A 144,179-nucleotide genomic window follows, 5' to 3' on the forward strand; every position below is an offset into this window, starting at 1 on the left:
TTGAGTTATAATATAGTTGTTATACAATTTTGAAATGAAATTAATATAAAGATGAGTTGTCCCCATATTTTTCATCCTGAATCTTGTCTCCAATTTTATTACCTGGTTATCATGAAATTGCATAAGAAAAGCTTGTTCAACTAAATGCAATTATGCTAAGTTGTATATAAATTTCACTATTGCTTTTAATTCAATAAATTAGGTAAATAATTTAGTGAATATGATAGGATCTCCATGGTAGTAGTGAGTGTTGGAATTATAGATGAAGTAAATGAGAGGGGGGTGAATCAGTTACTAACAAAAATTAATCCACAGATCCCTTAAATGTCTTAAAGATCTAGTTACTACTGATACACGGTAAACAAATGTTGTAACTTGGTAAATTAGATTATTACTTTATCCTTAAGCATTCATGCATGCAACTGAAAACAAAGTGGACACAAGAGACACTAGATTTAACGTGGAAACCCAATATGGGAAAAACCACCAAGTAACTAGCTACCAATTTTTTACTCTTCTGAAGTGAGCCCTATTAGGAGCCAACCCTATTAAAGGTTACAATACACACTATTAGGTGTGACCCTGTTAAAGGATTTAATCACCCTGTTAGGAGTGGCCTTGCTAGAGGTCTTTAGAACAATTCAACTAAATTGTCACCTTGTTAGAGGATTTACAAAATGGTTGTTAAACTAACTCTATTAAGAGATTTGAAATCACTTCTATAATGGTTGGAAAGCAACAATGAATTGACTTTAACAAGATGCAATTGAACTTGCTGGATATAGGTCTCTATTCAGCATCATTAGATCCTCCTTGATCAAATATGGCTCTGCTACTCCTCAATGATCTCTGATCATCCTTCAAATTTGCTTCCACAATAATCAGTCTTCATATCACATTAATTTCTCATTTCTACGATTCATACATTTTGAATTCACAACTTGACCTCTTACTTATACTATTCAAATTCTCAAGTCGGCCCATTTACATATTACATTTACCAATAAACCATTCATCAGTCAGCTATAGATATTATTCTTAAACAAATAAATGTTATTTCATAAGAAAATGAAATCCTTTACTGGCCAACCCTACTTGGTAAATATTGCTTCTAGGAATTTCCAGAGTTAACATTCTTGACTCAGTTAACATTATAATATCCTTAAAATCCTTTGGTTGTCAAGTTTACTCGGTAAAAATTGCTTTTACCAAATTACCTTCGATGACTAAGTGAACTTGATAAGAACTGCTTTTACCAAATTACCTTTGATGATCGAGTGAACTCGGTAAGAACTATTTTTACCAAAATACCTTCGATGACTGAGTGAACTCAGTAAGAATTGTTTTTACCAAATTACCTTTGATGACTGACTGAACTCGATAAGAGCTATTTCTTTCACATTTTCTTTGATTACTGAGTGAGCTCAGTAAGAACTAAATTTCTTTGATTACCTTGAAAGCTTGGTAACCAACTGTCTACTCGGTAGATACTGCAAACTATCTTTACTAACCTTTTGGGTGCGATAGACACTGTCTGTTGCCTTGCTGACCTTTTGAGTTCGGTAGACACTATATAATGATTGATATGACACTTGTGTGAAATCAAAGACAACACACAATTGAACAATTGTATCCAATAATCTTCCTCTTTGGAATTGATGGAAACACAACATGTCATAGTAGAATAAAATTTGAAAACAAGTAATTAATGACAGAATACAAAACTCCCTTTTTCATAATAATCTCTCCCTCTTACACAAACTTTTATTATTTGCAAATATCAAAAATATATGATAGTATTTCTCCCTCTTTGACAAGACATGCCAAAGATAACTCAAAAAATTGAATAGCATTGTACTTGATGTATTGATTCATATGCAATGTCTTCATTGGTTTGCTGCATCAACTGATAGATTTTCAATTCTATTCCTGTTGATGCATCAATAAAACTATATTTTAGTGAGCTTTAGATAGGGGAATGACCCCTAACTTACCTCTTAGATACAAGAATGCATCCTTAGGTAAAGGCTTTGTGAATATGTAAACAATTCGTTCCTTTGTATGCACATATTCCAATCTTATTTCTTTTTCTTGCACCAATTCTCTAACAAAGTGATACTTTATAGCAATATGCTTGGTTTTTTAATGAATCACTGGATTCTTGGAAATGTTAATTGCACTTGTGTTATCACAAAACATAACAATTGGTCCTTTGATTTCTTGCTTCATACCGTCCAATAATTGTTTAAACCACACAATGTTTGAGCAATTTACTACTATTGCAACATATTCAGCTTCTGTTGTGGATTGAGATGTATAATTATTCTTTGTGCTTGTCTAAGAAATCAACCTTTTTCCAAGAAAGAAAGCTCCTCCACTTGTGCTCTTTCTATAATCAATATTTCCTGCCCAATCTACATCAGTAAACACCTTTAAATCCAGTTTTTCTCCAAGTTTATACCATAATCCATATTCTTCAGTTCCTTTTAAGTATCTCATGATCCTTTTGATTGTCATCATGTGATTTTCTTTTGGTTTTGCTAAGAATCTTGCTAAAATTCCTCCTGCAAAAGCAATGCCTGGTCTTGTGTGCACTACATATTGTAACTTTCCAATCATAGATCTATACAATATCTGATCCACTTCCTTTGATTCATCATCTTTGGTGAGTTTTAATCCAGTACATATAGGAGTCCCAACTAGTTTGTAGTCTTCCATACCAAACTTTTTCAGTATCTCCTTGATGTATTTAGATTGAGTAATGTAGATGCCATTCTTATTATATTGAATTTGAAGAGCAACAAAGAATTTGATTTTACCAAACATTGACATTTCAAATTCCTTATTCATTTGTTCTGAAAATTCTTTGTAAAGATCATCATTTCCTGTGAACAAAGTATCATCTACAAATATTTCAGCCAAAACAATCTTATTATCTGGTCCTTCCTTTATGTACAAACTGTTGTTGTCATTAGTTCTTTGAAAATCAATCTAAATAAGATAGTTATACAATCTTTCATACCATGCTCTAGGGGCTTATTTCAGACCATATAATTCTTTGTGCAATTTTCAGACCATGTCCTTCTTGACTGGATCAACAAAACCCTCAAGTTTTTCAATATAAATCTCTTCATCCAATATGCCATTGAAAAATGTTGACTTGACATCCATCTAATAAACTGTGTATCATTTGAATGTAGCATATGCAAGTAAGGTTCTGACACCTTCCAATCTTGCAATAGGAGAAAAAGTTTCTCCATAGTCTACACCTTCTTCTTGAGAGTATCCTTTGCATACTAGTCTAGCTTTGTTCCTTGATACCTTACCATCTTCATTTACTTTGTTTCTGAATACCCACTTTGTTTCAATCACATTTTTGTCTTTGGGTCTTGGTACAACAGTCCATGTCTTATTTTTCTCTATCCGTTCTATTTCTTCATTCATAGCCTCAATCCAAATTTCATTGTCTAGTGCATCTTTGACATTTCTAGGTTCAAAATCAGCAAGTAAACAAGTGCCTTTCAACTTAATTCTTGTCATTGTTCCTTCTTATTTATCACCAATGATCTGATCTAGTGCATGATACTTTATGACATACTCGGCTAGCATAGGCTCATTTTCTTTTGAATGACTTGCATTATTATCCTTCTATATCTCAACTTCTAGTTCTGATTCTAGTTGCTCAAGCTTAGTAGATGCTAACTCGGTAGCTTCAATTTGCAACTCGAGTTCTTGCAGCTCAGTAGATGCTGACTTGGTTTGAACTTCTTGTTACTCAATTAATTAATTTTATAGAGTTGAGGATTCCTGATTAATAGGTATACTTGGCATTATATCTGATTCAATGTAAATAAATCTTCTGTAGTCTTTAGGTTCCTTTTTGCTTTCTTTTTATGTTCTTTCTGCAAACTCATCAACTTTCACATGTGCACTTTCTATGACTTTGTAAGTAGATAAGTTCAAACATCTATATGCTTTTCTTTTGCAAGAGTATCCCAAAAATATTCCTTCATCACTTTTTACATCAAATTTTCCTTTTCTAGATTCTTTCAAAATGTAACATTTACATCCAAATACTTTTAGATAACTTATATTGGGTTTGTAGCCATACCACAAGTCATAGGGTGTTTTGAATGAGTCCTTCTTCAGCTGCACTCGGTTCAAGGTATGAACTACAGTGCTGATGGCTTCCTTCTAGTATTTGATAGCAGTGCCTTTCTCAATCATTAAGGTTCTTACACAATCCATGATAGATATGTTCCTTCTTTTTGCTATTCTATTTTGTTCAGGAGTTCCAGGTGCTGAAACCTATCATTTGATTCCCCTTTCAATGCAAAAGTTATTGAACTCATGTGAAATGAATTCACCACCTCTGTCACACCTTAAGAATTTTAGTCTTTTTCTTGTTTCATTTTCTACTCAGGCCAAATACCATTTGAACTTTTCAAATGCTTCTGATTTCTCTCTTAGGTACATGACAGTCATCATTCTTGAATAATGATCAACAAATAGAATGAAGAATTTTTCACCAGTATAATTTTCAATGCCAATGGGTCCACACAAATCAATATGCACAATTAATAGAACTTCTTTAGTTTGATAGTTCTTGCTTTTAAAAATCTATTTTGATTCTTCTTCACTATCTGAATGTAGATCCTTCATCTTTTTCCCTTTTTCTTTGAGTGAAAGCTTGGCTTCACATGCTGATTCAATATTTTTGGCAGTTGGAACATAATTGTCAAAGTTATCTAGCTCAAATGCAGTCAATCTTCCAACTATGGCTTCTAGATTTATCTTATTATTTGCTTCACATCTTCTTTCTTGAATTGTAGAGACTCTGATTGCATAAATGGGAAGTAGAGTTCTAAGAACTTTACTTATAACTGTCTCCTCCTTGATATCTCCTCTAGATGCTTTGATTGCACTAACACATGCTTTAACTCTTTCAACATATTTTGCAATGTTTTCATCATCTCTCATCCTCATTTGATCAAATTGTCCTCTCAAACTTTCTGCCTTGGCTCTTCTTACATTATCATCTCCTCCATAGATTTCTTTCAGCTTTTCCCACATTTCAAAGGTAGTTTTGCAATCTTTGATGTCATCAAATTCTTCATAAATCACAACAGATGCTATATCTATCATCATGTTGTTCTTAGTCTTCTTTTTAGCAATATCATTGATGGATAATGTACCAACAGGTTCTACATATTTTTCATCAAGGTACTTCAGTCCTGTATCTCTAATAGAAGCTAGATGGAGTCTCATCAATCCTTTCCATGCTGAGAAGTTATCTCTATTAAGTCTTGGAATTTCCCTCTTATAAGACATCCTAATCTTTGGCTTAGATCCTTGAAATCTTTTCCTACAAGCACCAAGAGCTCTGATACCAGTTGTTGAAATTATAGATGAAGTAATTGAGAGGGGGGGTGAATTAGTTACTTACAAAAATTAATCCAAAGATCCCTTAAATGTCTTAAAGATCTAGTTACTACTAATAATTGGTAAAAAAATGTTGTAACTCGATAAATTAGATTATTACTTTATCCTTAAGCATTCATGCATGCAACTGAAAACAAAGTGGACACAAGAGACACCAGATTTAACATGGAATCCCAATATGGGAAAAACCACCAAGTAACTAGCTACCAATTTTTCACTCTTTTGAAGTGAGCCATATTAGGAGCCAACCCTGTTAAAGGTTACAATACACACTATTAGGTGTGACCCTATTAAAGGATTTAATCACCCTATTAGGAGTGGCCTTGCTAGAGGTCTTTAGAAAAATTCAACTGAACTGTCACCTTGTTAAAGGAATTACAAAATGGTTGTTAAACCAACTCTGTTAAGAGATTTGAAATCAATGTTACAATGGTTAGAAAGCAACAATGAATTGACCTAAACAAGATGCAACTAAACTTGCTGGATATAGGTATTTGTTTAGCATCATTAGATCCTCCTTGATCAAATATGGCTCTGCTCCTCCTCAATGATCTTTGATCATCCTTCAAATTTGTTTCCACAATAATCAGTCTTCATATCACATTAACTTCTCATTTCTGCACTTCATACATTTTGAATTCGCAACTTGACCTCTTACTTATACCATTCAGATTGTCAAGTCAGCCCATTTACATATTACATTTACCAATAAACCAATCATCAGTCGACTACAGATATTATTCTTAAAAAAATAAATGCTATTTCATAAGACAATGAAATCCTTGATTGGCTGACCCTGCTCGGTAAATACTACTTCCAAGAATTTCCAGAGTTAACCTTCTTGACTCGATTAACATTATAATATCCTTAAAATCCTTTGGCTGTCGAATTTACTTGGTAAGAACTGCTTTTACCAAATTACCTTTGATGATCGAGTGAATTCGGCAAGAACTATTTTTACCAAATTACCTTTGATGACCGAGTGAACTCGGTAAGAACTGTTTTTACCAAATTACCTTTGATGACCAAGTAAATTTGGTAAGAGCTGTTTCTGTCACATTTTCTTTGATTACCAAGTGAGCTGGGTAAGAACTAAATTTCTTTGATTACCTTGAAAGCTTGGTAACTAGCTCTCTACTTGGTAGATACTGCAAACTATCTTTACTAACCTTTTGAGCTTGGTAGACACTATCTATTGCCTTGCTAACCTTCTGATCTTGGTAGACACTATCCTTTTCCTTACTAACCTTTTGAGTTTGGTAGACCTATTTGATGACTGATATGGCACTTGTGTGACATGAAAGACAACACACAATTGAACAATTGTATCCAAAAGTGAGAATATGTGTAAGAATGAGATTCAATGAGAATTACTAATAATATTGATTGTAATGTAGTCAATTAGGTCCATAAATTAGATAGACTTTGAATCCCAATGGATGAGACACTAATCAATTAGTTTAGTCTACATATGAAAAAACCATGAATAAGCATCAAGCTTGAATTCAAAATCAATTTTACTTTAATGTTTGAAGAATATGAAAGCTGGTCATCACTTTTTTACATTTAATTTCTAAGTCTTAGTTAACTGCTATTGCTAAGAGTTATCTGTATATCTAAGAAGAATTGTGACCAATTTTCTATAAGGGATGTGTATTGTTATAGAATTTCATGGAATGATTGAAATATGTATGTAGTATCATGTTGTAAATATTTCATCCCTTAGGTGCACTCACTTTGGTTTTATAGAGCCTAAAGAGTAGAAAATCTTTTTGATTTTGTTGAAGTTGGGCCCGGATTTGAAGCACACATAATTGTCTATAGGAATTAGCTAATCCTTAGGTTGTTGTGGTATTTTTTTATGTTGATATTAAGTATTTTGTGTCTTAATAGTGTATAAATACCAACACCTTTTTAGGAGTAACTACTTTGGCTCTTGTTGGTTAACAGTGTGTTCTTTGGTTGTGGTTTACAACTTGACTCTTTTAATACCCAATGTTTTGGAAAAGTAAAAGGATTTCACAAAAAATGGGTTAGTTTATGTGTTCTATTACTACCCTCTAAATTACAAGGTATAGCTCCCTTAGGACTTTCAATGATATGTAATGAATATATCTTTCTTAGATCAAAAGTTTATGACAGAATAAGCTCTTAACCTAAGATTAGTAAAGGCTAACCAAATTACATGTAGACACAAAAAATTTAGGCAATATGGATTAGGACAACCTATCACACCTAATTTAATTACTATAGTAGATTGTCTTGAAATTTTTTGACCCTTACTCCTATTCTAAATGTAGATTAATCATCTAAATGCAAAATAGGAAAAGGAAGAAGAGATGTACATGAAGGAAAATGGATTTTTTTTAACTATTAGAATTAGGTGAAATGGAATCCAACAAGTTGCTAATATATTCATCCACAATTATTCTTCAATTCCCAATGAAAATACTTTTAACATGCCATCAAACAAACAAGAGGAGAAGAAGAATAGCATGTGAAAAAGTAAATGGAATTACTGATACTATAAGTACCATGGTGAAATGGAATTCACAGGGTGATCACAGAATCACATGTAATCGTCCTTCAACTCTCAATGGGGAACTAATCTATGAATTGAATGAAAAACAAAAATGAAGAGAAATTTTGGTAAATGGAATTATAGAAAAAATTCACTATCAATTTTTTTGACCTTTTCATTATCATTAGAAATTACATTTATAGTCTTCTATCATTCCTTTCTTTTCACAAGGAAAAAATCACACAATAGAAAGAAAACATGAAAATATCTAATCTATAGCACCATATGGATGTGTGTATTCTTTCTCATTAATGGTCTTGATCCCATGTCACCTCTGAGAACTCCTAGTGAACCTTGTAAAAATATTCATTCCCTTCGTATTCTATTGTTAGCACCAATTGAATGAACAAAAAAAATGAAGAGAAATTTTGGTAAATGGAATTATAGAACAAATTCACTATCAAATTTTTTGACCTTTTCATTATCATTAGAAATTACATTTATAGTCTTCTATCATTCCTTTGTTTTTTGAAGGCAACAGTCACACAATAGAAAGAAAACATGAAAATATCTAATCTATAGCACCATATGGATGTGTGGAATCTTTCTCATCAATGGTCTTGATCCCATGTCACCTCTAAGAACTCTTGGTGAACCTTTTTAAAATATTCATTCCCTTCATATTCTATTGTTGGAACCAAATCCATGTAATTCATATCTCAATAATCACAAGAAGTTTGAACTTTGATCGTCGATCTTGAATCAATGATCATAATCAAAACATAATAATCCTCTTTATTTTTCTCTTGTCACTTCTTTGAAATTTTCATTCATACTATATCTTTACTCGATGTGATGATGTGATTCACCAACTATTATTTCATTTCATAGTTTCATAGCCTAGAATGTTTTGAATGTTTTTTTAACCTGTGACCTTGCGATTCCTTTTATTTTCCAGTTTGCAACTTGACATGTCTCTATTCTACTAACTACACCAAAGTAGCAATAACTGTACACTAACCATGATCATGCCTTTACAACATGAAAACTAATTGTTATATCAAACTTGCAATACTATGATGTCTATTTTGAGTTTAACTATTAACTCACTCACAAGCTCACAATTCAAAACTCTTACTCATTCCTTAACCCTATGAAGATATGAAAAGGAATTTAAACTACTTCACAACCTTGACCTAGGGTTAACTTTAACCTCCTATGAACATGCGATAACTATTTGAATTAACCACCACCATCTCTCACATATTAGTAGCCTTCTTTAGGGTCAATATTAACATTGTGCAATGGTCAATATTAACATTGTGCAATGATGCAATGTACATACTTTCACTACTTTGCAACTTAAAATGAAAGTTTAGCTAACTACATGTGATGTTGCAATCATTGGCTTTGACTTTTATTTCATGCTCTTTACACCATTGCACCCTAGAATTCTTCAAGTAAAAAACAAATCATGATCAAGAAATGATCATTGGATTGACTCTCTTGCATCTTTTCTATAGTCTAAGACTTAACATTCCTTTCATCTATGATATTATAACAATCTTCATATTTAACCGTCTGTCTATGTTCACAACTTCGCAACTTCTCTTTCATCATATGGGACATGAGTTGTAATGTTAAAAAAAATTTAGAATTGATCGTCTTGTGAGGGTTAGGGATCCATCTCCAAGGGAAATTGACTTTTCGACTAACCAATAGCATGTATTCCATTTTTTGATATAATTTTCCACCCATCTACGTAGCTTCTGATACAAATTGGTCTCTCTACATTTTGAGCTCGATCACCTATGATATCCCCATTAAAATGTAACCACTATGGATCTTTGTCCTCAAAATCCTTTTGAATCCTTAGATGGTGAATCATTAGAGTTTGTAGACCTTCATCTCATTAAGGAGATGCTTATAAATAGCTCACCAAATGCTAAATTACCTAGCTTTTGAATAGTGTGATGCTTACAAAATTTCCCACATAGGTTATCTTGAAAGGGGATGATGAGAAGAGAACTCATCCTAGAGGCATTCTAGACAAAGACTCAACATTGATAATTAAATTTACTTCAACCTAAATAAAAAATGAGATGAACCAAAAATTGGGCAACAACTAGCTCTATCTAGGGATTTAAGCATGACAATGCTTAAAAGAATCCTAGCAATCTATGGTTCCACAAAATAGGATGATGGATTGGCAACAAAAAGAATAGACTAATCTAGGAAAGTAGCAACAACTAGCTAAGAAAGTGAGGGACTAAGCTAAAGAAAACAACATTAAAGAAAAACCTATCTAATTAGCTACTATGCAAGGATTACTTGCTTTCAATTGTGTATTTGATACAACTTCAAATCCTACCCATTATAAGAACATGGCAGGGTTTCTCCAATTGGAATATGCCAACTTGAAAGAGTTGTCATGGTTCACTTGTATGATTTGAAATGGTCCTTTCCAGAGAGACCTAAACTTAGAGTGCATTCTTCTTGATTCATGCCTATTATCTCATAGCAAGACTAAATCACCTTCCATGAATTTACTTGGTTGGGCTCTTTTATCAATTAACTTATTGACTCTTCCTTGGTGTTCAATGATTCTATTTATCATTTTTTTTCTTTCCTCCTACAACTTGGTGAGATGCAAAATTCTCTTCTCCAATCCATCTTTTCATATGCAATCTTCAATCATAGTCTTCAATTTACAAGTGGCCAGCTCCAAAGATAATGGCAAGTTAGCTTCTACTCCATAAACTAACTCAAAAGGTGAGATACCAATGTCTCTTTTAAGTGTGGTCCTAGCTACCCATAAAGCATCATGTAGCTTCTTGTACCAACTTCTTTGATTATCTAAGACCAATTTCTTTAGGATATTAATCAAATTCTTATTACCAGACTCAACCTTCCCATTTCCTTGAGGAAAATAATTAGAGGAATGACCAACTTGATACCATTATCATAAAAAAAACTCAATAATTTTTGAGGAAGAAAAATAAGATGCATTGTCCATTATCAATTTCACAGGAACTCCAAATCTGACCAATATATGTTCTTTGAGAAACTCACATACCACCTCTAATGAAGTCTTCTTCATAGGTTTGGATTTCACCCATTTACTAAAATAATCTTTGGCAGCCAATATGTAAGAGTGTCCTTGGCTTGACAAAGGATTAATTAGGCCTATGAAATCTAACCCCCATTGGTGAAAAGGAGCTTCAATCAAAATTGGCCTAAGAGGCAAGACAACTAGTTGAGGTTTACTAGTAAATATCTTACATTTTTTACAATTGGCAACCCACTTATATGCATCCTTAAACATACTAGGAAAATAGTAACATTGCCTTAATATTTTGAATGTAGTGACAATAGAAGAGAAGTGTCCTCCACATACTTCATCATGAAAATACTTTAAGAGCCTCCCTTTCTACTCTTTATCAACACATTTTAGAAATGTACCATCAATATCTCTCTTATATAGGACATCATCATGAATTACATACTTTAAGGTCTTTTTTTTAAGATCTCTTCTCTTGTTAGCAGTCAATCCATTAGGACACTCACCATAGGTTAGAAAGTATGCAATATTTGAAAACCAAGGGTCTTGAAGACTTTTACCATGAGAACCTTTCGAGTATCTTCCTATTCAATTTTCTGATTTTCCACCAAGGATTTATAAAGTACATTTATTCTCACAAGTTTGGTTAGCTTGATCTCAATATCATACTCTTGAACCTTTGTAATCCAAGATCCTCTATTATTGAAACCAACATCTTGTTGTATCAAAATGCTTATCACTATAGAATCTAGCACATGTATCACTAAATGAGAATGCAAAATATAAAACCTAAAATTCTTGAGAGCTCTTACCACTACATATGCAAGTTTCTCCATTTGTGAGTATTTCAATTCTTGATTCTTCAATGGCATACTCATGAAGGAAATTGGGGCTTGTAATCCTTCTTTGTTTTCTTGTATCAATATAGCTAACATAGTATGCTCTGATGCATATCAATATATAATGAACTCCTTAATATAATCTAGATGAACAAGAATAGGAGCTTTGGCAATAGCACTTTTGATGTCTTCAAAAGCCCTTTTTCCAATATCACTCCATTTGAAAGCTTTATTACCTTTCATCATATCTACTATACACTTAGCTATTTTAGAAAAACTAGGCAAACCTCCCTAAAAAAATTATCTAACCAAAGAAATATTTTACTCAAGTTTTTCTCAATGCAAGACTTAATTTATAAATAGCTTTAACTCTGTCTAGATCAATTTTCATGCTTTAGAGACATTGTGACCAAGCAATTACCTTCTGTCACACAAAATACTGATTTCTTGGGATTCAGTGAGACACCATAATTTCAACTCCTTTGTATCACTCTTTCTAAATCTTTGATATGATAATACCTTTTCTTAGAAAATACTATCAAATCATCAAGATACACACCAATTATTTTATCTTTGAAATCACCAAAAGCCAAATTCATTGCATGTTGAAGTGTCATAACTCCACTAACTAAGCCAAAAGGCATCCTACTATATGCAAAATTACCCCAAGGTGTGGTGAATGTTTCCTTGAACTAATCTTCCTTATCTACTTGAATCTTACTATATCCTAAAATGATATGTAACATAGACATCATTTCTAACCCTCCAACATTTTGTAAGAGATGGTCCATGTTGGGGAGTGCAAAGTTATCTTTGAGAGAAGCCTAATTTAGATTTCTAAAATCCACACAAACCCTTATCCCTCCATTTTTCTTCCTCGATGTCATAATGTTAGCTACCCAGGTAGAGTGATCAATAGGATATATGATCCTAGCCTACAAAATTTTATCAATTTCTTGAAAGATTTATCCTTCAACTATAGGTTTGTAGTTCCTTTTTTTTGTCTAAATGGTGTTACTCCTGGCTTTGGAGGGATTTCATGTTTAAATTTTCCATCCATGAATTTTTTTAAATCTTCATATCTCCAAGAAAATACATCTTGATATTCAATGAGTTATTCCTTTATTTCTACCCTCTCTTTTTGTGTGCAACACTTCCCTATGTTTATCATTTTTGGACTAATTTATGTCCCTATATTTATTACATGATACTCACCACAAGATTTTCCTTTGTTATCCCTTTCTCTCTTAATGTATGCATTCTTGGTGTTTTTAAACTTCAATGTTTTTAATTACCCTGATGAGAACACAATACATCTAGGGACAAATACTTCCCATCTTCAACATACCCTTTCAGACACTAGGCCAACTATAAGGCTAGATGCTTCTTCTACCTCAAGCTCTACAAAACCTAGGTGGTTGGACCTCTGATTCACTTATATGGAACCAGTGCTAAAACATAAACACAATCTAACAAAGTAGATAACACCCTTACTCTTCTAACACTTAAGAAAAGATCTCAAACATGGAATAGCTAATAGCATGACCAAAGAAATTGATAAGCAATGACTTTGATTTTAGAAAAATGTGACATGAACAATATAACACTCTGATCCTATAGCTAATCAATGACCTATTGGGCAGTCACACAAACCCCTAACACACATCCCTAAAATTCATTGACATATCCCATGCATCAAGACTTCCTGATCTATCTATTCACCTTGTGAATCAACCATCTCCATCTTTCTAAATCTCATACTTGACCTATCCCTTCATGAGATCTATAGTCATAAGAAAAATAAATCAACATATACAACCAATAGATTATAACTAAGTTTCATACTCCTTGTTTAAAAAACACAAAAGATCACAAACAACATGAATGGGAGACAAGATATTAGAATGAAGATTAACTTGCTGCTACATTTTCATTGATTTCTTTGAAACAAATAAAATAAAATGCATGAAATTGAAATGTAAAACTACATAATAGATCAGAACTATTTGTATTCTTATTTCTTATTGTTAATTACAAGGGAAATTTTCTAAAGAAAATGGTACCACAGTGATGAAAACAAATCAAACTAGAACCCTGGTCTCACAAATATGAGAAAACATAAGATTGGAACCCCATATAATGAATGAGAAAGAAAGAGATATAGGAAAATAATGAATTCCTAGCTTTGATCTAGAAGTGACATGTGTCCACTTGAATCTTCATTCCTTGCTATAGTAAAATATCTCTCATCTTTCTACCCATGAAATCTAATATGATTTTCATCATTATTTTGTAACAAACTCTAAATATCTCTTCCTTGATGATGAAAACCCTTATGTTACCAAAATATCTGAAATGCATCACAAAATGTTGATAAAACCTTGATTCAACTGATTTGAATGTGGCAAAATTTGCCCATAACTATATTTTTACTACCTCCTATGTTTATTTAGTTCACCATTTCACCAGAAATCAAATCTAAACTACCTCAACTAAATGTAATTCAAAAATGGACAGCTAAGACAAATTCTTACATAACTTGAACTAGTGGGCTCTTGTGCAAAAAATAATTCCAAAAATCAAAAGTTCATTCTCTCCCAGTTTCGACGATATATAATACCACTATACTTTCTTAACTAAACTGTCTAGAATCTTAGTTTGAATTCCATGCTCCTATCATGGCTTTGAAATTGTTTGATTTTTCCCTCCTTTCATCCAAGCCAAACTAGTTTGACTAGCCCTGACATGTGGTAATGTGTGATTTGTTGGGTTCTTGCATAGTCACTTGACACCTACCACTTGAGTGCCATGTGTCACTATCCCACTGGTCTTCTATTTTTCCACATGGTGACTACGTCATTGGTTGTTATGTCACTATCCTAGTTAGCATCATGCCATGTCATCATGACATAGTGATGTCAGGACATATGTCACTTTGGTCCATGTCAGCATCTAGTTGGCAGTGCCATGTCACCATCTTATCACTATGCCACATCATCGATCGCTATGTCGCATGATACATCAGCATGGTGCCTCATCATCACAACATAACAATATTGTGACACATGGCACTATCTACCACATCAACACCTCAGTTTGTGTGCCACATCTCAAAGCCTCTACCACATATCATTTCATGAATCATCCATCTGGTGCTACAAACTACCACTTGTCACCTTTTGGTTTGTCCAGTGGGTCCACATCATCATCTCATCACACATGTGATTGGTAAAAATTTACTCTATGGTTGATTCAAACTATGTCCCATGTTGAGCCTTGCATCTTCAAAAGGGTCATACCTTTGAGATAACAAGTTATTGAGTGCTCATGTTTTTAAACATTGTAGAATAAAATAACCCAATTAATGTGGGACAAATTTATTTTTATAGAAATGCTCATTTTTCTGCCTATTTTTTCTATCTGGATCATGGTGATGGAATATGTGGATTCAACATCACTAGGAAAAGCTTCTCTCCAATCCTATTTTACCTCTGCCACTTCATTCATAGCCATGTCTTTAGTTTGAATTCTTAACTATCAATCTTCTCTTTCCAATAGTTTTGAGAGCATAGACACCTTCCACTAAAGTTTATTGGATTGTAGTCTTCGATGAACTAAAGAAGAACTTCCTTGGCTAAAGACTAACCCATGGAGTGCTTGTCCTCATGTGGCATACTCTTCCCACCTACAAGTTGGCCCTTTTGGTGGTCTAGTCAAGAAAGAAAGAAAAACATTTCTTTCATAACTTGTGTGCAATATTACCTTCCTTGCATCATTTGACTAAATGTCTCCTTTCACTTGGGCAACCTCCTTAAGCCCTGACTACCTCCTCTCCTCTCAGAATGCTCAAGCTATGTATTTGGTCCTTGCTTCTACATTCTCTGCAATGCTCATCCCCTTTTTGGCGTATGTTCCAATCCACCTTTCCTAACATGAATGAAGGCATTTCTAGTGGTAAAATATGTTTTAGAGATGTGTTGCTAGATTTAGAAACTCGTCTAATGAGGGCCCTACACCAAACATTATCAATGTCCTCATTTGGTTAATGAATCTATTCTTTATACAACCATCTTCCTTCCTCTTATACATTCGCATGGACACAAACCACCACTGCAAGAGATAGAAGAAGATTCCATAAACGCAATATGGGAATGTGGGAAGTATGACATAGTAACCTCTACCCCCTTTTTGTTAGATTGTGGTGATTGATCAGGAAAGTACTGTACATACTTCATAAATAGTAGCGGACATATTATGGCCGACATATGGCCGACATGTTATAACCCTAAAGTAGTTTAATACTTGTATAAAAGGGCTTAGGGTTGGGTATTTTTCATAATGTTATGATACGAAATTGGTTCTTGCAGCAGTATTGAGCTGTAAAGGATTACAGATTGTAATTAGGTTGTAATCACTGGATTGTAATAAGATTGGACTTGCTGTTTGGTGGACGTAGCCCAGGGATTGGGTGAACCACGTTAAATCTTGGTGCCTTGTGTTCATTTCTGTGTGTTCTATTATTTTTTGTTATTGGTTATTTTTGCATGTAGTTTTTATTTCTGTCTATGGTTTATCCTAACACTTTTTTTAATGTCAAAAATGAATATTTGTTATGAGATAGGAGTTTAGCCAGTAGTCTGCACATAGCCCATCATTGTTGCCAAACCGTAAGCAATTCTTGAAATGAAACTATATAGTTATTTCATATAGAAAATTGTAACTATTCTTCTAAATGATATTTGAGAAATAAATATGCCTTTGAAACAACACTCCCCTCTTCGATTTGATTATGAGGCTTTTCTTTTTATTTCACCTACACACAACCAAGTAAATGAGAATATGAGGTAACATAAATTTCTTCTATATTTGTTGATAACTAGATATCAATCAAGGCCCAATAAAATTTTGGATGATGATGAATTTAAAGCCTCTAAAACCATTATCTTCACCCTTTTCTTGATTGACAATGCCCTATAGAAATGACTCCTTATCTATCAAAGTGTATATAATTTAGGTTTTTGAATGTCCTAGTTGTACATTCAATGGATTCAATTATGCACTACATTGATATAAACAAATGTTGTTGAAGAAAATATTCCAACTATTCTTATTATATCATCTTTACATTCCAAAAGATCACATTCATTCTAACCCCTTTTAGTTATTTTGAAAATTCCACGATGCCTTATAAATCTGCTAAAAATAATCAAGCCCCAAAGTGGGCTTGGCTATAAAAAAATTCATTTTCAAACAGCTAAACTATCAAATTGACCCATTAATCATCTAATACTAATTTGATCAAGATTTAATCAATTTTTTTCATTGATTTAACTTTTAAAACACAATTTTCCTCTTTCTGCAACTTGCAACTTTTGTGCCAAGGGGTATTGACCGACTTTAAAAATTGAGCAAAACATCTGACCAGGCTTTGAAAATAGATATATTGATTCTCTGCTCCACATTCTTGCACCCTATTAAATCTCATCTCATGAAAAATTCTCAGTCAAAAGATATTGACCTTCAGAGTTGCTCATTTAAAACTGCTTGCAAGCAAACATGTCAGAAACAATAAAATGCATTTGGATTTGGCTCTAAAAATAGGGAAAAAGTAACACTTGGGAGCATGGAAATTGGGGCATTGGTTCACTATCATGGGGATGATATAAATATGTGATTAGGGCTCATGATGAATAATTGGGCAAATTTGGGGAACAATCATAGTGGGCTACTTAGATTTGTAGAACTGGAAAGATTGGCGCGAAAATGGTACGATCCATTAAATCTCATAGTGGTACAATCCATTAAAGAATTTTTAGAATAGAACACAGTGGTATGATCCATTAAATCTCACCTACCATGGATTCAAAGTTATGACTTCTCGAATAGGGGTACCATCCAATCTGCACTTTATGACACCAGTAAAACTTTACAAATTGCATTTGGAATCACATTTGAAAACTGATCAAACAGATTCATCATAAGCTCAAAATTGAAACATAGCAAGTCTCTAACCTCTAGAATGTAATGCAAAAGGAATTATCTCATTTTGGTCAATTGGGTCAAAGTTATAAAAAGTCAAACAAGTCCTTCTGTAATTCTAAACAATTTGCATCAGCGTGACAACAATAAAAAACCAACTTTGAGGGATTCAAAACTCAGTCAAAAGATATCAAAATGACTCAAAATCTAAAACATATGCTCTTTGGTATGGATACTAAAAAATTCCAAAGTGGTGAGTCATGAAACATAACCAAGTACAAGATATTCAATTAAAAACAAGGCCTCTTGTCACTATTTGACACTAAGGCAAAAATGTAGATTTAGACATTGTTCAAAATGAAACTTCACAAAATGACTTAGAATGGTAGTTTATCTTCATAGGACAAGTTTTTGAATGCAAGGTGTTAGAAACATTAAACACCTATTAGGCCTCAAATGGATAGTTGGGTACACATGCATTAAAAAGCACTTATAGGGCTTGATTATTAACAATGGTACTCAAAATTAGGGCTTAAATTTTGTGTCCCAATAGTGGCTCTATTTGGGAATGCATGTCCCTTGTGGGCATGGAAAGGATTTAGATCTCTGGAAGAATATACCACACACTTGACAAAAAAACTTCTCTTGAACACCTTTATTGAAAGCAAAAATTACTATTCCTAAATTGTACAAAAGATGGCCCCAAGCCACTGAACACCAAGACTTCTTACCTCTATCATAGATCTGATTTTCATCTAAATTTTAATGAGGTTAGATGGAAACATCACTTCTATTAGTTTCACCAATCAGATTAGCATTATGAATCAACTCACTTGGAAAAATAGAATATACATCTTCACTTTCATAATGCATATAAAAATTAGGATCATTCTCTTTGACTTGCTCATTATGAAAGTACTGATCAACATGCTCAAACATATCAAACTTGAACTGAAAATCTTCTTCACCAAATAAGTCATGCATGCTATCAATCTTTAATACGAAAGCTTCATGTTCAACTTGGGGAAAAAGATCACACATACCTTGAAATTGTGTATCCTTATGTATAACGGGATGGTACTTGAATGAACAATCAGATTTACTTTCATAAATGTCATCCATGTCAAAATATGAGACTAATCCAAGATCCTCCAATGCTTCTTTGAAATAAGAAAATGAATTAATCATCATATTAGAGTATTCACCATAAAACTTATTGCAAGGTGCATGTTAATTTTCAATAACAACTTCATTAAACACATTATCAACATCATGAGATGTAACCTCATCATCATAATTACTACTACATCTAGAAGAAGAACAATCTTATCTCTTACATCAGTAAGACAATGTATCAACATCAAGCTTATCCTCAACTAAATCTGAACATTCCATGTGCTCTTCAAAAAGTGGTTAATAACTCCTTGAAAAGCTCCATTTTAATAATTATGACAAGTGATGTGTTGATCAACATCAAACTCTTCACCATACAACAGATTATTGAAAACCTTGAAACCATTTATAACATCACTATCATGAACACTTTTAACATATGGAGAAGAAAAATTCAAATCATCACACAAAGAGACACCATCCATTCCATCAACAAAGCACATAGAATATAAATCAATGTTACTTGCATTTTCTTCATTAAGATGATTCAAATGTATTGCAAACCAATCATCTTTCATCTTACCAATAGGTATTGATGCATTAATCTTAGAATCACTTATATATTGTTGATTACAACTGCATGTAATCTTATGACACTCATCTACAAAACTAAACAATTCATCCTTATAAATGATCTCGTTATCCTCATATTGTGTAGATAACTCTTCTTCACAACTTTCAACCTCAAGCTAATTTGTATAGTTTTGAAATGGAACTTCACATTTAGATCTAGAAAAAGAATGCATACCTATAGTTGCATAAGAGTACTCACTTCCATCATTGCTTTCTTCTTCCCAATTTGCATCAGATTCATATGAAGATGAACATGTGTTATCATTGTCCTCCTCTTGACTTGAGTAACCACTCTCATCATTGTCTTCATATGATGCTTCTTCATAACATATCAGATCAACAACCTTATCTTCATCACTTGAAACATAATTTTGAGCCTCTTCATCCTCACCAAATTGAGATGAACACCTTGCAATCTCATGATTAGTTATGTTCTCAACACAAAGAAAATAATTAATAGGAGAAGATGCAATTGAATTTAAATATTGTATATATAACTTATCAAGTGAACTAACTTTTTCATCTGATTTTGTAATATTGCAAGCATGTGTATTCAATTCAGCAAGAATAGAATCATCTCTCCTTTGAAACCAAGAAACATCATCTTTACATGTTTTTAATTTTGAATTTTCAACAAGACTATTTACAATAGCAGTAGTACCTACATGCTGATCTGAAATTGAACATTCTTTATGACATTGATTTCTCCTTATGACTTCATCTTTCCGGCATACATTCCTAGAGAAATGACTCTTAGTCTATACTTTATATTTTTTCAATCTCTATTGTTGTCATGAATGCCTGATGCAAAGTCGGCTCTTTATCTCTCAATAGATAAATCATCTTTTTATCAAATGCATCAAGATAAAACACTAAACACACTTGATTATCCAACTTACAATTTTTAGGAATTTCATTTAAAATTCTTGTAAAACTAATATTAAATTTAGGAACTAATTCACCATTCTTGATTTGGATCTTCAAGAAATTCTCAAAAGAATCAAATTTGCTTACTATTTTCGTGAATTACTTCATGAAGGCTGAATGTAATTCATTCCAAGATGAAATAGAACATGCCGCTAGAAAGGAAAACCAATCTCTAGCATCACCTTCTAAAGTTTGAACAAACAATTTCATATGCACATCTTCATGAGCAATTTCAAAATCACAATCAAATCACTAAAAATCTAAACATGATGAATGGCTGAAAATTCATGGTTCCCATTGAACTTAGGAAAATAATTTCTAAGATCATATAGCATAATGTTTGGAAAACCATGAGTGTCATTGAATAGTAATGGCATGTACCTCTTGGAAGAAATAGACCTACAATCTTTATTCATGAATTGCATACCAGGTGAAGAAAAAATTTCCATTTCTAACAAACTTATAATTCAATCACCAAAATCACTTTTAGAATTTATTACTTGTAGTAGATCTGAAATTTCTTCTACTAATTCAAACTCTAAACATACTTCAAAATATAAAACATTTTCTAAATCTATCCTTCACAAAGTATGTTGAGATGTATCAAACCACTCTCCTATTTAGTGCTTAAAATACCACTTGATGGATAATCTTTTGTAGAGCTTACTTCCATGGAAATGAAATCTCATGAAAGTGGAAAATACCTTGAGTGTTGAAGCCTACAAACTTAATCTATGGATTTGGCATAGGCACAAACTTCATTTCTTCACACCATTGATAAAAAACAAGTAGAGTCAACATTCAAATTTATTATGACAGAAAATCACATACAACACTTCAAAACTTATTAGTCAAGAACTCGTATATTCTCTCTTCTTCCCTAAATCTTATCATAACTTTTAGATTTCCAAAACTAAGTTGACAACTCTTGAAAACATCTATATAGAACCAATTTGCACTGGTACAAAGATCTTTTAGAGATTTGTTAGTCACAATCATGAGAAATATTTAAAACATGATTTATAACATTAAAAATCTAAATTGAGCTTTCAACTTGTAAAACTTGCAAATCATCAAACACTTAGAAGTGAGAAAACACTTTTGATCAGTTCTGACTCTGAATTTATAATAGTACTTTGAAAGCAATACCTATTTGAACTAATTGAAGGTAAAACCCAACAACAATACAATTTTCATTCAGCCTTCAAAGCTATTGCTGCCCTAAACAAATAATCACTAGGGTGCATGATATTTGAGAAAGAAAACTAGAAAATACATCAGACAGCTTACTACTGCAACTTTTTCATGCACCTCCTACTATATTGAATCTCATTTTTCAAAATTCTCAAAGTTTCTCTACCATTCAAATTCAATACATTCCCCAGCAGAGTCACTATTTTGTTGTTGTTTTGAAACTTCCCAGTTTCAAATTACCCTAATGAGAACAAGATATATCTAGGGTTAGCTACTTCCCATCTTTGACATACCCTTTTAAACACTAGACCAAGTATAAGTCTAGACCTTTCTTCTACTTCAAGCTCTACAAAACCTAGGTGGGTGGACCTTAGATTCACTTATATGGTACCAGTGCTAAAACATACACATGAATCTAACAAAGAAGATAAAACCCTTAATCTTCTAACACTTATGCAAAGATCTCAAACATGGAATAAATAATAACATGACCAAAGAAATTGATATGCTAAGTGAGGGCATCCTTTTCAGTACCTTCAACATTAAAAGGAATTTTTTTTTACTAATATGTTGATTTTAGAAAAACATGACATGAACAACATAACACTCTAATCCTATAGCTGATCAGTGCCTTATTTATTGGACAGTCACAGAAACCCCTAACACAAATCACTGAAAGTCATTGGCATATCCCATACATCAGGACTTCCTGATCTATTTATTCACCTTGTGAATCAGACATTTGCATCTTCTTGAATCTCATACTTGACCTATCCCTTCGTGAGATATGCAATCCTATGATGATAAATCAAGCATTTACATGACTCCTTGAGTCATAAGAAAAATAAATCAACATATGCAACCAATAGATTGTAACTAAGTTTCATACACTTTTTTTACAAAACACAAAAGACCACAAACAACATGAATGAGAGACAAGATATCATACTGAAGATTAACTTGATGTTTCATTTTCATTCATTTATTTGAAAAAAATATGATAAGATACATGAAGTTGAAATGTAAAATTGTATAACATATCAAAATTACCTGTATTCTTATTTCTTGTTGTTCATTACAAGGGAAATTTGTTGAAGAAAATGGTATCACAATGATGAAAACACATCAAAACCATAACCTTGTTCTCACAAATCTGAGAAAACTCAAGATTGGAATGCCTACAATGAATGAGAAAGAAAGAGATATAGGAAAAGAATGAAATATCAGATCCGATCTAGAAGTGGCATGCGTCTACTTGAATCTTCATTCCTTGCTATTGTAAAATATCTCTCATCTTTCTACCCATGAAATCTGATATGATTTTCATCATTATTTTGTAACAAACTCAAAATATCTCTTTCTTAATGATGAAAAACCTTGGGTTACCAAAATATCTGAAATGCATCATGAAATGCTATTAAAACCTTGATTCAACTAATTTGGATGTGACAAAATTTTCCCATAACTATATTTTTACTATCTCATATGTTGACTTAGTTCACCATTTCACCAGAAATCAAATGTGAACTACCTCAAGTGACTGAAACTAAAAAATGGGCACCTAAGACAAATCATTGCATAACTTGAACTAGTGGCCTCTTGTCCAAAAATAAACTCTAGAAATGGAAAGTTCATTCTCTCCAGGTTTCGGCGATATATAATACTACTATACTTTCTTAACAAATATGCCCACAATCTTAGTTTGAATTTTAGGCTAATCACTACCTTATCATACAAACCCCTAACACACATCCCTAAAAGTCATTGACATATCCCATACACCAAGACTTCCTAATCTATCTATTCACCTTGTAAATCAGACATCTTCATCTTCCTAAACCTCATACTCGACCTATCCCTTCATGAAATCTACAATCCTATGATAATAAAACAAGCATTTACATGACTCCTTGAGTCATAAGAAAAATAAATCAACATATACAACCAACAAATTGCAACTGCATATGCTTTGTGTACAAAACATAAAAGATCAGTAACAACATGAATCGGAGACAAGATATCATAATGAAGATTAACTTGTTGCTATATTTTCATTCATTTCTTTGAAAAAAATATAATAAGGTACATGAAATTGGAATGTAAAACTGCCTAACAGACCAGAACTATCTATATTCTTATTTCTTGTTGTTCATTACAAGGGAAATTTGCTGGAGAAAATGGTATCACAGTGATGAAAACACATCAAAACTAGAACCCTGGTCTCACAAATCTAAGAAAACTCAAGATTGGAACCCCTACAATGAATGAGAAAGAAAGAGATATAGGAAAAGAATGAAATCCTAGATCTAATCCGGAAGTGACATGTGTCCACTTGAATCTTCATTCTTTGCTATTGTAAAATATCTCTCATCTTTCTACCCATGAAATCTAATATGATTTTCATCATTATTTTGTAACAAACTCAAAATACATCTTCCATAATGAAAAAAATCCTTGTGTTACCAAAATATTTGAAATGCATCATGAAATTTTGATAATACCTTGATTCAACTAATTTGGATGTGACAAAATTTTCCCATAACTATATTTTAACTGCCTCCTATGTTCATTCCGTTCACTATTTAATCAAAAATCAAATTTGAACTTACTCAACTGAATGAAACTAAGAAATGGGCACCTAAGAAAAATCCTTGGATAAATTGAACTATCGGCCTCTTGTGTGAAAACAAACTCCAAAAATGAAAAGTTCATTCTCTCCCAGTTTCGACAATATATAATATTGCTATACTTTCTTAATGAAAATTCCTAGAATCTTAGTTTCAATTTTAGGCTGCTATCATGGCTTTGAAACTATTTGATTTTTCCCTCCTTTCATCCAGGTCAAAATGGTTTGACTGTCACTAACATGTGGCAATGTGTGATTCATTGGATTCCTACATAGTCACTTGATACCTCCCACCTGATTGCTATGTATCACTATCTTGTCGATCCTCTATTTTGCCACATGGAAACCATGTCATTGGTTGCTATGTCACTATCCTAGTCAGCATCATGCCACATCATCATGACATAGTGACATCACAACAAGTGTTGCTCTAGTCCATGTCAACATTTGGTTGGTAGTGCCAAGGCACCACATTGTCACTGTGTTGTAAGTGTGCCTCATCATTGATCACTATGTCGCATGACACATCAACATGGTGCCACATCATCATGACATAGCGATGTCACAACACATGGTACTATCTAACACATCCATATGTTAGTTTGTCTTCTATTTCTAGAAGCCTCTACCAAATTTCATTTCATGATCATCCATTTGATGCCATGCATTGCCACTTGTCACTTTCTGGTTCATCTGGTGGTCCACATCATCATCTTATCATGCATGTGATTGGTCAAAATTTACTCTATGGTCGAATCAAACTAGGTTCCACATTGAGCCTTTTGTCTTCAAAAGGCGCATGCCTTTGATACAAGAAGTTATTGAGCACTCATGTTTTTAAACATTGCAATAATAACATAACCCAACAAATGTGGGACAATTTTATTTTCATAGAACTGCTCATTTTTTTACCTATTTTCACTATCCAAATCATAGTGATGGAATATGTGGATTTGACATCACTAGGGAAAGCTTCTCTCTAATCCTATTTTACCTTTACCACTTCATTCATAGCCATGTTTTTAGTTTGAATGCTAAACTACCAATCTTCTCTTTCCAATAGTTTTGAGAGCATAGACACCTTCCCCTAAAGTTTATTAGATTGCAGTCTCTAATGAACTAAAGAAGAACTTACTTGGCTGAAGACTAATCCATGGAGCACTTGTCCTCATGTGGCTAGCATACTCTACCCACCTATGAGCGAGCTCTTTTGGTGGTCTGGACAAGAAATAAGGAAAGAAAAATGTTTCTTTCATGACTTGTATGCAATATTATCTTCCTCACACCATTTGACTGAATGTCTTCTTTTACTTGGGTAGCCTCCTTAAGTGCTAATTGCTTCCTCTCATCTCACCATGCTCGAGCTGTTGCGTCAGTCCTTTTTTCTATGTTCTTTGCAATGCTCATCCCCTTTTTGGTATATGTTCCAATCCACCTTTCTGAACATGAATGAAGATGTTAGCAGTGGTAAAACATGTTTTAGAGATCTACTGCTAGCTTTAGAAACTCATCCAATGAAGGCCCTACCCCAAATATTATCAACACTTTCATTTGGTTAATGAATCTATTCTTTACATAGCCAACATCCTTCCACTTATACATATGTGTGGACATAAACCACCACTGCAAGAGACTAAAGAAGATTCCATAAAGGTAGTATGGGAATGTGGGAAGTATGACATAGTAACATCTACCCCCTTTTTTTTATGTCAAACATGCATATGTGTTATGAGATAGGAGTTTAGCTAGTAATCTGCACATAGGCTCTCATTGTTAACAAACCATAATCAGTTCTTGAAATGAAATTATACAATTATATCATATAGAAAATTGTAACTACTCTTCTAAATGGTCATTGATATGTATGCCTTTAAAACAACACTTCCCTCTCAAATTTGATTATGAGGCTTTTCTTTTTATTTCACCTACACACAACCAATTTAATGGGAATATGAGGTAACATAAATTTATTTTATATTTGTTGATAACTACATATTAGCTGAGGCCCAATAAAATTTTGGATGAGGATGAATTTAAAGCCCATAAAACCATTGTCTTTGCCCTTTTCTTGATCGATAATGCCCTATAGAAATGACTCATTGTCTATCAAAGTGTATATAATTTAGGCTTTTCAATACTCAACATCATCATGAATAGTTTTGCTAAGTTGGAACTGAATTCCCTTTAAATTCTTTAGGAATTTAATTCTCAAAATAAAACATGTCTTCAAAGAGTTGCCATCCTTCTCAAGGTATCAGTTGTCCCTTTACGAGTGTCCTAGTCTGTACATTCAAAGGATTCAATTATGCATTGCATTGATATCGACAAATGTTGTTGAAGTCATTATTCCAACCATTCTTATTATAGTATATTTACATTCCAAAATATCACATTCATTCTAACCCCATTTAGTCATTTTGAAAATTCCATGATGCCTTATCAGTCTGTTGAAAATAGTTGGGCCCCAAAGTGGGCCCAACTAAAAAAAAAATTGTTTTCAAACAAATGAACTATCAAATTGATCCATTAATCATTTGATACTAATTTGATCAATATTCAATCAATTTTTGTGATTGATTTAACTTTTAAAACCCAATTTATCCCTTTCTACAACTTGTAACTTTTGTCCCAAGGGGTCCATTGATTGGCTTTAAAAATTGACCAAAACATGTGACCGAGCTCTAAAAATAGATATATCGATTCTTTGTTCCATATTCTTGCACCCTGTCAAATATTGTCTCATGAAAAATTCTCAGTCAAAAGATATTGACTGTCGAAGTTGCTCATTTAAAATTTTCTACAAGCAAACATGTCAAAAACAATAAAACACATTTAGATTTGGCTTTGAAAATAGGGCAAACTGACACTTGGGGGCACAAAAATTAGGGCATTGGTTGAGTGTCACAAGGAGAATATAAATTTTTGATTAGGGCTCATGAAAAATAACTGGGAAAATTTGGCAAAAAGTCAAAGTGGGCTACTCAGATTTGCAAAATTGAAAAAAAGATACAAAATTGGTTTTTGCAAATGGAATGGACCTAGGAAAGTGTGCAAATTGGTTCGTCAAAACTTGCAAACTGGCATGATTAAAAAAAATTCAAAGTAGAAAATAGTGGTATGATCCATTCAATGTCATCTATCATAGACTTGGAATTATGACATCTTGAATAGGGGTACCAACCAATCTGCACTTTATAACACTAGTAAAACTTTACAAATTGCATTTGGAATCATGTTTGAAAACTAATCAAATGGATTTCTAATAAACTCAAAATTGAAACATAGCAAGTCTCTAACCTCTAGAATGTAATGCAAAAGGAATTATTACATTTTGGTCAACTAGGTCAAAGTTATAATAAGTCAAATAGGTTCTTCCAGAATTTTGAATAATTTATATCAGCATGACAACAATATAAAACCAACTTTGAGGGATTCAAAACCTAGTCAAAACATATTGAAATGGCTCAAAATCTAAAACATGGGTTCTTTTGTATGGATACTAAAAAATCCAAAAGTGGTGAGTTATGAAACATAACTGGGTGCAAGATATTTAATTGCAAACAAGGCCTCTTATTGATGTTTAACACTTTGCAAAAATGTAGATTAAACATTAAACATCTATTAGGCCTCAAATGGATAGTCAAATACACATGCATTAAAATGTTCTTATAGGGCTTGATTTTTTAGAATGGTATTCAAAATTAGGGCTTAAATTTTGAGTCCCAACAAGCATCATGTCTATAAAAAATCTTTTCCAAAGAAATGAGATGATGTGGGATCTTGTTACCTTTCAATTGAATCATATCTAACTCTGGTTTCCTTTTTCCATCTATCAATGGATCACTACTTGAATTAGTGTTTCCTTTAATATACAAGCCTAAAAAGGTTCATTTCCTTCATTTAATTGATGTATGTGTTTGTCATCATCAAACACCTACCAAGAATATTCATTATTAGGAATATTAGGCCTAAACAGAACTTCAACTTTTATAGATTTGATTTTTGAAGTCAGGATGTGGTAGGATCAAAGATGAAAAGATAGCAAAAGAATCATCTCTTGAATTTAATTCCCTTGGTAATAATACAACTGAGAAAGCATCCAAACTTTCAATCTCATCTCACACCTTATTATGATAGTTTTTCAATCTTTTGTTCTTTATTGCATATTGGTTCTTCACTTGTCTTACCACCAATTCTAAATCTTCTTGATCTTTAAGAATCTCAAACCCTCATTGTTTTTCTACAATTATGTAAAGGAGAAGAGATACATATTCCACAATATTGTTGGTATTTTTGAGATCTAACTTGTATTGCAAATAAGTTATTTCTCCTCTAGGTGATGTCAAAATCACTCTTGCACCTAAACTAGTATCGATACAATTGCCATCAAATTCTAAAGTGCATAACTACTCAACATTAGTCTACTCTATTTTTTCTTGAATATTAGGAGTATCAGAAAATAACATATAGTTACCAAACTGCATTTCTTGATATAAGATTTGAGATCTGGGATCATCTAATTTTAGGAAAGTGAACTTTTCCTTTTCTTCTAGCTCTGATTTCACATTTCCATTCCCAACTAGAATGGTAGCACAAGACCAATGTAATTTTATCTCTCCCCCATGTCATTTCAAAAACTTCTACTTAAGAGCATTCTATAACTTGCAGGAATGTCTTCCACTAGGATGGTAAGTTTTAGCCTTTTAGAAGGATAGGCAACTAGAGAGACTTGAGCATCTTTTATTTGTCCAAGAAAAGGTACTTCATTTTCATCCATTGAGTAACAATAGCTAAAAGTTTTAGTTATGGGTAGACCTAGAGTTTTAGCTACAAAGGTAGACATTACATTATCAGAAGCCCCTAAGTCTATGATACAATTACTCAACCTATTTTCATTGATAAACATGGAAATGTAAAAAGGATCTAGTTTTTTATTTGGAGAGGTGGCCAAGATAATGGATTCTTCTTCTTGAAACAATTTAGGTAGTGCAAGATCTTCATTAGCTAAAGAAGCTCCTATAGTACTAGCTTTGTTTTGATGATCAATGTTAGCATTAATACTAACATGTCCTCCATGTTTATTTTTACTATGTTCAACTAACCTTTGATATTGATTAGGATTAGACTTCAAGTAATCTACTAGAGATATTTAAATTCTCACCTCTTCACAGTATTTTATTATATCAAAGGAATTAGGTGACTTATCTTTGTGCTCCTTTTGTGAAGTTGAAGGTACCATGCCATTGTTTTTATCTTCTTTATTTTTTGATGCATTATTCTTAACAAACACTGAGTTGGAGGTTTAGCTCTTACTCTTTTGACCCCTAGTCATGATTGTCAACTATGGTCCATCTAGAGTTGAAAATTATTTCCCTCTAGTCTCTAAATTTGATTCATAATCAGAATAATTTTTTTCAGAGTCGCCATAAGGATTATGATCATCTTCACTTATTGTATATTATATTGTTTGTTCTTTATTATCTACCATTTTCTTATATCTGATCATGTCAACACATGTATCCCCATCATGATCTTCCCTTAGGTGGAAGGCACACATATTTTGTCTCTTTGGAGTAGCTTCAATTGCTAAACTTTGTTGAGCAGGTGATATTTGTAAAGTCTTACCTCCATTTTGATGCCCAAAACCTTCTTGGTAAGGTTGGTGAAAAGAATGAATAGGTCTATTGATCCCTTTCTTCAATGAAATAACCTCATTAGATAGATTTTAGAGCATGGCATCTATGTTATTTGAAGTGCTAGCTGCATTACCTATGGTTCTTGATTGAAATTCTCTTTTAGGAGAGGCTATCATGTCATCGTCCATCTCCACATCTAGTGTTTGGGCAGCTTATAAATTTTCTACATTTTCTCTCCTAATTTGATATCCTAGTAGGAGGCATAGAGCTGATGTAGAAGGTCTTGTTATTTTCATCTATTGGTGCACTTGTAGTAGGTATTCTCTTGATGAGTTTTTTAAACTTTGCATTAAAACCCATCATAGAAATAGGTGGTTATTTTTTCATTTGTGCCAATTGTAGCAACAACACTTGAGCATCTTTTGCATTTTTATAGCATTTTCAAACCTTTTTTTCATGTGATCCCAATCTATGATGTACCCTATAGGTAAATCTTGGAACCAATCAGAAACATCTACAAGAGTATCTACAAACATCCTTACTTCCACATCTTTATGTTGAGGATTTACCACACCACAAGCTTTATTAAAAGGACTTAGGTTTTGTCCTGCAGAGATTGTGTCATTACCATAGAATCTTGGGAAATTTTTTCTTTATGCTCTTAGCAATTCATTATTAGCTATAAGGGTGAGAAGACCAATTGCATTTTCCCAAGGGACTTCCATAGCTGCTAGTACAATGGTATAATTTGTTTGGAAAGTGATTAAAATAGGGAGTGTTGCACCAATTAACAACAAAGCATCAAAGGTAAGAGGAATAGAAGTTCTAGCAATAGAAGGAGAATAAGATTCACTTCTCGTTGTTCCAGTAAGAATGACTGTAGGCAAGTGATTTTCTTGGAGTTTCTCAGCCATAGATTCCCTTGCAAGTGCTCTTCCCTTTCTGAAAATATCTTCTAGAATAGGAAAGTTGGCCTTTTTGAGCTCCTCATATACTAGGCCAATCCTTCCTCTTTCCTTGGCACTCCTAGTATACTTGGAATCTAAGATGAATCAAGTGCTTAGAAAATGTTGTTTTGAGTTTACCATAACCATGGTGATCAAGAAAAATTTACCAGTCTTCAAACTTTGAGTTAGCTTCTCCTTTTCTAGCAGGTTGAGGTTGTAAACTAGTATTAGGTTCTTATGGAAAACACATCACCTCTACAAGACCTATCTCACAACTCAAAATACATAAGGAATTAGAATGAAAATTGATTATGAAGAGAAATTCTTTAGAGATTTTTCATTTTGAATTCTCCCCAGTAGAGTCACCAAAAACTATTAGTTAACAATTTTTTCTATGGTTGTAGTTTACAACTTGACTCTTTTAATACCCAATGTTTTGGGGAAACAAAAGGATGTCAACAACAAATGGGTCAGTGTATGTGTTCTACTACTGCCCTCTAAATTACAAGGGACAACTTCCTTAGGATTTGCAATGATATGCAATGAATATGCCTTTATTAGATCATAATTTTAGGATAGAATAAGCTCTTAACCTAAGAGCACTAAAGGTTAACCAAATTTCTTGAAGACACAAACAATTTAGGAAAAATGAATTAGGAAAGCCCATCACACCCAATGGAATGACTGTAGTAGATTGTCTTAAAATTTTCTACCCTTACTCCTATTCTAAATGCATATTAATCATCTAAATGGAAAAGAGGAAAAGGAAGAAGAGATGCACATTAGGGAAAATTGAATTTCTTTAACTATTAGGCTTAGGTGAAATGGAATCCAACAAGTTGCTAATAGATTCATCCATATTTATTCTTCAATTCCCATTGAAACTAATTTTAACATGTCATGGAACAAATGAGAGGAGAAGTAGAATGGCACATGAAAAAGTAAATGGAATCACCTATACTGTAAATACCATAGTGAAATGAAGTTTGCAAGGTGATCACCGAATGACATGTAATTATCCTTAAACTCTCAATGTACAACTAATCTATGAATTGAATGGACAAGAAAACATGAAGAGAAAATTTGGTAAATAGAATTACAAAACCAATTCACTATCAAGTTTTCCAACCTTTTCGTTATCATCAAAAATTACATTATAGTCTTTTATCATTCCTTTGTTTTAGAAGTGCAATAGTCACATGATAGACAGAAAACATGAAAATATCTAATCTGTAGCATTGTATGAACATGTGGCATCTTTCTAATCAATGGTCTTGATCTCATGACACATCTAAGATCACCTAGCAACCATTTATCTTCATGTGGCTTTGAAAACCCTATGAAAATCATCATTTCCTTCGTATTCTATTCTTGGCAGCAAATCCATGTAATTCATATCTCAATAGTCATAGAAATTTTGAATTCTAACCATTGATCTTGAATCAATGATCATGATTAAAACATAATAATCCTCTTTATTTTTTTCTTGTCACTTCTCAATGACTATCATTCACATGATATCTTTACCTGATGTGATGATGCAATTCACCAACTCTTATTTCATTTCGTAGTTTCACAACCTAGAATTTTTTGAATTCTTTTTGCCCTGGGATCTTTTGAGTCTTTTTTTTTTTCCATTTCTCAACTTGACATGCCTCCATTCTACTAACCATAGGGAAGTAGTAATGACTACACACTAGCCATGATCGTGCCTTCACAACATTAAAACTAACTATTATTTCAAACCTATGATACGGCAATGACCATTTTGAGTTTAATTGTTACTTCATTTGCAAGCTCCAAAATCAAAATTTTGACTCATCCTTTAACCTTGTGAAGCTGTGAAAAGGAGTTTTTTCTACTTCACAACCTTGACCTAGAGTTAACTTTAACCTCCTATTAACATGCGATAACTATTTGACCTAAACATCATTTTCTCTTGCATATTCATAGCCTTCTTTGAGGGTTAACATTAACATCATGTGATGATAAAATTTACATACTTTCACTAATTTGCAACTTAAAATGAAATTTTATCCAACTGCATGGAATGCTAAGATCATTAATTTTGACTATTAATTCATGCTCTTTGCACCATCACACCCTATAAATCTTCAACCAAGAAAAAAGTTACCACCAAGCAATGATCATTGGACTGACTATCTTGCATCTTCATTCTAGTCTAATACTTAACATTTCTTTCATCTGCAATGTTGGGAAAATCTTCATATTTAACCATCCATGTTGATAACTTTAAAACTCATCTTTCATCATATGGAATATGAGATGTAATGTTGCAAAAAATTTTGAATTGATCTTCAGCTGAGATTTGTGGATCTATCAAATTGACTTTTCAATTGACCAATGGTGTGCATTCCTTTTTTTGATTGACTTTTCCACCTATCTACATAGCTGCTAATACAAATTAGTTTCTTTGAATTTCTAGCTCGATCACTTGTGATATCTTCCATTAAAATGTAACCACTATAGATCTTTGTCCTCGAAATTCTTATGAATCCATAGAAGATGAATCATTAGAGATTTTAGACATTCTTCTTATCAAGGAGATGCTTATAAATAACTCACCAAACACTAAACCACCTAGCTTTTGAACAGGGAAATGCTTATATAATTTCCAGCATAGGTTAGCTTGAAAGGGAATGATGAGAAGAGAAGTCATCCTAGAGGAATTCTAGATGAAGATTCAACATTGACAATTGACTTGACTTCAACATAAAGAAAAAATGAGATGAACTAAAAATTTTACAATATCTCTTTAAGCTTTCATGGTGCCAATTACTTATTCCAGCTCTTTGACATTTGGAATGATGATGTTTTCAACTTGAACTATCTAGTAGTCATGCATCTTATTCAATTAATCTATTCAGGCAACACTTGACTAGAACTTCTTTAATTCTCTCCTTATGATTGTGTCTACTATTGAGAGATCCTAGATCTTTGACATTTGGAAATCGAGTGGATCTATAGTCTCATCAACAAATGGCAAGAAATTTTACTTTATCCTCTCAATATCCACGAGGTTTCCATTGGTGGACACCAAGGACTCTGTATGCAATATCTACAAATATTGAAATAATTTCTCAATGATCTTCTACACTAGGTCATGTACATCCTTGAGCTGATTTGCAAACCTCATAGAGCTTTCTATAACAAAATCCAAGGATTATTTCCAATGAAGCAATAACTCCTTTCCCATCTTGAGGATCCCATGAGTAATGGAAACATTAGTCTTCATGTGAATAACTTCTTGCAAAGGAAAAATTGCTCTATCAATTTCTATTTTTCTTTTTGTATCGTGGTCTAATGATTCAAAAATTTCTCCCTAAGCTTTTGAGAATCTAACACTAGACTTTCCAAGTTTTCAATCAATGGGGGACCTTGAGATTGCATCCATTCTACCCATGCTTCTCTAACCTACACAAATTTCCTTTCTTGTTGCTGCTTTAGGAGTAGATTTTTGTTCTCCTCTACATTTGGGTCAAATTGGATTGACAATGTACTCCCAAGTGTAGACATTATGTATTTCACCAATTCTCTATTTGAGGCCTTTAGGATTTCCTTCTCTACTCTAAGCTCTTCCAACTTATCTTCAATTTTCTCATTGGTTGTCTTCTACATGTTCATCATGGAGTCATGAACATGGATAGCAAGATTTATTGTCCTAATTTGAAAGTCATCTTTGGAAATCTCATAAAATTTTCCTTTTCTTGTGGCTCAATGATCTCTAATAGCATATGGCTAGTTGGTGAATTAGTAGCTAGTGCAACAATTAACTTTTCCTTCTTAGTCTTCTTGGATGGCTGCAAAGAGGTGGCTTGTTTGATCAAGTCCTTTGATGAGGCTACATCTTCATATATCCTCTTGTTCCTATCAATGGTCTCTTTGAGCCATGACTCTATAAGAGCACATTGATAGTCTACTATAGATTAGTAGGATTCAATTGCTTCCTCAGTATTAGGGGAGTTTGCTTTCTCTATGAAGCAATAGGGAAGGAAACAACCTTAGTCACTCAAAGGGCCAAAGTATCCCCTTGCTCAAATGAATCTTGTTCTTGGCCATCCATGGGATTGGTGTGACTATCTAAATTAATGACTTGGATAGGGGAAGATGGCTTGGTAACTAATTTCTCTTATTATTTCCCTTTGTTCTTTTCACTCTCCTTCTCCCCAAATTTCTTGGTGTCTAGAAGAGAGCCACCTCTATAGGTAGGAGTGATAGGCATATTCCTCTCTAGAGGTTAGTCTCCAACTTGACCAATGGACTGTAATGGGCTTACAATGTTGAAGTAGTAGTTGTAGTGGTTGCTATTGCAGTTGATTGTGCATCTCTAGAAGGTACTCCACCCATAAAACCAATTCTCCCTATTGGAATAACCACCAACCTTCCCCTTTGGTATTCATGACATGGCTTAACTACCCCTTGTATTCTATAAGTTTAGTGGTTTTATCAGGTATTAATAGGTCGATCTTTTGGTGCAATGAAAACTCTATCTTGTAACACGTGGTATTAGAGCTTGGTCATACATGCTATTCCCCTCAAGTAATGTTGAGAGGGGAATTATTGGACTAACCACTAGCCTTCCCATTCAAGATGTGTGATATGGCTTAACCACCTCCTATGTTCTATAAGTCTAGTTGTTGTATCAAGAATTAACAAGTCAATCTTTTGGTGCAACAACAACCCAAGCATGTAACACTCTTTGTCCTCTTCTTCCTTGCTCAGGTCTACTCTACCCACTTATATGTTCTTTTGATTATTCCCTAAATAAGATCCTCCATAATGTCTATGATAAAACTTGTAGGTAGGGTAGATAAAATTGTGGTACCTTTGATCTTCTTATAAGATGTGGGATGCATGAAGGCTCCAGCATCTGCAAGGTCAAAAACATCAAAAGTAGGGATAGATATGGTGGAAGTGGATGCAGATGATACACTTGAGGTTTTTTGGGATGTGGTATGAACTAAGGGTTGAGTGAGGATGGGTTGAGTGTTTTGCGGAATGGGAGTAGTGACCTATGTTGAAGGGATTATCAGGTCTACTAGTTCTGTGTGTGTTGGTTGATACCCACTATTTGGTGAAAAGAGAGGATCATGAGGGATAGATGAACCTATAGATGGTGGTTGTCATCTGAATAGAGGACGCACAAGATCTGCGATGTTGGGAGGTGGTGGTGATCCAAAATCAAAGGCACCAATATTTTCTCTTAAGAAGTTTGCCATGATGATCTCTCTATTTCTATCTATGATGGCATTAACAATAGTCACATGTCCAGGTTGGTTCATGAAAGCATCAATATCTATGGAAGAACCTATTTCTTTGGGAGTTTCTAATGCTGGATCTGGTGGTGCTTCTAAAACTATGGTGTATGGCTGAGCCTGAGCCATGCTACTACTAAGACTAGGATCCATCTCTTTCTTCTTCCATTTACCAAAATGTGTGGTTGGTGTCATGAAATGCTAACTTTTCTAAGGATGGAAAGCAAAAGAGATGGTGATGAGTGTATATGACAAGATGATTTACCTAGGTGTGACTAGGGTGGAAGGATTTCCTAAGATGCAAAGGAGGGCATGTGAAAAATGCTTTGAATGGTATCTAGTATGCCTAACTGATATGGTACTATATGGAGGAGATTGTGTTTTCCTTAAGTGTGAACTTGAATATGTGGTGGTGATATCAAACCCTAAGGTAGCCTTGTGACCATTTGGAAGACAAATGGGATCAAGTGTGTAGCCCAACCTTTTGCTTAAGGTGATGTGGGTCACAAGTGATAGTTTATCCTAAGCAATGCATATTTTTGAGGACAACTATGATAGTGAGATGGATGGATATTTCTTTTAGGGAAACAAAGCCCAAAATTGGTGATGTTAAATGTTTCTAAATGTGAATCAAGAAATGGAGGGCACTAAGGTTTAATGATGCATGATTTGGAAGATTTTTGAAAACCTAAGATTGATGACAAATAGTAGAGGAGATGATTCTACCAAATGTTTAGAGGGGGTGAAGAGCTATATGAAAAGACTAAATCTATGAGGATACAAGTGCATAAGTGTGTGGGGAAAAGGAAGGACCTAATCAAAGTAAGTAACACAAGAGTTATCGATAAGGCTATGGTTGATACCTTGTCGAAGAGTTACGTTTTGAATCTTGTAATCCCACTTAGTTTGTAGTGCAATGTTCACACTATCCTTCTCAATTTGGTCTAGTTTGGAAATCCTCATATTGGGGATATACCTTTTGTGTTCTACTTCTATTTCCTTGTAAACTAGGATTTGTGGAAGTTTAGCTTTTTTGAACTTGGTCTTGGTTTAGTCTAACATGAGATATCTCTATGAGATTGTATCACAACTATGGGTTTTTATAGGAAGTGACTACACTAAGTATACCTTTTAGCCTTGGGTAATAAATTAGTTGAGGGGTAACTAGGTTTCAATAAAATGGTGATTTTGGGTAAAGATGGTGTTTCTTGGGTAAAATGATTTTTTTGGGCAATATCTATGGCATGTAAGTAGTAAAGTGGAACAAACTAGGCATAGGATTATTGCAAATAAACTTTCTAACAGTCATTTTGGACAAGGGTAGGGATGATCTCAATTATTTTTTAAATGGAGATTTTGTTTTGCAAGGAAACTTTTCAATCAAGTAGGATATGTAACAATGGTATTTTGAGAAAGGTAAACTTTGGACCAAAGAAGGACAAGTTTGTTTACAACTGGACTTTTGTTAATGACTACTTTTTGAGATAACAAGGAGAGTTTTTTGAAAAGAGGTGAAGTTGGACCACCAAAATAAAAGTTATTGCAAATGTACTTGCTAACAACTATTTTTGGGATAACATAGATAAGACCTTTACCAATGCTACAATTTGTGATCAAACAGTTTCTCAAAGGACAGAGAAACTTTGAGAAAGACAAAAAAGTAATCTCTTTAGCAAAAGGACTTGATAGTAACCATAGATTTGTGTATATTTTACAAATATTTTTCATGGGTCTTAAGCACAAATAAGAAAATTCAAACACACTCTTTATTCTTAAGGTCAAATGTTGGTTCCAACATGCTATTCAATGGCCCACAACTTGATGTCTCCTAATTCTAGTGCAATATGTCCCTCTCATCGAAGAGGTGAGTCGATACAAGAGTCAATCGATAAATGATACACATCAAAGAATCTTCAAGGCATGGAAAATAGAAGTCCTCCTTATATAGGGAACAATGATGCTTACAGATGAAACTCAAGTGGCCTTATGCATCTACCAGTGGAGCACAATGGTGAGTAATATTGAGGGATATTGTTTCCCTTGCACCACAAATAACATACCAAGGATAAAAGGGTAGCTACTAAGTTGGTTCATAATTAGGTCTATGGATTCTCTACAAATGGTTGTTATGTATGTGATCCACTTAAGGATCTATTTTGGACATGCTAAAATTGTGGGAAAGTTTTTCCACCTCAAGCTATGCCCAAAAACACACTACCTAAACTTGTGAGATAGAGTGAGAAAGTTTACCTTTCCCCTCATTTATATACCAGTAAGATTATTTACTAGTTTGAGCTTCTCACCAAAGGGGATGCACTTTTTAGAGGTGGATGAACTCGCTAGAAGCACTCTTAGGTTGTTGTAGATGATCTTGCTAACAAATTTGATAAATGTGTTACATATTTAAATGGTTCTACTTTGCAAGAAATAGAGAAGTCAAAGATGTTCTAAAAGGCACAATTTCAATACATGCAAGCCACTTGATTCATTCTATTTCTAAAGCTTTTAGATGCACTATTTTATGACTTGAAGACACGTTTGATTAGTATTCAAATGTTCATTCTAACTTAACATCACCAATAAAAGTTAATTGTGTGCATGAAAGCTTTGAAAAGGAGGGAATATGAACATTTTCACTTTACAGCATTCAAGATTGAATGAAATTAATTTTAAGCACTAAAGTTGAAGTGTGTTGATTTGCAATGTTCTTTGATACCCAAAATCAAATGTTCATCGCATTCATTCTTTTTAACCTTTAGCATCCAAGAGTGCATTGATCATGCATTCCAATGAAAATGTTATATTTTAGTCCATGGCATTCAAGATTGATTTTGAGCAACATTCATTCAATGAAAGTTTTTTTCATTAGATTTACACATTCAAGATTGTATGGGTAATGTTTATCTTTAGACGCTTTCAAGAGTTGATTTGAATTTTGATATTAATTGGAAAAAGCATTCCAAAGACAAATGATTAAACCATACAAGTTCATTTATCCAAAAATGATAAGATGTTAAGAAAATATTCAAGAAAAATGGCTAGTGGTTTCTTAGAACTCTTCAACCTGCAATGCATGAGTTAGCAAATATCTCTATAAAACCACAAGTTAGTGCATCAAAATTGTATGATAAACATGAAAAAACCCTGTAATGAAAATGTTATAAAAAAATTTTAGAATTGGATAGAGAAAACATGTATCTAAAATGTCTCAAAATCTAGTGAAACCAACACTAGTATGACAGGCTCAGAACTAGCTTTTTGACAATATTTTGTTTTCCAAAAACAAAGTCCAGATGCTCAACTTATGAGAAAAATACCAAATGTTTCTTCTTAAGGCTTAGAAAGTGCATGTAGAAGGGTGCTATGCAGTGCTGACATCACCAAAATGTGAGTTTAAATTTGATGGCCATATGGCCATCACTAGATGAAAGAGCACCCTGAACAAAGGCCAGATTTTGTTGGTGGTGGTGGGTTTGACCAAAAAGAGGCCAAATGGGTTGGTGGTGGTGGGTTTGAATAGAAGGTGGCTGAATGGGTTGGTGGTGGTGGGTTTGACTAGAAGGTGGTTGAATGGGGTGAAGGGTGGCAGTTAAGTAGAGAGGAGGGTTGTGACTGAGTGAAGAGGAGGCAAGGTTTGAAGGAGCATGGAAGTGGAGAAGAAATGGTCAAGAGGAGGGTAACACAAATATATATATTGAAGGTTAAATACATAAATATTAAATAAAATTTGCAATATAAAGAAAATATAAGGAAAAGAGGTGAGATTTTTTATTTATATTTTAATAAAAAATAAATTAATAAATTTCACCTTGTGGTTGTGAGTTGGTCCCACTAGGCATGCCAAAATGTAGAGCAATAAAACTAATACTTAAAGGAATACAATGAATAACCAAAATATTCACAACAATATATTTAACTCACATATATGATTGGATGAAAGAAAATTAAAGTACCAAAGTAGCCTAAGAATGTGAAAACCTCTTAAACCAAGAAATCTTCCCTTTGAAGTGTAGATGGGTCTGAAAGATGGGATGTGTGATCAATGATGCTGCTCAATCTTCAATGGAGGATATGACTCAAAATAGATTTGTGGATGGATTTTTCCATTATGATGGTATTTTGATAGTCCTTAGGCTCTCAAAATAGCATTATAACATTAGCATAGAAGTGGATGATATTTGTGAAGGGAGAGCGTTTCATTTATAAGCCAAGGCATAGTGAGATGGAAGCTTGGGATGCAAGGAAGGGGAATTGGTTAAGGAGGGCCAGGATGCAAGGAGAAGAGAGCACATGGATTGCTTCTTCAAAGCTCTAGCCTTGTGACAAGTGTTACAAGGTGATTGGATAGGGAAGAGGGTCAAGATAGGTGGCCAGAGGGAGTTATGATGGAGGATGAGTGTGGAAAATAGGTGTAAAAGGATTTAAAGAGCCTTCAAGTCATGTAAGAGTCTTTAAGACTTTTGGATAGGAATGTAAGAGGGATAGGATAGAACCTTGACTTTGGTTTGGTTTAAGACTTTCTTAACCCTTGATTAAAGTCATGTACATGCTTAAGGAAGGGATTAGGCTTACCTTAGGAGGGTATTAGGGTGCAAGTGGCATGTTAGAGGGATGCAAGTGGGCTAGCATTTATGAGGTAGGTTAATTAGTTGGTTAAGCGGGGTTAGCATGGGTCAATGGGTTAGATTTAGCTAATGGTAGGGATTTGGGTATAGTTAGGGGTTGGGAATTGATTTTAAATTATTTATTAGATCAAGGGGGATTTTTGGGATTAAATTAAATATTTTTATGCATTTATTTAATTTAATATGAGAATAGGGATTTAATTGATATTTAGACTTTAGATTTGTCATTTAATTTTATCAATTGGGCTATAATTTATTAATTGAATTAATTAACTAGGGGATGACAATAGATTAATTAAATATTAAATACTTAATTAATGATGACTTAGGAGATGACTAAATAGGATTACTTAAGTAATGTAATCAGATTTATGTGTCTACATTTTGCCCCTCTTTGAGATAGAGTTGGAACAATACTATTTCAAAGAAATTTGAAGATAGATGACATGAAGAAAACTTTGAAAGCAATATGGTTGCCCCAGTCTCAAATAGAAGACAAGAGAATGGATTGTATGGTGCCCCCCTCAAGAACATGGTAGGGAGAGAAGGTGGGGCCTGATAGCTTCTTGAAAGGTACAAGAATCTAGGGCAATTAGGAGGACTGAAAGTGGCTAAGAGAGGGGGTTCAAGGAAGCGCATACTCTCACTATGGGAGAATGATACAAAGGAAAATCTTGTTTGCAAGGATAACCAATGGTTAAGAAAACTAGCTACAGGGGGAGGGGGAAGGGTGATTGGTTTTCTAAACTAAACCTAGGGAAGTGATTTGGAAGATGGGAGACTTGGGGAGATTATGATTCGAGGATTTATGATTGGTGATAACTAAGACTATAATTGATGCAAGAGCTATGAGAATGATTGATGTAGGAGCTGAGATTATGATTGATACAAGATTAGATACTATGGGATTGATAGGATATATGATTGTGATATGGATAAAATGGTTAGATCATGATCGTAGGACTGATTGGATGGGATGCTTGGATAGGATGTGATATTTTGATAGGATGGGATGCCTGGATAGGATGGGTTGCTTTCATGGGATGGGATGCTTGGATAAGATGGGAGTGTGAAGTAATCCATTGAAGCTTGAGTGTGGGGGTGTTCCAAAGGGGAGTACCACCATGTAGTTGAGCACTTATTATGATATAGGAATATTGGGGATATGCCAAGGGTACTAAGAACATCAAGGCCTTTGTACCAATATTACATAGGACTAATTCAAAACAAATATGCAAGGATTTCCCTAGCATCACACATGAATCCTGAAAGAATCAAAGTGGAAATGATACTGGGTAACCCACAAGAAAATGATATTTTCCAAGTGCACCATGTAACCACAAGTGATCACATATTTGGACTATGCAAGGGTCATATCCAACTGACTCACAAGCAGAAAAGAAGACAAAAAAGACCTTATAAATACCCTGGGCTTGAATTGCCCCATTTGCAACACAGCATGATATAAAAGATAATGGTGACTGTGAGGAGGGAACAACCCAAATCACTTGGAGATGACTCACTTGAATAAAATACACAAAAACCCAATATTACAAGAAAGAATAAATTCAAGATAAAGGAACCTTTTGCTAAAGAGATTGGTAGGACTAGATAGTAATAGATCAAGATCAAATGACAGGAAGGATACATCCTACAAGGACCTATCGATAATATCAAGGATCAAACGGACAATCAAAACTTTTTAGGACAATATTTTGATGACAAGGGATCTCGTACAAGGATTCACTAAAGCACATAACCAAGAGAACTATGATTTGTGATCAAAGATGAACTAATATGAAGAGATGAGAGATATACAATGGTACCAAGCGAAGGACTGACATGCAAGGAATTTATAGTTGATACACAAAATTATTTACAAGGGACTACCATACAAAATCTTAGCATGATAGGATGGTAGCGGGAAAGATGGAGATGAGAAGGTTAGTGGAAGAAAATATGGGGATGAGGAGATAGTGGGATGAAAAGCATGGGATGAGAAACCAACAGAAAGAGATAGGATATAGCATACTATTACTATAGGGGAGGTGATGTGTGGGAAGGATGGAGTTTGTTGCTGACTTGATAGTTATGATGGTGGATATTGGATGTTGTTGCCAAAGATATTGATAGCATTTAATAGAAGCTATGGAGAATGTTGTTGGTTCAATAAAAAATGAGTGAATCTAATGAAAGCCTAGTAAAATGAAGTGTTAGCTAAAGCATAAGAAATGTGTGAGTGAAGAATTAATCTGTGAGTGAAATATCAATGGCCAATTTGCAAGAGCAGAGACAACAAATGCCAAAGGCGATAGAAGGAGGAATGGTGAGATGGAGTGAAGAGGAAAATGAAAGCCAAGCATAAAGGAAGTGGTTCAAGGGGAAAAAGTGGGGTGTAAAGTGGAGCCAACAAGACGGGAGAGAAACCTTGCCATGTTGAAGCGTGCAACATTGTGATCGAGTAATGACAAAGCCTAGCAAAATTATTCTAGCTTAGAGTCAGACATAAGAGGAAGAAGAAGATCTAACCTTACTGTAGCTGTTAGTAGAAGGTGTGATGTAGAAAATAGAGTCAAGGGAAAAGGAGAAGGAGACAAACTCACCAAGTGTGGGAGTGTTGTCAAAGGGAGTAGGTGTAGATTAGCCATCTTTAGAAGAGACTCTGTCGAAAGGGGTACAATGATCTATGATGTGACCAATAGTAGCCTTATGGAGGAAGGGAAAAAGTAGTCTAGGGGACATGATGTAGAGCTCTAGGGAATAAAAGGGTGACCTAGTGTTGTCTGCATTTTGTCCATTTTGAGCATTGCAATCTAATGCTATAATACAAGTGGTGCATGATGCAGTGGTGGTGATGGAGAAAGTGCTGATGATGGAAAAGGAATGGGCTGACCAGGCGAAGAAAGATATGAAGTTATTTCAAGGCCTAATTGAAAGAGCATGAGAGGATGACACATGGACAAAATCTAAGTGCCTAGGGATGATGTTTATTATGGAGCAAATGGGAGTGGAGACTGTGGAGGTAGCCTTGGCAACTTAGAGAGCTGCTATACAGAGAAGTAAAAATGAATTGGTGCTCCTATGGTCTCAAGTAGAAGTATTTAGGGAGTCAATGGTGCAGATCAATAGTTTAGTATGGAGGTCACAAGAGTAGTTGAGTGCAAGTAATGCATGTATTACTTGGTACCAAAATCGGGTGAATACAGTGAAATATGAGAGGGATTCAATTAAAATGCTAGTGAATAGATATGAAAGAGAACATGATATTGTGTAGAGGACAACAACTATTCTAGGGGAAAAAAGGCCATATGCAGAAATGAAAGATGTCATGGAGTAGTCTATGAAGGTGGTGTGAGAGGCGCCATACTACATGGGATTATATCACCAGGCGGTCCCTTTGGAGCAAAGGAGAGGAGTTGTATACTCTAAGAAAGAGTTTATGGAGCAGATAAACACTCTCTTGAGGTGTGGTAACATCTTGATCCTAATGGATACACTTTGGGTAGGTGTCAAGATGACTCTAGGGGCATTGTCATCTGAGACTGCATAACAGGGAATGCCCTCTGTAGGAAGCCCAAATGCCCCACCTCCATGAGGGGGTGCTCAATGAGCATGCATTTTTTTTTTGTTCTTTTTTTGTAGTGTGTGATGCCTTGTTTACAATGTTTGTGTGAAGGTGTGTGTAGACGAGTGTTCATGTGTTTGTTGTTTGGATAGTTTGTAAGTAGTGGGCATTGTAATAAATAAAAAGTAGCAGTGGATTTTTTTGTATCTAGCTTATTCCTCATCTCAAATGGATTTTTTTTTGAAAAACATGTCTTTTTGTCGAATATTTAAATGTTTTTGGAATGTTTGATAGATATGTGAATATTTTTGTGTTTTTTGTGATAAATGTTGGAACAGTTTGACTCTTGTAAAAGTGGGAATAATACAATTTGTAGAGTGAGGATAACTGTGACTGGTAGGCGAGAATGTTTGTGTGTATATTAAGAACCATTATAGACAATAATAAAGCCAATGGGGGAATGTTTCTCTAGGTGTGTGATGAGATAGACATTCTTGAGGCTTATGAAATGGCATTTGGGGCCCAAAAGAGGACACTTAGGTCTCAAGTAGATGAAATAGGGCCTTGAAAAGGTGCTTTAACTTGAGAAAGGTGTGTTGGGGGCCCAAAAGACATCAAGGGTCTTGAAAAATAGTGAAATGTGGCCTACAAAAAGGTGTTTGGGCCAAAGAAGGTGCTGGAGGGGTCCAAAAGGACACTTGGGCCTTCAAAAAGGCATTTGAGGGGCCTAAAAGGTGCTTTGGGCCTAAAAAGGCATTGTAGGGATCCAAAAAGGATAGTTGGGCCTTGAAAAAGGCGTTTGAGGGGCCTAAGAAGCCACTTTGGGCATAAAAAGGTGTTGGAGGGTCCAAAAAGGACACTTGGGCATTGAAAAAGGTATTTGAGGGGCCTAAAAAGGTGCTAGAGGGATCCAAAAAGGACACTTGGGCCTTGAAAAAGGCACTTGAGAGGCCTAAAAAGGCACTTTGGGCCTAAAAAGGTATTGGGGGGGTCCAAAAAGGACACTTGGGCTTTGAAAAAGGCATTTGAGGGGCCTAACAAGGCACTGAAGGGGTCCAAAAAGGACACTTTGGCCTTGAAAAAGGCATTTGAGGGGTGTAAAAAGGTGCTTTGGGCCTAAAAAGGTGTTGGAGGGGTCCAAAAAGGACACTTGGACCTTGGAAAAGGTGTTAGAGTGGGGAGCCAACTCTCACACTTATGCTTACTTATTCTGTGCCCCCAGCTATATGAGGATGAAAGAGTCCAACAGATATCTAGGCTTTCGAGATAGCATTGATATATTTGTTGAAGGGGGCTAGACTAATCATGGCCACTACAACTTAAATAAGACTAATGAGCCATGGGGAATTTTTTCTCTTGATAAGAGGAAGGAAACGGGGGCACCTCTTACACTATCAGTGTTGTGCCAGATTTTCTAAATTCCCGCAAAATGATTCAGGACATTACTATGTTGCTTCTTAATATCAGCAAGGCATGTGGGTTTCAAATATCTAATGTCCTATTGTATAGCCTAATTGGGCTAAAGTGAGGTAGGAATTCACAAGAATTTTGGGGTGTTGTTAATGTTTCGAGCTTTGATAGCCATGTTTGGCAATTATGATCCTCTTTTGAATGCTTTGGGCTATTTGTGGAATTTTTTGATATTTTTAGATGATTTTTGAATTTTTTCGATATTTTTAGACAATTTTTGAGTTTTTTTGATATTTTAAGATAATTTTTGAAATTTTTTGATAATTTTAAGCAATTTTTTTTTTTTTCATAATTTTGGACAATTTTTGAAATTTTTAGATAATTTTTGAAGTGTTTTGATAATTATAGGCAATTTTTGAATTTTTAAGATAATTTTGGATGATTTTTGAATTTTTTTTGTAATTTTGGGTGATTTTTGAATTTTTTTGGTAATTTTGGATGATTTTTGAATTTTTTTTTTGGATAATTTTGGATGATTTTTGGGTTTGTCGGGGTCAAATAGAGGATGTGAGTGAGATTTGTTGGAATAGTGATGTGGGGTTTGGCTATAAGACTCAAAAATGTACAAGCATGAATATACAATGGGTGGATGACTCAGGAATGTATGATAATGGCAGGTGTGCATATGATAGGGGAAAGCTCAAGACAAGGAAATAGCATTGATGCAATATGGTTATTATTACATGGGTATGATACACACAATTATTATTTTTGTTACAAGGATATGGTACATATAATATTGCAGCTTGGTACAGGTATATGATATAAAGGCATGGTTTTAAGAATAAAATACACCTAATATGATACATGTGGTAAGGTACAAGGATGGGATAGATTTACTAACCATGGTAGAATATGTGATCTAGGTAGGCTTTCCAAGATGGTGTCGTGACTTGTTGGAGTGCAAGGAGGGAACTCTTGGAATATCTTGGAAAATGGGAAGATGGGCAATGAGATGTGAAGGGGCGATGTGGGATATGTAGGTCATTGATAGATAATGAATAGACTAAGTACATCTAGTGCCTAATTGCTAAGGTTTCACTAGGGTACCTATCGAAGGTGATTGAATTGCCAAGTATTCACCATTGGACACTTATTTTTCTTTATTTATTTATTTTCTTTTCTTTTCTATTCCATTGTCCTTCCCTTTAAGGGAGCAAGATACACTGGGTTTTTTTTTAGGCATAGAATTGCTTGAGGTGAATGATGTTGGTGGGATCATTCAAGACTTCACTCTCAAGTGTGGATAACTAATAGGCCCCTAAGACAAAAGATGTCATGACCACGTAAGGACCAAGCCATGTGGGCTTGAACTTGTCTTTATTTTCTAGGTCATCTTGGACCTTCATGTTTTCTTTGAGGACCATGTCTCCTAAACCTATGTCACCTTTTATAAAGAAATAGAATATCAGAATGTGGCAATTCAACATTAATGACAAAAAAAAAAGGTATTTGTGTTTAAAATATGAAGATGATGTAAACTAATGAAATGTGTAGATTTGGATAAATTTTATGCCTATAATTTTTATAATTTTTTTGAGTAAGAATTTATTCATTTTATTTTATTTTGAAGTCCCTTTTTCAACTATAAAAAATATAGGGTGTAGTTCCCATCAAACAAGTATATGAAAATCATCTTTTTATATTCTAATTTGAAAATATTTTATAGATGACATGTATAGCTAGTGAAAAAAAAAAAAAAATTATTATTTTTTATGTATATTTTCTTTGTTATAAGTACTCAAGTTAGACCTTATTAGAATCCAATAGTTTTTTCCTTCTGTCAAAACTTCCCTATCAAATCTATACCTTCTTGAAAAAAAATTACATATTTGTGAAGAGGATTCTCTCCTTTAGAGATAAATATAATTTTTAAATTGTTTTGATATGATTTACTATTTTTTTCTTTTTTTGAGGGAGCATCTTTTGAAATGTTAAAATATCGACATATAATATTTTGAGATTATAACATATTATAACTAATCAAAACACTCAAAAATTGATATAATGATGATATTGAATCTGAGATCTATAAAAAGGTATTTTTAGTTTTTGAAAAAAATTGAGTTTTGATAGAGAAATGAGATTTGACCAAAACAGATTTTGGTATCATAAATGGTGACATAGATCTATGCTTTTACCCCTTCTTGAAATCACCATAGATGGACCTTCCTGTTGAAGTTGTGCTTGAGGCGATTCTAGTAGACCATGAGGTGGTCATAGGCCTATTGCCTTTTTTCATCAAGTAAATCTAGTTGGGTGAGTCTAGCCACTCTATAATCCTCATTTGATATCTAGCCTTGCCTAGAAATGCAAAGGGATGGGAGTTCAACCTCAATAGGTAATACTGCTTCAGCACCATAAACCAAGGAGTACAGGGTTTTGCCTATGGATGTATGAAATGAGGTGTGGTAGGCCCATAAGGCAAGGTTGATTTGTAAATGCCAATTACAGTTGGAATCATTGACAACTTTCTTTAGGATTTTGAGTAGGGTTTTATTAGTTGCCTCCGCTTGACCGTTACCTTATGGGAAGTATGGGCTAGAAAAATGGTGATGGATATAAAGGGAAGTGCACAATTCCTCCATATTGATATTTTTAAAACTACCTCCATGGTTAGTAAAAATGGTAGTTGGGATGCTGAAGTGACATATGATATGATAGAGAATAAACTTGGACACTTGAACTCCTATGGAAATAAAAAAGGGGACTGCTTCTACCCATTTAGTGAAATAATCGATGGCTGTGATTATCCACTTGTATCCTTCTAAAGAGAGAAGTGTTATGATACCAACAAGGTCAAATCCCAAACACACAAATGACCATGGTGGCACAATAGGTTGGAAATCTTGAGCTAGTGCTCAGATTAGATTAGGATGTTGTTGATAGGATAGACACCTTTTTACAAAGTCACATGCATCATGCTCTAGAGTGGGACAATAATATTTGGCCCATAGGATTTACTTAGCTAGGACTATCCCACTCGTGTGAGCACCACAAAGTTCAGCGTGCACTTCTTTGAGAGCCATTACAACCTCATTTTGGTCTAAACAAAAAGAGGGAATATCATGATAGCCACAATGATATAGGGTTTGAGCTATAATAGCATAACGGGATGCTCTATGAATAAGGTTTTGGCATTGGGTTCATGTGAGATGGGGAGATATGATACTATTTTGTAGGTAAGCATGAATTTCATGGTACCATGGGGATTGGGGACCAACCTAGATGTAGACCCATGTTGATTCATCATTCTCATATGCAGGCTCATGTAGTTGCTCAACTAAGAATTCATACTATGTAGCCTCCCACAGGTTCTCTAATAGTGAGTCAATAGTGGTCATGGCCTCTACAACTTTTTTTTGCAACTTGAGTATCTGTGTGAACTATATTTGAGTAAAATGTTCCCTCAAGTGATCTACCAACACTTTGTAAGGTTGTAGCTTGTCATATTTGGTCTGATATTCATCTAGAACTTATTTTATAATAAGTTGTAAATCTTTGAAGACCTGTAGCTCTATGATGTTTCATTTGACTACTATTTTGAGTCCTTCAATAAGGGCCTCATACTCTGAGATGTTTTTGGTACATTGGAACTATAGTTTAAAAGATTTAGGAATGTAATCTCCCTAAGGTGTGACCAAGAGTATGTTGGTTCTAAAGCCATTGGATGTGTATGATCCATCAAAGTATAACTTTCAGGATGTTTGTTCATTTATTAAACAAAGGTGTTTATCTAGGAATTCCATAATGAGAGGGTGATCCACAACCAAAGGTGCATAAACCAGGTGATCTACTATAGCATGAACTTTGATATCCTTTCTGTCAACATATTGGATGTCGAATTCACTAAGAAGCATGACCCATTTGGGTAGGTGCCCTATGAGCACTGTGCGTGACAACATATATTTTAATGGATCAATTTTGGATATTAGTTACACAGTGTGCCTCAACATATAATGATGTAACTTCAAAGTGGAAAATACCATGGCCAAGAAAGCCTTTTCCATTGGTGTATAATTGAGTTCATATCCAACTAGAGTGTGACTGATGTAGTAAATAGCCCATTCCTTTTCTGTATCATCAAGTTGTGCTAGAAGAGCACCAAATGCTATGGGAGTAGCTATAATGTATAATATGAGTGGGCCTCCTACAATTGGACAAACCAAGATAGGTGGGTTAGCTAAGTATTGCTTGATTAGTTAAAAGTTGTACTGGCAAATGAGATTCCATTTGAAATTCTGATCTTGTTTGAGTAAATGTGTAAATGGTTGGAACTCATCAGTGAGCTAGGAGATGAATCGTCTGACTAATTATAGTTTCCTCTGAAGAGAGCGAAGTTCCTTGAGTGTCTTGGGAGGTTCCATATCTATGATAGCCTTGACCTTTTTAGGATTAATCTCAATACCATGTTGTGATACAATGAATCTCAAGAGGTTTCTTGAGGTAACACGGAAGACACATTTCTTAGGATTGAGCATGAGATGATATTTAGCCAATTGATCAAACACATCCTTAAGATGGAATAAGTGATCAAGGGCATTAAGAGATTTGACTAAGATATCATGTACATAATCCTCAAGAGTCTTATGGATTAGGTCATGGAAGATGACCATCATGGCACACTGATATGTTGTCCTAACATTCTTTAGCCCAAATGGCATCATGTTATGACATAATTTTCCCCAAGGTGTGGTAAATGCTATCTTATGTTGGTCTTCCTCTACTATCTAAATCTGGTTGTATCTAGAGAAACCATCCATGAGTGATAAGAGCTCATGGCCTATGGTGAGATCAACAATCATGTCTATATTTGGTAATGAGAAATCATCCTTTGGACAAGCCTTGTTGGGATCTCTAAAGTCTATGCAAATTCTAATATCACTAGAAGGTTTTGTAATAGGTACCATGTTGGAGATCCATTCTGAATAATCAATTGGGCGAATGATTTTTGCCTCTTAAAAATTTTTTTAACTCTGCTTTAATGAACAAAGCAACTTTGGGGTGCATCTTATGGAGCTTTTGCTTGATAGGTTTGGCCTTTGGATCCATGGCCAAATGGTGTACTACTAACTTGGGGTCCAACCTTGGCATGTCTTGATAGGACTATGCAAAGTGACCAACATTTTCACTAAGGACTTCAATGAGAAGATTCACTGGCTTAGGTGTTAGAGATGTCATGATATATGTGATATGTGGTACTTCAGTTAGACTAATATTGACTGGTCTAGTTTCCTCTGTTAAGACTGAAGATATGGGAGGCTTATGATCTTGTAGGGGAAGGATGAAATTGCCATCCTTGGATGCCTCTAAGAGGTTTTCACTATTAGATACGTGCTTTATTTTTATTTCATTTTTTGAATCATCCAATGGTGCCCTAGAGGAGTTTTCACCAAAGGATGGTTTGCTTTTTCTTATTTTCTTTCCTTTTTCAATTCAATTTTGTGATTGGAGAATTCCTCCTCCCAAAAGTAACCTACTAGATCTAGTTTGTAGACATATGCTAATGGTGGTGGCAGTCATGTATGCAGTGTTTCTGCCCCCATGCATTTAAGGAGTGCGTGCTCGATAGAGAATTTGTCAACATGGACCACACTTGGTTAGTCCCAATCAATGAGTTTGGGATGAGCTATGGGTAGGTCTATGAGATTTAAGGATAATTGGTAGAGCATAGAGGCTTTTAGGATAATTTCATCAAGAAAAATATTGTCATAGGCTTTCTTTTCTACTTCCTTATGAATGTCTTCAACCTCAATGGGACTATTTTGGATGTTTGTGAAGGTGTGGCCTTCTATTTTAGTACCCCTAGTTGCAAGGAGTTTGTAGCCTAAGCCTTTCTTTTTCTTCTATTGGTATGCTTCAATAGGCTACCTAATGCCTGGCTCTAGACGGCCCAACCCACCTCCTTGATAATCCCATTACTTGGTGGTAAGGCAATGTGACCATGGATATTTCTATTTAAAGTGATCAAGAAGTACTTTACTTTTAGGAGGTGGCTCCTTGTATAGCCATGTGTTAATGTCTAGCATAGTTTCCTCTCCATCAAGGATACCCTAGGTAATAAATGTGGTAGGGCCCATCTACCTAAATTGAAAGGTGGTTTTTGGTCTTGGCCCTTGATGTGTTGGGTATCCTTGAGTGTGTAGATCAATTGGTAGAGCACCAAAAACAAAAGCATCTATGAGACTATATTTGCGACAACCTTGGTAGTTGATCTTAGCCATGGAAAAAGAAGAGGCTAAAATGGTATCTGAATCATGGTAAGTGCTAGAGGAAGTAGTCATGGTGTGGCAGATTTCAATTCTAGGATAATGGTTGGTGTATGAAGCTTCAACTACATTGCAATAAGAAAAGGGTTCAATATTTGCATGGATGGTTACCTCAATGCCATTATGCAAAAAATTGATGCATTGATCATATGTGGATGGAATAGCCTTCATGGCATGAATCCATGGGCAGCCAAGGAGGATGTTGTATGGAAGGTTAAGATCAACTACGTGACAAACTGTTTCTTGAGTGGTTGGGCTGACTCTAAGAGGGAGCAAGATAGTTCCTTTAGTGGTGCACTCCAAGTTGTTAGATTCTTTGATGATGATTACCTTGTTAATGATATCTACCTCAGTATATTTTGCATGTTTGATCAATTTTAAAGTACATAGATTTAAAGCTGATCCATTATCTATCATGACCTGTTTGACTACAAAGTCAAAAACCATGATAGCTATGCCAAGTGGAAGGATATGATCAGGTTCAACTACTAGGATGTTGGTGGTTTTGAACGATAAAGCACATGATGTGGAAACATGGCCAACCAAGTTGCGAAACTTAGTGGAATTTATTTCAGTGGGGATGTGTGACTCGTGGAGAGTACTGTCAAGGATCTCTCGATAAAGTAGGCTTTTTCATTAGAGATCTAGAATGGAAATCTAAGCTGGCATGTTTCCAAGGCATTCTAAGATATTATACTATGGTCCTAATGAGGGTGATCCTGATGAAGGTGTTCTAAGTGGAGGTGGTCTTGATGGAGCAGAAACAGGTGGGCCAGTTGTATTGAGCCGAGCTCAGTGAGTAGTAACTACAGATTGGGCATCTAGGCCTTTGATGTTTATGAGATTGATAAATGGCTCAAATCGTGATATGCATCCGATAAGGCTCTCATAGTCCAAATATGCTAAGGTATAGTTTTGAGAACTTTCTCAGTTAGCACCTTGTTTAATTGGAGCATTGTTTGGTTTGGTCGTGGGAGTTTTTATAGGTTCTTTTCGTATTTTTGTGTTATGAGGAGGAAAAGTATTTTGATATATCATCAACCTTGCATTGGGTGAAGCTTATGCCCCTACTATGATCTCTTTCTGGTCAATAAGGTCTTGGACATAATCTTTAAGTTGCATGCACTTAAGGGTGGTATGTCCTTTGACATGATGGAATTTGCAGAACTCGTTATCCTTATACCAAGATGCTCAAGACTGATTAGGTTCCAAGGGTTGTGTTTGTGGATATTGAACAAGATTATCCTTAGCTAGTTTTACAAATATTACATCAAGGGGTTCCCCCAATGGGGTGTATATGTGTGGTTTTCTCTAAACACGTGGTTTAGGTCAATCCAAAAGTGTGATGGCATTGGTTTGATTGTGATGGGTGGGTACTTGTTGATTGTTTTACATAGGTGGTTGCTGATATATAGGGGGTTGTTGCTAAGGTTGCTATTGATCAGATGTGGTGGGAATTTTGGTAGCTGCCCCAACAATATGAACATGTCAGGTGTCAGTGATGCCATATATCACTGTGTTTTTATTTTTACTCCAATACTATATTTTTCCATTACTTGGGCCTCAGTCTTGGGTGTTTTCTTTGTAAAGTTAGATGACACCATCCTTGATGAGCCTTTGTTCAAGTCTCATCCCTTTTTCCTTAATGTCTTTGTATTTTTGTAAATAGTTCATAAGCATGTGATGGGAAAGACTAGGATGTGCATTATTTATGAACATTTTGACAAGGTGACATTCTAGGATGGTACATGAGATCCTAGTTTTGAGGGTTTGCCAACTTTGTAAGTATTCTACAAGGATTTCTCCTCCTTTTTGCTTGGTATGAACTAGGTCTACTAAAAATAATTCAATTTTGACAAGATGAGAATATTGAGCCACAAAGGCTTCAAAAATATTAGCAAAGGTTTTAATGGTACCCTAGGGGATATGATAGAACCACTCTAAGACTGGTCCTCGTAAGATTTTAAAAAAAATTTGCATGAGGAATACATCATTATAGGCCACTTCTTGGCAATGCATATAGAATTCTTTGACATGCGTGACTGGATCACTTTTCCCCCTAAATTTATCAAACTTGCGGATATCAAAGTGTTTAGGAAATGGTGTCATTATGATGGTTTTGTCAAACAAATATGGACAATCATTTTCAAATTTAAAAGTTTTGGAATTTGTTCAATCTTTGAGGGCCTTGAGAGAATTCTTCATTTCTTCCCATTTAGAGTTCATGGGAAGAGTAATAGATGCCCCCAGTCTAGGTGCCCCCAATGTAGAATATGTAATAGATGTTGGAGATTGATATGGGAAACCCTGACTGCCATATGGTGTTTGTGGAAAAATGGGTTGGACAACTAGTGGGATGGATGCTATGGGTTGTTGGAATGTAGTTTGTGCATACTACTACATCTGTTGGGTAGATGGTTGATGGAGAGGATAAACATGAGGTTGTTTCCCTACTAGATAATTCTGTGTGGATATCTACGCATATTGTTGACATGATGATTGTAGATGGAAAGATGGTATTGTTGGCAATGCCTGGGCCATGCTTTGGGAATGTATACTTTGCCCTATATATGTTGGTTGTTCTCTTGTGTTAGAGATCAACTGATTAGTAAAAGGTCCAAGGTAATTAATGTGAGGTAGTGTGTACGCAGTAGGGTATTGTAGTGGAGGGATGATTTGGCTATTGCGTAAGGGTGGCATAGAAAAATAGTTGGTAATGGGTAGTAATAAATAGACTTGAGAAGGAAGGGATGAATGTGATTGAGGTATGGGCATGGATGCAGTGCTAAAGGGGGTATTGGTGATACGCCCTTGGGTCATACCAAAACTCCAAGGTCTTAACAGAAATGAGGCTAAAGTACTTTGGCTAGCGACAAATGGATTGACAGTGATGTTGGGGGAATCGAGGATGAAGTGTTTGACCGTAATGGAGGGATTCCTATAGTGTACTGGGATATAGGTTGGATGTTTATGGTACTAGTAAATGGATTAGATGCATTTTGGGATGGAAGGGAAAATGTAGTGATATTAAGTGAAAAGCGGGTGTATTGTGAAGTAGGGATAGTGATGTGGAAGAAGATGCATATGATACACTCGAGGTTGGTTGGGATGTGGTATGAACTAAGGGTTGAGTGAGGATGGATTGAGTGTTTTGTGGAATGGTAGTAGTGACCTATGTTGAAGGGATATTTGAGTCCAATAGTTCTATGTGTGTTGGTTGATACCCACTATTCAGTGAAAAGAAAGGATCATGAGGGATAGATGACCCTACAGATGGTGGTTGCCATCTAAACAAAGGAAGCGTAGGAGCTATAATGTTGGGAGGTGTTGGTCATCAAAAATCAAAGGCACCAACATTTTCTCTTAAGAAGTTTTCCATGATGGTCTCCCTATTTCTATCTATAATGAGATTAACAATAGTCATGTGTCCAGGTTGATTTATGAAAGCATCAATATCTATGGAAGAACCTATTTCTTTGGGAGGTTCTAATGGTGGATCTGATGGTGCCTCTAAAACTATGGGGTATGGTTGAGCCCAATCTGTGCTACTACTAAGACTAGGATCCATGTCTTTCTTCTTCCATTTACCAAAATGTGTGGTTTGTGGCATGAAATGCTAACTTTTCTAAAGATGGAAAGAAAAAGAGATGGTGATGAGTGTATATGACAAGATGATTTACCTAGGTGTGACTAGGGTGGAAGGATTTCCTAAGATGCAAAGGAGGATGTGTAAAAAATGCTTCTAATGCTATCTAGGATGCCTAAATGATATGGTACTATGTGGAGGAGATTGTGTTTCCCTTAAGTGTGAACTTGAATTTGTGGTGATGATATCAAACCCTAAGGTAGCCTTGTGACCATTTGGAAGAGAAATGGGATCAATTGTGTAGCTCAACCTTTTGCTTAAGGTGATGTGGGATACAAGTGACAATTTATTCTAAGCAGTGCATAGTTTTGAGGACAACTATGATAGCAAGATGGATGGAGATTTCTTTCAGGGAAAAAAATCTCAAAATTGTTGATGCTAAATGTTTCTAAATGTGGAGCAAATAATGGAGGACACTAGGGTTTAATTATGCTTGATTTGGAGGATTTCTAAAAACCTAAGATTGATGACAAACAGTGGAGGAGATAATTCTACCAAATTTTTAGAGGGGGTGAAGAGCTATATGAAAAGACTAAACCTATGAGGAGACAAGTGCATAAGTGTGTGGGGAAAAAGGACCTAATCAAAGTAAGTAACACAAGACTTATCGATAAGGCTATGGTTGATACCTTGTCAAAGAGTTAGGTTTTAAATCTTGTAATCCCACTCAATTTGTAGTGCAATGTTCACACTGTCCTTTTCAATTTGGTCTAGTTTGGAAATCCTTGGATTGGGGATATACCTTTTCTGTTCTACTTCTATTTCCTTGTAAACTAGGATTTGTTGAAGTTTAGCTTTTTTGAACTTGGTCTTGATTTGGTCTGACATGAGATATCTCTATGACATTTTATCACAACTATGGGTTTTTATAGGTAGTGACTATGCTATGTATACATTTTAACCTTGGGTTGGAGACATAAATTAGTTGAGGGGTAACTAGGTTTCAAGAAAATGGTGATTTTGGGTAAAGATGGTGTTTCTTGGGTAAAATGGTTTTTTTGGGTGATATCTATGGGATATAAGTAGTAAAGTGGGACAAACTAGTCCTAGGATTGTTGTGAATAAACTTTCTAACAATCCTTTTGGACAAGGGTAAGGATGATCTTGTTTATTTTTAAAATGGAGGTTTTTTTTTGCAAGGAAACTTTTCAATCAAGTAGGATATGTAACAATGGTATTTTGAGAAAGGTAACCTTTGGACCAAAGAAGAACAAGTTTGTTTACAACTAGACTTTTGTTAATGATTTCTTTTTGGGATAACAAGGAGAGCTTTTTGAAAAGGGGTGAAGTTGGACCAACAAAACCAAAGTTATTGTGAATGTACTTGCTAATAACCATTTTTGGGATAACAAGGATAAGACCTTTTCCTATGCTACGATTTGTGAACAAATAGTTTCTCAAAGGAAAAAGAAACTTTGTAAAAGACAAAAAAGTGATCTCTTTAGCAAAAGGATTTGATACTAACCATAGAGCTGTGTATGTTTTACAAATGTTTTTTATAGGTGTTAAGCACAAATAAGACAATTCAAACACACTCTTTATTCCTAAGGTCAAATTTTGGTTGCAACATGCTATTCAATGGCCCACAACTTGATGCATCCTAATTCTAGTGCAATATGTCCCTCTCATCAAAGAGGTGAGTCGATACAAGAGCCGATTGACAAATGATACACATCAAAGAACCTTCAAGGCATGGCAAATAGAAGTCCCCCTTTTGCATGAACAAAAACCCTTAGAGATGAAACCCAAGTGGCCTTATGCCTCTACCAAGGGAGCACAATAGTGAGTAATCTTGAGGGATGTTGTTTCCCTTGCACCACAAATAACATACCAAGGATGAAAGGGTAGCTACTAAGTTGGTTCATAATTAGGTTTGTGGAGTCTCTCCAAATGGTTGTTATGTATTTGACCCACTTAAGGATCTATTTTGGACATGCTAAAATTGTGGAAAAGTTTTCCCACCTTAGGCTACCCCCATAAACACACTGCCCAAACTTGTGAGATAGAGCAAGAAAGTTTACCTTTCCCCTCATTTATATATTGGCTAGATTATTTACCAGTTTGAGCTTCTCACCAAGGGGGATGCACTTTCCAAAGGTGGATGAACTTTCTAGAAGCACTCCTAGGTTATTGTGGATGGTCTTACTAACAACTTTGGTACATGCATCACATATCTAAATGGTTCAACTTTGCAAGAAATAGAGAAGTCAAAGATGTGCTAAAAGGCATAATCTTAATACACGCAAGGCACTTGATTTATTCTATTTCTGAAACTCTTAGATGCACTATTTTATGACTTGAAAACACTTGTGATTAGCATTCAAATGTTCATTCTAACTTGAAAGTGTTGCTAAAAAAATTAAATCATGCATGTGAAAGCTTTGAAAAGGAAGGAATAAGAATATTTTCACTTTAGAGCATTCAAGATTGAATGAAGTTCATTTTAAGCACCAAATTTGAAGTCTGTTGATTTGCAATGTTCTTTAATATGCAAAATCAAATGTTCATTGCATTCATTCTTTTTAACCTTTAGCATCCAAGAGTGTTTTGATCATGCATTCCAATGAAAATGTTATATTTTAGTCCATGGCATTCAAGATTGATTTCGAGCAACATTCATTAAATGAAATATTTGTTGATTGGATTTAGAAAATCAAGAGTGCATGGGTAATGTTTATCTTTAGATGCATTTAAGATTTGATTTGAATTTTGATATTAATTGCAACAAGAATTCCAAAGACAAATGATTAAACCATACAAGTTCATTTATCCAAAAATGATAAGATGTTAAGCAAACATGCAAGAAAAAATGGCTAGTGGTTTCTTAGAACTCATCAACCTGCAATGCACGAGTTAGCATATATCTCTATAAAACCACAAGTTAGGGCATCAAAATTGTATGATAAACATGAAATAACCCTACAATGAAAATGTTAAAAACAAAGTTCAAAATCAGATAGAGAAAATACATATTTAAAATGTCTCCAAATCTAGTGAAACTAACACCAACATGACAGGCTTAGAACTAGCTTTTCGATAATATTTTGTTTTTTGAGAATGAAGTCTGGATGCTCAAGTTATGAGGAAAATACCAAACATTGCTTCTTAAGGCTTAGAAAGGGCATGTAGAAGGTTGCTATGTAGTGTTGACATCACCAAACTGCAAGTTTAAATTTGATGGCCATATGGCCATTACTAGAAAAAAGATAAATACTCCCTAAAAAAAGGCTAGATTTTGTTGTTGGTGGTGGGTTTGACCAAAAAATGGTTGAATGGGTTGGTGGTGGTGGGTTTGACCAGAAGGTGGTCGAATGGGTTAGTGATGGTGCATTTGACCAGAAGGTGACTAAATGGGGTAAAGGGTTATGGCTAAGTGGAGAGGAGGGTCATGGTTGAGCGAAGAGCAGGTGGGGTTTAAAGGAGCAGAAGAGTGGAGAAGAAATGGCTAAGTGGAGGGTAATAGAAATTTTATTTTATTTATTTATCTTAATTTTTTGAAGGTTGAATATTAAATATTAAAGAAAATTTGCAATATAAAGAAAATATAAGGAAAAGAGAAGGTGAGATTTTTTATTTATTTCTTAGTAATAAATAAATAAATAAATTTCACCTTGTGGTTGTGGGTTGGTCCCATTGGGTGTGCCAAAATGTAGAGCAATAAAACTAATGCTTAAAGGAATACAATGAATACCCAAAAAATTCAAAACAATAGATTTAAGTCACATATATGATTGGACAAAAGAGAATTAAAATAACAAAGTAGCCTAAGAATGTTCAAACCTCTTAAACCAAGTAATCTTCCCTTTGATGTGTAGATGTGTCTAAAAGATGGGATGTGTTCTCAATGACGTTGGTCAATCTTCAATGGAGGATATGACTCAAAATGGATTTGTGGATGGATTTTGCCATCATGATGGTATTTTGATAGTCCTTAGGCTCTCAAAATAGCATTATAACATTAGCATAGAAGTGGCTGATATTTGTGAAGGGAGAGAGTTTCATTTATAGGCCAAGGGGAATTGGTTAAGGAGGGCTAGGATGCAAGGAGAAGAGAGCACATGGATTGTGCCTCTTCAAAGCTCTAGCCTTGTGACAAGTGTCACAAGGGGATTGGATAGGGAAGAGGGTCAAGATAGGTGGCCAGAGGGAGTTATGAGGGAGGATGAGTGTGGAAAATAGGTGTAAAAGGCTTTAAAGAGCCTTCAAGTCATGTAAATTTCTTTAAGACTTTTGGATAGGAATGTAAGAGGGATATGATAGAACTTTGACTTTGGTTTGGTTTAAGACTTTCTTAACCCTTGGTTAAAGTTGTGCACATGCTTAAGGCAGGTATTAGGCTTAGCTTAGGAGGAAATTAGGGTGCAAGTGGCATATTAGAGGGATACAAGTGGGCTAACATTTATGAGGTGGGTTAATTAGTTGGTTAAGCGGGGTTAGCATGGGTCAATTTGTTGGATTTTACTAATGGTAGGGATTTGGGTATAGTTAGGGGTTGGGAATTAATTTGAAATTATTTATTAGATCAAGGGGGATTTTTGGGATTAAATAAAATAGTTTTATGCATTTATTTAATTTAAAATGATAATAGGGATTTAATTGATATTTAGACTTTGGATTTGTCATTTGATTTTATCAATTGGGCTATAATTTATTAATTGAATTAATTAACTAGGGGATGACAATAGATTAATTAAATATTAAATACTTAATTAATGATACCTTAGGAGATGACTAAATAGGATTACTAAAGTGATGTAATTAGATCTAGGTGTCTACACTTTGTAACTATAGATGTGGATACAACTCATATACTTTAGTCTGCTCATCGTAGTTACGAATACTAGGGAGGTTGGGCCACAAATGGTGAGTACACAAGGCATAAATTAGATAGGAGGACATGTAAAATTTCTTAAATCCTCTAGCCAAATTCAATCATGATGTAAGATCATCATAGATAATCTTTGCCCAATCAATTTGTACATCCTTAATGCATATTGCTTGCACTAAGAATAAATTGTGCTTGATGAAATCCATGGTCTCCTCTTTTCCTTTTAGTTTGAGGAGAAGATCAAGGATATTCACTATCTCTCTTTTCAAATTTGTTTTGAGCAAGGTCTTGGGCATTTTTCTCTTCATTGAGTGAGCTGTTCGGAACCATGTCATGTTCACATCTTCATGTCTAAGGGTCTTCTTCTCATTGAACATAGATGTGGAAGAGCTAAAATCAACATCACAATGCTACTCTTTCATGGGAATGTGGAACATGGATTGCATTAGTGCCTTGTTAGTCAAGATAAGGATAGATTGATCAGGAAACAAAATATGCTTTGTTTTTTGGTTGTATCTCTAGATACATTCCCTCACAAGCTTAGGTGCATCTACTACCATTGGAAAACTAACTACCTCAACTAGTCTGCTTTCTTTAAGCTTTTGAGTGATTGGGTGAATAGGTTGAGAATTGAGTCTTCTATGAAGATCTCCCAAATTGTAGAATTTGAAATATGTGTATGTTAACTCTTTTAATTCACTATCTAGGCCTATCAACTTATCATAACTAACAACTCTAATTGCCATTTTCTATGATTGCATAGGATGTAGTTCTCAATAAATAGCCATTTTAAAATACTTGGGGAAATCAATTTCAAGAAATTCCAATGAAATAGGTATGGGAATCTCAACCTTGGCACCACATGAATGAAATTAAGTTCAATAAATGATTATAGCAAAAATATTTGCATTTAATTCCATGGTCAATGACTATTTGAACATGTTGTTCTCTTGCACATAAAAATTTAAATTCTTGGAAGCTCTATTACTTTATTTGGAGTAAAGTCACATTACCAAAAATCACTTAATAGTACAAGTCTTTAAGTTCTATGAGAGAGAAAGAGAAACTTAGCCTTTCTACAGACCAACTTTACTTCTATTTAGAATCACAACATGAGGAGTAATCCTTTGTTAGCTTACGCATTTCATTATTTCACTTTCTACCTTAAGCATTTAACACTACATTTCCTTTATATTGGGGTCACATTCTCGCTACTAACTTTTATGGAAGTATCTTTTAAGCATCTTTGAAGAATATTCATACTTTAAAGTTTCTTTTGTTTCTATTCCCAAAGCCTTTGGATAAGAAACCTTTTTCATTACCTTGGGATGAAAAACCCTTTTCTCATCAACATTTCTTAGACTAGAGTACATATCATAACACTTTACCCTTAACCTCAATCTAGTGGCCTCAATGCTAGATCTCTAGCATGCCTCACTAATGAAGAGCTCATAATATTTCTTTCAAAATCATGACTTTACTACTTGTATGTAAAGCCTTGGATATCACACATATCACTATGGACTTAGAATAAAAACAAAACAGCTTTCATTCCATTAGTGTGTAGCAAAAAACTCATAGATCCACTATTTTCATTTTGAAGGTAAAATCTACCTCTACAACATCAATGATCTTCTTCCTAGCATTGGTTTATAGCCTTATGGGTCTTTCCATAATGACATATTCATATACATAGCTTGTTAATCATTTTCATGGCTTCATTCTTTGAATACACACTTGATTTTGTTCATTGAAGGGAAGACAAGCTCAATTTCTCAGAATCCATAAGAAAAGGAATAATGGGGCAAGATAGAAATTGGTAGAAAATGAATAACTTACTTCTCATCAAGAGGATGCTAGAACACATTTCAAGCATACCTAGATCATCAAGACTCTGTCAGCATTGGAAAAATAGAAACCCTACATAGAGGAAATAGATATAGGTTGTTAGCATGAATGTTGATGATACTACATTCAGGTGGGGTATTCTAAGCATTGGAGAGTATTGACCTACTGCATTCATGACTTTGTTCATCATCAATGTCAACATAGCATGGTTTTTTTAAAGACTGGTTGAGTAATAGACAAAGATATTGATGATATGAATAATGGTTTGACTATTTGGTGATGGACAATTATGAACATGTTCAAGATAGTATCCTAATGGCATGGTCAAGTGTCTAGAGTCTGAATCAAAGACATACGGAAGTTGTACTTGATTTGTGGAGAACAGTTCAGAGATAGAGTATTGGGAAAGTAGTTCCTAATGGTTATTTGCAAGATTACATCTGAGATGTAGTAAGAGATGCACATTCACATGGTAAAAAAGGATAGTCAATTGATGACATCGGCAAGTGTGCAAGCCCTAGTATCGCAATGTGAAGTTTTGTATATACTGTGAGCCAATAGTGCTATTGTAATTGAAATTAATTAATTATCTTATTATAATAAATTGGGAAAGCCTCAAGGCCAAATCAAGAAATTATTATGAATATTTGGTATAAAGGAAAGATGTTTTCCTTGTTTGTAATGTATGGTGACTGTTGCAAGAAGTGTGAAGTGCAAAAAGAAGCAAAGTGCTTATTGAATGCATATAAGAGATCCAAGAGATTATTGGATGCAAGATTTTTGATCTGGTTACAAGACCAAAAGAAGCAGAAGTTTGGTTGATAGGAAATAGAAAGAGGAAGGAAAAATACTTTATAATTCTATTATTTTGCAAGGAATAATACATAGATCATTTGGATAGTAGGTTCATTGCCCTTGCCCTTAAAGTTGTTGGGGCAGTGGGTCCAGTTGTCTTCCACAACTCCTAATAGGGATTCAAAGTCTTCTAATAGGAACTCATATATACTGAATGTATTCATAGACTTTTAATAGTGTCCATCCTCTAACAAGGAACATTTACATTAGTACATCATCTTGTGGGTATGATCCCCACTAGGATTTTCCCTTTGATCAAGGGTTTCCCTAGTAAGCATATCTAGTGTTATTGTGTATGAGTATCTTGTTGTGGTTTTGATTTATATTACTCATATGGTTATGTTTGTTTAAGGTTCATGCTTATGATAATAGTTGGATAAGTGATTCACCCCACCCCCCCCAAGTTATATCAATGGACTATATATTCTAACAATTGGTGTTAAAGCATGAGGTGCTTGAAGAGAAAGCTTAACAACTTTGGGATATTAGTGGCTAGTTATTTCAAAAAAGATAGTTCTAAATTCTGATGGAGGAAATTTTGACACCCAAAAGATGAAGATTCTTGGTGAGACATCAGAATTATATATAGAACTAAGCATTGAGTTTCTAGATCCAAAATCCTTTTGTTGCATACAACATAAAAGAAACACAAGTAAAGATGAAACTAGATCAGAAGAAGACATGAAGATCAAAGAAGGTAAAGAAGGTATTGATATGCTTATGGAAAGAGAGTTTGAAGGTATGGAAATTTTGTTCCTTGGACACATAAAGATTTTTGTCATTTTTCTTCTAGATTTCCTAAGAGAGTAATAAAATCTAAAAAGAGTTCACTTTCTAATGAAGATGAAGAATTTAAAGTAAATATGGAAAGATTCTTGAATAATTGTGATGATAAAGTAATGAGCCTAAATTGGTTAAGGAAGAGGAAGAGATAGCTTTGGTAACTATTGTTGAACCAAAGGATAACCATGAAAATGTGGAAGTTATTGTTGAGACTTACAATGATAATTACTTGCATGTAAATTCTTGGATATCACACAAATTAATGTGTCCTTGGAGGTAGAACAAAACACCTTCACTTCCATTAGCGTGCAGTGAAAAACTCATAGATCCGCTCTTTTCCTTTTGAAGGTAGAATCTACCTCTTCAACATTAATGAGATTCTTCCTAGCATTGGTTTACAGCCTAATGGGTCTTTCCATCATGACATATTCATACACACATCTTTTTAATCACTGTCATGGCTTCATTCTTCATATACACACTTGATTTTGATCATTCAAGGGAAGACTAGCTTGATTGCTTAGAATCCATAAGAAAAATAATGATAGTACAAGATAGAAAATGGTAGAACATGAATAACTTACTTCTCATTGGTAGGACACCATAACACATCCCAACCATACCTCGATCGCCTAGACTTCATGCACATAAAAAAAAATAAAACCTACATAGATTAAATAGGTATAGGTAATGCAAGGGAGATCTAGAAAACAAAGAAAGTAAGGGACTCGGGGAAGATGAGAAGTAAGTAACCTAAAGGATACTTATACATCACCCTAAAAAAAAACTCACTTAAATACCAATAACTTCAAGCTTTTAAGGGTAAGACTAAAACTTAGGAAAAAAACTCGCTATGACTAGGGACATAGGCATTACAAATGTCTAAGAAGGGACCCAAAATCTTTGGTTTTGCACAGTGAGAATTTCACATTACAGAGGGAAATTAAGCTAAGCATGCAACATAAAGGGAAACTAACCTAGGAAATCAAGGAAAGATGTAAAGAAAACCTACCTAGACTAACACTAACCATAGGTGCTACCTTCTTTGAATTATGAACTTGATACAACTTTAGATCATGGCCATTATAAGAATATGGCAGAATCTCTCTAGATGGATATGCCCAAATGAAAGAATTATTCTGGTTTACTTGCATAATCTTGAAAGGGCCCTTCTAAAGGGGGTTTAACTTGTGATGCATACCTTTGGGTTTGTGCCTCCTATGCCACAATAGGACCAAATCATGCTCCATGAACTTCTTTGGTCTAGCCTTCCTATTGAAGAATGTCTTCATGTGTTTCTAATGCTTCATAATGTGACCAACCATCCTTTTGTATTCTTCTTCTAGCTTAGTTAGGTACATAATGCACTTCTCCAAACCATCTTGAAAAAATAGATCCTTGATCACTTCCTATAGATTAAAAATTGATATATCTAATGGGAGTTGAAGACTAGCTTCAACTCTATATACCAGATCAAACAAGAAAATCTTGATTTCCTTCTTGGATGTTATTCTATCTTCTCAGAGTGCATCATGCAATATTTTATGACAATTCTTCTAGTTATTAGAAACCAACTTCCTCATGATATTGATCAGGTTCCTATTACTTGATTCTACTTGACCATTCCCTTGAGAGAAGTAATATGATGAATGACTAAGGTGTATGTTGTTATTGTAGCAAAATTTTGTAATCTTTGTAGAAGAAAAGTAAGAAGAATTTTCTATGGCAAGCTTTAATGGTGCCCCAACCTTACCAAAATGTTCTCTTTGATGAACTCGTAGACAAGTTCAAAAATATTTTTCTTGGTAGGCTTGACTTCCACCCATTTTGTAAAGTAGTCTTTAGAAGTGATGATATATCAGTTACTAGAAAAAGGAGGATTGATTGGTCTAATGAAGTCAAGTCCCAATCGTTGAAAGGGGCCTTCTATTATAATTGGCTTTAGAGGAAATGAAAATAATTGAGGCTTGTTGGAGAAGATCCTAGAATTGTTGCATTTTGCCACCCACTTATAAGTGTCCTTGAACTTGCTAGAATAGTAATAGCATTGCCTCAAAATCTTGTATGTTGTAACTGTTGATGAAAAATGACCACCAAAAACCTCATTGTGAAAACTATAAAGTAATCTTTCTTGTTGGGGTTTATCCACACATCTCAAGAAATTTCCATCTATTGCTCTCTTGTACAATTGGTCATCATATATGACATACTTAGCTTATTTAATTTTGAGGTCTCTAAAATGCTTGTATGCCAATCCATTAGGGCAATCCCCATAAGTGAGAAAATAGGCAATGTTTGAGAATGACGGGCCTTGGAGATTGACTATTAGCACTCTTGAAGATTTATCATCTAGATTTGAATCCTAATTTTCTACAATTATCTTGCACAAGCCATTCCCATGCACCAACTTTGTTGGATTTAACTCAATGTCATATTCTTTCACTTTTACTATCCATTTTCCTTTGTTATTGTAACCTATCTCTTGTTGGGTTAATATGATTTTGAAGACTAAATTAGGTACAAACATAATAGAATAAGAGTGCAAGACATATAACCTAAAAAAATTAAGCACTCTTACCACTACATAGGTGTGATTTTCCATTTTAAAGTATCTCAACTCATGCTCTTTTAAGGAAGTACTCATGAAAGAAATTGGTGATTGGATACCTTCTTTGTTTTCTTTCATGAGTATTGTAGATAGCATATGAGCAAAGGCGTAGCAATACAATATGAACTCCTTAGTGTAATTTGGAGGCACCAATATGGCTCCTTTGGCTATGAAATCCTTAATTTGATCAAAATCATTTCTTCTAGGATCATTCCATTTGAAGCTTTGACTTCCTTTCATCATATCAATTATACACTTGGTAATTTTAGAAAAATCAGGGATGAAACATCTCAGAAAGTTCACCTATCCAAAGAACAATTTGACTCTAGATTTACTTACTGGCAAATTCAGCTAATATATGGCTCTAATATGTTATGGGTCAATCTTGATGCCTTCTTATGAAACAATATGACATAAAAAATCTCCTTCTGTAACACAAAATATTAACTTCATGGGATTGAGTAAAATCCCATGCTCCCTGCATCTTTTCAACAGTTTCTCCAAGTCCCTTAGGAAAGTCTCTCTCTTATTGGAAAAAACTATTAGATCATCCAGGTATATGATGATGATTTTATCCTTAAGATTAGTAAAGGATGAATTCATAGCCCTTTGAAAGGTGGCTCTAGCATTGATGATCCCAAAGGGCATCCTATTATATGTGAGCATTCCCCAAGGGGTGGTGATCATTATCTTGAATTGATCTTCCAAGCTTACCTCAATTTGGTTAAAACATGAAAATCCATCTAACATGGACATCATTTCAGAGTTGGTTACTACTTGTAGTAAATGATCCATATTGGTCAAGATGTAGCTATCCTTTAGAGATGTCTAATTGAAATTCCTAAAATCCACAAAAATTATGATCTCCCCATTCTTTTTTTGAACAATTACAATATTGGCTATCCATGTCAAATGGTGTATGGAGTAGATAATTCTTGCTTCCAACATCTTGTAAACTTCCTAAAAGATGGTATCTGAGACCATAGGGTTGTAGTTACACTACTTTTTCCTAGAGGGAGTAGCTTTAGGCTTGAGGGGAGTTTTGTACTTGAATTCACCATTCCTAAAAGTCTTTAGGTCTTCATATCCCCAAGAAAAGTAACACTATTTTTTCCTAGGCGGAGTAGCTTTAGGCTTGAGGGGAGTTTTGTACTTGAATTCGCCATTCCTAAAAGTATTTATGTCCTCTTGTCACAAAAGTTTGCACCCTTGCCTTGAATTTTGACCTAAAGGAAACCTTGAAACATGGAAATAATCTCCAAGTTGTGAGACTTGAACAATGAGATTGAGTCTCTAGAGAAGGTCAGCTTCCTCACTATTAGGATGTACTTAACTACTTTTTGAGAGGAAAGGGAGAAGGAAATGTATGAAAATAAAACTACCTAATCTAATATAGAGTGGTAATACATCAAATAGTATGTTTGGTCTTATCTCTACCTAGAAATGCATAGTCCATCAATATAATCCCAGGATACATAGATTTTGTTGGCTTGATTTTTCACTTCTATAGAAGCTTGTTAAAATATGTGAAAATTAGGAATATTTATGTCTAAATGTTTAGGTTTTTTGAGTAGTTTTGTTATCCCTCATAAAAAACCCCAGTCATGACATTGTGAAATCCATGTGATCACAACATTTGCTACTTTTTCACTAACTATTCCTAGTGTTGCTAAAAGGAAAAGTGGTCTATTTTGAGTTCAACATAGTTTCACAGTGGTTAGTGATAACATCAAGGCTAGAGGTACGATTGAGTAAAACAAGCATGAGCACATGATCACAAGTCTTTTTTGACTTAAGTTATTTCAAGTGGTGATGCTATGATAAAAGGAAAATGGTCAAGCTTAAACTATCATCGCAAGGTCATGGGTCATAAAAAATTGAAGGTATCTTAAGTTGCAACCATGTGAATGAAACAAAGAAGTCAATAAAGATGTTAGTGCAACATTTTAGGTGACTAAATAAAATTTAAAGACTTAGTTGTAATGTTGTGAAATGGATTTTGGTGGTTAAGAAGTATAAGCATATGCATCTTGGTGAGTGGTTAAAGACAACCTTAGGTTAGTCACTAAGAGGGCCAAAGTATCCCCTTGCTAAGATGTATCTTGTACTTGGCCATCCATGGGGTTGGTGTCACCATCTAGATTTATGACTTGAATAGGGGAAGATGGCTTGGAAACTAATCTCTTTGGTTCTTTCCCTTTGTCCTTGTCTCCCTCCTTCTCCCCAATTTTCTTGATGCTCAAAAGAGAGTCATCTCCACAAGTAGGAGTGATTGGCACATTCTTCTCTAGAGGTCGATCTCCACATTCACCAATGGACTGTAATGGGCCTACAAATGTTGAATTAGTAGTTGTGGTGGTCATTGCTATAGTTGACTGGGAAGCTCCAAAAGATACTCCAACCATAAAACTAGTGCTCTTCTTCTTCTTCTTCCTCACTTGGGTCAAATCTACAAACTTATCTATTCTTTTAATTATTCCATGCATAAGAACCTCCATAGTTTCTATGACAAGACATGTAGGTGGGGAAGACAAAATTGGGGTGCCTTTGATCTTCTTGTACGATGTGGGATGCATATAGGCTCCATCATCTACAAGGTTAGAAATATTAAGAGAGTTGTTAAATAACTTGATCTCATTAATTATTAGTTGTGACCAAAAATTTTCCTAGGTTTGGTGCTTGTTGAAACACCTATACCAAAAATCTTCAATATCTAGAACATGCATGTAGGCATATCCCAACTTTAAGTTATCTCTTACAAAGTTGACTTGATCATATTGATGGTTGAGTACCTCATAGTCTACCAATTTGATTTTGTTCTTGAACCTCTTCACCAAGCTCTAAGCATTGGATCTAGAAGCACGTGAATATGGTCCAACCACTATAGGGAAGGGAATCACAGTTATCTTCTTTACATTAGAACAAAAGGTGTTCACTTCAAGTATATGTTGACATAGTTTGACTAGAACCGCCTTGTCTTTTGGATACCATAGAAGCCTCTTAGGAAATTTTTCATAAGCTCCTATCTGCAAATAAGAGAAAATTGGAAACTAGATTAATGAGCATCTGAATTGCTTAATGGTCAAAATTTCCTTTGGTGAAAATCTCCTTTTAGGGCATCCTTGCAATTCCTAACATAGCCTCATTATGAAGGCATCATTTACAACCATATACTACTTAAAAAAAAATTGCAGCTGCAGATCTAGATACAACTTATATACTTTAGTATGTTCATCATAGTTCTAGATGCTAGGGAGGTTAGGCCACAAATGGTGAGTAGCCAAGGCATAAATTAGATAGGAGGACATTTAAAATTGCTTAAATCCTCTAGCCAGATTCAACCATGAGGCAAGCTCATCATAGATAATTTGTGTCCAGTTAATCTACATATCCTCAACACATATTGCTTGCATTAGGAATAAATGGTTCTTGATGAACTCCAAGATCTCCTCTTTTCCTTTTAGTCTGAGCAGAAGAGAAAGGATATCCACTATCTCTCTTTTCAAATTTATGTTGAATAGGGTCTTGGGCATTTTTCTCTTCTTTAAGCGACCAATCTTGAACAATTTCCTCTAGATGTGTTTGCATTTGAGGGTCTTCTTCTCATTGAACATAGACACAGAAAAATACAAAATCAACATCACAATACTACTCTTTCATAGGAATGTCATATGGGGATTGCATCTACATGTTTTTATTGAGATGACGATAGATTGGTTAGGAAGAAAAATATGTTTTTCTTTTGGGTCATATCTCTCGATACATTCCCTCACAAGCTTAGGTACATGTACTACCATCAAAAAACTAGATACCTGAACTAGATGTTGGAACTATTGATCAATTGTGTATTTTATTTAATGTTACACAAAATGTCATATCATTGTTTGTTAGTGCATGTTGAGCTCACTTGGGCATTGGAGACAGTTTTCTATGTTTGTCGAGCATTCTACAGTTTGCCTAGTTAAGAAGGCAATATGTATCGAGCTCACTCGAGTGTCAAAGGAAAGTTTACAAAAGTTGAGTATCAACCAAGCTCACTCAGTCAATGAAGGAAATGTTGGATGGAACCAGTGTTAACCAAGCTCGCTCAGTTACCAAAGGAAATTTGTGAATATGCAATGTTGATCTAGTTCACTTGGTTAACACAAAAAAATCATATATGAGTTAGTGTCTACCAAGCAGGATCGGCTAACAAAGGATTTTCTTATTTTTGCATATTAAGTTCAATTGATTTGTTTGTTGGTTTTAGCTAACTAAGGAGATGAATATTAATTATTCCAAGCCAACTTGACAACATGAAAGATATAAATATAAGGTCAAGTTGAGAATTAAAAGTGTGAGAAGGCATGTAATATAATTGAAGATTTAATTATGCTAAGAGGAAGTGAATTATAAGGATAAGCAAATATCCTTGTGAATCTAAAAAGATACATTTGATCAATAAGGATCAAACATACAAGCCAAAATTGAGATCTGTAATCAGCAATTTAGTTGCATCCAAAATCAAGTCATCTCATTATTGCTCTCTAACCATTGTAGCAGTGATCTAAATCTCTTAATAGATTGGCTTAATAGCCATTTGTAAATCCTCTAACAAGGTGGCATTTCTATTGAATTTTCCAAAGATCTCTAATAAGGCCACTCCTAATAAGGTGATTAAATCCTCTAATAGGGTCACACCTAAAAATTTGTTTTATAACCTTTAACAGGGTTGACTCTTAATAGGGCTCACTTCAAAAGAGTAAAAATTAGTAACTAGTTGTAATTAGTGGTTTTTCCCCAATTGTGTTTCCATGTTAAATCTTGGTATCAAATGTGTTCATGCTATTTCTCTTATGTGTTTTCACCTAAGTTAAAATAATAGTAATCACACATAATATCTTAAGATTTGCATCTTAAGTATTTTTCGAGAATTTTCAATTTTTACCAAGTTACAACATTTTTGTGTATTTGTCGAGCTTTAGCAAAGTTTAGTTTTTAGAGTTTGTTTTTTATTGACATCTAAGAGATCTAGGATTTATTTTATTGGTAATTGATTCACCCCTCCCCTCTTAGTTACTCCTCTTATATTTCCAACAATTGGTATCAGAGCCTTTTCTGCTTGCAAAGAAGGTTTCAAGGACCTAAGCTAAAGATCGGGATGTCTTACAAAAGAGAGATTCCCAAGTTGAACTAAGACAATTTTGTATCATAGTAAGGACTTAAGAGGTTACATCTAGAAACTATTAGTGGTTTAGGTTGTAAGTATCTTGATACTAAATACAAGACTCCTACTAGAACATTATCAATTGAAGATATTGCTGAAAATAAAAATCATAACATCATGATGATTAAGATTTTATTTGCTCTTAATTATGCTAAATTTGATGAAGTGAAACAATGTACTACAGCTTATGATATGTGGGTTAATTTGAAAGACATCTATGGAGGAGATGATAATGTAAGAAGAGCCAAAGAAAAAATTCTTGGAGGACATTTTGATCAAATGAAGATGAGAGAAGATGAAAACATTACAAAATATGTTGAAAGATCAAAGCAAGTGTGAGTGCAATCAAAGCATTTGGAGGAGGCATTGATGATAAAATAGTTGTAAGAAAAGTACGTAGAACCCTTCTTCCTATCTATGCAATTAGAGTAGCTCCTATTCAAGAGATGAATGTGATCCAAATAGTAATATAACTTTGGTTCCTCGAGTTGGAAGATTGACAGCCTTTGAGTTAGATAATTATGATAACTATGTTCCTAGTTCCAAAGGTATGGAGTTTGCATTTGAAGCCAAATTCTCACTCAAGAAAAGGAGTAAGAAATCAAAGGCCAATTATTTAGGAAGTGAAAATGAAGAAGAAAGTTCAAAAAATGATCTTGAAGTGGTTGAAGCCCTATTTGTAAATAAATATTTCAAAGGTAGAGGAAAGTACAAAGCTGGGATTCCTCTAATTTTCTTTTCTTATGAAGAAATTAGTCACATTGTTGCAAGGTTCCCAAAATAGAGAAAAGAAGGATGAAAAGAAAATAAATAAATATAGAGGCAAGAAGGAATTCAAAAACTAAAAGGACAAAGGTAAGAAATCTTGTCTTATGGCTAAAGATTCTAATAACAGTGAGGATGAAATGATATATGTTGCTATAGAAGATGAATCTGATGATGAAGGAGATGAGATGACAATTATCTCTCATGTTAGCAAAAATGATATATGAATTATTCACAGTGCCTGCTCACATCATATGACTAGAGATAAAAAAAAATTAAGCACATGGAATATTATGATGGTGGTAGTGTGAGATTTGGAAACAATAACCTTTGTTGCATAAAAGGAAAATGATGTATCTCATTGACCAATAAACTTATATGTTATAATGATTTATTAGGTTGAAGGACTAAACCACAATCTACTGAGTGTCAAATTGTTGAATTACATTGGATTTAAGGTAGAATTAATGAATGGGAAGGCCAAATTGTTGGATGGAAAAGGAAATTTGGTTGGATCTGGAAAACAATTAAAAGGTAATCTATTCTATCAAGATCTTAGTGAAAGTTCATGTTTTATTGTTCAAGTAGAAGAAAGCTAGTTATGGCACAAAAGATTATGTCATGTGAAATTTGATAGTCTAGTTAAAATAAGAAAAAATAGAAGAGTAAAAGGTATTCCTAGCTTGAGGAAACCTTATGTGGGTCTATGAAAAAATTGCCAATTTGGTAAGATGGGAAAGACTAGTTTCAAAAGCAAGAACTATCATTCTAAAGAAGTCTTAGAACTTGTGCATATAGACTTATGTGGACCTATTGGAATAAAAAGTTATAGTGGAGATAATTTTTTCAAACTTTTTATTGATGACTATTCTAGAATGATGGCTGTAATGTATCTAAAAGAAAAATCCAAAGCTTTTCAAAAATTCAAGTGGTATTTTGCAAGAATAGAAAAAGAAATTGAAAACAAGTTGAAATGTTTAAAATTAGACAGAGGTAGTGAATTTGTTTCCAATGAATTTTGCATTAAAAAGGGAATTAAAAGACACATATTAGCCCTTAGTACACCTCAGCAAAATGGTATAGTTGAAAGAAGGAATAGATCCATCATGGATTGTGTAAGAACATTGATGATAGAAAAGAATTTTTTAATCAATTGCTAGAAGGAAGCAATCAGCACTACAATGCATACCTTGAACAGAGTACAGCTGAAGAAAGACTCAAATCAAACTCCTTATGAACTATGGTATGGCTACAATCCTAATGTAAGTTACTTGAAAATATTTGGCAGCAAATGTTATATCTTAAAATAATCTAGGAAAGGTAAATTTGATGTCAAAGGTGATGAAGGCATATTCCTATAGAAGTAAAGCATACAAATGTTTGAATTTGTCTACTCATCAAATCATAAAAAGTGCACATGTGACAATTGATGAGTTTGCATAAATAAATGAAGAAGAAAGCAAGAGTTTGAGGATTACAGAAGATTTATCTACTATGAACCTAATATCCTACCAAATCTATCTAGTCGATAGGAGGCATCACCTCATGAGTCCCCAAAATCTCCAATAGCTACCAAGTTGTAATTTTTGCAACTCGAGTCATAGTCTGAAGGACCTGAGTCATAGATTACTGAGTTATTACTATCTAACAAACCAAGTCTAATAGGCCCAAGTCATAGACAGTGGGATCCAAGCTTAATAATGAAGTTCAAGAAGAAATCAGTAAAAAAAACTCTAAATTTGAAGAACCTATACTAGCAAGATATGTCAAAAGGCATCATGCACCTAACTAGATCATTAGAGACAAATCAAATGGAACAATGACAAGAAACAAATTGAAAGATACATGCTTACTTTTTGAATTTGAAACTAAAAATGTTAAATATGTTTTGGATAATGAAAGTTGGATTGAAATAATGAATGAGGAAATAGAAAAAATAGAGAAGAATAAAATTTGGACTCTTGTTCCTAGACCCAAAGATAAAAATGTAATTGGCACTAAGTGGGTATTCATAAATAAGCTAGATGAAAATGGAAAAGTTTCCAGAAACAAAGCAAGGTTGGTACGTAAAAGCTATTCTCAAGAAGAAGGTATTGATTATGGTGAAACTTTTGCTCCTTTTGCAAGATTAGAAGGTGTTATAACTTTACTAGCTTATGCAACTCACAAAAGATTTAAAGTTTATCAAATGGATGTAAAATCTACATTCTTGAATGGAATTCTTGATGGGGAAGTCTACATTGAACAACCTAAAGGTTTTATAGATCCTAGCAAAAAGGAAATGGTTTATAAATTACGCAAGTTATTTTATAGTCTCAAGCAAGCTCCCAGAGCTTGGTATGAAAAACTTCATAACTACTTTGTACAAATTTGTTTTCAAAGAAAAAATCTTATTAGTAGTTTGTATATCAAAGAAGGACCAGACAAGAAGATTGTGTTGGCAAAAATATTCATTCATGATACCTCATTCATAGGAAATGATGACTTATGCAAGGCATTTTTAGAAGAAATGAGTAAAGAATTTGAAGTTTCTATATTTGGAGAGATAAAATTCTTTGTTGGATTATAGATCTAGTAGAAGAAAGATTGTATCTACAATACTCAATCCAAATATATCAAGGAGATACTAAAGAAATTTGGAATGGAAGATTCAAGACTAGTTGGAATCCCTATGTCTAGTAGACATAAGCTTTCCAAAACTGATGATTCCAAAGAGGTAGATCAAAGCACATGCATATCAATGATTGGAAAATTGTAGTATGTAGTGTATACAAGGCCTAATATTGCATTAGCAGTTGGTATGGTGGAAAGATTCTTAGCAAATCCCAAAGAAAATTAGATGATGGTAATCAAAAGAATCATGAGATATCTGAAAGGTACTAAAGAAAATGTCTGACGGTACAAAATAGGAGGCAATTTGGATTTAAAACTATTCACAAACACTAATTAGGTAGGAAGTATTGATGACATAAAAAGCACTAGTGTTGGAGCATTATTTCTTGGTAAAAGACTAGTGTCTTGGACAAGCAAGAAATAAAATTGTATCTCCTTGTCCATAGTAGAGGTAGAATATGTGGTAGTAGAATTTAATTTTTCTAATATTGTTTAGTTCAAGCAGTTGTTGGTATGTATGAAGATAGAGATCAAGGATCTTGTTGTTAAATATTTTGATAACACTAATATAATTAATATATGAAAGAATCTAGTGATGCATACCAAAACAAAACATATTGCTATAAAATATCATTTCTTGAGAGAATTAGTACAAGATAAAGAAGCCAAATTGGAATATGTAAATTCAAAACAACAAATTTCAAACATATTCACCAAGCCATTACCTAAGGATTCATTTATGTATCTAATAGGTAAGCTAGGGGTCATTCCCCTATCTGAAGCTCACTAAATGAAGTTTAGTGATGCATAAACCAAAGCATGTTAAAGATCAATCAGTTGGTGTAATATTGACAAGGGCATATTGCAAATGAATCAGTACTTGAGGAACATTGATATTCACTAATTATTATCTTTGGCATAAGATGTCAAAGAGGGAGAAGTTTTTTGTCATATCTCATAGAAAATTTTGTAAAAAGAAAGAGAAAGAGATGTCACAAGGGAGAATGAACTTGGTTTTCTATCAAAGGCAAAATTTGCTATCAAAAGAAGTTGTAGTAGATAGAAGTTTTTTGATAGGGGGAGAAACTAAAGGCAAAAAGAGTTTACATTTATGGAGGGAGTTATCATAGATGAGAATCAGAATGCAACTAAGGATAATTCCTTACTTTATTCTTGCTCTAAAAATTTCATTACATTATGACATTTTGTGTTGCCATCAATGCGAAAGAGGGAGATTGTCGAAACAATTGATCAATTGTGTATTGTCTCCAATGTTACAAAAAATATCATATCATTGTCTCTTAGTGGAGGCCAAGATCACTTGGGCATTAAAGACAATTTTCTATGTATGTTAAGCATTCTAGAGTTTGCCTAGTTCAAAAGGCAGTATCTATCAAGCTCACTTAGGCATCAAAGGAAAGTTTGTGAAAGTTGAGTATTGACCAACCTCACTCAGTCAATGAAGGAAATGTTGGATGGAACCAATGTTAATCAATCTCACTCCATTACCAAAGGAAATTTGCAAATATGTAGTGTTGACCAAGTTCACTTGGTTAACATAGGAAAATCATTTTTGAGTTAGTGTCTATAGAGCAGGGTTGGCTAAAAAAGGATTTCTTGTTTTTGCATATTAAGTTCAATTGATTTGTCTATTGGTTCTAGTTGAGTGCAAAGAATACATATTAAGTATTCTAAGCTAACTTTACAATATGAAAGATATAAATATAGGGTCAAGCTGAGAATTAAAAGTGTGAGAAGGCATGGAAGATAATTAAAGATTTAATGATGATAAGAGGAAGAAAATTAGAGGGATAAGTAGAATATCCTAGTGAAGCTAAAAAGATACATTTGATCAATAAGGATCAAGCATACAAGCCAAAATTGAGATATGTAATCAACAATTCACTTGCATAAAAAATTAGGTCATCTCATTGTTACTCTCTAACCATTGTAGTAGTGATCTAAATCTCTTAATAGAGTTGGCTTAACAGCTATTTGTAAATCCTCTGACAAGGTGGCATTTCTATTGAATTGTCCAAAGACCTCTAACAAGGCACTCCTAATAGGGTGATTAAATCCTCTAATAGGGTCACACCTTACAGTGTGTTTTATAACCTTTAGTAGGGTTCTCTCTTAACATGGCTCACTTCAGAAGAGTGAAAATCAATAACTAGTTACAATTGGTGGTTTTTCCCAAATTGGGTTTCCATGTAAAATCTTGGTGTCAAATGTTTTCATGATATTTCTCTTATATGTTTGCACCTAAGTTATAATAATAGTAATCGCACATAATATATTAAGATTTTCATGTTAAGTATTTGCTAAGTATTTTTAGTGTTTACCAGGGTTACAATATTTTTCCGTGTGTTTACCAAGCTTCAGCAGAGTTCAATTTTCTAAATTTATTTTGTACTATCATCTAAGGGATCTGGGATTTATTTTAGTGGTAACTAATTCACCTTTCCCCTCTTAGTTACTCCTTTTATATTTCCAGCAGTCTACTCTCTTTATTCTATTGAGTTATTGGATAAATAGGTTGAGAATTGAGTCTTTTATGAAGATCACCCAAAACATAGAATTTGAAAGATGTGTCTATTACCTCTTTTAATTTACTCTCTGGGTCTATCAACTTATTATAACCAATAGTTCTAATTTCCATTTTCTATGATTACATAGGATACAGTTCTTAATAAATAGCCATTTTAAAATACTTGTGGAAATCAATTTGTAGCAATTCCAATAAAATAGGTATATGAATCTGAACATTGGTGCAACACAAATGAAATTAAGTTTGGCCAATGATTATAATGGAAATATTTTTTATTTAATTCCATGGTGAATTACTATTTTAACTTTATGTTCTCTTGCACATAAAAACTTAAATTCCCAGAAGCTCTATTACTTTACTTGGATTCAAGTCATATTACCAAAAATCACTTAGCAAAACAAGTCTTTAATTTGTGTGGTTTTTTTTTAACAGACCAAATTTCCTTCTATCTAGAATCGTAGCACAAGGAGTAATCCTTTGTTAGCTTGTAGACTTTATTCTTTCACTTTCCACCTTAAGCATTTAACACTACATTTCCTTTATATCAGGGTCACATTCTCACTACTGACATTTTTGGAAGTATCTTTCATGCATATCCAAAGAATATTCATACTTTAAATTTACTTGTGTTTTTATTCCCAAAACCTTCAAATAAGTAACCTTTTTCATTACTTTGGTATGGAAAACCCCTTTCTTTGCAACATTTCCTAGACCAAAGTACAACTAACAACACTTTAACCTTAACCTCAATATAATGGCCTCAAAGCTAGATCTCAAGAATTCCTCACTAATGAAGAGCTCACAACAATTCTTTTAACATCATGCCTTTACTACTTGTATATAAATCCTTGGATATCATACAAATCATTATGGCCTTGGAAGCAAAACAAAACACCTTCACTTCCATTAGTGTGCAATGGAAGATGCATAGATCCACTCTTTCCCTTTTGAAGGTAGAATCTACCTCTCCAACATGAATGATCTCCTTCCTAGCATTGGTTTGCAGCCTTATGTACCTTTCCATCATGAAATATTCATCTACACAACTTGTTAATCACTATTATGGCTTCATTCTTTAGATACACACTTGATTTTGTTCACTAGAGGGAAGACTAGCTTGATTGCTCAGAATTCGTGAGAAAAAGAATGATGGGGCAAGATAGAAAATGTAGAAAATAGATAACTTACTTCTTATTGAGAGGATGCAAAACACATCCCAACCATACCTAGATCACCAACACTCCATGCACATTAGAAAAATAGAATCCTTGCATAGAGGAAATAGGTATAGGTTGTTAGCATGATGTTGATGATACTACATTGGGGGAGTATTATAAGCATTGTAGATTATTGACATGTTGCATTCATGACTATGTTTTTCATTCATGTCAACATAGCATAGTTTTTGTAAAGATTGGCTAAGTAATAGATAGAGATCTTGATGGTACAAACAATGATTTGATTGTCTAGTGGGGTAAAAGTACAAACCTGTGTCACCCTTTTACAAAGGAAAAGGCTAACGAAAGTATAACTATTCATCCTCAATAACATAAAACTAGTAGTATTATTTAGAAGTTGAAAATGAAGTAAACTAATGAAATGTGTAGAAATAGATGAAGTTTAGGGTTATAATTTTTAATAATTATTTGGAATAAGAATTGATATATTTTCCTAATTATTAAAGTCAACATTTCAGTTGGTAAAAAATGCTAAAAATTAGGGGTCTAGTTCCCACCACAAAATTATATAGAAATAAAATTATTTCCCTTTTATCTTAGATTATGTTATAGATAACATGTATAGATAGAACAATCAAAAAAAAAAATTGGCTTTTGGCCTATATTTTATCTTTTCTGACAATTCAAATTTCAACTCACTTGAAATTGATAGTTTTCATCTCCCACCACATTTTTCAAAACAAATCTATTCTAACCAAAAAAAAATTATACATTCTAGAAGAAGACTCTCCTCTAGAACATCATATGATTTTTAAATTTTTTTGATATGATTTAATATTTTTTTTCTTTCTCAAAATTGACATAATCTTGAGTGTTAAAATGCATACTTGTAGAATTTTGTAATTATAATATACTATATCTAATTAAAACACTATAAAATCTATATGAGCATATTTTGTACTTTGAGCTCTATAAAATGGTATTTATATGTTATTAAAAAAATATCATAAAAAATAGTAAGAGTTATTGCAACATTAGTTTTCTAAAATAATTTAACTTTTTTAGTAATTAGATACAAACTAGTATAAAAAATGCATTTAATAGATATTTCCAATTGGAAAAGTGTGAGATCATATGCAACTTAGCTAGAGTGAATTTATCTAGATCATATGTTTGAAAAAAATTAACATTTAGATAGAAATACCCAAATTCAATTATTTTGATAAGTCATCCTAAAAGGTCACATAGCTTTGTACTTTCACACAATGATGTGCAGTTATGGACATGTTCGATATAGTGTCCTGATGATGTGGTCAATTGTGCAAAGTCTAAGTCGAAGATGTATGGAAGTTGTACCTAATTTACAAAAAGTAGTTCAAAGATAGAGTATTAGGAAAGTAGACCTTGATGGATATTTGCTAGATTACATATGAGATGCACTAAGAGATGCACAATTAGGTAGTGACAAAGGTAGTCATTTGATGATGTTAGAGAGTGTGCAAGCCCTAGTATGGCACGTGTGAATTTTTGTATAGACTGTGATCTGACATTGCTATTATAATTTAATTAATTAATTATCTTATTATAACTAATTGGGAGATCCTCAAGGCTAACTGAAGGAATTATGATGAAGATATGCTATAAAGGAAATATGTTTTCCTTGTTTGTAATGTATGGTAATCATTGCATGAAGTGTGAAGTACAAAAAGAAGTAGAGTTCTTGTTGAATGCATGTAAGCAATCTGAGGGATTATTGGATGTGATATTTGTAATCTAGTTACGAGATTAGAAGGAGCAAAAGTCCAGTTGACAAGAAAGAGAAAGAGAAAGGAATATTATAGTACAATTATATTATTCTACAAGGAATAATATAGAAATCATTTGGACAATGGGTTAATTGGTCTTGCCCTTGAAACAATTTGGGTAGTGGGTCTAGCTGTCTTCCACAACTCTTGTAATGCCCTACCCGAAGATCCTTGGAAACAAGGATGAAATAAAAGCCATAAATTTTATTTTTTTCAAGTATGAATGCACATGACAACATCATATAGGGATCACAAAGATTGCAACGAAAGACTTCACCACAATCTTGACAACCAATAGATCTTTGAATGCCACTACCAACTGACACACGTAAACAAAAAGCCAACAACCACCACAAACAAGATGAGGGCTCAAGAAATGACCACTCATCAACAAAACACCAAGTTGGGGTAAAATGCAGAATCCTCAAATTTGGTTAAACCTGAACTCTTGAAGCCCTAAAAAATTGGCTAAGTCTAGATTTCTAAAGCCTTGAAATTTTCTAGAATCTACAACTTATCTCCGAGAGGTCTGAAACCTATCTCAAAAGATTCATCGCATATATTAAAATATATCTTAAGTATACTTATACTTAAACGATATATTTTAAACCCCAAAGGACTACAACAGAACACAAAAAACTACATTTGAAGGGAAACCACTAGAATTCAAAATGCAACAACATAGGGTCGAAGAAGGCCCAAAAGGGTATCCAAAACAACTCTCAAAAAGTTTAGATCACGACGAAAAGTGCCTATTGTCTGCCTACGTAGATTTTTACAAAAAACGGTGAGACACTTCTTACTAAGGGAGGGCGACACTTCTCCTTAAGGTGTGTGACACTTTATCAGTGTCGTATGACATTTCTCAAGAAGGTGTGTGACACTCTTCCAGTGTTATACGATATTTCTCAAGAATGCGTGTGATACTTTATAGTATTGTACGACGCAGTTTGTAAGGGCATGCGATACATTTTTATGTCACACAATGCTGACAAAATGTCACCCATAGAAACATGAAAACACTAAAAGAAACTCCAAAAAGGGAAAAACACAAAGAAAAACCTCCATGTCAGGGAGTACCAGATCTACACAAATCAAGGAATGAACACTCGAAAGCACTAACAGAAAGGAAAGAGGAACATCTATCCATCTAAACAATAACAGTAATGAACATACTAAAATGAACATCACAAAAACAAAACAACCAAACTAAGTATGCGGATCCTCCCAACCATCAATAGCATCATAAGACCATCATGGGTCCTAGGCATCCCCCGTGCATAACATCCCAAGCCACCGACTAGATCGTCAGTACTATCATAATAGGGACATCACTACTAAAAATGCACAATATCAGCATAAGAAAATCTAACATGCTAGTGATAATGCATAAGATAATCCTATAGTAGATAACATCACCTATCACATGCTAAACAACATTAAGCAACAGATATACTACTAAAGCAAATCACATCATCTAATCATATGCTAAACATCATGATAAGGGAATGCATCAAATAAACTAACGTCATCTAAACATGATATCCAAGCACTCCAATGAAAGCATAAATCAGAAGAACACATACTCTGAAACTCGAAGTACCAAGTGAAAACATCCAGCAACGATCGCCCTAGGAAAAAGATCATCTCTATACACTGATCCCTAGCAGTGGTGAAGGTAGCTATGCCTCCCAACCACGTGGCACCCATAGGTCCACACTTGCCATGCTAATGGAGATAAAGATCCAACCACAAACACACAAAAATCACAACATTCATGGCTAACACTCACGCCAAACAGTATGATGGTTGAACCAAGATCCTAAGACAATGCATGGAGTACATGTCCTGGTCAGAGACTCAAAAGGCTGCTAAGTAGGGGCTAACATCCTAGAGATTTTCTTGGCATCAAAAAGCCCAAGCTCAAATCATGTGTCCTCAAACTTAAATGGGTGCTCACACATTGTGTCCTCGAACTTAATCGGGTGCTCACACAGTTTACTTATCTTAAGTTTTATTAACAATCACACATTTTATTTAGTTATCACTTGCTTAAAACTTCTTATCCTCCATCAACCTCCAGCGCCATAAAAGCCCCCTCCAGATGCTACCCTACCCTACTCATGCTCATCCTACGACAAGTGCCTGTGGGCATGCATACATACTCCCATCCCAACCCCAATGATCAAACTTCCAGAACAAACATGGAAGATCAAAACTCGCAAGTCCTCTGACAAATGTATGCACACATACTCGTGTGTGGTGCACCACCATCACAAAGATCATAAAAAAAAGAATAGGAATGAGAACACAATGCAAAGAAAACACCCAACGGAAAGCAACACGAGAAGGACAGATTCTACATGAATCCCAAAGCCAATAAAATCATACATCATGAAATCACTCAACCGGCCTCAATCTAAGAGTATGGATTCTACACGAATCCCAATGATGTAACAAGACCAAACATCATGAACTTACTCAATCGGCCTCAATCTGAGATTATGGATTCTACACAAATCCTAGCGTTCACAAAACAAAAGCAAAGTTCTAAAAGAAACAATAAAACCAGGTATAAAATCACTCAACCAAACACAACATTGGGAGTACGGATGCAACACGCATCCCAATGCAACATAAAAGTTCAATAGTGGTCTGACTGATATCCAAACATATCATATAGCTCCACGACCCACATTGTGCCAAGAAAACTCGAGAAAATAGGGTAGCATGCAAAACGAGGTAAAAACCCCAAATTTTGAAAAAACTACAAAATTAAAACCCATTTGACCTTTGGGCACAAAAACCTCAAAAGTCCAAAAATAAATGGAATCAGACATCGTATGCAAAAATGGCCAGCCTAATGGCGTAAAATCCCAAATCCTCATCCTGAAAAATAGGGAAATGTTTGTACCTGCCAAACTGGGTAGAACTAACATATAGAAACGAATGGGAACACTAGTTCTCAGCCTCCAAACAAATGGCTACCAAAACAGAAGTAGAAATAGAGAAGAAACAATAAAACAGGAAAGCCCTACCTCACAGCCAAAAGGGCAAAACAGGAAACTGAACCATAAAATAAATATCTCGCAGAAGTAGCTAAAAATCATGGCAATCCAAGGTTTTCCTAAACAGGATCCAACAAGCCCAACCTCATGACGATCCCACGCGCATAGCTCCCACAACGAAAATAATAATAAATCCTCATGAAGAGGATTTTGGGTTTTAGTCTCCGACTTTCTAATTCAAAAATGAGAAGTGAGGAATTAAATTCCTTTTTGGATACTTATTCACTTTTCGAGTGAATAATTGATTAGGGCAAATAACCAACCAACCTAGTTAAACCCCAAATCGACCCAAATGAAAATAGGCTATTCCTATAAATAGGAATTCATCTATGGAAAAGCTGCTAGAAATTAAAATAAATCAATTAAAAAGCCCGAAAACCCAAAAATACATAAATCTCCTTAATGACTTCTGTGACAATGTGAACCTCTAAATGCACAGACACACTTACTAGTCTAATCACATAATGCAAATGAGTTCGGATTTAATAATCACCAAAACGCTTAATTTAAACATTTAATAAAGGATATGTCGACCATATAAGGACGACATTGGTAAAATATGAATGGTTGAATCACTAACTCCATGTGCCACTGCCAGGGATATAAATCCTGCCCACTACAGAACATGATCAAGTGCAATTGCATATAATTACATAGTCGAAGCAATAAATGCATTAAATCACCTGATTTAACCATTTATTTAATTATATTAAAATAATCTATTTTCATCACTCACATTTGCATAAAGCATAACAACGCAGGAATAAAGTAAATAACCATAGCATTAAATCCATCACATAACATAATCAGAGATATGTCTAAATACCAAGTAACCAGATATCAGCATAAAACACACTGTCATCTCAAAATGGCGTCATCATGCAACATGATTAACTGAATAACATAATAGTATAACATCTATGATACTGAAAACCAGGTATAATATCTGACCCTCAGGTCATCTCAAATGTAACATACATGAGTAACAAATATCTCTCAGATCAGAAATGTAACAAAGTAAATGTCCGCAGCACATAACCAATTAATCCAACATGGGCAATCCATTTCTAATCATTAATGCATTTAATAATAGTTGTTATCACAACAAGAAAAGGCACTTAAACCTATAGGTGAACACAGTCATAAACATGACTAACCACTGCTACAGGAACCCAGTCCAATGTAGCATGGTAAAAGTACATAGTGCAATCTCTGCACCCATCTCAAGGTAATCATGAAACAACCTCATGATACCAAAAATCACATCATAACCTCAAAATCAGCTAAAAGAATAATCAAAGCAACTAATACAGAAACAAGCATCCAATCACCTCAACGGTGTAGACCGCTCGTGGTCACAATCAAGGTCCATCATAGCAAAAGATCAAAAGGGTTGCATCCATCAGGATGACTTACAGAAGTCAAATGGGAGAGGCACTACAACTTCTAACAGGGTTGAAATCTCCTAATAGGGATTTAAAGTCTCCTAATAGGGACTCATATGTATTGAGTGTATTCATAGATTCCTAAGAGTGTCCATCCTCTAACAAGGAACATTTATATTCGTACATCATCTTATGGGTACCATCCCTACCATGGTTTTCCTTCTCATTGGCTTATGAATTAATAGCTTTTGAATAACCCAGTGGTGTGGAAAAATGCATCTAGGGGTAGCTAATTCCCATGTTTAGCATACCTATTTAGACACTAGGGTCAACTATAAGGCTATACTCCTTCTACTTGAGGCTTTGCAAAACCTAGGCAAGTGAACCTTAGATTCTTTAATATGGTACAAGTTCCAAAAGCATACAAAGCAGATAAAACTCCTATTTCTCCTATACTAATGCAATGAAAAAAGCAAGCAATAGAAATTTGTAAAAACCTATGAAATCTACAAGTTGAGTGAGGGAATCCTTTCAACTCCTAAACAAAAAGGGAAAAGGATGATTGATTAAAAATTTGAATCAACATAACCCACATATACAACAATAATAAACATGAAATCTCCAAATTGATCATTCCCTTATCCATTGGGCATTAAATAAGTCAAAACATATATGAGGATACCCAAGATATACTCATATACCCAAATATCATAACTATCGATTCACCTTGCAAATAGACATCTATCTTCAAAATAAAACTCATACTTATCAAATCCTCTCATGATCCCTGCAATTTTGTCAATTCATATCAAGAAATTTACTGAAGTCCTTGACCCAACGACAAAATGCACAATGGCATACAACTTCAAAGCCAAGTTGCAACTAGAAAATATGCACCTTGTACATATATCACAAAAAATTACAAACCCATAAAGAGGAGACAAGGTTCAAATTGAAACTTTCAACAAAGCTTTGTATTCATTTCCTTGAAACTAATAAATCAAATGTTTGTAAAAACTCATAAAATACACAATAGGAGATTGCATTATCTAAATACTTAAGATAAATTATAATGTTGTTCATAGTAGACTTTGGATCCTTACTCCACATCCTATAAATTCTTATATAGAAGGATTGCAACAAGCTATAGATGGGAGGGAACATGTCAAAATCTTACTGGAAAAAAAATACAAAGGCATTTCTACAATCTTGCATTTAAAACATTCTTTGTATTCAAATATAGCTAGGAAAATAGTTGCAAAGATGGTAGGATGCACTTATTGCAAGAGTCTTTAACTTAATTTTTTTTTCCTTCTACTACATTTAATTGTGTAGATCTTCAAATGCTTCCCACTGGAATAGCCTTAATATCTACAACTACTTCCCAAACATTTCATTCTTTCTTGATGGGTTGCTTATTGTATCTGATTTTATCAAAATCTCTTACTGTCACACTCTACCTAAAATCTGATCATTATCACTGCTATGAAAATTTAGCATCGATTCTCATCCCTTCTTGGCTCATTTAGTGCTAACTTGTATCCTATTCTTTTGATTCACTATGAAATCAAAACCCCTTGTATCCTCATATTCTTTGAATTAGGCCTTTATAATCTTATGAGCCACAACTTATCATAAGATCATAATAATGGAAGCAATATCCTTTTTTCATGTCTTATGATCTCTTGAATGTAATCAACTAACACCTATTGTGACTTCAAAATGTCTCCTTTAACTATTGTTTTTGCCTCCCAAATATATGTTCGTTGTTATCTCCCCTTTGTCATAGCTTTGGAAGCCTTAACCTTTACCTTTATGATCTTATGCTAACTATATCCTCACTCTATCATAGCGTCAAAAGCTCTCATGGTTTTCCCTTGAAAACTCATGATCATCTCTTTATCATAAGATTGTAACCCTACATAATCTCAATACTTTATATCCTTGCAATCTTATGATCATACAAGTTTATGATCCAATGTAGCATCTTAACTCTTAAATTGGAGGCTCCTGATCTTATGATGAGGGTAACATCATAACACATTAACCTTTTCCTTTTAACTATCTAAAATCTTGTGTCATCATAACTCCTCTATCCTAAGCCTTATGATCTCATGATTAGGTGTAAGATCACAACTCCACTTTTTTAGACTATCAACGGTGTGATTTATCATAGCATTCTAACTATACACTTCAATCTTTATGATCTCATGTTCTACTCTCGAAGAATGCAACTTGGCACTACCTAATTTTCTGGATCTACCACCTCATTGTTTCTTGCCATGTGTCATGTTTTTGCAACCTCACAACTTTAACCCTTAACTATCATCCAACTATTGTGACAATGTGCCCAGTGGTTAACTAACCATATTCACATCCTCACACCATTTATCTCTAAACTACAAGTTAACCTTGTGATCATGAGATTGCCTACTTTCACATCTTCAGAGTTGTTTCCACTAACCTAACATTCAATATTGTGAGGTCATGTGATGTAGTTAACTCTAGTATTTTTGCACCATCAAAGCTTGATTTTATAACCACACAGTAATCTTATTGAACATGTGCTTGACTTCCATGTTTTCATGTCACCACTTGTCACTCATCATGTGTCATCCTTCCTCTTTTTGGGTACCCAAAATATCCTCTTAGTAGTTGCTAACTATCCACATGCCTCACCATATAAGCTTGACCTTACTAACAAAGCGTGTCTCTTAAAGAAAATTTCTTATTATGCCTCGAGATATTAAAACATTAAAAGCTTCTTTGCACTGCAAATGTAGGACAAAACCTTTTCACTTCCTTTCACTAACTATTATGATCTAGTGATGACCATCCAACTAACCATCTTTCACCTTCGTATTAGTTCAAGACTTAACATTATTTATATTTGTGAAACAATAATGGCTCGAAAAATTACCTCATCTCTTCTTCACGATTGCTAGATAGAACATTTTCTTTAACTGTGCGATGTTGCGATCACCACTTATTACCTCTTTGCAACTTAATATTTCCATTAATGATTAATAGTTGTGAAGCTACACTAACCATTCTAATGATTTTTACTTGACTTCACAACCTCACAACTCAAGATCTTAACTATCTTTGGAACTTGTGATGTTGCACTGAACCTTTTAGCCTTAAAATACTTTCTTCGTTCATAGTCTCACAACCATAGACCTTAATCGTCACTTTGACCCCATAAAGATTTGATTAAAGAATTTTTCTACTTTGCTACCCTAACTAGAGGTTAGCATTAAGTCTATGTGATGATGTGATGGTTCAAAATTTGACTACATGGCTCTTCATCACCTCTTTGTAGCTCAAAATTTCTAAACTATGTTCTCTTCTATGATGTTGCAATTGCTTAGATCTTCATGAAAATAGCTGACCCATCATATCCATGTGTCATTACATCAGTTTCTCTCTTTTCCTAATCTTTGTGCATCTTTATAAAGTGAGAAAGAAATAACCATTGATCAAATAAGATCAAATGACGTCAAGAAAATGATGGTGCTTTGTTAGAAACAACATCTACAACCAATAAGAACATGCCATTTGGACCCTATCCTAAAACATTTCTCTTTTGCAACCCACAACAAGATATGGGCTGACCATCTCCACATGGTAGCTTGTTGCTTTCCCACTTTAGTTAAACATCACAGACCTTAAAAATGTGGGAATATGACAAGTGTTGATCTTCATCTGATCAACGATTCAAAAAGTGCATTGTATTATACTATTTGAAAACCAAAAGGGGGGACCTACATGGATAGGTGTTGGCTCATCTCTTTCTCACTTTGGCTAAACTCCATGCATCTTTAAAAAATGAGAAAGTGACAATCATAAATTTACCTTTAATCAATGATCATCAAAGTAACTCTCTTTGGGTTAAGAAACTCAAATTAAATCAAAAGGTGGGCTAACCAAAGGCAAACCTAGGTTGACAAAGAGTCAAGAGCTAGGGTAAAACAATTTTTTTTGTGGAAATATTTAAAAAGCTTGAATGAAACTTTATAACAAAAGGGGTTTCAAAACTTTTAGGGCTTTATAGAAATCTTCCTATGCACATTTTGAAAACACAAACCATGTGAACCAACTTTTAGAGACTTGGTCCATAAACGACATTAAGGCAATGAAAATATAGGGATTTTTCATGAGGAATGACAAATTTTCATAACCCTAAGTAGAAAAAATATATTTTCTTCTTGATTTTAACAAGATATTTCAAAACTTTTAGCTTGGTAAACAATTAGGCCAATAGTGACTATGTTTAGGGATGCATGTCCCTTGCGGGCATGGCAAGGATTCATAATTTTTGGAAGAAGCAAACCACTCCAACTCTTCTCTTGAACAACTTTATTGAAAATAGGAAACCTACTCCTGAACTATACAAGATGATGGCTCTAAGCTAGTAAAACTTTAACAAAATTTCTTACCTTTTTCATATACCTAATTTTCATTTACACATTCTTGAGGTAAGCTGAAATTTTTTTTTCCATTAGTTTCACCAACAAAATCAACATTCTAAATCAGCTCATTTGGTAAAACAAAATAATTGTCTTCATTTTTATAGTGCATATACCAATCAAAATTTACTTCAACATCATGCTTATTATGAAAGATTGGATCAACATGCTCATATATATCATAATCAAATTGAGACTCATCTACATGTGAATGTTCATGCATGCTATCAACCTTGAATGTGAAAGCTTCATATTCAACTTGGAGAAAAAGATCAGACATACATTGAAATTGTGAATCTTCATGTGCAACCGATTGGTATTCAAATGAGAAATCAGATTTATATTCACAAATGTCATCCATGTCAATGTTTGAAACTAATCTAAGGTTCTCCAATGATTCTTCATAGTCATCAAACTAATTATCCATCATATTAGAGCATTCACCATAGAACTCGTTGCAAGGTGTTGGTTGATCTTTAATCATAACTAAATTTAACACCTCATTATCAACATCATAAGATGTAACATCATCATCACAATCAATGTGACACCTAGAAGAAGAAAAATCTGATCTCATATAGTAGTAGGACAATTTATCTTTATCAAGCTCAACATCAACCAAATCTGAATATTTTGTGTGATCTTCAAAAAGCGAGTTGATAATTCCCTGCAAAGCTCCCTTTTAAATGTTGTAACAAGTGATGTGTTGATCAATATAAAACTCTTCACCATATAACAGATTGGTGAAAATATTTAAACCTTTTCTAACATCATTGTCATGAATACTTTCAGCATGTGAAGAGGAAAAAGTAGAATCATCATTACATGAAGACACAACATCCACTTCATCAATTAAGCATGTGGAACATAAATCAGTATTACTTGCATTGTCTTCATGATCTGATTAGGATCTAGGACTATTATAGAGGAATGCATTACATAATTACATAAAGTTAATTCAAAGCATTAATTAGCAAATTAACATAATTTAAATGCTTAAATGATCAAAAGCATAATAAGGTAATGACTAGAAGAAAAAGAGTAGAGAGATAGAAGACAAAACACAATTGATAATAGAGTTCTTTTGTGGGTCGAACTACATCTATGGGTCTTGCTCCAATAAAGGGACCAATTTGATTAGATTCAAAATTAATTATATAAGTGTTTTGAAATAATTCCCTTCAAGCACAATTGCAACATTATTCTCCAATGTGCAATAATAATCACCAAGTCTACAAAATAATAATCTCCTTCTCATCACTTGGATGGTCTTTCAAAGAGCTCCTACCTCCATTTTATACATGAAATTATCCATATTTATCCTAGAACAAATAATTACAAAAAAATTCCCTTTTAACCAACTTTATCTTTGTATTCACCCCTCTATCATTTTTGGGGATGTGGCTTTGTTTCATTTTTAAGGGTTTGTTTAAAATAAACAACCCATATTAATAATATTAATAATGCATTGTGCAATGGCTAGCCATACTTTTGGGAGGCTAGTGGTTGGGGATTCAGGCCCCATTGACCTCCTTCTCCAACATAGGTGGTGTAGATAAGGATATATAAGATGGTGCCACCTATTATTAGCAAGTATCATTTGTGGTGTAGTGGCAAAGGTGGACAATTTGAATGAGGAGGTTATGAGTTTGAATCTCTCCCAAATAACTTTGCCACCTCATTTCTAATGTGCCACATCACCATGCTGACTATAATGGTGATGTCATTAGAATCCATATTTTTACCTGAACTTTAAACTATCATAACTTCTACATCTGGTCTCCATTTTTTATGAAAAAAACACTGTTGGAAATCTCTTAACAAGATCTTAAATTTGAAATCCATTATTGACCACTTTTGAGATGATTAGTTGTTCAACTTTTTACATCCTCTATTCCTAGTTTGACCAAACTTTGACTAGTCATAACTTGGTCATCTAGACTTTAATTTTTCACGTTCAAGTTGTGTTGGAGTCATAATTTTGAACACTTTGTAATGATGTTGATTCTTGGAGCATTGGGGACATTTCAATTTCCACTAATTTTTGTCCTCTAGATCACTTCACTAAGATGATTTATATGGCTGGACCACCAATAATCTCTTAAATTATCTATAGGTGTTGATGTATCAACCTTAGAATCACTTGCATACTAATGATTACAACTATTTGCAACCTCATGGAATTCATCTACATAACTAGCTAATTAATCCTTGTAAATAATTTCTTTGTCCTCATAGTGTATAGAAAATTCTTCTTCAAAAAATTTAACCTCAAGATAATTCATACAATTTAGAGATGGAACTTCATTTTCAGTTTTAGAAGAAGAACTCATATCTCTACTTGCATAGAAGTATTCAGATTGACCATTTCTCTCTTCTTTCGAATTTGCATCAGACTCATATGAAGAGGAGTATTCATTATTAGTGTCCTCATCTTGACTTGAGTAACCACTTTCATTATCTTCTTCAAATGATGCTTCTTCATGACATGCCAAATCAACAACCTTATTTTCATCACTTGAAACATAACTTTTAGCCTCTTCATCCTTATACTGTGATACATGTCCTTTAACTTCATGATTAGTAACATTCTCAACATAAGGCAAATCATCAATAGGAGGAGCAACTAAAATTACTTCTTGCATATATAACTTATCAAATTAATCAAATTTGTCATCTACTATTGTAATACTACGAATGTATGCATTTTGTTTAATAAGAATAAGATCAACTCTCCTTTGCAACAAAGAGAATTCATCTTCACATGTTTTTAATTATGAATTTTCAACAAGATTTTTTACAACAATAGGGGTACCTACATATTGATTTGGATTTGAACACTCTAGATGACATTGGTTTCTCTTTTTGACTTCATCTTGCTAGTAAACCTTTCTAGAGAAATGACTCTTGATGAGTCCATACTTTATATTATTTTCAATCTCTATTGTTTTCATGAATTCCTAATGTAAATTCTTGGGTTCTTTATCCCTCAAGAGATAGCTCATTTTTTCATCAAATGCATCAAGATAAACTACTAAACACACTTGATCATCCAGTCTACAATTTTTAGGATTCTCATTCAAGGCTCTTGCAAATTAAATATTGAATTTAGGAATAATTTTTCCATTCCTAATTTGGATCTTCAAGAACTTCTCAAAAGAATTTGAGATGCTTATTCTTTCCCCATATTTTTCCATAAAGGCTAAAAGTAACTCACCCCAAGATAAAATAAAACATGTTGGTAGAAAGGAAAACCAATCTCTAGCATCACCTTCCAAGGTTTGAACAAACAACTCCATATGCACGTCTTCATGAGAAATTTCAAAGTCACCAATCAAACCACTAAACATCTAAACATGATGATTGGCTGAATTCAAATGGATCCCACTCAAGTTAGGAAAATGCTTTCTAAGATCATATGACATAGTGTTTTGGAGACAACGAATGCCATCAAAGTGTAATGGAAAGTACCTCTTGGTAGAAATAGATCTACAATTTTCATCAATGGACTACACACTAGGTGAAAAGAAATTTTTCATTTCTTGCAAAATTACAACTCATTCACCAAGATCATTTTCAGAATTTATAACTTGCAATGGATCTAAAAAATCTTCTACCAATTTAATCTCCAAAGATGCTCAAACATGTAAACAATTTTTTTTAATCTATCCTTCTTAAGGTATGTAGAGGTGCATCAAATAACTCTCCTATTTAATGCTGAAAACATCACTTGATGCAGAAGATTTTGTAGAACTTACTTTCATAGAAAAGAAATCTCATGAAAGTGGAAAGTACCTTAATATGTGATGCTTGCAAACCACTTCAATGCTACAAACAACATCAGATTCAAATTGTATATCAATTTAATAATTCTTGCATAGCATCTCACATAGTCTTTTCAACTATTGCCAAGAACTTCAAATCATCTCTTCAAATCGGCCTTCCAATTGATGTATCCTTCACCATACCTTTAACTTCACAATGCACTAGTACAAAGATGTAACTTTGAGTTGCCACTCACTTAGTGAGAAAATATTTTCCCAACTTGCACAATACAACAAGTTGGTCCAAAATTTACAGCAAGTATTTGAAAATCTTTATACAACAACCTTGGAATTTCATATTCTTGACAAAGTAAAAAAAACTTATATTCTTGATTCTTAGATTTACAGCAGCACTTCATGATCACTTGGATTAAAACATGAGAACTCACAAGTGGTCTTAATACCATTATTTATCACTAATATTTAAAGTAACTACTGTCAAGAATAAGGCATAACTAGGAGACATGAATCATTAGCAAAGAAATGAAAAACACCTCACAACCTTGTTGTTGTAGCAAAATTTTTGCATGCCTTTCTTCTAACAGTATTGAATCTCTTTTCAAATTCATACTTCCCCAGTAGAGTCACCATTTTGTTGGCTTCTAAATTAACAACTTTTAAATAACCTAGTGATGGGAATAAATACATCCAGGGGTAGATAATTCCCATGCTTAACATACCTATTCAAAAATTGAGGCCAAGTATAAGGCCATACTCCTACTCCATGCTCTACAAAACATAAGCGAGTGAACATCAAATTCTTTCATATGGTACCAATTCCAAAAGCATACGATCTGAATCTTATAAAGAAGATAAAATCCTTGTTTCTCCTATACTTATGCAATGAAAAAGGAAAGTAGTAGAAAATTGCAAAAACCAATGAAATGCACAAGTTGAGTGAGGGCATCCTTTCATCTCCTAAATAAAAAGGTAATAAAAAGGTAAAAGGATGATTGATTAAAGATTTGAATCAACATAACCCACAGATGCAACAATAATAAACATGCAATCTCCAAGCTGATCAGGCCCTTATCCATTGGGCATTAAATAAGTTAGAACATACACAAGGATACCCAAGATATACTATTATACCTAGATATTAGATCTATCCATTCACCTTGCAAATAGACATTTGTCTTTAAAATGAAACTCATATTTTTCAAATTCTCCCATGATGCCTATAATTTTTTCTATGCATATCAAGAAATTTATAGTAGTAGTATATGATTTGATTGATATGTGTTACAAGTTAGAAGCTGAAATGTTGAAGTTAAATGCAGAGATTAAGACAATAATAGATGCCAAGTGGAACAAAAACCTTGAAGAGTTAAATGTAGTTAGAGATGTCACCTAGCTTGATGTAGATATAGATATTGACTTCTAGGAGGTCATAGTAGACATAAAGGCCCTACAATGTGGGGAGTGTGACTAGGCAGTTCAAGGACACATTTAGAGGAAAAATTGACAAAAATGAACTAAGTAAAAGCAAAGAAAGTGACAGGAGCTAAAAAGCAACAAAACACTTGCAAAAAGTGTCACCTACCAATTTTGCAATTGTATCATGCTCAAAGTACAAAGAATATTTGTAATATAAAAAAATATAAAATATCATTGTATTTTGTTTCCTATAAATTTTTGACATCTATCCTCCCATCTAAAGCATCTTACAATTCTTCCTATAAAAGGATTTCCAAGATGTGGACGGTCTGAAGTCTATATATTTCTAGTGTTTATGCTATTTTACAATCCTTCTAGTTAGTCTTTATGTGAATTATGTGATGTATTCAATTTTACCATCTAGGAATACAGATGAATCTTCAATGATAGTTTTGTCATATCTTGAGTTATTCTTGAGTTTAAACTAGTAATCTATTGTTTTCAAGGAAGATTAATACAAAGGAAGGTTCTACAATATCTGTGTCTCTGAATTTTGTCTCCATTTTCATATATTTATAATTTTAGGATTGAATGAATAAGGTTCATTCATTTTAATGCAACTTTGATAGATTGTATATATATTTTCATTTATTTCTTTTAATTCAAGGAGTTAAGTAAATTTCATGAATTAATAGGGTTTCTAGATGTATAGGAGGAATATCATAAGCATAAAATTAAGGGTTAACTACTAATAAATTTAATTTGAAAGCAATTAAGTAGGTCAAGTTTTGTTGGTTAGACTCTATATAGCAATGGATAAGGCATTGATCACTAGTTTAAATGAAAATTTATAAGTTCATGTGATTGCACAAAGCACATCAAAATCAAATTAATATTTACTTTTTTTAAATGAAGAATCTAACTGTTGGTCATTACTTGTTTGTAATAGTTTCCTTCTAAGTTATAATTAGCTATTATAATCAAGGGGTCATTACAAATCCAAGAAGAATTATTGATCATTTTCTATTATGGGGGATAGATCTAAAGAAAAGAGTGTGAGTGAATGAATTGTGAAGAAGAATATCAAAATAATCAGTCATTCCATCCCTAAGGTGTACCTACCTTGGCCCTATACAGCCTAAAGTGTAGAGAGCCTCTAAGATTCTATTGAAGTAGATTCACATCTGAAGAAAATCCTACTCAATATGATATCTAGCTAATCCTTAGGCTTGTTTTTGTCTTCTACATCCTGTTGTTAGGTCCTTTTCAACCTAGTAGTTTTAAAACACCAACATAAGGCACGATTGGTGGTCAAGGGATACAAAAAATTGTATTGTAGATATTATGATGATATGTATGCCTTGGTTTCAAGAATGGAAATCATGTGTTCCTTCATTTCAATTTCAACTGAGTCAAAAATGGAAGGTGTCTCAAATAGATTTGAATCTCATCTTCTTGAATGGAGTGTTGAAAGAAGAGGTGTATATGGAGAAGCCACCTAGTTATGAAGTTTGGGTGAAGAAAACAAGGTGTATAGGCTGAAAAGAGCTCTTTATGGGCTGAAGCAAGTTCTACAGACATGGTATAGTAGGATTGACTCATATTTAATGAGAAATGGCTTTAGAAAAAGTGATGATGAGCCCACTCTCTACATTAAGTCATTTGATAGTAAATTTTTGACTATTGTCTTTGTATATAGATGATTTGATTTTTACTCATAATGATAATTTTCTCATTACCAATTTCAAAGAGGCCATGAAAAGTGAGTTTGAGATGATAGATTTGGGTCTCTTGAGGTATTTTCTAGGCATAGAAGTAAAACAAATACAAATAGCATCTTTATCTCTCAAGAAAAATATGCAAATCAGATCTTAGAGAGATTTAAAATGAAAAATATTAACACAACCCCAACACCAATAGCCATAGGTCTAAAGTTGAGAAAGGAATATTACAATAGGAATGTGAATCCAATGTTGTATAAAAGCATTGTTGGAAGCTTGATGTATTTGATAGCAATGCGACCTAATATGATGCATGTAGTAAGTTTGATTTTCATATTCATGGAAACTCCAAAGGATTCCCATTGGAAGGGGGGAAAGAGGATCCTAAGGTATGTGAATGACACCAAAGGATTTGGAATTTTGTATACTGCAAAAAATAAATTTGGGCTGGTTGGTTATACTGATAGTGGTTGGGCTAGAAGTTTAGATGATCAGAAGAGATCTTCTAGTTATGTATTTCATATGGGTTTGGGTGCAATCTCATTGACATCCAAGAAGCAACCAATTACTACACAATCTATAGCAAAGGCTAAATACATAGTAGTATGTCAAGCTATTTGGCTAAGAAGAATCTTGGTCGATTTAAAGCAAAAAGAAGAGGATGGAACCACAATCTACTGTGACAACATTTCCTCAATAGAATTGACAAAGAATCTAGACTTTCATGGAAGAAGCAAGCACATCCAATTAAGGTATAATTTCATTAGAGAGCTAGTTGTGAATGGTGAAACTAAGATGGAATATTGTATGTCTGAGCAATAGATAGAAGACATATTCACTAAGTCATTTGGCATAGCAAGTTTTGAACACATAAGCAGTAGTCTAGGAATAGTTAATTTGGATCAGCAGTGATCTTTGTGTTGTCATCTCGGGACAAAGGGGGAGTGTTGGAAATATGATGTACTAGGTTTATCCCTAGAGCTTGTTGTTCACTTAACTGTCAGAAGTTGAATTCCCCAAGTCTCCTCTAACACAACAGCTCTATTAGAGACATGAAATGTGGTAGGTAAGTTTGAATTCAAAAATGAAAGGGAATTTTTTTGTATGAACAACAAGAGAGAAAAGGGGGGAGTGTTCTTTCATTCCATATAGAGAGTAGATATTCTATGTGATTTAGACGAGTTCAACATAGTAGTAGCAATAGAAGTTTTTATCAGAGTGCAACAACACAAGTGATTGAGATTCTAAATTTTTTTGTGAAAGTGAATGATTTTCTTGTATGAGCAATGACTACTCCAAGCTTATTGTACGCAACCATACGTCATTGTAAGTTTTTTTAGTAGTTAGATATTTTGTTTTCTAGGATTGTAGTTTTACTCTCCATATTTGTTATAGTTTGAATCAGTTGATAGAAAGTAAGAAAGAAAACAAACTTTCCAATCTCTAGTATATTATTTTTTGATCTTGTCTCCATTTATCTATTTCGTTGTGTATTTGTTTGTGTATTCTCTAGAATGTAGTTCTTGCTTCTCATGCAAGTTAAACATTCCATTATTGAGTGTTGGTTATTTTGGCTCGATCTCCACTGCCAAGTGTTTTTGACTGAGTGACTCAATCTGTATTGACCGAGAAACTCAAGCATTGTACTATTGAGTGTCTTGACCTTTACCTTCTTGAGCATTTCTTTGCAGACTGAGTAACTCAACCTTACCTTGCTAAGTTACCCCTTTGCTGACCATGTGACCCATTACCCAACATTTTTTACTAGCTCAACTCCCTCTACAGTTCAAAGATTTTTGAGAAAAAAGAAAATTGCAAAGGCAATGAAATTAGTTTTGGTGGTAGTAGCAATGACAATGACATTGGTAGTGGGCATGGTAGTAGCTCATTTTCCTTGTTGTAAGGCTCATTCCTTCTCTAATCCTGATTTTGTTGATCATTGCATTAATAAATCATGCTAAGATGAATATGAGTGTGATTACCTTAATTTAATTTATTGCTTACACGTAGGAGCACATTGTTCAGGAGTTGGATATTGCGATTAATCTCTTTATTTTTTGTAGTTGAACTTTTCTCTTAGAAATATTCCAAACTTCCTAAAATAGATAATCTATATAAATTCTTTGAATGCATTATTATCATAATTTAGCTATGTCTTAATTTAACTATGATTTATTTAGTCTCATAAGATTGAAAAAAAAATGGTAACATTCATACATTTATATTAAGAGGGGTTTGGAAACACTATCATTTTTAAAATAAGAGCTTGCAAGTTTGATGCTTATTGGCATATGCAAGGTGTTCATAAATAAGAGTTATCTTTAAAGATAATGCAGTAAAGTAAAAACGCATAGCAATATTCAAATTTTAGAGAAAGCTTCTTGGCTTTAATCTATATTAGAGAAATCACAATATTCATAGTCAATAAAAAATCATGATCATTTAAAAAAATAAAAAAACTTTATGCCTCTTCTTATTAAAAAAAAAAAAATCTTTAAGCATGCTATGGAAAACAATGACTATAAATATATGAACACTTCCAAATTATATTAATTATTTATCATTCTGATTTTTTATCAAAAGTAGCAAATGGATTTATAGGTACAACAAGTATGGAAAAGTTTCTTGTGCTTATAAATTAGCACTATAAGATAAAGTCTATTATAATTAACACACATAAAATGTACTAGAAATTATAATTTAAAAGATCTTAAATATTATGAAACAAGAAAAAAGAGTAAAACAAAATAAAAATAAAAAATTTAATTAAGTTATTATATAGAAAAAAAGAGTAAAATGAAACAAAGGAATGATAAGAACAATCAAAGTGATTGATGGTTTTTTGATGAGATATATTCTGCAATAACGTATACATGCTCTACAACTTGACCACCTTTTGCCACTCCTTTTCAAATTTTTAAACTAGTCTCTTGGTGGGCCCTAAGCCTTGTGACCCACCATTATGCCCGGACTTGCAGATGGTGTTAACCCTACATAGGAATTTGGATGTTTTGAATGATAGGTGGGGGGCTTTTGATGTGGAGATGAAGAAAATCTCTACCTGCTAGTGCTCCTGTGGAAGGTAGAAAAAAGATGATGGTTGGGATCCTTGTTGGGTGGAAGAATGCACTAGTGGGTACCAATGTGGCTAGAGATTCAATGGAGGATCCCAAGATTGCACATAGTGCTAATGGGCTAGTGATCTCCCTTCCGGATACTTTGGTGGACAGTGTTACTTCTAGCCTCAAATTGTGTGGTTGGTAGATTTGTTTCCTTCAAACCCACGATAGAGATGGTCCAAAAGTGGGCAAGCCAAAAATGGAAGATTAAGGGAAGTGTTGGTATTTCTGCAATGCCAAGCAACCTTTTTTGTTTCAAATTCACTGCAGAGGAGGATATCAATGTAATACTTTTGGCAACATGGTATTATGGAAAGCATTATCTTGCCTTGACAAGGTGGCACCCAGGCTTTGATGCTAGCGTAGAGCTCAACAAGCTAGCTCCTTCCTGGGTAGGACTACTTGGACTACCACTTGAATTCTGGGACGAGAAGATTCTAAGGTGGATAGGGAATTCCTTTAGTCAATTTGTTACTACAAACATAGTGACACTACAAAAATCTAGACTAGTGTATGCCAGATTCTATGTGAATGTTGCATTGAACTAAGATCTCCTGACAATGGTCACTCTAAAAACTAAATGGGGAGAGAAATACCAACCTGTAGAATACGAGAACGTGAGACTATTCTGTTAGAAGTGAGGACAATTTGGGCATGTCATAGTGGACTATAAAGCCCAACTATAGAAGGAGAAACAAAAAGAAGGATCCCTGGGAATTTTGAAAGAAACTATAGGGGAATCCTTGGAAGCTCTACGACTTGAGGAGGTTGTTGCTAGTACTCAAATTTTAGAGGCTAACAAGGTGGAAGGATATCCCTACCACAGGGTATAAGGGGCTAAGTGAACCTGAAGTGGAGGAAACTTTAGATGAAAAAAAGAAAACGAAAGAGTATCCATTTAGACAAGAGATAGGAATTAATAAGTTCACCTTTGAGGGGGCCTTAGGAAGGTGAGTTGGTGGAGGAAGGCAAAATAGTGGTACGCCACTCCCTACCAAGTACTCCATCTAATTTGAGAAACAAGGGATTACAAGGACAACAGTCTTTAGAGTATGATACCCATGAGAGGTTATGCACCCCTATAAGAATTATGAAGGTCTCTCTAGGGGAGATAGCAACAAAAGTGATGGCAAGATTAGATAAAGTGAAAGATGAAAAAGATTAAGCCCCACTTTCCCACAGGCGAGTGATAATGAGGAATGGGGAGTTCAAAAAAGGAAGAAAAGGGGGAAAGAGGGGAACCTGATGTAGGGACATGTGGTACAACTAGAAGACCAAGTAGTAGAACAACCAGGACAAAACAAGTAGCAAGGGATGTGGCTAGTGGTAAGCAGCTTACACTAGAGACTGTAACAAGAGGTAAGAAAAGAAATTTCTTTCTTGGAACTTAAGGGGACTAAATAAACCCCAGAAACAATATGCTTTAAAGTAGTGTATATTCCAAGAAAAGGTTGATTTTGTGTTAATCCAAGAAACCAAAATGTCTACTTCAAATTTTAGTAGACTAGTGGGTCATATTTGGCCAGGGGCTACCTTCATGCATGTTGATGCTGATGGAGCCTCACAAGTTATTGCTACCATGTGGAACCCATGTTCAATGACTAGATTTGAGTTGTGGAAAGACAAAAATTTCCTAATAACTGAGTTCCAAACTAGTAATGAAAGATGGGGGCTTATCAATATCTATTCTTCTAATAATAAGATAAGGAGAAAAGAAACCTATAAAAAGATGGAAAGGATAATAGATACTACGAAGGAAAAATAGATGATGTGTATGGGAGGTTTTAATACCCGCCTCTACTACTCAAAAAAGTTAGGTGGAAATAGAGATTTCCCTGAAAGTTTGCAAGACCTTCATGATTTTATGGGAAAAATGGATTTAATAGATATGGATTTGAGAGGAAACCCATTTACCTAGACTAATAATAGAAAAGGTAGTGTTCTTATGCAAGTGAAGCTAGATAGATTGATGGTGATGAGGAACTGAAATTGATTGAGTGATTTCTTTCTAGAAAATCTCCCAAGAATTGCTTCTGACCATTCCCCCTGAATATTCCACTGGGGGGATGGTATAAAAGGAGGTCTGAAACCTTTTAGGTATGAAATAATGTAGGAATCCCACCCAAAATTCAAAGATCATATACAAGAATAGCAGAACATAAGGATAGATGGTACTACAATGTACAGACTAACTCAAAAATTAGATAATATAAGGAGAAATGTTAAGGGTTGGGCTAAGGGTTTCTTTGGAGATTTGTTCAAAGTTAAAAGAGAAGTGGAAGAGAAACTTAAAAAATTGTAGGGGGTTATTGCTGAGGGTAATAATTTGGAAGAAGCTACACAAGAAGAAGAAGAGTACAGAAAAAAATGGAAGGACATCATTTTGAGAGAGGAAATATTTTGGAAGCAAATATCGAGAGTTCAATGGTTAACTAAAGGTGACAAGAACATTACCTTTTTCCACAGGTTAGCCTTGAACCATAAAAGAAGAAACATGATCAACATGTTGGAAGGTGAAAGGGGAAGGGAATATAAAGACCAGGAGGAGAAGGGAAGACATGCTTTGGAGTACTTTTACAATGCTTGTAAAAAGGAAAATAGGATAGGAAATCAGGTCATAAGAAGAGTTTGATAAACACAATCCCACAAGTGCTAGGAGAAGTTGAAAATAATAGCATTTTGGGAAATATCAGGGAGGAGGAAGTGAAACGAGAAATTTTTTCTATGAAAGCTTACAAGGCCCCAAGACCTTATGGTTCCCCCCCAGCATTTTTCCAGCAATCCTTGGAGGTTACTAAAATGAATTGATTTGGGCAACTAGAGATTTCTTTAAAATGGGGAAGATGCTAAAAAGAATAAATAATACTTTTATTGCTCTAGTCCCTAAGACTTTGACACCCATGAGTCTCCTTGATTTTAGACCCATAATTCTTTATAACATAGTCTATAATGGTCAACAAGATTAAGCCCTTCCTAGAGAATATTATAGGAACACCACAAAAGGGGTTTGTGTTGGGACGACAAATCTTGGATGTTGCGATAACCACTCATGATATCATACATTCTATGGAGAAAAATAAAATACTTGGGCCTTCAAACTAGATATCTCTAAGGCATATGATAAGGTAAGATGGGATTTCTTTATGATGTTCTTGAAAGAGTGGGGTTTAATGAAAAGGTTATAAACCTCATTAGGATGATGGTGAGTACTGTCCAGTATGCAGTTCTTCTAAACAGCTCTCCTTGGGGTAATTTTGAAGTGGGGAGAGGATTAAGGCAAGGGGAGCTGCTATCTCCCTGCCTCTTCATTATGGTGGAAAAGGTGTTGGGGAGATCATTTACCAAACTAGTAAATATGGGTTTTGTTAAAGGCATTAAACCTACCACTGTTGTTAAAACTGAAGTGTTACAACAATTTGTCTATGACACTTTTCTTTTTGAAGAATCCTCTATAATGGAAGCTGAAGCATGGAAGAATATACTTAGAAACTATGAAGAGAACTTAGGTCAGTAGATATATTACTCTAAAAGTAAACTTCTTTTTTTAATGCTAACACTTTTATGTAGAGGAAGATTAGGAACATTTTAGGTTGTCAGTTGGCTAACCTCCGGGATACTTACCTCGGTTTACCTTTAACCACTAAGGAGGTAACAAATAACTTCTGGAATACCATTTTTGAAAGAATCTAGAAGAAGCTGGTGGGATGGAAAGGGAAAATACTTGGTAATGTGGGGAAACTACAACTACTCTTTGTGGCTCTCCAAGGCATCCCAATTTACTTTCTATCCCTTTTTAAAATAAACCAAAACATGGTAGACAAATTTGAGAGAATACAAATGAACTTTCTTTGGTCAGGAATGAAGGAAAAGAACAAATTAAATCTTGTCAACTAGGAGGATGTTTGCAAACCAAAGGAGAAGGGTGGTTTGGGAGCGAGAAGACTCAAGGACTTAAATAAAACCCTTCTTGCCAAAATTGGATGGAGGGTGGGAGAAAACAACATATATTGGAGCAAGATCATGAAAGCTAAATACCTATATAACTACCTATTTGCTCATAATCTTTTTAATAATGACCTCTCAAGAGGATCCAAGATTTAGATGAATATTGTCAAAAGCAGAGGAATACATAGGGAAGGGGTGAGATGGATTATAGGCCGTGGGTAGAACATCAGGTTCTGGGAGGATAATTGGACTGAGGGGAAACTGCTAGCTTACAAATAATTTAGAAGACTAATGTAAACATTGAAAGCAAAGCTGGGGATGAGAGTGGCAGATTATATTGACCCTAGAAGGAAATGGAAAAAATTATGAAAAGATATTTTTCCTCTAGAAGATATCCAACTACTTAAAGAATTTGAAGATATGATGGAAGCTCAAAGACTGCCACTTCTAATGCAGGAGGATAAAGTTGTATTCAATATAACTTCTAGTGGCCATTTTTTTGTCAAATCTACTTACAAACTTCTTTTTTTTAAGGACCTCTTTCCCACAAGATGGTGTAAAGTTTGGATTAGCAATCTTCTACCCAAAATCAACTTCTTTTGGTGGACTATTCAACATGGTAAAATATTATCATTGGACTGTTGGAAATGATTGAAAAGATCATGAATGAAGAATAATGGAACTGGTAAAGAATGTTTTCAGTCATTGTTTTGTCATTGATGTCAAACTTGCTACTTGCAAGAATGACAATTGCTTAAGTGATCCAAATACTATCAATTGGTTGATTGACAAGGAGGTGGCAGTCAATAAGATGTAACTAGAGTACCTAGAGAAAGGTTGAAGTTATGATGTTGTAATGAAGTATAAGGATCAGCTAAGCCATTGATGAAATAGTGTATTGATGACATACTCTAAGACACAGAGGATGGACACACTAAGACACATGATGTAAGGATTAACTAAGTTCTAGTTAGTGCCGAACAGATTCTCATTTAAAGTCGAGCAAGTTCAACTTAGTGTGTTCCGAGTGATCTTTAGGTGCCAAGTAGCAAAAAAAGATAATGGATGCTGACTAAGTCTTCAAGTGCCAAGCAAAGAAGAAAATTCTATACGTGTTGAGTGCTAGTAAATAATAATAGAAGCCGAGTAACACATAAGGAGTTGAGCATCAGTAAACCAATGATGTTGAGTTGTTGCATTATTCGTTGAAGTCAAAGATTTTCCAGATCAGTAGCGATAAGTTTGTTACATCGAATTTTGTGAATTAGTTGGATGATAGGGATGATGAGTAGATGTCACAAAATTCTATGTAATCCATGCAAACCATTTTCAAGGCGAATGCTAATGGATTTATCATTAAGTTTCTAGAAGAAACAATTTGGAGGGAAAAAAATACCATTTTCTCAAGAGAAAATTAAGATTTGAGTGGGAAATTGAGAATAGAACTTCTTTATAAGGAGTTACAGGTCAAAGATCAAATGCGCATGTATGAGAGGGAGTTGGTCATAAGTTTGGTCATGCAAAGAAGCCAAGAGGAGTAAGAACAGAGCATCAAGACTCTAAGTTGATCAAGCGACCATAGAGTGATTTGGCATAATGAGTGGAAGAACTCAAGGAGACAGATCTTGAAGGGTGAACAAGCTGTTAGCACTGCAAGGGAGGAAATCCAATCAAACAAAGGAACTAAAGAAGTGATCTGAAATTTACACAGTTAGGGTTGCAATCTGTATCAGGTCAAAACCCTTCTAATACTTTCTTACCATTTTATTAGATATTGAAACCCTACATTGCTAAGTTAGCTTAACAGCTAGGTGGATAAGCCTCAGGAAAAGGATAAAGAGATCCCCAGGAGAAGGACAAAGAGATCCTCAGGAGAAGGATAAAGAGATCCTTAAGAGAAGGATAGAGAGATCCTTAAGAGGAGGATAAGAGATCCATAGAGAGGGATGAAAGATTCTTTTGAGAAGGTGATTGAAAATTCCATGGACTTGGGTGAGCCTAACAGCTCTATGTAAATCCTTTAACAGGGTGACATTCTAAGTTGAATGTACTTAAATCCTTTAACAGGGTTACATTTAACAATGTGTTGTAGCCTTTAACAGGGTAGGCCTTTAACAGAGCAGACCATCAGAAGTGGTTGAAATCAATTGCGCAGTTATTTTGTGGGTATCATCCCCACTCCAGTTTTACCTTCTTATTCCTGGAGGGTTTCTAGGTTATCAAATCCTTAGTGTTATGGTGTGATGCATGTTTACTTTTCATAATTGCTTAATGTTTAATTGCATGCATGATGATTTCAGTTATGTGCCATTAAGGATTTATAGAAAAATTTGTATTGGACATCATTGGACCTTGGATAACTGATTCACCCCTCCCCTCTCAGTTATTCTAAAGAACTCTAACAATTGGTATCAGAGCTGCTTGTTGATTTGTTTCAAGGTACTAGCAGCAGGAAGATCAAGATGTCTAAGAGAGAAGTTTCCAAGCTAAACAAATACAACTTTGTTGCATGGAAAAGTCCGATGAAGCTACACCTTGAATCAATAGGTGACTATGCACAAACCTCAATCACAGTTGATCATGTAGACCCTGCAGGACCCCTCACTACAGATGACATGAGCAAGAATAAGGAGCACAATCAAGCAATGTTAGATATTGCTTCAACACTAAGCTATGCTGAGTATGATGACACCAAAGGATGTGATACTTCACATCAGATGTGGGAAACATTATCAAGAATCTATGGAAGAGATGATAATATCAAGAGAGCCAAAAGAGAAAGCCTAAGAGGAAAGTTTGATGATATGAAAATGGAAGAAGCAAAGAATGTTGCTCAATACGATGCAAGGATGAAGGAAGTAGTCAGTGCCATAAGAAGCCTAGGAGGACAGTTAGCAGAAGAAATAGTATGTAGCAAATACTTGAGAACTTTGCTTCCCATTTATGCTATAAGAGTATCAGGCATCCAAGAGCCAAGGTGTGTACTAGGAAACACATTATCATTTGAAGGAATAATTGGAAGACTCACTGCCTTTGAGCTATCCAACTTTGATAACTACAAGCTAGAAAAATTTGAATCTGCATTCAAACCCAAGATGACATTAAAAGACAACGAGGAGATGCAAACAAAGAAAAAGAGTGGAAAAGGAAAGTACGTATCCAGTGATAGCAGCACTGATGAAGATGATGTGGACCAATTAAAGGCATTACTAGCAAGAAGATTTTATAGAGAAAGAGGCAAATTCAAAGGTAAGCTACCAATCATTTGTTTCAATTTTAATGAAGTTGGTCACATTGCAGCCAGATGCACACAGAAGAAAAACTACAAGGATGGAGGCAACATTGATGACAAGAAAAGCACAAGTGGAGGATCATTATTCTTAAGTAAAAGGCTAGTTACTTGGACTAGCAAGAAACAAACATGCACATCTCAGTCCACTGCAGAAGCAAAATATGTGGCAGCAGCGGTCAATTGTACAAACATTGTGTGGCTCAAACATCTATTGAAAGGAATGAAAGAAGAAGTAACCAAACCTATGATATTGTATTGTGATAATACAAGTGCTATAAACATATCCAAGAATCCAGTAATGCATGCAAAAACCAAGCATATTGCAATCAAGTATCACTATGTTAGAGAATTGGTGGAAGAAAAACAAGTGAAGATGGAGTACATTCACACAAAGGAAAAAATTGTAGATATCTTCACCAAACCATTGCCCAAGGATGCTTATGAATATCTTAGAGGCAAGTTGGGGATAATGCCCCTAACTCAAGCAGTCTAAAGCAACATAGAAGCTACCCTGCATCAACAGGAGTAGATCATTGAAATATTAGAAGAATGATGTAGAGGATGACAACAAGAGCAGAAACTCTAGATCAGTCACAAGCATGGTGATAGAGGGAGAAAACATGAGATGCAAAGTTTATATTTAAGCATGTTGAAGATGCTACATCTTTGGCATTTATGTCAAAGAGGGAGATATACGAGAAACTGATCAATACAAAGTAAGAGGGAGATATATGAGAAACTGATCAATAAAAAGTAAGAGGGAGATATAACTGATCAATACAAAGTAAGAGGGAGATATATATGAAGGATCAAGAATACAAAGTAAGGATGTAGTAGTCCAGAGGGAGAAGCAAAACAAAGGATTCAGATTTTGGTGATAACTAAGTTGATCGGCTTAATCATTTGATCAGTTTGGTTTGCCATCAATGCCAAAGAGGGAGATTGTTGGAAATCATTGAAAATATCATGAATGAAGAATAATGGAACTGGTAAAGAATTTTTTCAATCATTGTTTTTTCATTGATGTCAAACTTGCTACTTGCAAGAATGAAAATTGCTTAAGTGATCCAAATACTATCAATTGGTTGATTGACAAGGAGGTGGCAATCAATAAGATGTAACTAGAGTACCTAGAGAAAGGTTGAAGTTATGATGTTGTAATGAAGTATAAGGATCAACTAAGCCATTGATAAAATAGTGTATTGATGACATACTCTAAGACACAAAGGATGGACACACTGAGACACATGATGTAAGGATTAACTAAGTTCTAGTTAGTGTCGAACATATTCTCAGTTGAAGTCGAACAAGTTCAACTTAGTGTGTGTCGAGTGATCTTTAGGTGCCGAGTAGTCTTCAGGTGCTGAGTGAAGATCAGGTGCCAAGTAACACAGAATCCTTCAGGTGTCGAGTAGCAAAAAAAGATAATGGATGCCAAGTAAGTCTTCAAGTGTTGAGCAAAGCAAAAAATGCTATAGGTGCCAAGTGCTAGTAAATAATAATAGAAGCCAAGTAACACAAAGGGAGACGAGCATCAGTGAACCAATGATGTCGAGTTGCTACATTATTCGTTAAAGTCAAAGATTCACCAAATTAGCAGCAATAAGTTTGTTACATCAAATTTTGTGAATTAGTTGGATGATAGGGATGATGAGTAGATGTCATAGAATTCTATGTAATCCATGCAAACCATTTTCAAGGTGAATGCTAATGGATTTATCATGAAGTTTCTAGAAGAAACAATTTGGACGGAAAACAATACCGTTTTCTCAAGAGAAAATTAAGATTTGAGCGGGAAATTGAGAAAAAAACTTTTTTATAAGGAGTTACAGGTCAGAGATCAAATGTGCATGTATGAGAGGGAGTTGATCATAAGTGTGGTCATGCAAAGAAGCCAACAGGAGTAAGAATAGAGCATCAAGACTCTGAGTTGATCTAGCAACCATAGAGTGCTTTGGCATAACGAGTGGAAGAACTCAAAGAGACAGATCTTGAAGGGTGAACAAGCTATCAACACTGCAAGGGAGGAAAGCCAAGCAAAGAAAGGAACTAAAGAAGTGATCTGAAATCTGCACAATTAGGGTTGCAATCTATATCAGGTCAAAACCCTTCTAATACTTTCTTAACATTGTATTAGATATTGAAACCCTACATTGCTAGGTTAGCTTAACAGCTAGGTGGATAAGCCTCAGGAAAAGGATAAAGAGATCCCTAGGAGAAGGACAAAGAGATCCTTAGGAGAAGGATAAAGAGATCATTAAGAGAAGGATAAAGAGATCCTTAAGAGGAGGATAGGAGATCCTTAGAGAGGGATGAAAGATTCTTTTGAGAAGGTGACTGAAAATCCCATGGACTTGGTTGAGCCTAATAGCTCTATGTAAATCCTTTAATAGGGTGACATTCTAAGTTGAATGTTCTTAAATCCTTTAACAAGGTCACATTTAACAATGTGTTGTAGCCTTTAATAGAGCATGCCTTTAACATGGAAGACCATCAAAAGTGGTTGAAATAAATTGCCCAGTTATTTTGTAGGTGTCATCCCCACTCCAGTTTTACCTTCTTATTCTTGGAGGGTTTCTCGATTATCAAATCCTTAGTGTTATGGTGTGATGCATGTTTACTTTTCATAATTGCTTAATGTTCAATTGTATGCATGATGATTTTAGTTATGTGTCATTAAGGATTTATAGAAAAAGTTGTATTGGACATCATTGGACCTTGGATAACTGATTCACCCCTCCCCTCTTAGTTATTCTAAAGAACTCTAACAAGGGGTTTCTTTATAACAAACAGATGTTATCTCTATAAAGAAAAAGAAGAGAGTATCTCTTACCTATTCCTTGAATGCCTATATACCCTAAAGATCTGGTCATTGGTGTGGGAGAAATTTGGACTGTGTTGGGTGCTGAAGGAAAATTTGAGTCAATTTGTTGAAAACTAGGATATTCCCTTTTATCATCCCAAGTTGATATTTCTATGGAGAATTGTTCCACCACACATTTGCTAGCACATATGGAAGGAAAGAAACAATAGAATCTTTAGGGAAGAGGAAGTAGTTATGGGAATTATGGAGAAATTACTAAAGGAAAATATAATGATTACCAAATGTAAGACACTAAAGGAGGAACCAAGAAGAAAAGAATACCAAATAGTGGAAAGATGGGGTATCCACTGGAACTTTAATCACTTTGATAACTCTAAGGCAATAAAGAGACAACAAACAATATGGAAACCACCAACAATAACTCATCTTTAATTAAAATTTGATGGTGTTGCAAGAGAGGGTGTTGGGGCAGCAGGTGGAGTGCTGAGGAATGGAAATGGTAAAGCGCTACTAGTCTATTCTAGGAAAATTGGTGGAGGAAGTAGTAATATGGGTAAAGTGATGGCTCTACTCTGGGGTCTACAATCAATTAATGATATGCAAATAAAGGAAATAATTATACAAGGTGATTCTAAATTAATAATTGATATGGTGAGGGGAGTCTCTCAGCCAGCTTGGAATATCCAAAACATTATATGGATATTAGACATATCCTAAGTGGGATGGAAAAAGTCCAGTTACAACACATATACAAGGAAGGTAATATGGTGGAAAATGTTGCTACTACCATGGTGTTTGAGTTAAAAGAAATGATATGTTGGAGAAGCATGGATATCCTAAAGGAGGAAATTAAAGCCTTGATTTGTAGGGAAAGGGGGTGACCAAAAATTGAGCTTGGTTAAACAAATAATGATTAGTGCCAAATTTGGTAGTATCATCTCTAGGAAAGCAAAGCTTACTAAAATTAAGAAGTGCAAAGGAAAGATGACAAGACACCTTCGTATGTGTTTGATGATAAATAGATGCAATTTGAAATTTGAGACGAGTTCTTTTGCAATTATGGTAACATAATGCAAAATTTTAAACACTTTCATTCTTAGATTACAAAAAAAATCATTATGGATACTATTAGGAATTTTAGGGATGTTAGAGTTATGATTCAAAGTATGCACAAATCTCATAATGAAAAGGTATGGGATTTCAAAACATCTTGTAACCATGCTTGTAGGATGATTAAAGATCCTAGAGATGTTAGCTTAAACCTCGCAGTGTTGTTATTGATTAACAATATCCCTATTGTCAACAAGCTTGAGGGTAAGAAGACTCAGATGCAAATTACTGAGATTGGGGGGCTAGGGATCAGTGGAGAAGAAATGGGTGGCGATATGAATTGATTAGAGCCAACAAAAATAGAAGATTTTAAGGAGAGGATGGCGACTTGGTTCATGCTAAAAGAAGGGGGCTTTATTCCTTATATGGAGGAAATGGTGGGTTATGATGAAAATTGTACTCTTTAGTTTGTGAATGGGTGGAATAATTGAAGAAATACCATAAATAGTATCTCATTCCAAGTATATGAGGAGGTTATCACTTGGCCACTTGTTTGTCCTTGAAGGGGAAAAAATGGAAGAAGGTTATGAAAATGGCAGATGAGGCTAGCATGAATTTCTTTTTCGCTGATAATGAAGAACCTATTCGCTATAGGGGAGGCTTCCAGAGGGATAAGCTGCCAGCCCCTTGGGATGATGTCTATTTGGTGATCATGAAGTACTTCACGCTCGAAGGCAAGTTTGGAGTCTATTATTATTATCACTTTCCTCTCTTGAACCATTTTAGAAATAGAGACTTTATTTCTATTCCATTCTTTTTGTTACATTCCATTGAGGACATGATTCACAATGTTAGGGAGAAGAGAAGTAAGGGTAATAATTTCACTATCATTCACCAGGGTCTAATTTTTAGACTTTACCAGTTTCATCTTGCCCTTTGTCCCCTTAGGGTTATTGTTGCTAATAATTAATGCCACCAATAGAATTCCCCTATAATTAGCAGCACTGGAACTAGAATCTACATGCCACACCTTTCCTCTATTAAGGATAATAAGAAAAAGAAAAATCTAGACCTGGTAATTGATCAAAATGGTAGTAAAAAAATCAAAATTGTAAAGCTAGTGGAGGTGGATCTTAGGGATTCGGAGGAGGAGGAGGGAGGAAATTGTAGGAGAAGTCCAGGGAGGCTATCCAAGTCACAAGAAAGATATAAACAAAAGGCTAGTAGATTTAGGTTGAAGAGGTGGAGGAGGAGAATTTTGAGAACAATGGGAGAGAGATGGAGGAGGAGAAACATTCTGACTCCTAGAGAGAAAAGGTGAATGAGGAGAAAGAAAAACGTGAAAACTCTGTTGATAACACCTGGGTGCCTTCTAACACTATCAAAACCACTATGACTACTCATGTGTCAGCTAGTTTTACCTTGCAACCTATCACCTTCTGTGAGGACAACAATAAAGTGGATACCTCCCCTATCACCATCTCCTCACCGGTTAAGGAAAAAATCAATGTTTTTGCTAACCTCATAGTTTTGTAGGATGATAACTAGCCATTGACAAAGATTAAGGAGGCATCTAAGAATGTAGAAAAAGGAAACAAGGAGAAGGAGGATGAACAAAATGAGAAGAATGCACAAATGGAGAAAAGGGTCAAATTTTTAGAGGATGTGTTTTACTCCTCTAATTTTTCCTTGAAGGTTACCCATGTTGTTGCAACTACCCTCCAATTATTGGCGTAGGAGAAGGACGAGGCGGGGATAGACATGGAGGATACCAAATTCCTATATAAGTTTCTTGATGAGGATCAGGCTAAGGTGCTTCTTGCTGGGAAAGGAAAAGATAAGGATGAGAAATAATGTGGAGGCCTCTAGGGATTTTTAGCCCTAATTTGTTTATATGTTTTTGTAGTTATCTTGTTTGCTAGTTTACAGCTTATTCTTAGACTTGGGTTGGCTCGTTTATGCCAACAGTTATTATGTTCTGAACAATCATACTATGTTCAGTACTATAGTTTTTAGAATTAGTATATATGATACTCTGGTATTTGTGAATGATCGTGTATTGTTTTTTGGTTACTAGTTGTTGTTCTCTATAGTGGTGGTTGTTCTCTACTTGTTTCTACTGGCAGTGTGCTAGTTGCCAACTTTTTGGTTGTAAGGGTCGACCCCCTTGCTTTGGTCACTTTTTATTTCAATAACAATCAAGAGAGACAAAATCAATATAAGAAAAGGAATGGAATAAAAACAAGTAGAAATTGCATGATAGCTACTATAAGATAGTAATTTGATAGAATGAATAAGACATTGTGCAAATATAGAAAGGGTTTTAGATAGATGAAGGCTAGAAATGTTGAAAATTCAAAAAATATTAAAGAAAATATGATTCTTAAAATACTTTTAAAATGTTGTTGATAATTTTATTTATATAATATCTACTATAAAATTCTTAAGAAAAAACATGTATTCATACATTACAAAATAAAATAGAATCACCAAATATAAACTAGAATAAATTGTAGAAAATATATCAAATGACATAGATTTAATTGAAATCTAAGATGCTCACACTCTATTTATTAGTATAAAAAAAATTTCTCATATAACATCCATTCTATTTGAGTGATGTTCACATTATTAAAGTGTTAATCAAATTATAAAATTAAATAATAACAAATAAAATAATGTGTCTTTATTTACTATTTAATTTACAATTTGTCATATTTATCAATTGGTTGAAATTCAGTATGAAGAATTGAATGTGTCTAGGAATAAGAATGAAATACAAGTGGTGTAATTATATCATTATAAAATTTAACATAAAAATAAGTTTCCAAATAAAATCAAGCATTATACTAAAAGATCAAATACACATTTAACCATATTTGCTAATTGATTCAAATTCTAAATACAACATATTTTTCCAAAAGGATTTTCCTTTTACATAATTGTTTTAGCTAATAGGTTTTTGAGCATGAACCTTATAGATCACATATCTAAGATTGAATCTTTTCTTAAGGATTTCTATTTCAAAGACAAATCAAACACTAAACTTGCATTTGACTATAATTATTTATTAATTAAACATATTGTCTTTAATCAATGTACATCTAATTAAAAATGGACAAGTAGAAGTCCACATGAAAAATCAGTTAGTATGAGTTTTGTACGAAAAAACTATAACTAATGTTCTAATTGACTCAGAAATAGTAACAAAATAAAAATACTCAAGAAAATTATAAAGAATATATAAGACTATCGACATAACCCTTATGCTTCAAAAATACAAGCACTAGTAAAAATATTTAAAAACTACAAATAACGATGTATAAAACATTATTAAATATTTATGATTTTATGTGTAATGAAAGAGCTCCTTATTATTTTGACTACTTTAATATAAAAATATTTATAATTTTGTCTACATCTTATAATTTCAAATCTTCTCAAAAATAAAAGCTACTGAATTAAATTCAAAAGATTTATTTAAAATCTGATAAATTTGATCAACTTTAAATAATATCCACCCGCAAGTTTTAAAAAAAAATATCCCATAAAACACCTCCCAACCCTCAAATATGCCGTGGTCATGAATACTATTTTGGTAGAGCATCTAAAATCTAATTTGTGTAGCACGCACTATTTGAAGTTCTTCCTCGACATCTTGTGTAAAGATAAAACAGATTTCTACGCCTTGTACATGATAATGACTAGTCACTTGCAATAAAATACTTTTAATGAGCTTTCACATTACCCAATTAATCTCAAGATTTGATACAATGTACTTGTCCAAGTGATCCCTCTATTCAAACCAACTTAATATCCCTTTTAAGTACGGAGAATAGGATAATTTCATTTGCTATAAAGTGGGTGAATAACACCTAACCCTAACATTGATATTTCCAAAGTACAAAGAGACCTTAATTACCTTGCATTATTCACCTTCTTTTTGTCCCCCAAAATGCCATAATCTAGATATTGATATTTGGGACACATGTCCAAGTGTATAGAAACTACCAAGTATTGCCTTGAAACCGGGACAGGGTAATACCTTCCCCAAATAAATGCCAATTCCTTCAATGATAGAGAACAAAAGTGCTATTTATTATTGCATTTGGATTTTGTGTGATTGTGACCTAAACTTGTACTCACAAATCACATTATTTGGAGACGTTCTTGTCATGTGGTGCTCACATACATTATTTGTTTAATAACCTTGTCAAATGAGCTCACCAAGCACATCAAAATAGATAATTGAGAATCTCAATTTTTAAATTAGTTTTTAGGTATATATATTACAAATTAACTCTAATTAAACGAGTCAAACAAAACAGTTTATAGGCCAATAACAAGAAATCACTTTTCAAGGGATTAATAATAAGAGAGATGAGTAACAATTAGATTTTATGGAAGAAAGAGGATGGCTCATTGAAAATAGAGTAAGGAAATAATGTATAGGAAACTATCGTAAATATGAAGACTTTATTATTTAAACAATTATACAATTAAAAAAAAGTGCATTTCCTTAAATATATAAAAGCATTTCCTTAGATATATAAAATTGGGATTATGAAGAGTCGTTTCTTAATAGAAATTTGTTAACAAGAAATTGGGTTCATTTGAGATTTGTGATATTTTTATGTTATGTTATAGTTTAGCATATAATGGTGGATAAGGAAGAAAATTTAAATGTGTAGTGTATTACAGATTAATGTTGTAAATGACTATATATATACAAAGTAAAATTAGAATTCATTCATAAGTTATTTGTAAATTTATTATATTCAAACTACATTTGTATTATTACTATATTATGAAGTAACTATGGCAGTTGGGGACGATACAAAAGCTACCACCCAAGAGGAGGAGCATTGCAAGGGGAGGTTAAAGGAAACTATTAACAATGAGGAGGTCTTCAAGAAGCAAAGATCCCGTATTTCTTGGCTTTTTGAAGGTGATAGGAACACCTTTTTCGTCCATAGATTAACTTCAAAGCACAAAAATGAAACACCATTACCTCCCTTGAAGAGGATGGAGGAAGGGCCTGTAAGAAGTAGGAGGATATGGGAAAACATGCAGTTGAGTTCTTCATGGATGCCTACTAAAGGGAGGACAAGAGGGATACCGATATAATTAAGAGAAGTATGCTCAATACTATCCCAACCGTGTTGGGGAATGAGGAAAATGATAAACTAAGGGAGAAAGTCTCAAAAGAAGAGGTGAAGAAAGTTGTGTTTTCTATGAAGGTCTTCAAGGCTCCGAGCTCGGATGGCTTCCTGTTGGCCTTATTTCAGCATTTCTAAGAAGTCATTAAAAATGAACTGGTTTGGGCCATTTAGGGACATGATCAAAACTAGGAAAATGCTAAGAAGGATCAATAAAACCTTTATTGTTCTTGTGCCTAAGATCTAGACACCCAAAAACATAAGGGATTTTAGACCAATCAACCTTTTCAATACTATTTATAAATTCTTCTCGAAGGTGTTGGTCAATAGTATTAAACCCTTTCTAGAAATGGTTATTAAGGGCCCACATAAGGGATTTGTCTTGGGTAGACAAATCATGGATGCTACCATTACCAACCATGAAATCATTCGCTCCATGGAAAAAAGTAGATGACTGGGCATGGCCCTTAAATTAGATATTTCAAAGGCCTGTGACAAAGTCAAATTGACTTTCCTTTATGATGTTTTAGAATAGGTGGGGTTCAGAAAGGATGTAGTGGATGGCATAGAAGTATGGTCGAAACTGCATAATATGAGGTGTTGCTCAATGGGACCCCTTCAGGTAACTTTCAAGTTGGCAGAGGCCTACAACAAGGTGACCCTTTATCCCCTTACCTTTTGATTATGGTGACATAAGTGTTCGGAAGGTCTATTTGCATGTGTTAGTAACCTCAAATGGAAATAACAATTACATGCAAACTTAAACAATATCAAGAAATAATAAATCACACAAAAGAGAACACAAGACACCAAAATTTAACACGGTTCACCCAAACCTTGGGCTATGTCCACAAAACAAAAAGTCCAATATTATTACAATCCAATGATTACAACCTAATTACAATCTATAATCCCTTACATCTCAATACTACCACAAGAAGCAATTTTTGCCTCAGATCTTATAAAACAATACCTAACCCTAAGCCCTTTTATACAAGTATTTTTGTTACTTTAGGGTTAAAATTAGTTGCAACATGTTGGCCATAAAATGTTGATAAAATAGCCCCACAATAGTTGAGAAATTATGGAGTATGTATAATTTCCCTTATCAATCACCACAATTTGACAATATCTCACTTGGGGACTGATCAAGCTCCACATTAAACAACAATCTCTCACTTGGATATTGATCTTGTACCTATGTTGCTACACCATGAGGCTCCCATTGGATCAAACCACCCTGGACTCTATTGTTTAATTATTTTGTTTAGTCTAGAAGACCAACTAAAGTTGAAGAGGAGTTCAACTTCTCCCTTGTCACTACCTTCGTAAACATATCTACTAGATTGTTATCTATATGTATCTTATCTAGCTTTAACTATCAATCATCCAAAACTAATCAAATAAAATGGTACCACAACTATATGTTTTTTGTCTTTGAATGCAGAGCATAATTCTTCGCAAGATGAATGACACTTTGACTATTTGTAAATAAATAATTATCCCACTAAGGGTGTCCCAATTCTTTTAGGAAGAACTGAAGCCATATTATCTCCTTGGTTGCCTCTATAGCAGCAACATACTCTACCTATGTAGTGGATAAATCATTAGCCTTCTACAATCGAGATACCCATCTCATTATTGCCCCACCAATAGTAAAAACATAACCTGTAGTACTCTGCCTAGTTTCAATATCCCCTACCAAATTTGAGTCAACATATCCCTATAAATTAGGAGTAGAGCCCCCAAAATGTAGACACTTACTGGATGTGCCTCTAAAGTATCTGAAAATCAATTTAACTGCATTCAAATGCTCAAGCCCTAGATGACTCATATACCTACTAATGACTCCCACTAAATGTGCAATATTTGGCCTTGTACATACCATAGCATACATCAAGCTTCCTATAGCTGAAGCATAAGGAACCTTGGACATGTTATTCTCCTCTTCTTATGCCTTTGGACACATTTCCTTAATCAACATCAAATGACAAAGCAAAGGTGTGCTGACAACTTTAGCATTCTCCATAGAAAAATGTTGCAATACCTTCACAATATAATCAACCTGAGATAATGTCAATTTTTTGTTCTTCCTATCTCTGCAAATCTTCATACCAAGGATTTTCTTTTCTGCCCCCAAGTCCTTCATAGCAAATGCATGTTCTAACTAACATTTTAGCCACTTAATGTGATCCATGTTAGACCTAGCTATAAGCATATCATCAACATATAAACATAACATAATGTATTTTTCATCATCCAACCTCTTAAAATAAATACAATGATCTGAATTACACCTATTATATCCATGATCATGCATAAAATTGTCAAATTTTAGATACCATTGACGATGTGCTTGCTTCAAGCCATATAAAATTTTCTTCAATCTGCACACTAAGTTCTCCTTACCTTTGACATCAAATCCCTGTGGTTGTGTCATATATATCTCTTCATCCAAATCATCATGAAGAAAGGTTGTTTTAACATCAAACTGCTCCAAATGAAAATCTTCAGTAGCCACAATACTTAAAGTGGTGTGATTAGAAGTCATTTTTACAACAGGAGAGAAAATCTCATCAAAATCAATGCCCTTTTTTTGTGAAAATCCTTTTACAACTAACTTGGCTTTAAATATTTTCTTAACTCCATCCTCTTTTTTCAACCTATAAACCCATTTATTATGTAAATCTCGTTTACCTGTAGGCAACTTGCATAAATCCCAAGTCTTATTTTTTAGCAAGGAGTCCAATTCATCTACCATTGCAGACTCCCACTGAATCTTAGTATCCACCTGCATAACTTCATCATAACATTTAGGTTCACTAGCATCAGTAAGTAAAATATAATACAAAGAAGGACAAAATATTTGTGGAAGTCTACTTAGCCTTGTTGATCGTCTAACATTCATTGGTGTGTGTGGTATTTGTTTTTGTGGTTGTTGCAAATCATGAGGAATTGTTGGAACATCATCTATTGGAGTATTATCTAACACTACATAATCGTCTTTTTTTTCCTCATGTTGCTGCAATAGATCTTTGTACAACATTTTCTCATTGAATATGACATCCTTTCTTCTTACAATTTTACAATTTTCAAAATCCCAAAGCCTATAACCAAATTAACCAATGTCATATCCAAAAAATAAACATTTCTTTGACTTAGCTTCTAGCTTGGTTCTATTTTCAAAATGTATATGAGAAAATGCTTTACAATTGAAGGTTTTGATAAAAGAGTTGAACTTGCAATCTTACCAATCCATGCTTCCTCTAAAATACCACAACCCAAAGGAGTAGAGGGACCTCTATTAATCAAGTATACAATAGTATTAATAGCCTCTTCCCACATGTTTAAGGGCAACCCTGCATGCAACCTCATGCTCCTTGCACACTCCATTATAGTCCTATTCATCCATTCAACCACTCCATCTTCCTATGGAGTCCTTGGAACAATTTTCTATCTAAAAATACCATTAGTAGAGCAATAATCTTCAAATTCATGACTACAATACTCACCACCATTATCAGATCTAAGACATTTTAATTTCTTACAAGTCTCATTTTCAACTGGAAGCATTTCCATTTCTTAAAAGTTTGAAATACATCAAATTTTTGTCTAATAAAATAAACCCATACTTTTCTAGTTGCATCATCAATAAATGTAACATAATAATGAGAGCCACTAAGGGAAGATACCTGAGCTGGTCCCCATACATTTGTATGCACAAGCTCTAATCTCTTACTTTTTTGTTTCTTCCCACTCTTCACAAAACTCAACCTCTTTTGTTTTCCATACACATAACTTTCATAGAAATCCATATTAACACATTTCATAGTACTCTCATACCTTTCTCCTTCATGTGCCAAAGTTTTTTGTGTCATAGTGTTGTATCAGAATCTACAACAACTAATCGTTCTCCCTACTCAACTACAAAAAATATTCTTGAACATTCATTTTTCTCTGAAACAACAAAAGTAGGAGGATCAATATGACCTATACAAAGATATAAGGTGCGTACTTTCACACCTTTTTCTACTACAAGAAAAACTTTTGAAACCTTCCAATTTTTATCATTAAAAATAACTACACAACCCTCATCACTGAGTTGCCTTTCTGAAATTAAATTCCTACTCAACCTTTGAACATGTATTACCTCATGTAATAGCCAATGATTCTCATTCTGCAACTTAATCTTAACCTTTCCCATTCCAATAATCTGATAGGGTTCATTATCCTCCAAATAAACAAGCCCAAAATCCCTTTGGACATAATCAACAAAATAACCTCTATGAGGTGTAGCATGAAATGAAGCACTAGAATCTAAAACCCATGAATCATCAACACTTTGTAAAGAAAGAAGCAAAGCATCCTCTTCAGATTTGTTACTTACCACATTTTCCTCCTTGTTTCCTTTTGGTTTATCTCCTTCATTTTTCTTTCAAGTCCAATAATCTTTCTTCTTATTCCCTAGTTTCCTACAATACCAATAGTCATTTGGTGCTCTCGATTAAGACCTCTTTCCCTTTGACTTTCCTCTTGATTTTTCATGATTTCCATAATTGTTTCCTCTCATTCATTCTGCCTCTACTTTGTGTGTTCAAAACACTTCCTGATGTAGATCCACCTAAGGTTTTCCTACAAGTTTCCTCACTCAAAATAACACCAATCACATCATCAAAATTTTGGATATTAGATCCAGAAACAAAGTTACTCACAACCATTACCAAGTCATTCCAGCTTTTAGGCAAAGAACACAAAATCAAGAGAGCCCTAATTTCTTCATCAAAATTAATACCCATAGAAGATAACTAACTAGTAACAATATTAAACTCATTCAAATGTTCTGCATTAGATCCACCTTCTACCATCTTCATATTAAATAAGTGCTTTATGAGAAATACCTTATTTGAAGTGAAGGGCTTTTCATATGATTTTGCTAGGGTTTGCATCAACTCTTCTGTCATCTTTTCTTTTTTAATGTTAAATGTCACTGATGGTGCTAAGCATAGTCAAATTATTCCAAGTTCCTTCTTGTCTAAAATATTTTAGTCCTCATTTGTCATAGCTCCTTGTTTCTTGGATTTTCCTTCCAACAACTTCAATAAGTCCTTATGATAAAGATAGTCCTCCATTTGCATTTCCCATAACTGAATTTTTTGCCCATTCAACTTATACACCTTCAAATTACCCTCATCTACCATTGCTCCCACTCAACTGTGAGACTTTCTTATAGATGATAATTAAAAAATAGCCTCGTTTTGATACCACTTGTTAGGATTAACCTCAGAAAAAAAAACAATTACATGCAAATATAAACAATATCAGAAAATAATAAATCGCACATAAGAGAACACAAGACACTCATATTTAACATGGTTCACCCAAACCCTAGGCTACGTCTACCAAACAACAAATTCAATATTATTATGATCCAATGATTACAACTTGATTTCAATCCGTAATCCCTTACAACTCAATACCACCACAAGAAGCAATTTTCGCATCACACCTTATTAAATAATCCCTAACCCTAAGCCATTTTTATGCAAGTATTTTTTTTTGATTTAGGGCTAAAATTAGTTACAACATGTCAACCATAAAATGTTGATAAAATAGCCCCAAATTTTTTCCCCACTGAGGAATTATAGAGTATGTACCATACTTTCATGATCAGTCACCACAATCTAACAACATGTTGGCAAAGTTAGATGACATAAAAGCAATCCAACCCAATACTACACTACCTCCTAATGTTATACAACAATTCATGGACAACGCTTCTTTTTGGTGAATCCTCTATCCTAGAGGCTAGAGCTTGGAGGAATCTACTCACTAACTATGAGGATTATTAAGGTTAGCAAATTAACCTGGTAAAAAGTAAGGTCTATTTTTTAACACTCCTGAAGTCTTGCAAGTTAAGATTAAAAATATCCTAGGATGTCACTCTGCAAACCTCCCAGACACCTACCTGGGTGTCTCACTGACGATCAAGGATGTTTTTACCACCTTTTGGAACACTGTACTAGAAAGGATGCAAAAGAAGCTTTCTAGGTGGAAAGGTAAAATAATAAGAAATGTGGGGAAACTCCAACTATATATCTATCTACTTTCTTTCCATTTTCAAGATTAATCAGAATATTGCTGAAAAACTCAAAAAATTGCAAAGGAACTTCCTATGGTTAGGTACGAAGGAGAGAAACAAGTTGAACATTATGAATTGGGAGACTATTTCTAAACCCAAAGAGAAAGGGGGGTTATGAATAAGAAGAATTATTGATCTGAATAAAGCACTACGCATCAAAATGGGGTGGAGATTGTTGTAAAACAAGACTAGCTAGGGGAGAATCATGAGGGCTAACTACCTTTCCAAAACCCATTTCAAATATAACCTCCTCAATAATGACCTCCCAAGTGGCTCTAAGGTTTAGAATAGCATCCTTAAGAATAGGTCCCTTCTGAGGAAAGGGATGAGATGGTTGGTGAAAAATGGTAAATGAATAGGATTCTGGGAGGACAATTGGCTAGGGGGGAGACTACTAATCTATAGAAAGTTTAGCGATCTACAAGAACCTTTAAAAATAATGGTGGGAGAGCACATGGCTGACTATATTGGTGTCCAAAGAAAATGGAAACACCTAATCACTGCTAATATTCCTAATAGAGAGGACCCCCTAGTTAAAGAATTGGAGGAACTGATAAGCTACCACAAATTCTCCTTACATGCTCTGCCTAAGAAGGTGGTTTGGGATAGAAGGACTAATTGTCAGTTCTTAGTTAATTCTAGCTATCACCTTATATTTGAAAAGGATCAGACCTCCATCAGTTGGAATAATCACTTTCTATCAAAAGTCAATTTCTTCTAATTGATAGTCATGCATGACAGGATCTTAATAACTAACAACCTAAGGAGAATAGATGTTATCTCTACAAGGAGGAAGAGGAAAGCATAGTGCACCTCTTTCTTCAATGCCCCTATACTTTAAGGGTTTGGTCCTACATTTGGAGAAATTTTTCATTGGATTGGGTCATGAATAGAGGAATGGAATAATTTGTGGAGAATTGGAATTGTCCCTTCTACAACCCCCAACTCAAAATCCTTTGGAATATCCTCCCCCCACACATTTGTTGGGGTGTCTAGAAGGAGAGGAATAATCAGGCCTTTAGGGATAAAGAAATGGGGTAGTAGGTAGTAGGAGAGATATTAAACAATCTTGTTATAGAGAATGTTATGGTGGCCAAGTACAAAGCTCCACAGGAACTCTCGAACATGAAGGATGGGGAGATTTCTAGAAATTGGAACATTCTCCCCAACTTCTAACACTTTGACAACTCAAAAATTTTAGCAAGAAGAAGTACCCATTGGATCCCTCCAACAATGTCTACTATCAAGCTCAACTTTGATGGGGTGGTGAGAGAAGTTTTGGAAGCCACTAGAGGTGTGCTCCAAAATACTAGGGGAGAAATGTTGTTATCCTACTCGAGGAATTTTGGACAAGGAATTAAAAATGTGGCAAAGGCCACTACCTTCCTTTGGGGTCTTAAATTTTCCATGGAGATGAAGGTTAGGAAATTAGCCATAGAAGGTGATTCTAAACTTAACATTGACTTTGTCCAAGGGTGTGCTCAACTGGGTTGGTCTTTACATTGCACAATGGGGGACATTTGACAATTCCTAATGGCCCTTGTTCAATATGAGTTACAACACACTTTTAGGGAAGTCAATGTGGTGGTAAATTCTATGGCAGGCTTGGGATTTGAATTGGATAGCCTAAAATGATGGACAAGTATTGAAATTCTACCAACTTACATAAATTCCCTCATAAGTAGGGAAAGGACCCCTCTGACTATGTTTGATGTCTACCCGAATTTGGAGAACTTGTATTTTTGGTGGCTTTGCTAATAATATGATGGTTAGGTTCATCTTAAATATGACAAGACATTTAGCAAGGATCAATTATGTGGATTTCATCATGCAAGGGCATAGGAAAAGGAAAGAGATTAATAACCCCAACTTTTAAAAAAGAACCATCATTTTTTTTTTTGGTATGGGATGATTACAAAAAAGTCATCATTATTATTACCATCCGATCATTCAAGTATTATGCTTGGATCATTTACACTCCCCGCAATGATGTTTTAAGATGGCTTGACCATTCTATATATTACATCCTAGTGAAGTGTAAGGCAAAAGCCATTTTAACCACTAGACACACCATTTTAAGCCCTCTTTCTATGATTTCCCAGGTGGTGTTTTTCTTGCAAATGAAAATTACTAAACTTGTGGAAAGTGATATTGTTAAGGAGAAAGTTTTCATGGGTGGGGAACTTAACAGATTGGAGCCCACGAAGATGGAGGATTTCTCCAAAAGGAAGAAAAGTTGGATAATGTTAAAGGAAGGGGGGTTTTTCCCATACATGCAAGTCATAGTTGGCTATGATGAGAATTATTCTCAATAATTCATCACCAGTTGGAAGGATAGAAGGCTCAAAATAAATGGTATCACCTTTTAGGTGAATAAGGAGACCATAGCTATGGTGATGACCCTTGACATAATTGGCAAGAAGTGGCAGAAGATCATGAAGGCGATGTATGAAGCTAGTCGATCTAGTTTTTTCAAAGGTCATGAAGCCCCAGAAAAGTATCATAGTGGTTTTTGGAGGGATAACTTACCGAAGCCCTAGGATGACATGTGCCTAGTCATAATGAAGCATCTCACCCTAGAGGGTAGATATGGTGTTTATTATTTTTACCATTTCCCTTTGCTTAATCACTTTCATAACAGGGAGTTAGTTTGCATTCCCTTTTTTCTAATGCATGCCCTAGAAGATATGGTTATGGATGTTAGGGAGAGAAAAAAAGGAAGGGGTTGATTTCACCATTTTTTACCAAGGGATCATGTTTCATTTATTTTAGTTCCATCTAGCCCTTTTCCCTCCCAGAGTCACAACCATTGATTATATCCTCCCCACTAGTGTCCCTCTCCATCTTGAGTTTGTAGGTGGTAGCCATGCCTCTACTCCACAACCCTCACCATGCCAAACCTTGTTCAAGAGCAGGCAAAAAAAACCTTGGTTTTGGAGTTGACTACCAAGAAAAATGTTTAAAGTGAAAAAGAGGTTGGAGGTTTAGATTGGGGACTCGTATGATGAGTGTTGTAGGAACAAAAGAAGATCAGGTAGGCTTGCTAAGACCAAGGGTAGATTTAAAAAAATGGTTAGACACTCTCAAGAGGAGGAGGAAGAGACTAATTCAAAGGAGAGTGCTAAGATCTTGGGGGATGATAAGGAGAAGTTGAAGGAGGATACTGATAAAAAAGAGGAGGTGAAGTGGAATGACACTATTGATGACACCTAGGATTTTAAGGAAAAAAACCCTACCAAGGACCCTTCCCAAGATCCCACTCATATTTCTACCACTTTCACCCTGTTATCTTCTACTAACTAGACATACCCCAAGTTTGAAAAAGTCTCCCTTGACACTATTTATTCCCTTGTAAGGCCTGATGGTTTGGAAATCTTAAGGGCTACCATTGATGCTCTAGATGTGCAGGATAAGAGGAAGTCTCCTATGAATTGTACCAAAGAACTAAGTATAGGAATTGTGAAGGAGGTGGTTGTTACTCCCAAAGACCTCTAGGAACTAAAGGACCAGTATCAAGTACTGGAGGAAGGGTTCACCATCTTCTCCAAATTCACTCTAAAGGTGACCCATGCGGCAACAACCACCCTCCAATTATTGGCTTACAAGAAGGAGGAGGAAGGCCTTGGTAAAGATGATTCAAAACTACTCTACAATTTCCTTGTGGAGGACTAGGCTAAGGTTCTACTGGCTAAGAAAGGCAAGAAGAAAGATGCCAGTTAGTGGCCCTTTGAGTGCCTAGTGTTTTTTGTTTATCTGTTGGTTGTTTCTTTCTATCTAGTTTAGATGGTTTTGGTTTTTTTGTGGAGCTTGGTTTGGGTTGTGGGTGGTATGATGCACTGACCACCTACATGCCTTTTGTTAATCTATTAAAGTTTGTTAGTTTTAAGAACATGAACTCTAGTACCTTTATTTTACTTTTGTTTTTTATGTAATTCATTAAGGGGACTACTTCATTTTTTGCTGGTAGTTTCACTAGTGTTGTATAGGGCCAGCCCCCTTTTTTTGCCTTTTATTATATCAAAAACATTCAAATCATAATAATTTCATATTTTTTAAATCTGTTATTTATAAGAGCTAAAACAAGTATTGACTAGCGATTGCACCCTAGGCTAGAATGGGTACACTGAAGTAATTTTTAGTGGGTTGCTTTTTGAATTACAGAAAGTAGTAAGTCCTTCATGTGATATGCTTATATCAATTTGTTTTTGGGAATATGTAAATAGTAACCAATAACAATCAACTTTATAATACTTTGTAGTTAAACCTCTAAATATCTTTTTTTGGATTATCCAAAACTTATTGGCTATTTTATAGTTTATATAATATAGAGTACATATTCCTAATGCATGTCGCATAGCACTTAAGCCTCATATTTATGTAATTATATATACCATCCATTTGTCAAAAGTATAGATGCAATGTAACTATAGTCATTCATCATAATTGACCAATGCCTATATTTTTTCTACTCAAGTTTCCATATAAAAGTTGTCTAAAAGAAAGAAAGGCCCAATCAAAGAAAAAACTAAATGGATTGCCAAGGAAACGGATCAAATAAGATAAAAACCATGAGAAGTAGGGGACATGTGTGAGAATAAACAATAGTAGGGTTCAAGAAATAGAAGACAACAACAACTTATCTAAAAATGGCAATTGAACATAATTTCTCAGAATACATAGAAGGTACTTGTAATTTTAGTTATGGAATGTTCTCTAGAGTAAGCTCTTTTGTATACATCCAGTTACTCTATGTTATTTTGAGAAGTAGTGGGTTTGAACATTTCAAACTAGTAGAAATGCTTGATTGTACGATGTTGGACACCTCAATGGCCTATCACAAGATTTAGTTTTGGATAGAACATGCAATTGGTTTGGGTCCATGTAGGCACTTGGTCTCAAACAATTATTCTCAGTCATTCATGTAGTGGAAATATTAAATAAGTGCCTTGTGGTCTCCATCTTTGCATAATTTGTTGATTCCATTGGGTGTTTGATTCGAATGTAAATTGTAGATGATGGATGCAAAAATGGTAGTGCAAGTCCTATGGACCAATGATATTGGCCTACGACATGTGAAGCATCTTTTCCAACCACATTTGTCTCGTTCTTTATATGAGACTAGTATACTCAGGTTCTGATATTATTAAGGTTGGTTGGAACCATAGCTCGCTTGGTACATGATGTATGTATGGTTGGCTTCATGTTTCAAACATCACCATTGTTGAAGCATATGGATCTTTGTAGAAGTGGATAAAATTTTGCATTGGTGGTATCTTGTATGAAATTAGTCTCTTTTGTTGTAGGGGCCATTTTGCAGCTATTCCAATAGATATTTCTTCTTAGTGGATATTGTGGAGGCTCACATGTTCAGAGAAGTTGTTGACTATATGTGTGAAGAAGATGTTGATTATGATTGTCCTTCTTTGCAAAAACATTTATGTAAACCAAAAATCTAATTAACATAATAATAAGATATGCCATTGGATTTATTTTTTGAAACTTAGATATACATAGCATGATGATTTACAAAATATTAAAAATTTTACAATAAATTTATACAATATACAATATATAATATAGAAAAAAATTAAATAATTATATATAATTAATTTTATATAAATTAAATGTAAATAACATTTATACATTTTAAAATATATACTAGCACTTGCCATATAGGAGGTGCAAGGGAAGTTGATAGCCAATTTTGGATTTGATGATTTTGATAATTGTTAACTTATTAAGAGTTTGGATCCCTTTAAAAAAAATCCATGATTGAATTAATTAACTTTCATTTTTAAATCTAATTTTTTGTTGTGTGGTCAATATGTAAACATTGACTCATTGGTCAAATTCTAGATGTTGGAGTGTTTTTTTAATCTTTGAATTGAATTGATGTTGTTATTTTAAGTTGTACAACTTTGAAGGAAACATTATTATATAACTAGGATGAGATTTCTTTTTTTGCAATTATAATGTTTTGTAAAGTTTTTGAAAGGTATTATTTTGGATTGTGATATTTATTTTGTTTACATCTCCAATTAGTAAACATTAATTTAATATCAATGCATTTGTCATAGTATTTGGAATATAATTTTATACTTATAATATTTTAACACAACATTGTATGTTATCATCAAATATAAATCCAAATATATTTTTTATTAGCGACTAGATTATGCAATAACCCTAAATCTTAAAGTAATAATGTGTATTTATTTTAATTGAACACACATAATATTTGTCATTATGCAATAAGAAGTTTGTGAACAATTGTATCGTAATGAGTTGTTGTACCCAATCATTGTAGAATGTGTCAACTAAGACTACATCTTTTAGATTTACACAATTTTTTTCTTACATATTTGTGCATCCACAAGTATTAAATGAAGAAACACACTACAAAAACAAGGACAATAAGAAGTAAAACTGCTCATTATTCTTGCTCCAATAGGAATAGATACATTTGTACAATGTATCAATTAAGACTACATTTTTTGGATTCACACAATCTCTTTTTTATTACATATTTGTGGAACCCCAAGGCTTGGATGGAGAAATACGAGGTGAAAGGTATGGGCAAGTGTGGGAAGAAAGAAGTACCTACAATAATGGAAAGTCAAGAAAGTTCAAGAATTGTGGCATAGAATAAAAAGCTAAATGGTTGTAGAAATAAGGGGAAGAGTATTATGTTAACTACAATGCACAATATTTGGCAATCCCAATGTGTAAGATTAGTAATGACATTATCAAGCTAAAAATGCATAGATCAAGTGGAAGATTGTATATGTCATTCCATCAAAGGAGTTGAATTGAGCATTCATTATGGTGTGTGAATGTGAATTAAACATTCCTCTTTGCAAAGAGCATAGTTTGAAATTTGTTGTCATAGTAAGCTATATAGTTTGGTCACTCCTAATATCAAACCATATAGTGTATCGTTGCCACAAAGGCATTTGTAGGGTCAAGGATGATGTTGTCACAGTTTTTACGTGGTATTCCTCTACTGCCAGTCTAGTGTTCCATAATTTTCTCAACCTTTCCTTTTTTAGTTAGTTTTCTTATAGAAATGTAGAAATTGAAGTCATTTATAGGTTAAAACCCATTATTTTGTTAAGGAATGACCTTTTGATTTTTCACATAGTATGATTTTGTAGATCAACAACACACTAACTCATATAATAATTTACTGTATATTTCTCTGAAGATGTAATGAATGATGCTCATTCAATTTTATGTATCACATAATAAGTCTACTCAAATGGTGTATGATTTTTCAAGCCAACAATGTCAAACAAAATCCTATGTCATAAACAATCTAAGAAAGGACACTTCTTTGTTATGCATAGCTTGGAGGAAGGATTAATTGTGCACATTTTAAAGATAATCCAATGCCCAATTTGGGTATGAAGGAAGAGATTTGTGTCCTTATGTACATTCTATTGGTGTATGTGGATTAATCCATCAATTGATTTGTAATAAGACAAGATTTTGTACATGTTGGATGACTTTGTGAAATATAATTGTAGGGAATATTGCAATAGTAAAAATTTTATTTTGTAACCTAATTTGTGAATAAATTCAATGGGTTATTTGTCATAGAATCAACTTTTCCAACTCATATCCATTTAATCCACCAATGACAAGCAAGATTTTTTCTCCTATTTGGTGATGCCTTCATTTCATCAATCTTGTTCAAATTATCATATTTTTAAAAATTAATGGAAACTATTAGAAACTATATATGCACATACTAAATAGAGATTAATGTGGTTGTATATTTACTATTTTTTTCTCAAGAAGAAAACTATACCTTCTATGCTTTTAGTTTTGGGATATTTTTGAGCTTGTACGACCATGCCAAATGATGTTGAATTATGGGAGAGCTCACTTCTTTCAATTTTTTCTCTTTCCTTTTTTTGTAAGTTGTGTCAAACTATACCTAAATTGGTAACAAACAAATTCTATTATAATTTTTTTTAAAATAAATTTGTAGTAGACATTTATGTGTAATGGTCCATATAGACCTCTCTTTTTGAAGGTAAAGAGTAGATCTCTAGTATTTCCCAATTTTTAAAATTTAATATAGAGGAGATTAAAATTAGTAGGTGATTAGCAATAGTAACTATTAGGTAATAAAGATGCCAAAAATATTCAATCATTTTAGTACAATATTTTTCCTTCCTAGGAAACCATTTGTATGCTACCTTTGTCTCCTTCAATATGTTGTATTTGGTTCGAGTAGGCTATTTTAAACATGGGATCATTTCATTTGGTATCCCATTATTCTAGGCATGCCTTATTGTATTGTTGGTTATTTCCTTAATTTCATTGGTCACCTCATTCTTCTCATGAAATGATTACTTTGGCTAAATGAGAGTGCATAGTTACCTAATCTAGAAGAGCTTGTACTTGGTATTTTATTTGTATTAGTCACGATTAGGTAATAAAGAATAATCTAATACAATCTTGTCGATATGAATTTTTCTGAACTAATTTGCATAAATGACTTACCTTTTTTTGTATGGAAATTGTAGGAGATATTTTTTTCTATAGATGTGTTGTTTTAGTCATTTATTAGTTTGAATTCTTGTTGATAATAGTGTGATGGTTCTATCTAAAATTGTTATACAATTCTTCTCAGATAGATGGCACAGTGGTTCCTTATCATTTAACTTTATCCATATTGTTTATGATCCAATCACCTTTAGGATGTGTTAGAGATGTTATAGTGGTCATTCTAGAAGACATACAATTGTTAGCAGTCAACATTCTTTAACTTTGACATATTCTCTTTGTAATGTAAGCCATTTCAATTTTTTTGTTATAGTAAAAATCAATGTAACTAGTTGGTAACTATTTATTTCAAAGACCTAGTAAATTTTGTAAATTATTTCCTACATTAAATTAAAAATTAAAAATGACTAATTCATTTTTTAGATATATTAAATAGAGAATAACATATAAAGGGAAAAAAACCTATTTTTATGGGGGAGGAGGTATGTAAATCTTCACCATCCCCAATTCTTCTTGTTTGAGAGTAGATCCGTAGATAGTAAAATGTACTATTTGTCAAATTGTAATGCTCATAATAGATATTAATTAAGTATTGATTATGATTTTATTATTGTGAATAATATAAATATTATTGGTCATACATTTCCTTTCTATTTTGAGAGAAATTTCAGATGAGCCTCTTCTTTTTCCTTAAAACGTTGTATGGATTCTTTTTCATTTTGGGATATCAATCAAAAGGGAATGGTGGTTGTATCTATAGTACCTGATATACTACGATAAAGGTGAAGCCTTGGCATTCAACTTTAACAATACCAAGTATTGCCTTCTTGAGTGTCAAGTCTTGTGATTTGTGTATAATGAGAGCCCACGCCATTGATAGTGGAATTTTCCTATGATGCTATCATGCTATAGGTTGTATTCATATTATTTTTGGGTTTTTTAATCCCATAATGGACAATTATAGTTGTCAAATTTTATAGTCATATATGTTGGTAATTCTAGTGATTTTGATCATGTGTAGTAGACAATATCTTTGACTTCTCCAAGTGACCCATTTACAAGGCTAACTTGGATCCATATGTTTGCCATTACCATTACATGTTGATATTTCCTTACTAATACTTCTTGGGCTGGTTTATTGACATTATCAATATTACCTAATTTATGTTATGTGTTTACTACAAGACTTAGCACAACGGGTACATTTAGTTGTTGCAACTTTTTTCTAGTGCTATTGTTACAAATTCATTTGTTTGGAATAAGTGAATGGATGGGTCAATATCTTCTTGTTCAATTTTTGTTAGGTCCTTGTTTTTTTCTTTTCATTAAAAATTCTCAATCCAGTTGTTTTGGTTCCACATTGCATATATTTTGTAAGGTTTCTCAAAATTACACTTGGCATTTGATTCCTACCTTCTTGTTTGTATATATATTGTAATGTTACAATTATATTAAATTTGTGGCATAGATTTTTTTTAGTTTTATGATATGAATAGATTTATTTGTCCATCATAGGTAGTAGTTGTGTGAAATCACCTAAGAGTGTGATACTAATTCCCTTCAAGCAAAGATGTTGATTTTAGGGTATTGCTTCATGGAACCTAGTATAAATTTTTAGAAGCATCTTTCACCCAATGAATCTCATCTCATCAATGAGAATGTATCTTATATTTTTCATCTCTTCTTGGAGAGATGTTAATGGTTGTCCTTGGAGAGGATGCATATCTTTGATTGGAATCTTTAGGGCTACATGCATTGTTGAGACTTGTAAATTAAACACAACTACTCTTGTTGGAGAAAGAATAAAGGGTGGGTTTACATCTTGGTTTCTTTCACTTTGTAGTGCATTTCTTATGTAGTTGATGAGATAGGATTTCTCAATTTGCATTGTTCCTTCTATGACCATATATATTTTTTTAATAATACAAATCAGATTTTTTCTAATCACATATCTTATTCGAACAACAAGATCATACAAATTTTCTCTTAAAACTCAGATCTAAATCCTTTGATCTATTGACAATTAGTTAAGGATCAAGATTAATGGAATTTAGATGAGTATTCTCCTATAAGAAAGGATGTTTTAAAAATGGGGATACACTAAAAGTGGTAGAGGTTATTCGTGTGTTAACATTTATCTGGAAATCTAAATCAAACAAGAAAGATCTATAAAGTCTAGAAAATAGTCTTAGACAATTAGAATAATTTAAGATAATCAGGACTATCTTAAATTTAAATCTTTCCAAAAAAGGAGACACTAATCCTTTTTAGTGTAAATAATTAATTATTATTACACTTTTCTTAAGCTTACTTAGGTTAAATGCATTATTTTACTAGTTGTCATGTAGACATGTAGGAGTATGCGTACTCATATGAGATGTCTTATTGACAACACAAGAGTTAGCAACTCATTTTAGCACATGGTGTCTACAACAGAAGAGTTTTCATATTCATCTGAGTTGTCATGTAGACAACACAGTTGTTCACACTCCAATTAAGCAGATGGTGTCTACAACATCTTTTTATGTGATACACCTATGTAAGCTTATCCTCTCATCATTGCACAAACTCCTATGATCAATGGAGGATAATCCACTTTCAGTGGATGTGCTTAGTTGTGAGGCTTATCACTTTGCTAACTCCTTGTCATTCTAGAGGCCTTTATATATATAGGCACTTCTAGTGTACCTCAACATCAATTTTTTCTCATATTGTTATTATGATCCTACATCATTTGGTCCATATTGTGCTTTATTCTTGAGCTTCTTGATCTTGGCATCATTTTTCCCTAAGGAAAATTCTTACATGGTATCAAAGCCATAGGAGCATCATTTCATATCCATTGGAGACTATTTTTGCTTCACCTCTCAAAGGACCTCAATTTAAATCCAAAGAATCTACAGCTATTGGGAGTGTCTAGAGACAAAGCAGACCTCACCATTGCATTCAAAGTGTCAATTCAATGAATTTTGACTATAAATTTGCCTACCCAAGGCCATAATCAAATTTGAGGAAAATTGTTTTCGCAAACTAGAACCTAAAGGCCCGATTTGCAAAATTGGTATGATCTCTTCAAATTTGTGCAACTAATTTTTGTAAGAATTTGCATTACAAAAAAATTTACCCAAGATCAAGGAACTCAAGCACAAGCACAAGAATATACCAAAAGAGTATGATCAGAATAACAAGATAGTATTCAATTGATGTATCAAGTACACTAGGAGTGCCTGCATATAAAGGCCTCTGGAATGCTTCTAGAATGCCTAGGAGTCATCACATTGATAAGTCTTACAACCAAGCACATGTCCACCAAGAGTGGATTATCCTCCATTAGGCATAGGAATAAGTGCAATGATGAGAGGATAAGCCTACAAATGTGTAGCGCACAAAATTATGTTGTAGACACCATGTGCTAAAATAAGAGTGCTAATAATTGTGTTGTCTACATGACAACTTAGTTAATTATGCAAACTCCAGTGTTGTAGACACCATGTGCTAAATTAGAGTTTCTTACTTCTGTGTTGTCAACAAGACAACTCATAAAAGTACACAAACTCCTAAGTGTCTCACTAAAAAATAATAAAATAATGCATTGACCTAGGTAAACTTAAGTAAATACTTATTTACGCCAACACCCCTCCTTAAGTGCAACTTAGGGGAATGCACTTAAGCTTACGAAGGATAGAATAAATATGAATGATGGATCCCATCTACTAAGCCATGTTAGGTACCCATGTACAAAATGCAATGCAATCTCTCATAAAGCAAAGAAAGAGGGAAAACCTCATGGGAAAAACCCTCCCCCAAAAAGAGAGATGAATAGACAAGATGCATGGATGGATGGAGTAATCAAGACCCCCCAATTATGAAATACATCAACTATATACAATAGAGAAGTATGAGAAGAACACAATCATAAAAGAGGAAAAGTTCCTCCCCACAAGAGAGAAGAAGTAGAAGAAAGGAGACAAGGTATCCCCCCCAATGTAGAGTGCCAATCAGTGATAGTTGCTCCAATGTAGAAGCTGATCCATGATTACTTAATAATGTTCCTCTCCTTTGGAAGAAAAAATATCATAGGTACCAATGAGATGCTTCCCCAATGTGTAGAAAGAATCTCGAAGATGAATGGTGTCTCTGAAACCTGCTCAACTATCCCTAGGTCGATACTGATAGTTGCCCCTTCTAACACTGCTGAAAAGAACAATGTTAGATCTAGCAAAGATGGATGTAGAACATATCCCAAAGAACCATGTGTCTCATCAAATGATAAAGAGATCTCGTGCAACTATTGTACATAAGGATCCACAATCATGTCAAACTGTGAAGACTGATCATGTAGAGAATGGACAGGAGGGTCAAAGTGAGCCCTCACAACAATTGAAGAAGGATCTTCTTCATCATAGAGAAGATGTATATCATCAATAATGTCTCCCAAATCTACTATGTATGGCTCCACAAACAAACCTAAAATGTCTTCTATGTAGTCATCCACTGATGTTGGATGTGGAAGACAAGGTGTACCCTACTATTCTAATAGACATATCACTGTAGCAATGTATGCATGTGGAATGCAATGATGTTGTGACATTATGCGGTAACTATCAATAGGATCCCACATATCTAAATTCATTGAATCACTATTGCTATTGTCACTATCAGTTTCCACTATGTATGAAGTGTAGAGAGTATTAGAGGATAAGCTAGGTGAACTTTCCTCAAAGTGAACATTTCTCTCTATGAATATCTCATGAGTCTTAGGATCTATAAGTTGATATGCCTTAGTACTATCTTCATATCCAATGAAAGTACAAGGCCTTGGTGGTGCTGCCTTGCATTCCTTGGAAGATATGTTTTCCCATGCTAGACAACCAAAGACTCTGAAGTGTTTCACAACTAGTTTTCTACTACACCATGCCTCAAAAGGAGTCTTTACAACTAAGGCTTTATGAGGAGAACTATTAAGTATGTGATTGGCATTTCTGATAGCTTCGAATTCAAGTGATGGATCAAGAGACTTTTCTTGAGTCATGGAACTTGCTATGGTCTTAAGAGTTCTAATCCTCATTTCTAAAACACTTGTCTTTTGCAGACTAAATGCTGGTAGATTTTGATGATCAATACCCTCAAGTTTACAAAAGTCTCTAAGTCTTGAGTTCACATATCTACTTCCATTGTCCATACGAAGACCCTTCATGGCTTTCCTTGATTTCTTTTCAACATGACTCTTGAAGGCTAGAAACATGTCAAACACTTCATTCTTGTGATCAAGAAAGTAGACCTATGTGTAGCATGATAAGTCATCAATGAAAATGAGGATGTAGCAACCCTTGCTAACTATGTCACTACAAAAGGACATACTAGAACCATGTGAACTAACTGAAGAATAATTGATGCTCTACAAGACTTCCCTTTATCAAACTTCTCCTCTAGATGCATATCCACTAAACAAGTTGAACATTCACCCTTAGAAAAGTTGATTATAGGTAGACCTTTGACTATATTATTTGGGCAAAGTTAATGAAGATAGCAGAAGGAAAGATGAGCTCATGCCATAATGTACTTTGTGAATGAGATTGAGTCAACAAGGCATGTGAAGGAGACTTAGGCACAAAGTGGGAAAAAGAATAAAGACTTTTGTGATTATTGGCTTTACCCACTACAACCAATGAATCATCTTTAAGATTGCGCACCATTACTGAATCAAGAAGGAAGTAAACTTTATTTCCATCTCCATAGTGAGTGATTTGGTAGATGGAAAGGAGATTAGAGCTAAGGTTGGGAACATAGAGAACTTCTTTGAACTCCCCATTTTCCATCTCAACTTGTCCTTTTCCTTCAACTTCCATTTTTTTATCATCTCCTACAAAGATGTGAGGTACCTTAGACTACTTCAATGAAGAAAAGTCTCATTTTGAAGAACCCATATGATAGGAGGCACCTGAGTCAAGAATCTATTCCGCTAAAGAACTTGAACCAGACATAAGTTCTTGCCCTCTTCCCTTTGAAGTGGATGGATTTGAATCCTTGGAAGTATTTGGCACATTGATTTTGTTCTTCCTTAATAAGTTTTACAACTCATCGATTCTCTTAGTCTTGCAATGATGCTCATCATCATTCGGTTTCTTGCAATATGCAAAAAATAGTTTTTCCTTCTTATTATTGTTTCCCTTCTAGTTGGAAGAGGAATTGCCTTGCTATGAGGAGGTAAATTGTTGTGTCTCAAATTGTGATTTTTACTTCCACTACTTCTTCTTGCTATTGGTAGAACTTTTTCCACTTTGGTTTGATTGGTTCTCATTGCTAGCCACCAATGCTTTGGTCTTTGACGACTTCAGAATTCCCATATTTATTAGCTTGGATTGTTCCAACATCAACATTTCTACAAATGCATCAAACGTAGGCTTAGTGAAAGCACTTCCCATGGTCAACCTATGATTGTTGTAACTCAACACAAAAGATGCATACTCTGAAGGCAACATCTTCAAGATGTGATGAATCAATTGATCATCCTTCATGGGATTACCACAATCTTTAAGTAGTGCTCTCAGTTTATTAGCTTTGTTGAAATCTTGAATTGTGTCAAAATTCATAGGATCCAAGAGAAGTAGGTCATCCTTAATATAGTATCCCTTTTTCTCATCCACCTTACCATACAACCCTTCAAGTTTATCCCAAGCAGGCTTGGCTTCCTTAAAGCTAGAAATGCGAAAGAAGAGATCTCTATGAACACTACTCCTAATTATTTCTAAAGCCTGATTATCTTTGATTTTCCAATCAACTAGTGTTGTAGCATCTATGGGTTTTGTGATTGTACCATCAACATATAAATTTAAACCCTTTTCCATTAATCTATTCAATACAATATCTTTCCATGTAGTATAATTGTGTGAAGTTAGAAATGGTGTTTTAGGTGAACCCATGATGTAGAAAATGAAAAGAGCACACAAGAGAGACATAAGAACACAAGAGAGACCCCCCTATTCACTCAATCAAAAGAACCCCCAAAAATGATGCTTTTGGCACTTTATATGTAGTGCATGTACAATAGGCCACTTGTAAAAATGTACAAAGTGGACTTCTAATTTTGGCGTTTACAACTACCTTTTGAGGGTCAAATTTGTGACTAAAAACTGTAGCTCAAATGTACAAATTTTTTGAAAAGTAATCAAAACAATACAATGTAGAAAAGGCCCTAAGTCTAAAAGTGATATTTTTGTCCATACAGCCCTATAATCTGATTACAGATCTAGAAAGTAGATAAAAAAAAAGCACTTTCAAAAAAAATGAAACCTAAAAATGTGTCTAGATGAGCCTATACAGAGCATTTGAAGTTGCAAAATGTAGGATTGGATAGGTATAGTCATCAAAAAATATAATTTTTGACAAATCCATGCACCAAAACTAGAAAAGAACTACATTACTGAGATGATTAGGAAATTCTACCCAAAATTAAAAAAAAATGCCCCTAATTTGGAGTCTGAATGACTGAGTTATGGCCTCCCAAAGTCGAACTATCAAATTAAAACTAAATCTAGAGAGGGGTCTAGGTAGGAAAACACTGGGTTAAATTTGACGGTCAAACGAACATCACAATAATGTTATTTGGCCTAAAAATGATGGTCAATCAATCATCAAATTTAGGCTAGCATAATGCTGGCATCAACAAAAACTTGGGCCCTTTGATGATGTGGTAGTTATGTCAATTGTATGAATGATGATGTCAGTTGTATAGACTTGTATAGATAGTATGGAAATTTGTGGGCATGTGTAGTTGAGTCAAAAATATGGCTCTGTTGACTCTGCATATGGAAAGGGATACGTTGGATGCCTACGTGTCTGAGTATGGAGCTTGAGGATACTGATAGTACAATGAGTTGTTGTCCACATGGAAGATGCTGATGTTGGAGTTTGTTACTGTCACCAAAAACCAATTCTATGGTGGCTGGAAAACTTTGACGGACTGGCGAATAAAACAGTAGGGACTAGAAATTTTAAGATTGGCCAACAGAAAAGAATGGCACTGGAGTTCATGCAGCAGGCCAAAAAAGCTTTTACATAGTGCCAAGATCTTTAACAACTGTTGGAGCCATGTTTGGGTGCTAGAAAAAAGTATTTGGAAATGGCCAGAAAGATCTATCGTGGGTTCTAGCAGTCGATGATGTGGGTGAAAAAGCCCACATTTATTGTGCGACCACCCTTTGTGGTGTTTAAAAAAAAGTGCATGAGAGGTAAATGTAAACAAAGCTGCCCATTTTTAAGGAAGACTACAGGAAGGTGGATTGTGCTCGCCAGTCACTGTCCGTCGGTTGAGCCTATGGTCAATCGAATTTGTTGAGATCCACCCATCAAATTTGTTGGCTTGGCCACCGGACTGTTAATGGAATTTTCTACCTAATAATATGCCAATGTTGATGGAATATTCTTGTAATTATAGGCAATATTCCCTATGGGGGTCAAGGTTTCACCACTTGACTCTTGCAAAAAAAAATTCTCTGCAGGCTCGATAGGCGAAAAAAATTTCTAAAACTTTTCACAAAGAAGGAGATGAAAATTGTAGAGAAAAAAAAAAATTGATTTGAAAATAAAATTGTAGATCTAAATAATGATCATATTGTACTTGCAAATCGGGCCTTCAAGTGCCACTTTGCAAAAAAAAAATTGCCTCAAATTCAACTATGGCCCAGTATAGGTGAATTTATAGTTGATTTTCATCGAATCAACATTCCAAACACAATGGAAAGGTCTATTTTGGCTCCAGATGCTTCCAATGACTGCAATACTTTGGATCTAGGTTGAGATGTCCACAGAGAGGTGAAGCAAGATAATGGTCTCAAATGGCTATGTGAAGAGAATTTCCCTTAGCTCTGATACCATGTAAGTATTTGCCTTAGGAAAAATTCACCTAAGATCAAGGAGCTCAAGCACAAGCACAAGAATAGACTAAAAGAGTATGATCAGAATAACAATATAGTATTCAATTGATGTATCAAGTACACTAGGAGTTCTTGTATATAAAGGCCTCTGGAATGCTTCTAGAATGCCTAGGAGTCATCATACTGATAAGTCTTACAACCAAGCACATGTCCACCAGGAGTGGATTATCCTCCATTAAGCATAGGAGAAAGTGTGATGATGAGAGGATAAGCCTACAAAGGTGTAGCACACAAAATTATGTTGTAGACACCATGTGCTAAGATAAGAGTGCTAATAACTGTGTTGTGTACATGACAACTCAGTTAATTATGCAAACTCCACTATTGTAGACACCATGTGCTAAATTAAAGTTGCTTACTTCTATGTTGTCAACAAGACAACTCATAAAAGTACATGAACTCCTAAGTGCCTCACCTAAAAAATAATAAAATAATGCATTGACCTAAGTAGACTTAAGTAAAGTGTAATAAGTAAATACTTATTTACACCAACAATTTTCAAATTTGCAATCAGATATTGGCATCATATTCAAAAGTCAAAAAACAACCAAATAGACTTTTGTTTCATCAAAATCAAACATCTGAGGTGAAATCTAGAGTCAATTGATTTTTAGAGGTGCGAAGACGGTGATTAAAGAAAAATAATTACAGAGGTGATTTTCAAACAGCGATATCTCCCTCATACAAACTCCATTTTTCGAGCATTTTTTTTGTTTTGGGGTAGAATTTTGTGATCTACACATTAGTGCAAGATGTTTGTGATCTCTATTCCTAAAGTTTTTTACAAATCATAAATCCAAATTTTTCTAACTTCAAAGGCTTAGTTCGAGCTCATCTGGACACATATTTAGGTGCTATATTTTTTTGAGAGTGCATGACCTTTTGTCTACTTTCCAGATCTGGTATTAGTTTGGAGTAATTCTAAGTAGACATAGTACTTTCAAAATTTGGTCTCATTTTGGCCTATTGAGACTTGTAATTAATTAGATCCTTGAGAGGTCTTGTGTCTTATCTGTTGAGTCTGATATAGCTTCATTTTTTTTTTGTAACCATCAAAATCAGTAGTCCACTTATGCCCTAAATTATAAAATGGCCTATTGTAAATGCACTAAGTATAAAGTGCCAAGTCATACATTGGGGGGGTTTCTTTTATTATTATTATTTTTGCATTTTGGGGGGTGCATATATTTATTGATCTCATGGATTCATGTCATAAGTGTCAGTTTGGTTTAATATTGAAGTTGACAAAAAGGAACTATCATAAATGAAGTGCTTTGATGATTGATCATCTAAGAGAACATACAGAAGTATTTCCTTTTCTATGTTCCAAAGAACTGCTCTCTTACACTGATGCAATGCCTATTCGCATAATTGTGCAAGCCATTTGTTTTAATATCAATTTTGATTATTTTGATGTCCTTAGAAAGGTCAATGAACCTTATGATCTTTGGATGACCCTTTGGAAAGCATATGGAGATCCAACAGTTCCTCCAGTCCTAGAGGACATACTACCCCCAATCACTCCAATTATGGTACCTTCAACTCTAGTCAAGATCCTACCTCCTAATGCTCCTGTTGCTTCTACTAATCCTATTCTAGCCACAAATGCTCCTAATTTAGTGCAGCAAGAAACACCATGTCTTCCTATTTTAGCTTAATGGGATGACTTCCTTCTAGAAATTGCAGTGTTGTTTGTGAAGTCTTACATTGAAGATGTGGGAGATATCATTGATGACATCCATCTTCTCTTTTTTGAGGAGACTTTTTCCTCACTTGTTGTGAGGGAACACTATGACCCTCAACCACTTGATCTTTCTTTTGGGATTGACATGATTGTGGACACTTCTTTTCAATAGTTGGAGAAGGACTCTTTTACTTCAAAGGAGACATATTAGTCTTTGGAGATTGCATTCTAGTTTTCTTAGACATCATATATTTTGAGAATTCTTCCTACTAGTTGGGGAGAATTCTCTACTACACCTATGGCACCATTTCTTCCTACAAAGAGGAAAATCATTTAGCTTTCATTGTGCAACTTCTTTAGTCATCAAGGAGCTTCTTTCATGGGTATGAATTCATCATTGAGGGGAGGCTTCATTGCTTCTCTTCCCATATCATCCTATCAGGATACTTCATTGTCTTTGGAGGTTGATTCACTTTCATACATGGACATGCTACCTTGTTTTCCACCTTCTTTTTTGCATCCACTAGATTGGTTTGTGGCATCTACATTCATTAAGGACTTGTCAATATATGAGAAAACTTTAGAGGTAGCATCCACAACATACTACATATAGATCCCTCTTCCATCTTCCTACCCATAGTGGGAAGCATACTTGCACCTATACTTGGTGTATCTTCTTCCTAAAGGGAGAAATGTTGTTTGTAGGCATTGGATTTTCTTTTGTCTTCAAGCACTCATCATCAGGAGTCCTTCACTAAGGGGGGGATTTCATGGAGGGATTTTCTATTGTATATGAATGATGTATGTCTTAATGGGGGGTTTTGATTACTCCATGCATGCATGCATCTTTCTTTATTATACATATCTATCTTTTTGGGGGAGGGTTTTCCCCATGAGTTTTTCCCTCCTTCTCCTTTTTTAGAGAGGTTTCATTACATTGCATCACACTATATGTAGAGCATTGAATTTGTACATGGGTAACTAACATGGCCTAGTAGTCGGGAACCATTATGCATTTTCATCATAGGTTTTCTGAGCTTAAGTGCATTCCCCTAAGTTCCACTTAAGGGGAGTATTAGTGTAAATAATTAATTATTATTACACTTTACTTAAGTTTACTTAGGTTAAATACATTATTTTATTAGTTTTCATGTAGACACCTAGGAGTATGCATACTCATATGAGTTGTCTAGTTAACAACACAAGAGTTAGCAACTCATTTCAGCACATGGTGTCTACAACATAGGAGTTTGCATATTCATTTGATTTGTCATGTAGACAACATAGTTTTTCACACTCTAATTAAGTACATGGTGTGGTCTATGTAAGCTTATCCTCTCATCATTGCACAAACTCTTGTGCTCAATGGAGGATAATCCATTTTTGGTAGACATGTGCTTAGTTGTAATGCTTATTACTTTGCTAACTCCTAGTCATTCTAGAGGCCTTTATATAGAGTCACTTCTAGTGTACATCAACATTAATTCATTCTCATATTGTTATTATGATCATACATCATTTGGAGTCATTTTTTCGTAAGGTAAATTCTTACATGGTATCAGAGCTATACCAAATTCTTACAATCCTTAAACATTAATTTTTAAGGCTCAAATTTGTCATCACCATTGGATTTCAAGTAAGGAAGGCCTTTGTCTAAACTTTCTTGGCAAGTCCCCTATTTGAGTAACCTCATAATATTTTTCTTTTTACTTAATAAAAAGTTTCAGAAAATAACACACCGAGAGAATTGGTAAAGAATTAGTGACTTACATCTAGAACTAGTTTGATTAACAAAGATAGGGCTAATATTGTAAAAATAAAGTACTAATAAAACTCTTTATCTTGGCTTTAAGAAGGTAAGACTGTCTCTACTCAAGAATAAACAATTGGATATTAAATAATAATAAGAAGATAACTTAAGACGGTGGATAATAAAAAAATGGTAAAATAGGATAAAAGTTCGCATCCCTCTCCATTAATGAAAAGTTGGGTTTTGAATTAAGCTAAAGGAGTGCTCAAAATTAGTACTTAGACATAGCATAATTTCAATCTTAACTAAGCACAATCTCACTAGATCAAAGCTATTTTCATAAATATAAACTTAATTAAAGGAAAAAAAACTAGAAGAATAATAGTAACAAGGTGATGCAACAATATTTGAGGTTCCTAAAGATTCTAGCACTTTTATGGAAAGATGGAGGTGCTCGGTCATCTCTATGGTGTTTCTTGGTTGGAGGCTTGACCGAATGGGCTTGGTGGATAAGCTTGGTGCTCAGTTGAAGAAGAAATGAGTGGTGCTAGGTTGTTGGATGTGGTTTTTCTAAGGAGCTTGGTCTTTGAAGCGGCTTAGTCATTGTTAGTGCTCGACATCTTTTTTTTCTTGACACATATTATGCTCAAAAAGTGTTGATTTCTTGGCATGTATTGGATTCTTTACATGTGTTGGTTGCTTAGTGCTTGGGAGCTTGCTGACACTTTGTAGTATCTTGGTGCCAACTAGAGTTCTTGTGAGTTTTCTAGATTAGGTTGGTGCATTTAATGCATATAGCATGTTGTCGTGATGTGGCTCAATCTAGGAGTTTATGTGCATTAGAAACAATAGTCCACCAAGTTAATTAAAGGGCGGGGGGGGGGGGGGTGGGGTAGTAAATCGGTTATCCAATAATTATCAACCTTAAATAATATTAACCATTCAATCAAAGTAAACAACAAATATACTAAGATGCACATACACAATTACACCAGATTTTTTAACTAGGGAAACCTTAATTAGAGGGAAAACCCCAGTGGGAATGATAACCACAAGATGATTTACTGATATAAATATTCTTTGTTAGAGGATGGACCCTATTAGGAGTTGTGCCAAC

Source organism: Cupressus sempervirens, chromosome 5, assembly GCF_028749045.1.
Source record: "Cupressus sempervirens isolate cs-2001-9-10 chromosome 5, ASM2874904v1, whole genome shotgun sequence".
Classification (NCBI taxonomy): Eukaryota; Viridiplantae; Streptophyta; class Pinopsida; order Cupressales; family Cupressaceae; genus Cupressus; species Cupressus sempervirens.